This window comes from Scomber scombrus, chromosome 1, assembly GCF_963691925.1.
Source record: "Scomber scombrus chromosome 1, fScoSco1.1, whole genome shotgun sequence".
Taxonomy (NCBI): Eukaryota; Metazoa; Chordata; class Actinopteri; order Scombriformes; family Scombridae; genus Scomber; species Scomber scombrus.
In genome coordinates this window covers 11,519,495-11,651,841 of record NC_084970.1, presented here as the reverse complement: position 1 = coordinate 11,651,841, position 132,347 = coordinate 11,519,495, and the positions used below count along the sequence as shown (strand labels likewise).

At 40.2% G+C, this 132,347-nt stretch overlaps 5 protein-coding genes across 6 annotated transcripts; 3 read left to right on the top strand and 2 right to left on the bottom strand.

Moving 5' to 3' along the window:
• Window positions 1-369: 369 nt before the first annotated feature.
• Window positions 370-7,806, bottom strand: rec114 (REC114 meiotic recombination protein). Its single transcript, XM_062417356.1, has 6 exons — window positions 7,723-7,806; window positions 5,942-6,031; window positions 2,474-2,557; window positions 1,890-2,078; window positions 795-863; window positions 370-534 (listed from the first exon to the last, which is right to left on the bottom strand). Exons 1-6 carry the CDS (start codon window positions 7,804-7,806, stop codon window positions 370-372), a joined length of 681 nt encoding a protein of 226 aa, XP_062273340.1.
• Window positions 7,807-15,298: 7,492 nt separating this feature from the next.
• Window positions 15,299-82,457, top strand: hcn4 (hyperpolarization activated cyclic nucleotide-gated potassium channel 4). Its single transcript, XM_062415435.1, has 10 exons — window positions 15,299-15,312; window positions 15,535-16,203; window positions 33,569-33,992; window positions 47,049-47,210; window positions 50,249-50,467; window positions 66,883-67,029; window positions 67,391-67,631; window positions 77,932-78,096; window positions 80,014-81,181; window positions 81,257-82,457. The coding sequence occupies exons 1-10, from the start codon at window positions 15,299-15,301 to the stop codon at window positions 82,455-82,457; spliced, it is 4,410 nt and encodes a 1,469-aa protein (XP_062271419.1).
• A 20,126-nt stretch (window positions 82,458-102,583) lies between these two features.
• On the top strand, window positions 102,584-106,063 carry LOC134003140 (trans-1,2-dihydrobenzene-1,2-diol dehydrogenase-like). Its single transcript, XM_062442302.1, has 7 exons — window positions 102,584-102,673; window positions 102,798-102,909; window positions 103,008-103,171; window positions 104,156-104,408; window positions 105,072-105,196; window positions 105,402-105,552; window positions 105,954-106,063. The coding sequence occupies exons 1-7, from the start codon at window positions 102,584-102,586 to the stop codon at window positions 106,061-106,063; spliced, it is 1,005 nt and encodes a 334-aa protein (XP_062298286.1).
• Window positions 106,064-107,602: 1,539 nt separating this feature from the next.
• On the top strand, window positions 107,603-111,426 carry dhdh.2 (dihydrodiol dehydrogenase, tandem duplicate 2). The gene is made up of 7 exons (XM_062442195.1): window positions 107,603-107,698; window positions 108,577-108,688; window positions 109,002-109,165; window positions 109,389-109,641; window positions 110,446-110,570; window positions 110,820-110,970; window positions 111,176-111,426. Exons 1-7 carry the CDS (start codon window positions 107,609-107,611, stop codon window positions 111,283-111,285), a joined length of 1,005 nt encoding a protein of 334 aa, XP_062298179.1. The 5' UTR covers window positions 107,603-107,608; the 3' UTR covers window positions 111,286-111,426.
• A 278-nt stretch (window positions 111,427-111,704) lies between these two features.
• pkma (pyruvate kinase M1/2a) lies at window positions 111,705-131,030 on the bottom strand. Of its 2 annotated transcripts, none has more exons than XM_062420333.1 (11): window positions 130,934-131,030; window positions 123,209-123,390; window positions 122,483-122,574; window positions 119,163-119,294; window positions 118,865-119,051; window positions 118,418-118,688; window positions 118,091-118,241; window positions 117,735-117,887; window positions 115,646-115,812; window positions 113,219-113,400; window positions 111,705-113,017 (listed from the first exon to the last, which is right to left on the bottom strand). In XM_062420333.1, exons 2-11 carry the CDS (start codon window positions 123,360-123,362, stop codon window positions 112,911-112,913), a joined length of 1,596 nt encoding a protein of 531 aa, XP_062276317.1. In that variant the 5' UTR covers window positions 123,363-123,390; window positions 130,934-131,030; the 3' UTR covers window positions 111,705-112,910. The 2 variants fall into 2 exon arrangements, with proteins under 2 accessions (XP_062276317.1, XP_062276325.1); XM_062420341.1 differs by lacking the exon at window positions 115,646-115,812 and adding an exon at window positions 115,073-115,239.
• Between the last annotated feature and the right edge of the window lie 1,317 nt (window positions 131,031-132,347).

The window sequence follows — 132,347 nt, the reverse complement described above, 5'->3', positions numbered from 1 at the left end:
TTCAATACAATGTATCAGTGTGTGTTGCGGTGGAAATGGACCTGCATTGAGGTGGGAACAGAGGGACCAGAGTATATAGCCACGATCAAACATAGTGAGACCAATATTTTTTTTCTGAATAAAAAGTTTAAAAATGAATCCAGATTTTTTTTTGGTATGTTTAATACCATTTGATGCATCCTCTTCAGGACATATATGATAACTACAAATGTGTAAAAACATAAACAAAAAAAAACATTAATAGTTCAGCAAACAAAACCTCCACCACCACCAGTCACTTCCTACACATACTATATATATATATATATATTTGAAAAAAAAAAGAACATTTCACTTGACCTCTCTGCCTTGAGCTGCTGTTGAGATTCTTTACTCCCGAAGCAATTTCTTCAGCTCCCCCTCCACCTTCTCCACAAATGCATGAAAGCTGGGATCCAGCAGACAAACACGCAGGATGGGCTCCAAATCACCTTGTGCCAAAGAACCATTGTGGTATACTTTAGGCAGAATCGCAGCATTCTCTCCCAAGAAGTGCTGTGGAAAGTCCAACAAATGCTTCAGTGACATTAAAAACAAACAAACAAAAACAATCTAATAATTAAGTAGCCTATGCTAGTATTAATTATTTAAGAAAGTGTGCCCATGCCTCAATAAGGATCAATAGAAAAATGATTCTCTTTGGTTAAACTTGAACAAAATTACAATAAATGTTGCTCATTGGATGTTTAATTTAGTTTGTTTTTAGCACAAGATGACCCACTGTTTACGTTTACTGATGTTCACTTAATCAATACCTGGGTAAGACGCTTGATTGACAATGATCCTTGGACAACCTCAGGCTCAACTCCCACAGCCTTCCCCTGCTGACACAGGTTTACACACAAAAAGGAGAAAAAAGATTTGACAAACACTGCATGGCACCACAGGGTTAAGAGGCCAATCAATGGCTTCATTACTAATTGAAAGATATCCACCCCTCAAAGCCCTTTCATCTTCACTGTGAACTCCTTCAGTGTGTCTGTACGCTAAAGGTCACAATCAACCCCATGGCAGAGTCCATTCCTTTCTCAACCCTTCATGTTTAATGTTGTGAAGCCCAGAAGAGTGCAATCGAAGTTCCCAGAGTCTAAATTTTTATCATCCATATGCTTTGAGTGTTTTGAAGTTCCAAAGTAAATAAAAGGCACCTACTGACTTAAAGCAGAATTGAATAATAGTGCCCAAACAAGCGTCTGTCATCCTTGTGTCATTGTGGAGTGTTTTTAGCTTGTTGTTCATAATCAACTATTTGACTGTTCAAGGCAATATGAAAAATTAATTTCTTCAGTGGCTAAAGGAGTATGCCACTTTGATGGCTGTATTTATAAATTCGTTTTTATTGTTCTACATTCCTGTCTCTTTATGTGTGTGTTTGGGGTGGGGCTTACTGTACTACACAATATACATTATTGTGATTGGCTAATCATTCGTGTACAGTATATAGTCTCTCACTCCATCAAATGTAGCAGTAATGTCACCTCTACTAATATGACAGTACTGTAAATAGCACCATCTAGTGAGGATAATATGGCTACTGTTGATGAATCTGACCATAACATTGTGACAATACTGTTAAATAAGCAATAATGAAATGGCTAATAATATATACTGTGTAATTTTATAGTCTTTCATATTATTTTTAAAAATAATTTACAAGATACTGTCAAATGAATAATTACATTGTATAAGTGTCTCAAAAAGAAACATGCTACATCTTTGATACATCCACAAACTAGGCCCTCAAGTTGTAACCTGTCATTGTCCTATTTTGGCCAACAAATTTAAAAAGTACAAAAATTTGATCTGTATGTCAGTTCTAATTACAAATATCAAAATTGTATTTACTGAACTGTAAAATGGGCAACCTGTATCACTGGTGCAGAGACCTCAGTGGGGGGCTGATTAGGGGTTGGTAGGGCACCATCTTGAGTGGTGACAGGCAGGTACTCCATCAGTTTTTCCACAGCACTTGAACACTGCTTTATGGCCTCTGCTCTGCTACTCCCATCAAACTGCATCCTTATCATACGACTCTCTCCCTGCAGAAATCCACAAAAATGTTCAATCTGTATCTGTCAATCCCAACTGTCCCAGTGAAAACACACTCTGTGATTTGTATGTTGCCTTTGTAAAATCAGCATCTCATTCAGGTTTAAACAAAGGGTTTGATACACAAGGACACTAATCAGGCAACTCAGGCCTGACCATTCAATTTAACAGCAAATTATTAGGTGATAATTTAAGTATGAGAAGGTTTTTCATCACAGCATCTGAATAAAGACTATAAAAACCTAATAATCCAACCAACAGTATTATTAGTTGTATTGGTTTTCATTTTAAATTAGTTCTAGTTTTAACCTTGCATTAAGACACTGGAACAGAAGCTTGAGAAAACAGTATCTCTGTTGGGATTGTAATGCATCTCATGACGCACCGTCACCGTAAATCGAAGCATCAGGTTATCAGTCCTTTGCTGTACTTTGAGAAAATCTGAGCCACCGAGCAGAGGAATTGTATCCTGGGAAAAGACAAGAGAATAATCATTTTAGTAGTTAAGAAAGGAATCAGTTTTATCCCCAGGCTCAATTAACTGATAGATAACAAATACAAAAAACCCAAAACATTTTAGATATTAAGAATGTGCAGACATCCTCCATCCTGCTTAGGTAGATATAAAAGCTTAATTTCCACTCATGAAATGTCTGGACTAAAGAGTGTGCTTTAGTTTTATGAAGCTGATTGAACAAAAATAGTTACCTAAAACTGTCTGCAGGGGTCTCTATTTACTCAGTAACCTCAGCCTCAGCTTTGAGGATTATAAGCAGTTCCATACATGCAACTCACAACGTAGTAGTAAATGCATGCGTACAACTAACTTACATGTATCAAGTCTTCAAACAATAACCTAATATTGAGCCTATTTTGTTAAATGTGTTTAATAAATACATTTGTTTTGAAACTTTCAATGTAGGTATAACAAAAGGGTTTTTATTTGAAAAATTGCATTGTACCAAAAAATAAATGTTTACACATTTTTAAAACACACTTCTGTATTGATGGCGCCATCATACTTTTTTGAGGAGACACATCTCTGCTGTCTCTGATTTCAGTGCAAAAAATGCTGCTGCTGGAGAAGAAGTCACTATAAGAGTGGGAATAAACATAAAAGTAAATATATTAGGTTTCCAAATGTTATGGATAAGTGTTTCTTTCTGTAGGACATTCAAATGATTTATTAGCAATTAGGGAAACACATTCTTGGATATGAATTTTCATTAAAATACCAACTTATGTGACAGACTGCATTGTTTGCTACAATATAAAATACATAGCTGGATGCCAAATTAAAGGAAAAAAACCTAAATAAATGTGTGGTAAGACCTAACAAATACATGCTTCCATACAGGGCACGATCTGAATGGTTCGGTTTGTTTTAGTATAAAAATGATATGAATCACATGACATGGTATTCACAGTTACCAGGTCTTAGGCATATAAGAGATGTTGGCCTGACATAATACAAAGTGCTCCCCAACCATCCTCATCAAAACACTAAACAAGAGAGTATATTTTGGAAGAGTTCCTGAGTCAAGAAGTATTGAAGCTGCTCTGGTGGCTTGTGTGAGCAAACACTTTATGTTGTTTTTTTGCCACCTGTGTGTTGCATGCAAGATATACAGTATATGAATTTAAAGCTGACCGATCTTACTGCTGGTGATGTCTGTAAGTAAGGATTGTCCATATTTTGAGGAGAGCACTGAAAATTCTCAGTAATCCCTTGATTCTCTTTAATACAGCAAATTTCTGTTGTGTTCAAAGACAATTTGTTCAAACGTTTTTTTCCTTCAGACTTTATCATGTAGCCTATAGGCCTAAACTCTCTGTACTGAAACTTCCTGAGCATTCACTGCACCAATCTATAATAGACCAGTCTATCATCCTTGGTGAAAGCTCTCTGCAGTCTGACCTGAATATCTGTCTGGCTCGGCACCCTGGCGCAGCAAGATAGCAGTGTCTCCTGCCAGAACTCCATTAATGAGACATTGAGTAGTCCCTCAAATTTCTGTTGTCTGCAGGATAGTAAGCTAACTTTTTTTATGTCCAAATAGCGAAGTTACTTTACCTTTACTATTTTGCATTTTTAAACAGACTTATACAGTTAAACAAATCTTTACATAATGGTAATCTATGATAATCTGCTGAAATTACTATGATTTGGGGTGGCTTTAGTGATTTCCTATTTGTAGAGTTGATTGATTTATGTCTGCTGTGCCAATCTTGGTAACAGACCAATACAGGAATAATAATAATAATAATAATAATAATAATAATAATAATAATAATAATAATAATAATAATAATAATAATAATGTTTATTTGTATTGCACTTTACATTACAGCAATCTCAAAGTGCTACAGAGCAGAAAAATTAAAAACAACGGTCAGCTCCATGAGGCATATAAAATATGACTTGAATCAAGGCATGTACATTTATGGTCAATGTAATTCCACCTTAACATTTCTATCAAAATCTGAATCAAGTCTGGAGTTGGTTTTAGATTTTCTGAGTCTGATCTTGACTTTTCACATTTTTAAAAAGTTGATTTTGATCCTAAACCCTCAAAGTTCTGATGGACATTTGGCTTGACCTAACCCAAACCAATCCAGTCAAGTCCCATCAGATTTGAGCTGAAATGTCAAACTCTTCAGAAGAATATTTCATAAGGCCTTCATAGACGCCTGTTATCTGGAAATCAGATTTTGTTACTGTTTTCATCCCACAAGAAGAATGGTGCATTTTTTCTTTAGCTATAATGTGAATGGTATAAAAACTGCCACCACATACTATATACACACATATTATATTACAATTAACATATACATCATTGCTCAGTTCTACAATTTAGTGGTACATGATACAGGTACACTCTTCAAAAGGAAGTGGCAGAGCAGTTATGTCCCACCTGGCAAAGTCATTTTGAAACCAGCATTACTAATGTAATAATAAATATGATTTATAACATTTCATGGTAACCATATTTTAACCTGTAATACTATTTTAAATAAATCATAGCATGTGTTAATCTATAATAGAGTCTTTTTTAATTAATGCCCCCCTTAAACCAAAATGAAATGTACTGTCCCTGTCACTGCTACCATCCAGTATTGACTTTGGGAGGGTCACAGTCATGTGTTTCTCAAGGTGTCCAGGGATTTAACATGCATCTCTGTTAAACCTATAACTCCAGTCACAGTGTTGACGGGAGAGCAATTGTTACTGTACACCATTCTCAAAAATGGAAAAAACCAAACAAATAAACCCTTCATGGGATACTCTTGCTCAAAACAGGTTCTTGCTGTGGGCCTTCTTTGGAAAGAAACTAGTAAATAAACTAGGCCCTCCCATCACAAACATACATACCAATAAGCCTTAATCAACACCTTCAGTGTAACATCATCTGGAAAGTCAGGATAAATCTTAAAGATCCCCTCCAGACATGTTTTAACAACTATCAAAACACTCTGCTTAAGTTAGAATACAAATGTATTTTTGATATTTTTCTTCAAAAAAAAGGTACAATTACAACATTTGAAATATTTTTTCATTTCAAACATTTAAGTGTTGGATCCAACAGTTCTTCACTGTAAAGTCCACTCTCGGTGTATGTAAACAGGAGACTTCAAGGTGAGCACAGATAAATGTGAAAACAGTTTTCTAGTGTCAAACGCTGAACACACATCATTCTGCACAGTGAAGCTCAAACATTCATTGAGGAACAGAAAAACACATTTTTGAGTGGAGGGGGACTTTAAGGTGCTCTATGCTTATTGTAAATGACTATCCAAAGAAATTAAACAGAGTAAAACTAAGACGATCAATATTGCCACACAGTCCTCTTACCAAGCTTTCCTGTCCTTGAAATACCATCAAGTATCCATATTCCACAATTGTGAGGACAATTTGAGGTTTATTACCATTTGCATCAAACATCTGGGGAAGAAAAGAGAATATTAGAGCTCTATACATTTTAGAGGATGTTTGGTTAAAACTTAAGTGTGTAATTAAATCAGTTCATGCCTCAGCACTGACTTATTTCTATATGTTCTATGAGATTTTGAGCACTTGATTTAATACCCTATCTATTAAAGCATAGTACATTTCACATTCTTTAAGTGGATAAAGGGTTTCTCTAAAAAGTGGCATTATCAGATGAAGATTAAGAGTGTTTGATGTAATTCCCTTGCAAATCCATGTGCACAAATGGCCTATAACTGTATATTGCAATGTGATGCTTATGGGTAAAGTGTAAAAGGGACCTAAACGAGGTTTGAAGGAATAATTTGTAATTCATGTTTTACAGCCTGCCATAACAGTCTTCCCAGTAAACATGCAGCTTTAGCTTGCCATCTAGAGTCTGATGGAGTTAATGGAGGACAAAGCTACAGTCATTGCAGCCACACTCCCTGATTTTGTTACACATCACTAAATCCCCAAATAATTTTAGCACTCAACATAGATAGATGGCAAGTTGGAGCTTAGTGACGATGTGAAGAAAAATATTTGGTGACTGTGAAAATTAAAACACACCTGAAAATGTATAACATTTGTGGGCATTTCACAGTAGACTTGCACATGTAGGATGATGATCATAGATGTATTCACATGTATTCAAATATTGCCTTTACTCATTATCAAAAAATGATCAAATTGTCTATTGTTTGATGACTTGATACATTGTCTTGTCTATACAGTTAAAATATCAAATATGATAAATTGCCCATTGCAACTTACCAGAATCCAATATCACTTGAAATTGCTCACTTTGTTTGACCCACATCCAAATTACCCCAACAAGTCATTTAAAATAAGAAGCCCTTTTTATTGTAGACCTTTTGACATGGCACAGTAGGAAAAGCCCAGGTGTAAATAGTTAAATTAATGATGAATGAAATTCCATTTAGCTGCTTTTATTTTAGGGTCTGGGTCTTACGCATACTGGCTCACAGTCACTCTGTCAGGGCTTACTAAATGAAATGGGTCATTTCATCATTAATGTTATTAGTAACACCTGTGCTTTTCCTATTATAACGAGTGCATTGTAATTTGATCATTTAAAAAAAGCGTTATATTACACTTATAAAGGCCATTTCTAGCTATGAATAATTAATGTATGTTAATACATTACATAGCCACTAACCAAATATAAATTATAACGTATATCTCTTTCTAGAATATATCCCTCTATATAGCCCTTCAATTTGCCCTAATATTGACCTTCACAATTTCTTTTTGCTGTTACTTTACTGATACTTTTTAGATATAATCAGGGACTTATTTTTAATGAAAAAAAATAGTGCTTAGCTCTTTGATTGGAGTGAAACATTAGTAATAAGCATCTGATTAAAAGCACAGCTACCACCCCGATGTTAAGTTAACTTAGGTCCAAAGTGAAACTGTATTAACTTCTCTGGAGACAGCTTCATTTCATATATGTGTGTACAGCAATGGTATAATCAATACAACTACAATGACGGCAACTGTTAGCTGTCAAAGTGCTTGAGTGGATGATGGGAGTAGCTATAATGTCATACTAGCAACGCCATGCTAGCTAAACAGAGAGAAACTCATTTCAGCCAGCTAGCATAATGCTGTTCAATAGCTGTCAAATAAACGTGAGTTACCTTCCACGCTGTGTCCACTGTCTTTGTAGAGTTTGGGATGAAACGCCCGTAGCGTTTTAACCTCCATGTAAGACTTGTGGCCATTTCCACTTATTTATCGAAACTGTTTGTCAAACTAATCTGCCAATTAAATGACAGGATGTGTACCTGTTAGGTGAGGCTATGTGCATATTGGCGCGCAGTTGGAGTTCCTGTATTATCCAATCATTGACTGTATATAAAGATGGACGTCATGACGATGATGATTGACAGCTGTGACAGCCGCTCTCAAACCTTTGTCAGGCGGCGGGACGGCTGAGGGGGCGTGCCCTGCGGGGGCGTATCCTGCGGGCAGTCATCCCAGAGCAGACCATGGATCTATAGCCCCGTTTCCACTGCAGGAACTTCAGGGTAATTTTACGGGGCCGGGGCCGTTGGTGCGTGTCTCCATTGCAGGAACTTCCCCTAAAGGACAATCTCCAGGAACTTTATCTCCAGGTACTCCAAGCAGCCCGAAAAGTTCCTGGGTGGGGTTTGAGGTTGACTCTGTGCTGTGGCGTCAACATAAAGCGCCAAAATAAGCGGCATTTAAAAAAAGAAGAAGCAGAAGAAGAACAGTCATAGAAAGCGTCTATACCGCCGGAAAAAAGCTTATAACGTCCACCGTCATGTACACGAACACAAAAACCAGGAACGCGGCAACCAGCTCAGCTCCTCCATGTTTACCTCGTTTCCAGTGGGTCCTATCTGGGTCCTACTCTGCTGTGGAAACACAACAGCTGAGAGGACCGAGAGAGGACGTTCCTGTAAAGGTCCCGCCTCCTACAGTGGAAACCTACAGTCTATGGTGGAAACGGGGCTTATGGTGCAGACTCTGGCTCCACCGTAAACCATAGACTGTATATAAGAAAAAACAAGGGTTAAACAAGCAAGACTGGAGCTTCCAGAAAGTAGGTATTTTTGCCAAGGAACTTATCTTCATGGATATATTATAGTGCTTATATCACTTCTTCTATACTCTTTGTTATTACTTCACTTTTGCTTAGTGGTAGGAAGTGGATACAGTCAAAGATAACAATATCCAGCCATAGATGGATGGATAGATGATATTATTTAGTGCTCTAACGATTAGCCAATTAGTTGCCAACTATGAAAGCAACTGTTTTGATGATCGATTAATCATTTTGAGAATTAAAAAAAAAAATCTCTAATTTCAGCCTCTCAAATGTGTATATTTTCTGGTTTCTTTAGTCCTCTATGACAGTAAATTGAATATTATGTGAACAAAACAAGACATTTGGGTATGTCACCTTTGGGAAACAGTGATAGTAATTTTCCATTTCCATTTTTCTGCCATTTTTTTCTGGACCAAACAACTAATAGATTAATCAAGAAAGTAACTGATAAAATGATCGATAATGAAAATAATTGTATAATAATAGCCCTAAATTGATTATAGTTTGCATGGCAGTGCAAGGAATGTTGGAATACATTGTGTATAAATAATAAAGTAATGGGCTACTTACTGTATTATTTAATAATACCTTTATTAACAGAAGTAGTTTTATGTGTTATGATGCATGTACAATAGATACAACCTGTCTGTCTATATCTGTGCATATTATGCCATGTCTATATTACACTATATTGTGGACAATCTGTAGTAAAATGTGATATTGTTTTGACACATTAGATGGCTGTGTAACCAAATCAAACCTCCACTTACTATGTACTAGCTTTTTGGAGCTTTCAACTGCATCTCACTGCCTACTTCAGCGAATGGAGCTGGCTCATGTGACCTATTGGTAGAACGTTGGTTACAGGTGGTCAAATGAGGGCGGGGTAGATTGTAACCACTGTATCTGTTGATGCAGAAGCCTTCTTAATGTTTCTCTGGCTACCACAGCTATCATGGTGGCAACTGTTTTATAAACTATTGTAAACTGTAAAAATACTCACATTAGAAAGTAATCCACCCAGAATATGCATTTTTTCCCTTAATCTTTCATGTTGAAAGAGGCGGTTAGAGTTACAATTGAGGTTTTTTATGTAACAAAACTGAAGAATTCTGACTCTTTTTGCATGGAATATGCTATAGCCTTTAAAGGCTACTTAGAGCTTTGAGTGCTTTACCTCAAAGTATCAGAAAAGGATATTTTACTGTTTCCCAGGTCACAACTCCATTTTTACAGCAGCAGATGGATTATTATCTTCCAGAAGACTGAGGAATCTGGAAATGTCTCCCAACAGTGGTTAAGTATTGTCAAATTTGATGTTTTTAAAGAGTTTGTATTATCTTAGAATTGCTCTGGTGTGGTCATCAATTACAAGTCACAAATGCAAAACTGGGAAGCATATCCTGTCTGATGATCTCCCTACTGTTTTGTTTTGCTTTTTTTGCTTTTCAGATCCAGCCAGAACCATGACTAGCCAGAGAGGAACAATACTTGTCACAGACACAGCACAGGACAGGTAGGGCATGAGAGAGAAGGGGTAAAGAAAACAATGACAGCTCAGTAAGACTTGTACACCAAACAGGATAAATTGAATTTATGATCACTTGTTTTCAGTATATGAAAAAGCACTCAATGCACAGTGTCAGCGTGTCAAAATACAACACATCTCACACAATGAAGTGTGGTAAAGTGTGTCGCCACATATATATTCAACCTTTTTCTTGAATTTGGGTCAGGTTGGCACTGTGAGCAAAGCCATGTTTAGTATGGGATAATACTGACTGTACATGTGAAGCATGTATTTCTGTGATATGTGTTTCATATAGTTACAAACAAAGGTTTGTCTTTTATTAAATAATGGCCTATATAACTGAATTGAAATCACTCCAAATTTGACCTTGTGTTTTTTGGGGCTTAATTAAATCATTCCTCAAAATTAATGATTTGATTAAGCCCTCTTGTTTTGAATAAGTGTCAATCAAAATCCATGTCCATAACCATTCAGGACTTTAGCACTTGATTGTATAACTGTACTGATACTGGAACTGTGAGGCCAACACAAATATCACACGGTTTATAAAATCCAATAACAACATAAAAGGTACCATACATTTTCTACATAAAGGCATGGTATAAACAGTTTAATGAAACGATTTTGTCTACTTCAAAAATAAACAGAAAATAAATGTTACAACAATAGTGTGGTCTTGAGGTAGGACACAACTTAAAAGTGCTTATTTTGGAAGGATTACACTGTTCAACACTGAGAAATATGCAAAGATGCATGCACAAAATGTACAGCACATTATAATAATGAGGAAAGGAAAGTCGAAACAAATGGCACAGACAGTGCACGGAATATGACAAAAGCAGCAAGACTCCCGGCAAACGAACACATGCCGTGCATTGCACGCAGTTTATAGAGGTCAATTGCAACTGCAATACGTGTGAGTGGTCTTGAGTGAGTGATTCAGTGAGCAGCACTATTAACGTGATCAAAGAAAAAAAACTTTGATTCTGCATCGATTCACAAAGTCAAAAATGTATTTTATAAATGTTAATAACATTAATAATGTGATGTGAGGACAGTGCTCACTATACACTCTACTTTCTACTCCTTCGCCCAGAGACTAATGTTAGCGGTGCGGAGCAGCGCACTTCAGCAGTAACAAATGAGACTGACCAACACACACTGCAGCATTAAACCTAACCAAACTACCACCTCAACAAACCTGCGCCCACTCAGTGTCTTGTACAGCGATGTCTTTCACCGGAGCTAACAGAGCAGCAGAGAGGCTGCTCTCCACTGCTTCAGACGTGACGCTAATAATAACACAGTGGAGCACTCCACCTCCTGCTCAGTTTTTTGTTCTATCTAGGCAGGTGACTGTAAGATGTTTTCAAATTCATTCATTCAAATGCAGTTAACCATTTAAATTATCTGACAGTTATGTGTCATATTAGATTCAGTGGACTAAGAACTGTGCAAAAATGTATCATGTGTAAAGATAAAAAATGTTGATGCATCAAAAATCATTTTATCGTCACATCATAAGCCTCTGAATCGGGATCTACTGGTGCGACACATTTCATGACAGGGGGTTGCCTGTACAAAACATATTTAAAACAGTTCTCAGCAATATTATTCATATCATTGTGGCATTAACTCAGGTTGTATCAGCTCTATCTCTGAACTGTGAACTTAACTGTAATAACTTGAGCTTACATTTTGCTTTAAAGAGTTGACTTAATTTAAACATCTCGTACACAATGCTATAGATACCTACATGTGTAAATTGCAAATGTTCTACACAATACAGAAATAATATTGAGCATACACAAAATTATATATATATTATCACATCTGCAAGAGTAAAACTCTGTTATGTTCCATAAATGTCTCTTACTCAGTTTAATTAATTGAAATGTAATGATCACATAACACCTTTAACTGTGTTTACTGAATGACCTTGAAAGTCAAACAATGGCTGGAAAATACAATAAACCTTGCTTTCCAATACACATCTCTACAGGCTCACAGGTTTACCTTGGCTGGTTAGCTGCTTGTATTCTAGCAATAATCTCACTCTCACTCTGAACACAAATAACATTATCTACATGACACAGTAAAAAGCTATTCAACAAAACTGAACAAACCACTGCGGTGGGTGTACATAAACTAAACATTTCACAGGCTTCGTTGTATCAAAATGGCTGTTAATGTTGGCTATTAACACATGTTAGACTGTGAATTACATATTCCAAATTGTAATGTTAATCACTAGTGAGAAACATTTATGCTTCTATGTTTCTCACTAGTGATTAACATTAGCGTTTGGCATTTCTAGCACATACACATATCCTGTCCCCAGACCAATGTCCACCTACAGGAGTTCACTCTATTTTGTCACCGTAACAGTCCCATTATTATTTTCTTACCTGTGCAAAACATACAACATATTTAGAACAGTAGTCATACATATCACTGTGGCATTCGCTCAGTTTACTGTCACTGTGAGTGGTAGTCCTTACAGCCAAAACATATTCGATTTCAGATTTCAATACTTTTTCTGACTCATGGTCTAAAGTCTGACTAGAGGTCTCACAGCCTCTGTTCCTCCAATACTATAGTAGAAAGACAGGGCAAACTGAACCTATATCAGCTCATCAGCTGTTATCATTGATTGACCAACCTTATTGTGTTGATGAACTTGACGAACAACCTATCAGATCATGTGTCCATGATGCCCTAAAATTGCCACAAGGACCTACACACTGGTCTTTAAACAGCTGAAAAATAAACCTGCTTTTCAGGGCTCTCTTATGAACAAACTATTTAATAGCTTTACTGTGTCTAAATTACGTCAAACACATGGCCGGATTAAGCCCCTCTGGTGCCTGGTGCAGAAGTTTGTTGATGGGCCCAAATTGCCCCCACTATGAATGGTACACAAGAGCTGCAATAATTAGTTGATTGATTAATGAGCTGACTGACATAAAATTAACTGACTAATTTTTGGGGTTATTTTTGAAAGCAAAAATGTTTTTTTAGACTTAATACGCTTAAATTCACTGGTACCAGCTTCTCAAATGGGAATATTTGCTAGTTTTCCAGTTTTCCATGTCTCAGCATTTGATTTTTGACTGTTATTCTAACAAAACAAGTAACTTGTTACATGTTAAATATATATCATATGTATGATATGTTAACTTTGGCTTCAAGAAATAATGACCAGTATTTTATACAATGAATAATCAATTGATTACTAAAGAAAATAACTGTTAGACCTATTGATAATAAAAATAAAGTTTTCTGTATGCATTTTACAACAAATCAGCTCAATGTAATTAGATTTTGACAAAGAGCCCTTGTATTTGTTTATGTTGTACTTTTTGTTTACCTCTCTCAATGCCTTTAAATACCATTAACTTTGTATGTTGCCAATGGGTGGGTTAATTAATAATAATACTTTGGAAAGGGGCATCTCACAAAATGGAGAATCAACCTTATGGTATTTTGTAAATTCAGCACAGTAGCTCTCTTAAATAATATTTATTTCCAATTATTTTATATTAGCAATATACCTTCTTGATAATGTTTGACATATATTATTTACTGCAACTTTGTCCTCTGTAAAATAATTGAAGGACTCAATATTGATGGAGTCAATTAAAGTTAATTAAAACATTTGACCTGTGAGGATATGGTTGTGAAAACATTTTATCCATTTAACTTATGTTATTGTTAATATTTTAGTATTGATGTATCTTACTGTGTGCTTGTGAGTATTTTTTCTTCATATTACTTTAATATGTTAAACGCACACATACAGTAAATATAGTGATAGTAGTGATTAATAGTGAAAATTGAATGTTTTGGTTGACTTTACACTAAACAAATCCTGTATTTGCACTTATTGCCATGTTTCCTTGCCAAACATATATCTTGCTATCAAAATCACTAACAAAAGGAACTTTGACCAATCATCAAGTAAATTAATCATATGGACCTCCTTAGGAAGTGGAGATTTTTCTGTCATAATCTTATTGAAATGTACAGAAAAACTGAATGTGCAAATACTGAAACTGCCATGCCTCTGCTTTCCTTTATACTGTGTAGGTATTGAAAGTGAATACAGGACCTTCCATTTTCACAAAAAATAATGACCCTGCTATTACACATATTTTTTTACGGAATTGTGTACCTATATTTGAATCACATTAGATAGACAAGAAAAGGAAACATATCAAACAACATATTTAGGGGGTGAAAATAAATGCAAGTCTATAATCCTCAAGTCGTTGAAGTGGCCTAAATTGTATTCGCCTAAACGGGAAGGAAATCATATTTTCGATTTCAAAGATATATATTTTTTAAACATTAGTACACGTCTGTGTTGAAGCTCTAATTCGACATTGTACCATCTATAATACGATTTAATCACCAATTATAAATCCATAGTTGGACAAATAAAATTACTGCCAAAGCATTAAATCTTATTAGATTCGTGTGAGACAAACTAATGAAAGTCCGTTCGATAAAACACCCCTTACCAAACTGGCCAGCCTATTCTAGTTTGAACTGTTTAATGTGCGCAAATTACGCAGTGGATCAGTCTGATCGCGGGGATGGCAAACAGGCTATGTGGAGCCAACAGTCTATTGTTGAACAATGAGCTCGCATCGCCTACCTGTAGCCTTAACTTAAGAGAACAGGAGAGCGTTTTAAGAATGGGAAGAGCATTCCCCTTTAAACAAGGTGGGCTGAGCTTATTTGCAGTTCTCGCTCCTATGGCAACCCAATAGATCAGCATCATGAATATTCACAATTCACCAAAACGCACCCTGACTATGGATCAGTGATGTCAGCGGTCCCTGGAATGCTGTACTGTATTTTTGCACGATTGTGTCGCGTTGTTTGATGGCATCTGGTAAGACATCTGGTGAAAAGAGCATCCTCCGTTGTGCATGACCTTTCCCTCGTCTCCATATCACCGTCCGTCGGCACGTCCCTCACATGTCAAGCTAAGGTGACTTTCAAGCAGTTTTTTCCACTTTTGCGCACAATGTCGGAACGACACAAAGATGTTCATCGGGGACACAGTGGCCAAGCGGACCGCCCAGGCTGCGTCTGAGGACATATGCAAACTGTCAGGTAGTCTAATTATGAAAAAGAGTGTCTCTCATCTGTTTCAGCAGAGCCACGGCGGTCCATGTCATGTGTAGCAGGCTTTCAGGGATTCAGATTAGCTCCAGACTGATTGCTCTCACAAACAGATACGGAGCGCTGGGCTGGTGGCAATAATCGTTACAGTACAGCCTAACAATCTGGATTTATTTCATTTTCTCCACTGTGTTTAAATGTCATAATGGACAGGTTGCACTCCTCCATGCGTAAAAGGCTCTACAGTTTGCCACAACACATTGGACAGAAAGCATCTATAATGGGTGAAGAAGACGCAGACAAGGACACCCGGAGGAAGAGTATCAGGATGAAGCCTCTGCCGTCGCCGACCTCTGGGGGAAGCTGCAAAGGCATCGGGGAGACCAAAAGTGGGGAGTCTGTGATCATGGAGACGGACATAGGGAGACCGATGAAGACCAGCTCAAATGGAGATTGCCGGAGATTTCGAGGCAGCCTCTCGTCCATCACAAGTCGGCATGTGCACGACTCGGACTCGGCGGAGGAGAGACGCCTCATCACCGAGGGGGATGTCACTCCGAGCGAGGAGAGCCCCCCCGGAGCCATCGGTGATGGGCCGCCGGATCAAGGCGCGCAAGGGGCCAGCGGTGGCGGGGGTACCCAAAACGATTCCCAAGACCAGCAGTCAGGGTTTATAAAGTTGGATGGCATTGATCAAATTCTGCCGGATGACGAGAGATTATATCAAGCTGGGTTCATGCACAGACAGTTTGGGGCAATGCTTCAGCCAGGGGTCAACAAGTTCTCCCTGAGGATGTTTGGAAGTGAGAAGGCGGTTGAACGAGAGCAAGAGCGGGTTAAATCCGCCGGATTTTGGATTATTCACCCCTACAGTGATTTCAGGTAGGCTAAATGTTGACACCTTGCACACAAACCCCAAAAGGCTCAGAATGAAGCGTCATGTTACTGTCAGTGCCTTGGCACAGTGTCAGATGTTTTTCTCACTCAGTGTGTTCTCATTTATTAGTGCATTCATCACCTCTGATGAGGCCCATTCATTGTTTTATTCAGCTTTACAGCACCATGATCACTTATTTTACTCATACACATTGAAATAGTAGGCCACATTTGACCAATTCCATGATTGTAATAAACTGACTTTACTGCTTTATGAAAAATTATCAAAATGTACCAATTTCCAGAATTACAATTTCCAGCAGTAGAAGAACTAGATTCACTAGTTTCAGGATATACAAGTGTTAGTCAAGAGGCCTGTAGACACTTTGTTGTGTTATGGAGTAACCCACAGATAAGTCAGCCTTTACTAATTAGGGCAATTTACTTGGGCAGATGCTATTCAAATGCAAATACACAATTGAAGCCCTAAAGTGGTTTCTGTTCCTTAATTTGAGAAAATGTGCACAGGACATGATTTATCTATTGATTAGGTTTATTGATGCAGGCCTTCATATCACATCAGTGATTTTCTTTCTTCTCTTCTTTTGTGTATAGTATTTTGAAAATAAACAGGATTAAGTGATCTTTATTGGAATTTAATTGGATTAGCTCTTAAAGTTGTAAAGCCATTTTGAAATGATCAACACATTTTATGTCTGCATTTAAAATTGGGACAAACTACAGCAGCAAAACTGAATAAAATCCTCATAGAGCCTATGATCGCTCTCATTTCTTGTCATACACACTTCTCTCTGTTAGTGTCCTTGAGTTTGTTATTGAGTATATGCATCTGATTCATGGCCACACAGATGCTCTTAATGGTTAAGCAAGATTGGAGTTAAATTCCTTCATTTTTGCTTTTATGATTTTAGACTTAATAAACTTAAATGCATGTATGCATCTTTACTTGTATGTCAGATGACCTCTTTAAAGGAGGCGTCAGCGGGCAGTTTGACTACACTTATTCATTGCGAAAAACATTACTGTGGATTGAACAACATAAAATATGTCCTGTGAAATCAAATTTGGAAAAAAATCTACATAGACTACTCCATACGTATAGCTTCTAAATCTCTCTAAATGTTAGTAATTGTATATTATCATGGCTGTTTATTGTGAGTAGGTAATGAGCCTTAGCTTTTTTCTTTAAATGACCATGTTTTCATGTAGTTCAATAATTTCGGCAAAACTATTTCATCACAGACTGTGTCAGCCTTGGCATTTAGTTCACCAGCGCATCTTATCATTTGAGTCGTGTGGAGACATTTGTGTTGCTGTAAAAGGATACAGAGCAGGATTGCAATTGTTACACATACTGTAACATTTTCTTCTTGTCTGTGACATTGAATCCTATCTAGCCTGCCTATTTGATTGTCTTATGACATATGATATAGAAAACTATCACTAATCACAAAAGATTGTAATTTCTACCCCATGAACAAGATATCTGACTTTGAGAGACCTGTGAGATGTAGTGTGAGTTACCTTCAGGCCCATGAAAAAGGCTAAATAAGACTTTTTAGAATAGAAAACAGGCACATTATCTGATCATTTATCCAGTTGGAGAGTGAAGCGGCCAATATACCATGCTTGCTGACAACAGTGAATGTTTTATGTTGAATTTAAATGTAATATTGACCCACATGCGTGTTAGTTAGCTTATACTGTCAAGAATGAAAAGTAATAACTTCTTAATTTTACTGTTTGTTTGTGAACAGATAGCAAGAGAGAGAAGTGATATCTGTGCTACACAAATAAAAAAAATGTTCAGACAAAAGAAAAAAACTTTCTTGTAACATCACATGTCAGATGGATCTCAGACATACTACAGTTACAGAACTATTCACTCATACTATCTCCAAATACATACACAGGTTGTATAGGTCATCATGAAGAGGTGAGATAAAGTATTAGACAGATTGCCATTTTTGTTATGCTCCTCCCAGCTGGTTGTGCTTCCTCCGACCCCCCTTTGCTCTCTTTCTCACTGTGTTAAATGTCATGAGAGAGGGTGATTTGAGGCTTGGGGAGACTGTCCTTATACTGAAAGGGCAAAGATTTGGCACCAGGCATCAGTTTTGAAGTGTCTTTGAGCAAGAAATTGGGGCTCCATTCCACACTGCACTCGCTGTAAGAGACGCACGTGTGACTCTCTCAGTGAGGTGGAAATAATAAATAAATAGATAGATTAAATTGCACTGAGAGAGAAGTGCTCTAAAAAATGAGGTTAGCCACCCACTTGTTCTGGGTCTGAGGGAGGACACTGTATATTACCATAATTAAACCATTTTGGCAATCTGAGAGTGGTTTGCTTGTGGTTCAAGCACTCAATACTATGATTACGCAATCACTCAACTCTACAATTAAAACCACAGCCGTGGTACTCAATCAGGAGAGTAAAAAATGTAGTCTCAGCTATCACTGCTGTGACTAACAAGGAAAAGAAAAGCACCATACACACAGCAATTCACAGGTAAATTTAAATATGATGGCCCATTATTATTTATTATTATAACAGCTTATCTTAGAAAGCCAACATCAGTGACACCTAATCAGTATTAAAATGTTTCAAGCATTTTTTTTTTAGAAATATACTTAATAGATGGAGAGAAATAACACACCATGTCAGTAAGCTAACACAGCATGTTCAGATGAATTACAGCTCATATTTTAATTTTAATGAACTGAAGGAGAAGCATGATACTTGGACACCCACTTCCTACAAAATCAAGATCAGAGACAGGACAAGATGACTGTAATTAAAGTACATAAGGGTATGAGAGGGATCTTTTAGTGGGCCTGAAGAAGAAGAGGGGTCGCTGTGACTAAAAGTTTTATTCCCATGTCTGCATCAAAGCTTTGGCACTATGAACTCAAATTAGAGTGTCACAAGGAATCACAGAGTCATCACTGCACCAGAATTCAGCAAAATCTTCTCTTGTCAAGTATTGTATAACGCTAAGAAGCAGGGGAGGAGCAATATCTTGCAAGGGAAAAAGACGGATTAAAAATGTCATCATAATCCAATCTACAGCCTCATTTCCAGATCCAAAGCTGAAAAACCCCCTTTCGATTCTGAACAAGCATCTTCCTGTCAGGAGATGTGGTCAGCGAGCTAGCCACATGGTGAAATCCAGCACCCAGAAAAAGAACAGAAAAAAGAACAAAAAAATGACTAAGTTGTACAGAGTCTTTTAAATGAGGAAGACTTTAAGCACACGGAGACCATAAAATATCTGTGGGCGTTTGATGGGATTGTTGGACAATACATAAGAGGGGGACAGAGATTACTGTCCCCTCTGTCCTGTTCTTACTGGATGCATCTGTTGGATATCTGCTCTGTTCTGTTAGCTTACCTGTCTCTGTCAAGAAAGTGTGACTTCATGTTTGCTATTTAAAAGATGCTGTATCATAAGCTGTGCCGAGCCCTATTGATGCTGAATGTCCTTGGTCATATATAGAGATTGATAAAAGTCATGGAACATTTATTACCTCTTTAAAGAAGTTTAAATATTTATTTTTTATATAATTTTTATAATATTTATTATCTATTAATAATTAATAGGTAACATACCAATTCACATAACCATTTTCTCATTAAATTTTTGTATTCTCTGGCTAAAATTATGTTACATTTTCTTCATTACCCACATAGAAGAAAAACAATTGTACAGCTTTTCACATTATTAGTACAGCTATGTTGACTCACATATATGCATCATCAGAAGACTAACATGACCAGAAAAAGCTGTAAGTGTTCTATGATAACTATAAAAAGTAAATGATAGCTGTGCTACATGTACCTAGACTGCACTTTTATTTAGTAGAATGTGGGGTAAATAATTCCCATGGCCATTATTAAGGCGGATGGCTGCCCACCCAGAGTCCGGTTATGCTTGACGTTTCTCTCTGTTAAAGTGATGTTTTTCCTTGCTGCTGTTTGCCAAGTGATTGCTCGTGGGAGAATGTTGGGTATCTGTAAATTAAAGAGTACATTCTAGACCTGCTCTATGTGAAAAGTGGCCTGATATAACTGCTGTTGTGATTTTTTCACTGTATAAATAAAACTGACTTGATTATTCCCCTGATGAATATTGAGGTATTGTAAATATTGCAGGTTTAGATTTGCATTAGCAGCTTCTGTGCTAACAGCTGCATGCTTTCTGATGAAAAGAACAGTTACAGTTGTACTGGAGTGTGCACAAGTGTATCTCTGTGTATTGTGTTTGTAAGCATAAGGGATCAGATTTAATAACAGCATTCTCTGTCTCAGTCAGGTTGATTACAGTTTATTTGAGAGTATGTTTTGCTATTGATTTGTTTGTGACTCGTGGGGCCTCTGGCTTGCCATCAATGGATTTATTAAAAAATGAGATGGAGAAACATACACGAGTGCAGCGATAGTGAATCCCCCTCTTGTGGCGGTGTCAGGAGTCATAGTCTGGGTGAGAGTTACATAAAGGTCAAGGTGAGGTGCTGGCAAGCTGCAGGAGATAAATGTAAAGCCTTGACATTTAGAGCTCCGTTTAAACTATTTTTTGTGCAGTACATCTTAATGATGATCATTGCAAGATCTACACAAGATCAAATAAAAGATGCATGAATGAAGTCCAGACAAGTGTTAGCTCGTGTCCTCATGGGCCATGCCCTTTTGTCTTATAGTGCGTCTGCATGGGAAGGTTGAAGAAAAGGAGATTTGACACTACAGTACATGGCATGAATGACACTCTATTCTTTTCGGTCCTTATTAAATAATTCCGCCTTTAATTTAGTGAGGGTAAAACATGGGGATTACAGATGGTTCTGGCTGGGCCTGAAAGTGGGGTAATCAAAATAGGCCGCTGTGCTCATCCACGAATATTAGGAGCCAAGAGATTATTACAGCACAATTTATTTAATGGAGGGAGCCCAGGGAGGATGTGTGTAGTCGGTGGGTAGAAGGTTGCCTGTCATAGTGGCAGAATGATTGAACGGTAACGCATGACCTCGCCAGGCACACTTGTGTGGGAGTGTGAAATCAGGACACGTGATCACAGCTGTACAAGAATTGCCTTTTTTTAAATATTGTTTTGCACGTCAGGGATTTTTTTTACTCTTCTGATATGTCATTTAATTCAGCTTTATGTATTAGGCAGAGAGCTGAGTTTAACCTTGGCAAAGTGATGGTAATCTTGAGGTGAGATTATATTGATTGATTGGACATCATATACATTTTGAAAATGGGAAAGCCTGCTTGGAAGCATTTTCTGTTAAGTTACACATGTCATGCTTGATGTATTTTGGTCACCTGACAAATGTAATGTTGTGTGTCCTTCTCGCTCCACCATCCTCTGCAATGCAACATTGATTTATAATCTCTCCAGGTGGATACACAACACTAGTCATCCAAACCCAGTCTCAAGTTTGTTTGGGTTTTTTTTAAACACATTTCAGTGTCACATTTATTCAAGGTCAATATGTCAGTTTCACTTATCTCATCTTTTTAGGGGGTTGATGGAGAAAATGTTTTTATTTCTTTATTCAACAATGTATCATGCCATCATCAAGTCATGTCACCTTGTATGTGGCAGTAGAGTGATCAAGACCTCTTACGACCTTTCTGTATTCTTATTGACACTTCTAGCTTGTAGCTGTACTAGAACATAATTTTGCACCACAGCCTCTTTTTAAAAAGAGAAAAAATGAATGCTTGCTCTCTCCATACAATGGACATACACTGATCCCTTGTTGACTTCACCTGTCCGCTTTGCTCATGCAGGGGAGCAGTTGAGAAGGGGAAGAAACGGGTTACAGTAGGATTTGTGAGCCTTGTGACACTTTACATATAGCGCAAAAGGGGTTTGCAACTCACTGTTAGGGAAGTAATTGTAAACACTGAATTTGACAGTGATGGCTTACTGCATGCTGTAAACTGCCCTGTGGTGCAGCAAAAATGATTTTCCATCGAAACAGTGGCTCTGGCTATAAATACAATTTTACACATTAGTTTTAATTTTAATCTGACATCTGGCATGTAATCAGTGCTGAATGTCAAGTGTCAAATAAGTAATAAACATCAACACAGATTATATATAGGTGTAATCTTCCAGTGGTACCCAAGAGGGCATTATTGGCATTGCAGTGATTCAGCCTTCTGCAACATCACCTAATTGTTAGACACAGTTTAAAAAAAACATATTCTTTCTGGTATCATTACTTTTACTAACCAAAATGCAATGACTGAAGAAGTTTCTTTAATTTATTGCACATAAAAAAGTAAAACTTTTGAAAAGAAGATATGACCTGGTTGCCAGCAATCAAGAAAGCGCAGCACAGTGTATTTTATGGGAATTGTCAGCATGATTGGAATGAATAATTAAGATTGCTTGGGTTAAAATACCTCCTGCATACTATCACTTCTCTCTGATGTCTAGATAGGAGCCAGGTGTCTGGAATTTACTCATTTTAACAAGGCAATGAGGGTCCAAAACACAAACAATCACATTATAAGGCAGGTCAATACTGCTTTTCACCTATGACACAAACTGGTCTGATATTTGATATCCATTTACATCCCATTCAGGGTAAAATAACCACTTAATATTAATTGCAAACTGCAGTATATGTTGACCTAGATTTGTCCTTCAGCTGGTGATAAGTATGCAATGCATAACCAAGAGACTGCTTAATGTAGCATGCAATTCTCCCTAAAACAATTCTAGATGTTTTCATGCATAGTTTTTATTGTATAGTACTGTAACCAAATCACATCTTCCCTTACTTTGACCTCTGCATGCACGCTGCAGCAGCAGCCTACTCATTCCTCCTCACACAGATTCTGCTATATCTAGTACATACAGGTTGACTTTTCGGCCCTGCCTGTGTTCCAGGTGGATTCTTACACCCCTTGTCTCTCTGAAATTCGATTGCTTTTTTTCCTATCAGCCTAGATAGGAAATGGCTAAGATGTGAGACTGGCACCAATATGTTGCTCCAGGGGGTGGACACAAGAGAAACACCATATTAAAAAGCACTTTAAATTTCATGTGAGACACTGGCCGTTACAAAGTCATTTTCACAGGCAAGTTCCATTAAGTTCAGAGCCAATTAGCAGTGTGTGCTAGTGACGGTAATCAGCTCTACCTGTAGGTCACTCAGGTGGGTAGCCATTGGTCATGTAACAGTTACAGTGTGCCCAGACTGTCACTGTGTTTGATCCTACTACATCTCCAGTATCTTTCTGTTATATGTCCTTTCTATCAAGTTAAGTTAAAATGCTAGGGTTTTTTTTTTGAGAAGTTTATGTAAACAGTGTGCATGGCTGCATAGGAAATACATTCACACTAATATCAGCTTTCAATAGAACTGAAAATCATATTGTGTTGTAGTTTTACAAAAATTGTGTTAATTACATTGGACATCATGGTTTGACGAGATAACTCAATGTCCACTCACTAGCTTTTTCTTTAACCACATTTCAACTGAGCACACTCCATTTACAGATGAAGACCATGACTTGCTGTTGAAAGCAGAAAAAACCTTAGTAAGTGGACCGTAAAATACTTTTTTTTTTGGTCAAACTGCTATTGCCACAGTCAAAAGTGAATATTTATGCTCAAATCATTTTGACTCGTCTGTAAATAATTTTTTCCATATTGCATCATATACTGATAATTTTAAAAAATGAATATAGTGATATTGATTTGGCCGTGCATGTGTTCCATATCTGATTAGCTACCAGATGTTTTTTGCTCAAAACTATTTTATTTATAAAGTACAACAGGTGGTAGAAAAGGGCAAAAATATAATTACACGTTAATATCACTTTGTAATGGAGCCAAGAAAAAATAAAGACAGTCATTTTGCTAAGAGTTCTACATACCTTTATACCACTTCACATAACGATCTTTCACAAAAGTTGCCTGCAATTCACCTTTGATTACCGTTATTCTGTTGTTAAAATCACTCTCAGCAGCCATCAGTGCAGGACAAACATGGCAGGAGGATGTCATCAGCACCTCTGCACTGTTTACTATGGAAGATTGTATAGAAGACTAAAGCCTTTTAGAAACAGTGGGGTTTCCACTCAAAGAGAGGACCAGAGTCAAGTGCGATGAATAAAGAACTCTGTGTGTGGCTTGCGTGATTCACAGGAAATACTTCCCTGGATCAATGTGATGGGCCTGGCCCTGCCACACGCTGGGTGTCTAGAGGACTCAGACAAATAGCAGGATTATGAGACATGCAGTGGTGAGAGACAGATTGTTCGTCTCTTCTGCTATGGGAGTTGACTCCTGATTTATCTTCACCATCTCCATACTTGATAGCATGTCCTCTTTTTTTTTCCTCACTCAGGTTTTGGTCATACTAGTAAATGTTACATAGTGTTTGATTAAATAGGGAGGCAGCAGAAAAGGGTGTGCGTGTATAAATCCAATTCCTGACCCTGTTTAGCATGTACAATTGAAAAATTAGAGAGCTAACAAATAAACATTATAAATCCTGCTCTGTTTGGTTTAACAGTCAGATAAGCCTCTGCTTTTGCTTACTCACGCAGACCAGCAAAAATCAGATAAACTGCATCTCCTCAACGATTTGATTTGATTTCATGCTCAGAGTGTCTTCTTAGTGAGGGTTTTTCATCAGCTTTTAAGCTGTATTAATTTTGGTTTTATTTACCTCCACTTTTTTGTGTATTTTCAAGAGATGGTGAATCCAGAGATGACCTCTATGTCCAGAAGATCACACTGCCATGGTTTTCTCCTCATAATAACCCTCCTTTTTAGTCTAAATATGTTGTTACATTTTCTCTCACTGATTCCATATTTTCTCTCCCCATATTTTTGTTTCTTTTTGTTCCCCCTGCTTTTCCTTTCACCCTTTGACCTCAGATCACTGTTTTGGAGATGGATAGAAAAGGCTTTCACTGTGGCTGCTCCATTTGCTGATTGCAGCACCTGAAGTGGGGAAGATAATGGCCCAGTACTGGTGCAGCCCGGAGCAAGGGCATGAGGTGATGGTGTACAGTGTGACCAGCTCCTGGTATTATAGACAGTACATTATCTTAGCACTTCATCTATGTTAAGAGAAAGCCCCTTGCTCCATCTTTCCCTCTCTCTGTCTCTCTCTCTCTCTGGTTCACTCCTGCTCCACAGTGCAGTGGAATGGTTGGGGGAGGGGATTGATGTTCAGTTGGGAGGCATTGGCTAGTGTTTCCCCTGCCACACTTTGTGGCTGGCTGACACGAGACCCCTTGACATGACCCTAAGGACCTTGCAGGAGATAACAAGGCATCATGATAAAACACAGATGCAATTAGTGGCAGGATGACAGTCCACGCAAAGCCAGAGTGCAGATACTGGCACATGCTAGTAGGATAAGTGCATGCTGATGGCACCGGCTGGAGAGCTTTTTGTCCTTCCCATGTCTTCTCCAGCCCTACCACTCACTGTCTTTCTATTTTTTTATTTTTCTAATTTTTTTCCCCCACAGAGGGCAGATTTATATGCTGACTGCAGACTACCCTTGTATAGTTTTTGTTCCTATGAGCAGATAAGTAGCAGGTTGTGTTCTGGGAAGCTGTGAATGACTCTGCAGGGCCTCAGAGACAAGGACAGGGACACTGAGTAGCCACTACTGGCGCCAGGCAGAGCCTCTCTAGAATCAGCCAAAAAAAGAGAAAAGTTCCTTTTCTTACTATTGGATTTTTTCCCTGATTACAACTGGTCAGTTTGCAAAGTAGCTTTGGTGATTTCATTATTTAGTCAGAGCTCTTAAGTGCACACTTCTGAGCTATTCAAACATCAGAGCCAGTTTAGTCTGGACTTATTTCAATAACTGGATCTGGGGTATACTTTTGAATGACACACTACGGCATGGTGAGATTTTCCCTGAGATGGTTAGCCTCTGAACTTCTGCCTGCATCTCTGATTTTAAATAAAAATAAAGTGAAAAGAAAAAAGAAATTCCGTCTACGGAATGGCTTAAACTCCCTTTCAGCCATTAATAATCACCATTGAAGGAATATGCCGTGTTTTGGTAAATGCACACTATGATCAGCTGAGAGGACTTGTAGCAGTAACAACCATGTATGTTCCTCTGTTAACATCTGTCAGTGCTTATGTATCAGGGGTTAGACCTCTATCTGTTAATAGGCTGTTTTTCTCCTGCAGTGGATGTGACATTGTCTGTAGCGTTGTGTTTCTCTCAACTGTGTTGAATAACAGTCCTAGACAGAACTTTAGAGGTGAATGAAAAATCATACCGTGCACCCTTACCTAGATGTCCTACCACAGAACTATTTGTAATCTTATTTATGAGATCTTTTAGCAGTTAGGTAAGGTTGCCTCGTTTCAGTTGATTTTGCTTCTCCTCTCTATAGGTATTTAGTAAATCCCTCTGTTTTCTCTTAGCCTAAAGGTTGGAGAGATTTGCCTCTACCTCTGATGAAATCTTCTCAGCCTAGGTTTGATAAAACAGCGTGGCTAACCTAAATATAGCCACCTGCGACTGCAAAGTCCCAGTGTCAGTGATGTGCTTGCAGTGTGCCTGCTGGCTGTGCTTAGCAAAGACAGCACCATTATGACAGTTCATTGGAGCGGGTGACAAGAAAAATAGGATTAACCCTTTTAACCGTTTTTTTTTTTTTTTTGTTCTTTTTTTTCCGCAGACACTTAAATCTTGCTGTGTTTGCCAACTGGCTCATTTAACACCAATGTGGTGCTCTTTTGAGGGCAATACTCAGTAATTTTTTTGATGTCACAGATGTTGTTCTCCTGTTATCCTGGGATCAGACTACGCATATTGAGCCTGATTTTGACACGATTTTGTCCAGCGCCGGGCCCGATTATGAATGTCAGGAACGACAAGCGTGCCTTGTAGTGTGACATAACCAAAGAACAGTGATCCGGCAACTGGGACACCCCACAATACCCTGATGAACAGTCTAGCATGTCAAAATTTTTGCCACTTGACAGCTTTGATTTTCTGTGTCAGTGTTTGCATATGTGCGCTAGAGAGCACTTCAGTTCAGACCACTTTAAATTAAATCTTAATTTACCAGAGTATACAATAATTTCCCCCCCCACAATACCCTCTGTTTATACCAGTGATCGTGGTAGCTAGCTACATTTATCTAACGTTCTTGACATGTTAACACATTCATTACCTCAAGTTATCTTTGATGGATAGACAGCACATACTGTCCTCTTCGTGACACCCAGGAAGAGGTCCACAAGTGTTTTTTTCCCTTTCTTTTCTTTTTTTCCCCCTGAATACAGGACTGTCAGTATCACACATACAGTACTGTTTCTGCAGCCATGATTGACAATTTCCTGACTGCCCGCATTTGCCAAAAGTATTGTTTAGTGTGATTAAAATGATGTTTACAGTGGACCTTAAACAGAGATGTACCCTTAAATTGAATATAAATACTTGCTTTGTTCCTTAGATTGAACTTAAACATCATATACAGAAACATCTCATAGCAGTTAAGCGGTTTCTAAAAAATCTGTGAAAAAGCAATTGCACTAACTTCTGTGCATCTGTGTTTACATTTTCCTGCAAATGGCCTCATGCAGTTATGCAAAAAAAAAGCACTGTCCAGTAGAAAAGCCGCAATTCACCAATCTGACACACAGGACTAAACAGATCGAGTATCAAATGTGAGTAAGCCACATGATTCACCTTAAATACCGTTTCTGAAAGAGTAACTTAACATCAGACTGAAAAGCAGTGTTTCACTGCCTGTTTCACCTCACCCAACATCACTGATGGGAGTAATGTCATGGGTTCCTGAAGTACACCTGTACACCGGGGCAACAACTTAAACTACTGGAAGTCACAGAAAACAATAATTGTAATGATGAACACCCGTGAAGTGTACATATGAATGTGATTGTCACAACAGAATGAATTGGGAGATTTGTGCTGTTGATATTAAACATAACATGAACCAGAATTCTCAGGGATATATTGAATTTGTACTTCTGAACAGGACCCCTGGTAACACAAACAAATCTATAAAGAGAGAGTGGAAGCAGACACACACACACACACACACACACACACACACACACACACACACACACACACACACACACACACACATACACACAAACACAACAAATTAATTATTCAGAAGGAAAACTGATTTTTTATGCAAAAAAAGGTAACTTTCTGTCTCATTTACAGTGCACACGATGTTGGCAGGTACCCTCATGGAAGTGCGGCATTGACTGTTCTGCTGTTCCCATTCAGTCAGTGTGTTTTCAGAATAAAGGGAGACACTGTTAAATGCTGTCTGCCACTTGTACCTGACATGACAGATGATCTGTTGGCAATGCTTTGCCATCACTCTCCCAGCATGTTAGCCAACAGATAGGCATCTCTACATGGGACATGTAAGCAAGTGTTCACACACATGTATGCACAGATACATATTCTCCCTATATATGCAGGACTATATATACCCTAATGCCTCCTCAATTTAAATATAGGCTACTCTGAACGGTAAATGTATGTCCATCTCGTTTATGGTGGCTCTCGCAATCCCTTTCAGGTAGTTTGGCCGGCAGAGTGAGGAAAATGAGAGAGGCTTATCGTGTAGTCAAATGCACTCTAAGGGTGACAACATGTTCCTGCTGTCCCTGGTCACCCCACTGGAGAGCAGAGTGGACTGCCGCTCTGTCCCTCCAGACAGCAACATGTCAGGGCTCCCTTCATCAGTACAGTGAACTTTCAGTACCGTAACAAGTTAAGTGTGAGCTATTCTGCCACTGCACTTTCAGTGTTTCACTGTTTTACCACTCCTCATTTTCAACAGTTTCGGTCACACACGTGCTGCCATTCAAACGCTGTGCCATCCTTTCCTTTCTGTTCAAGAGTTCAATTTGATATTTGATGTTCTCCAGTGATCACATGCTGTGATTTCACAAACACACACAGAAGCTCTGGCCAGGTTTTTTGATGTGTTTTTTGCTATCACATATTTTTATCTGCCTGGTGTCTTTTGTTTCCTGTAAAGCACTTTGATCCAGTTCTATTTTTTGCTTCCTGTTTACAACTAGACCAACAAGCCAAAAGATTGTTTAAAGTGGGGAAAAAAATGTCATAAAAAGTCATGGCATGTGCATTTTCCTTTGTATTAAAAGAATATCTAACAGACATAAAATATCTTTTTCACAACAAATTTGTTGTTGAGTTGAAGATGTTGCCAGTTTGACATGTTTTATGTACTTTACGTGTGCCCAGAACAGTCCAAGTATCACCAGGGATGTCTCACAATTATGCAATAAAATAAAATTAGTAAAACTATCACTAAAATCATAAAAAGGATAAAACCCTATTTTTTCTCTCTTGCCGCCTACACCAAGGAATACCACCTATATTTCACCACTGCTAGGTCACTGCACTCCACTTTAATTTTATTTCAAAACAGGTGGTATACCACAACACAGCATGAATCTGTTATTTGGGATGCACACAGGGATGTGGGACCTTTGAAATGTCTGCCTCACATCCCGCACTTGCCCAACTGTATTTATAGAACAATGTTCTTCTATGTCAGGGTCCCAGTGCATAATAAAACACAGTAAATGGATCCCTGCTATGTTTAGGTGGCCTGACCTCCATTAGGAGGCAACCACAAGAGTGAAAAGGAGGATCATGAGCATATACTCTACACATGCACACATGCAAGCGCGCACACACACACACACACACACACACAAACACACACGCATGCATGTAAACCCACAGTTGACATACACATAAAACAGACTAATAATGCACATAAATGTACCATTTTTTCCTTGTCCCAACCATTGACTGTAAATATGGACGCCTTGTCTTCACTTCCTACTGCTATGCAAAAATAAAGCCAAAAAAATCTGCTTTCCAGTAACTGCCATCTTGCGGGGGAGACTTGTGACCTATACTTCAGCCAGCTACCCAGGGGTGATTGAGAAGTGTTGGCTTCACTTTTGAGGAGCTGTCATGACATCCATATTTATACTATATAATTGTATTAATTTATAGTATATATATTTACAATTTTGTTAAATTTTCAATGGTACCATAAAAAAGCACCATAGAAATGACAAACCGGCTAATTAAGATCACAACAGTGTCAACAAATTGCAGGTTGATTTGACCTTGATGCGGTTGTAAGATATTTTCATTTATTCTGTATTGTATTATTCTGCATGTTTTCTTATATTTAAAAAGGGTGCATTTGCACAATGAGCATACAGCAGCTGCTGTTGATCTTACTTATCCCCACACTCCTATAACAAGTGAGGCTTGCTCAGACAGGCAGCAACAGTAGCTGTGTTCTGCCAGAGAGATGTTTAGAAGTCTTAGACCACATACTGTCTTGTTATTCTTTCTTAAATAAAAATGAGGTGCTCTCCTCTGGGACTATTTTATTTTCATTTATTTTACTATGTGTCCTCGCTCTGTTGTTCATAGAATATTATCAAACTGCTGGGTGGGATTTTTCTGTAATGTTAGATGTTTTTTTCAAGGCCAGAAATGTTTGTCAGGCTTGCACCTGTCTGGCTTGTATTGTTTTTTTTTCTGGGACTGAATTACCCTTGCTAGGTAGGGTTGGGGTTAGAATAGGGACACTGACCTACTCTGCTTGTATGTTCATGTCACTGTAGCATTTTTTCCCCCCATAAGTCCTAAAGTACTGCAACATTTTGTCAGCTGCTTGTTGGTGCTAAACAGAGTTATCTTAAAGGATCATTCCAGTGTTCTCTTAATGATTTAGTCCATTTGCCAAGGGTCATAAATATTTTGATTAATTTCAACCAAGGTACTTCATAAAGCTTTTCTATTTTTATGTGATTTTATACCATTTTGCCTGCCATTGGTTTCTGTTCATTTCTGTGCTGAGTCGTCACAGTTGATACAAATAGCAAAACAAAGGCAATGATTTGCAGCTGTTACAGACAAAGAAAGAAACCGATAATCGTAGTTCATTGATGGTAGACCCTGTCAAGCGCTGGAAGCACACTTGCATCCTATTAATAAGCTGCGTAGCTTATATAGATGCACAGGCTATCATGCATTCGTAATATTAGGGAACATGGAAATATGAAGAACAAATGTCATTACCTATGTTTGCGTTTCTTCCTTTGAAGTTTTTCTTGTTCTCTGGAGCTTTCTGCCTTATCATGAGCAAACACAGTGGTGGCAGGATCTGTCTAAATATAACTCCACTTGACAACAAGCTGGAACTGTAGATACCCTTTTACTTTGAAGAATTCCAATTACTGTCACTGTTTCCTCAGTATGTGTGTGTGTGTGTGTGTGTGTGTGTGTGTGTGTGTGTGTGTGTGTGTGTGTGTGTGTGTGTGTGTGTGTGTGTGTGTGTGCATGTGCATTTGTGTCTGTATGTGCAACAGACATGAAACTGAGATGTGTGTCCATGTGTACAATATATTTATGCATGCATGTGTAAGTGTGAGATGCTCTATATGTCCATAGATTAACATGGTCATGCTTGCACAAAAAAAAGGAACATCGCTAGCTAAATCAAAATGTCAAATTATTAGCTGTGACCAAGTATATATTATTTATATACATCAATAGATATATCACACTTTACAAGGTTAAGCTTATTTATTTATGCAGTACTTCATCACAAATTGTGTCAAAGGACTTTAAAGAGTTTCTTTTAGATCTAACTGATCATCAATGAAAGAATGCATTTTACATCATCCAACAAAGAAAAAAACACAAGACAGAAAATCTAATGAGGAAAATACTAGAAGACATTTTGGAATTAAAAGTTATTTTTATCTTTATGTTTATGCTCTGAGGCCTCAAATATGCCCCAAAGTGTTTGTAAAAAAGTAATTTCATAATTTAAATTTACCCGACTTGTCAGAGTTCTTTTTGGATCAGATGTGCATACTGGTCATGCACAGAGTGGCAGTTCATTGTAAACCCATGAGTTATTTTCTTCAACACACTGCAGATCAACCATGAAATCAATAGACATCAGCTGCAACAAGGAAGTGAAAGAGCAATAATTACTTGCTGTAGTCCAGCTTGCTTGCAGAAAAGATGCATCCCCTACCCTGGTTATGTATGTAGTATCCTTTATTTCTTATTTCTTACAGTCCTGTTCTTGAAATTGCCTTTGCACAAAGACAGATCTTTATGGCCCAGTTAAAGGTGGGTTGGTAAATCATCCAAGCTCACTGAATCCTCTCATAGTGCAATCTATGAAGTATCCGGGAAATATCACCCTTAACACAAAAGAGCCAATCTGGATTCAATTACCAAGCCAGCAGAGAGTGCAATTTATATCCAAACTCTCTGACTTGGAAGATAGATGAGGTCACAGCACAATTCGTAATTAACAGTTAACCCTCATTGACCTTTGAGTTGTGATTTACTGTCCAAACACAAATAGCTTGTGGGGAGGTCACATGTGTATAGGTTAATACGCCATCATTGCATTGTGTGTGTGTATAAGCTCACATCTCCCACATATGCAACTAAATATGTGTGTTAAAGCGGGCTAGTGATGAAACACGAGTGGGCTCCAATACTGGTTGTTCATAAGGAAAAACAGCATATCAGTCCATGAGTCTGTGGTTAGATGGATAGACAATGTCTATACTTTCCCAGTGTTTGCTAAGCAATTGTACTATGTGTGTGTGTGTGGTGGTGGGTGGAGGTATTTTTCAAATAAGTCACTTTCAAAAGATGAGATAGGATTAGAGTCCTTCCTGTTCCTCATGAGGGAAATGTTACTGTCAAGTCATGTAATATAATAAAACCAGAAAGCAGCAATTGCAATATAAATGTGGGTAATTTGAGTTGATTTGATCTATTCTGGTCTCAAGTACAATCTCCATTACAATATATCTAAACATAAGATTAATCACAATTATACTCTCACATATACTATATGAATTCAATGTGTTTGAGTTTAACTGAAGCAGTTGCATGAAAAGTAATTTTAGAACAATCACAAAAAAACCTTACAAACACTACACACAATTTTATGCAATAAATATATGCATAACTTTTCTATATACCAAAATGCTTTAAACACAGTAAATTGCACATTTCTTTGGCCTACCTTATTTGAAAAGCCTAATTGTTTGGGCATGTGTTTGATACTGTTTGTTAAAAGAGATGTACATACAGTGTGTTCATCATACATCATGTAGTCCATCTGGAATTAGTTTAACTGCATAGAAGATCTGCAAAATGTTACTAATAGTTAGCTTGAGAAACTGACTATGTTAACTTTAACATTCTCTCTTTCACCATGCCATTTCTGTATTCCTCCATTTCTCTCTCCAACAAGGTTTTACTGGGACTTGACCATGCTGCTGCTGATGGTGGGCAACCTCATCATCATCCCCGTGGGCATCACATTCTTCAAGGATGAGCACACGCCACCCTGGATCGTGTTCAATGTGGTCTCTGACACCTTCTTCCTCATGGACCTGGTTCTCAACTTCAGGACAGGTATCGTCAAGGAGGACAACACAGAGATCATCCTGGACCCACAACAGATCAAGATCAAGTACTTGCGAAGCTGGTTTGTGGTGGACTTCATCTCCTCCATCCCTGTGGACTACATCTTCCTCATCGTGGAGACGCGCATCGACTCAGATTTCTATAAGACAGCGCGCGCTTTACGGATTGTCCGCTTCACCAAGATCCTCAGTTTGCTGCGACTGCTGCGCCTCTCAAGACTCATTCGCTACATTCACCAATGGGAAGAGGTAAGGAAGTGCATCTCAGCGTGGTTGTGTGTGCATATGAGAGGGAATATGGTAATGTGTTAAAGCTGATAACGTAAAGTTGCCCTAAATGTTACCCACATGATGTGTATAATGGGTGCTATTTTTAGGAAACCTGGATTCCCTGAATGCCGACAAATGGATTCACACGTAGATAAAATCAAGCCTACTATTTGATGAAGCTAGTCAAACAAACAGGACTTCATTCCCTTAAATCCAATTATAATCGAAATGGTATTCCTATCCTAGGGAACTACTGCGAGTATGTTTGCAGAGCTCTGTACCTTCCCCTTTTCCCCAGGGAGGGAAATATGGATAGATGCTGCTTCTGATTACATCCACCCTTGAAGGAATGAAGAGGCTCTTTTGTCCTGCCCCAGTCACCAATAAGTTGATGAAGCTGGGATGTTGTTTTGCATTTCTCTCTGCATGCCCATCCAGCTAGCAGTGGGACCACAGAGCCCAGAGCGGTATTTCTGCAGTACAAGCATTATTATAATTGCAGCAATAATTAGAAAGATTTCCCACTGCTCTTTCACTGGATGGATCTTGTTGTTTAGTCTCAGAGGTAAAAGGTGCAAAGTGAAGCATCAGTCTCCATATGCAGTCAACATGAGGACACTCCATTGGGGGATAATGTGGGACAGTCAGGTCTGCACTTGTTTGGTTGTGAGGTTATACAAGGTAATTTATGTAGGTTCAGTATGGATAAATGTGTGGTTTGGCCAAATAAAAGCTTTGTCATGTTTGTTGGCCAGTCATAAAATAAAACAAATCACTGGATAGTTATATTCAATAACTAATAAGGACATTCTCATGCAGTTCACAAGAGGGAGAGTATCTTAAAGACACAGCTGTATGTAGTAAACTGTTGTTTGCCATTCCACTGTATCTTCCCTAAAAATAATCAAAGCCCCCCACATGCTTGTATTTCTTCAAAGCAATATGAGTTCAGGGTTGAGGCCTTAGTTCAGGATTTAGTGTCTCAATGAAGAGTACTTTAAGAGTATCTGTGCACATGGTTATAATACAAATGTTACAGCAGCATCCCTGCAGTACACTCTGTTGTTGATGTCAGGGATCAAACAAGAGTTTTAGTTAGTAGACACGTTGTGTGCCTGCCGGCCTATGATGTGTGTGCAGAGAGATTTATTTATTTTAACGTAGACACAAGGAAAAAAACAAAACTATAAAGGTGATTTCAGTGCAGTTGCATGATATTGCCATGACATTGTGCGTATTGTAGATTTTTTAAGGTTACTTAGGTACTTAGGTTCTAATGATCAATTGATTTCAGTTTTGTGTAGTTATTACAGTCAACAAGAAACAACAAGTTTAGTTTTAATTTACAAAAAAATTGAATTCCCAAAACTAATCAGGCAAATTAGAGTACACTTGCTCCAGGACACAAAAAGGAAAATGTATGAAAATGTATGAATTTTATTTCCATCTTCATCCCAAATAACTTAAGTGTGATTTGACATTACTGTAGCACTATTTCAATTCAGCAAAAAAAGAAAACAATAATGTCAATGTGAGGATTGGATATGTGTCTCTCTTTGTCACTGATTCCTGTGCTCATATTTATAAAAACAACACAACACAATATTCTGGTTATTTTAAACAAATGCAAGCAAACTTTTAAATAATCATGTGATGAAATAAAATTAAAAAACACAATTTCAGAAATTAGGTTGCATTAAATGGGACTGTGTTATAAAATGCTCAATATATTGCTCAAGGTCACAAGAACAGCACTGATAATATTCTTTCAGTGAATACTCTTTCACTAATCTCACATCTGATTGACATCAGAGCCAGGAGAACACACAATAACAACACTGTATTGATGTCCTTCAATTTGCCTGTTTGCACAATGTTGTCAAATTGCACTCAGTTAGGTGTTGCGTGTGTTCACCTGAGTGCACAGCATTACACAGACAATCGGAAAGGTTGAATAGCTCACTGATTGCCGACCAAATGCAGTTATCCCAGACCTGCCCACAGGGCTTTCTGAAAAATTATTGGTTTTCAAATATTCAGCTGGCACTCTGGGTAGAACAGTGTATATAAGTGTGGTGACATTAATCATGCAGGGCCTCTGTGATGCCATTTCAAAGAGAGTGAAAGTTCAAATGAACCACTCGGGGAGAATCCCTTTGCCACCCTGTGCCTCTATGCATGCCTGCTGCTGGTTCCTCTGAGTGCAAAATGAAGGAACGGATACATGCAGTTCAGGCCGGCCTTCATTTGAATAAGGAGCACACACTGACAGTACGCTGACACATGTTCAGCCTGTGCAGGAAGGCAACAAAGGTAGGAGAGAAAAGGAAGGAAACTAGAGAAAGAAAGAAAGAAAGAAAGAAAGAAAGAAAGAAAGAAAGAAAGAGCATTATGTTTAACTTGCTTATAGCCACGGGTTGTTTGGGTGTAATCGATCACCATCATAACCAGACTAGTACCATGTTTAGAAGAAAAGGAAGACAGTAGGATGAGAAGAAAATAATTCATATTCATGTCCTTTGAAAACTTGCAAGGACATTGCGAGACCGTGATGAATACAGCATCTAAAAACCATTGAAATAATACCACAAAGAGAGGGGACATTACACTGACTGAGCCAGCTGCCATTTACATGTTTTATGTGTGTGTGTGTGTGTGTGTGTGTGTGTGTGTGTGTGTGTGTGTGTGTGTGTGTGTGTGTGTGTGTGTGTGTGTGTGTGTGTGTGTGTGTTTGAGGTGTGTGAAAGGCCAGCTTTGCCTCAGAGTACTCCAGATGCAACCTCACTGAAATGTCATCTGTCACTGCAGAATAACTTGTCGTCCAGATCTTACCACCTGACTGACTTTTTGACTTTTTCCATCGACAGCTACACTTCAGACAACATGTATGTGTCTCATCACCATTTGAATATTTTGATAACACCTCACACTGCCCTCACACTCCAGTGTACTGTTTTATATCAAGCTTTTGGAGGGAAATATGCAGTAATTCTGTGGTAAACCATTTGAAACACTTTCTCTTACACCCAGCATGTTTTTGCATTGCTGGCCTCTCTAAATATGGCACCGCGATGAGATGCTTCAGACCTGTGATGTTCCAGTGTCCTCGAAAAGGCAAAGCGGATTTATTTTATTCATATTTCACACGTATCTGAAAGCTATAAATAGCCTTGCATACATTCATTTGGTTTGTTATTGTTCGAGTTTCATTTCCTCCTCAGTAAGGAGTCACGCAAAGGACACTTCCTCTGCGAAGTGTTGACTACAGCTCAGTGAACTGTGCTGCGTGTGGTTTAATGCCTCGTGGAGTGAAACTGTTTTGAGCAGATTGTAAAATCAAAATCTTTTCTCTTGCACTCACTGCAGTGCAAGCTTTTAAAGAATTCCAGACAAGACAAAGGAATTTAAACAGTATGTAATGTGCTGACAAGAGGTGCAATTCATACCAAAACCAGGGACAAAATAGCACTAAGATAAGTGAAGAACCCCTAAAGTGAAAGTTATAGGACCTGCCATCTTCTTGAGTGGATTCTAGGTGTTTATCTCTTTGACTTAAGTGAGAACATTGTCAGCAAACCAGAGCATCCTCTGATTATTTAGATTAGTGATTCCCAACATGGCTTTTGGGCCCTGCCAAAGCCTGCGGGCATCAAAGATTAAAGTTTGTAAAAAAGAAAACAACACAAATACAAACAACCCAGATAGCAAAATTGCTGTGGCCCAGATTCAGCCCACACCCGACACTTTCCACACTTTCATCCAGCCCACATGGAATGATGGCATTTAGGCTCCTGCTTCCCAGATCTGGGCCACAAGCAAGCCATAGTGATACCGTATGTCAACCAAGGAAAAACAGATAAACCAAAACAGGTACAAATGCTGAATACACATACCTGTTTGATTTGGGATATTTGGGCCATACATGTGGGCCATTTTAGGCTCACCTCCATTTTGTCTGGGCCAGAAGAAGGCCAGCAGTGCTGCACCATTGCCTGAAGTTGCCAACCTCCTTATAATTCTGGACTTCTTTTGTCAAACGGTGACTAAGCTAATAATTTCCTGCTTCAAATCCTCACTCAAAAAAATGACACCCGTGACCTGTACCGTCACAACCATAGGCCTGTCCAACAGGTCATAAATCTGTTTCGTATTCATTTGGGGACAGTCAGCTAACTCCCTCATGTTGTATGGTCCTTGGTCATCGTGTCTTATGTCTGAGAGACATAAAGGTGCTCCTCATAGGTTAAAGAAGAATATTGTCTTTAGTGAGCCACTAAAAATTGCTTTCAATGTGGATTGAGATGCGTTTGTGAGACAGGAGCTGAAGCCTTTACTGAGAGGTGTGAGGAGCCATGCCACACCACCTGTGTTTATTTATTACAAGATGGTAGAGTGTCATTTTCCATTAATATTGGCATGTTTGGTTGTTAAGAGTTATGGTTCAGCCCGCCCACAAGTGCAACTCAGGTAAAGAAAATAGATCATGATCTGACATGCACACAGGCTCACGCATTGGCAAATACATAATTGCCCCTTCAATTGCAATCAATATACATGTCTATTGATGTACTGCACGCAAGTTACAGTATGTTTTCCTGTGAGTGAGTGCAGACTTGCTTTAGTTGGCTCAGGCTACATGGGCCACAATCGCATGTCCTTAGGAGAGCAGACTGTGCTTGTAGCCTGAAGCTCACACATTTTGGCACATAACCACAAACTGTTGAAGTGTCCTTGTGGATGATGCTTGACCCCCAAACTGCTCCAGTGAGGCTGCCAGAAGACAACAGAAGGGATTGTGGGTCAAAGCCAAGCTATAATTTGTTCATGAATTGTCATCATGCATGCTATAGCTCAGTTTTATTTTGATGGTCAATACTGATTATCAATATCAATAAAGATGAATAGCTTTAAATCAGACTGTTTAAATGATAAATAATGTATTCAATGAACAGTTTCCCCCTACTTCTCCAGGGTGAAAAGATTCAAGCAGCACTGGAAAAAAAGGAATTTATTTAGGTTTATTAATCTAAGATTAATGTCCTCACTACCATATCTAGTTGCAAAATAATTTGCTACTCACCTCTATGGTATACTGATAACAAGCATAAATAGATGTACAATTAACAATTAATTAAAAACTAAAAATTGTTCCTGACTCACTCTGAAATCCACGGTGTAGCTTTTACATTGTTTTAACAATGAGCCTTGTTCAAGAAATAATGTAAAATCTGTTGTATGTGTTATTCAAGACACTAACATCTGTTTAGCATTCTCATAATTGTGGAGGGGAAAAATAAAAAAGTACAAAGCATGTAATGTTTTCAGAGCATCTCAGCAAGTAAAGTGATGTCTGTAACTGCAATCATATCATCTTCACCTCCTCAAAGACTCTAATCCTAAAACCAATAAGACCGCCAGCATCCTTTTGCATAACTAAAGCAATGCCCTGATCCCCCACCAGCAAATAAATCTCCTTCTTGCATGTCCTTTTTTTAACCACAGCTGTCATAAATTAGCTCTGATTGCTTCCATTTCCTCCTGAAACACTCCAGATTTAAGGTTGTTTCTACAACCGCCATGTCGACAGAACGTTGTTTACAAACAAGACGTTTTTTGGCGGAGGTGGCTATATGCCAGTGACAACACTGTCATGCATAATGACGTTCAACATGGTGTGTAGATATCCATCACACACATGCGCACACACACAAACACAAACAGGCACACACAGACACAGAGCGTCTGACATGGCACGACATGGCATCCCCCCTGTCTCCCTCTTGTCAGCTTCCTCTTGTCACTTTTCATCGGGATAAAAATAAGACTGTGACCGGATATTCTCCTCATTGGAGTTGTCTCCTGTTGACGAACCAGTGACTTGGATGAGATTAGTCATCCTGTTAAATCAGATTCAAGGCAGTGCACTAATGACTAAGCTCTGAGGACCTCCTCTCACCGTGCCTGATGCCTACAACATAACCGTCTCAACTGGCCGACCCAGTAAACGTTGCTTCTAGCATGAATGGAGATGAGTTTTCGAGACAAGAGTGGAGGCCTTTACTGGGGGGACAGTAGTAAAAAGGATATTTTACAGTATGTTGTGTAGTCAGGAGCTGTTCCACACCACCTGTGTTTATTTAATAAAAGGTGGCAGCACATCTTTCTCCATTAATATTGGCATCTTGGCTTGTTAAGATTGATGACTCTGCCTGCCCAAGTGGCTGTGTGCAGCTATAGAGAAACAAAACGATTCGTCAGTATCTTTTATAGAAGTCATGTGGGTGCCCCCTGGGTCCAGAGAATGAATGAGGCACCTTTTATTTCCACCCAGTAAATCTATACAAAAATATTTAAATAATGTAAATCAACTAATCAGTCCCCCACTCACTGACCCATTACCTTGGCCGAGGACTGGTCTTTCAGAGATAAGAAAAACCAGAAGAATAGATTTAATGGGCTATTATTGAGTGCACAATGAGGCTTGCCAGCAACAGTGACAGGTCCTCAACATTTTGAATGAGTCGTGTGTGATAGGAATACCCACAGTGGATTTGCTTAAAAAACTTTTACACAGAAATGTGTAATCCGGCACAAACCCAATGGTGCATCTTGGTAGGAAGCAGAGCGAGAGTGGTTTTTGTGATCCGAGCCCTCCAGGCCTGTTTAGACAGATGATGGAAGGGTGTTCCCTGTGGTCCACTCCCAGGCCTACTTCTCATTCTCCACATGCGCTTCGTCCACCATGACGGCATGCATGAGCATGACATTTTGGTGGAGGCATTTATAGCGAGAAATCTAACCCCTGCTCAGAGAATCTGCCATCAAGGGATGGATTGATTTGGTTGATAAACGTAATTACTAATCACAGGGAATGATGCAGCATGTGGTAATTGACACAGTAAATGTACCAAACATAATACATACAGCACTCTCAAAATTTGCATCATTTCCAAAGAAAAGGCAAATTAAAATATCCAATATATCTCTCAGAAATTGTTTTTTTTTTGTGCATTTATAAAATGACACACTGATGTGTGCATCTGTAAATATGCAGCTAAAAATCTACGGCAATAAGTCATTTTATGTTGAATACGTATTTTAACTGAAGATTAAGTTCACTTTTAAATTTCTTTAATAGCATGTTATTGCTGTATGAACAAATGATGAGGAATCAACATGTTCAGCTCAACTATGTATTCCTGCTAAATCAAAACCAAGAATCACTCAATTCAAGTGCTTCATTAATGCATTAAATTATATAATTGGAGGCTGTCTTTTTAATTGTTTTTCCACTGCACTAAAACACTGTGATAAAATGAAATGTCTTTTATTGTACTTTAACATCACAGAAATGATGAGAAAGGACACAGGAAAACAATATGAGTGAAGAATTTAGTTTTCTTTTATGTGTCGCGACGCCGTCATTCCAAACATTCATCATCATTAGCGGTGCGAGCAGCAAACACCAGATGCCTCAGAATCGTGCCACATCGACTGTGTCTGGGCAGCTACCATCAGCACCATGGGACATATGTATCTATTCTCTCACCTGGATCTTGCTCTACTCACGTCATGTGTTTGAGATGACTCGGCAGCTACCAACCTCCACTCTCTCCCTGTCTGCACCTGATCACTACCTCACATGGACACAGATTACTTTATGTAGCCCTGTCTTTGACCCCTGTCAAATGTATTGGTTTTTAGTCACTAGTTTTAGTGGTTAGTCTCTAGAATGCACTGAATGTATTCGTAACATTTGTAATAGTATAGTCTAGTTAACAGTAGTGTTAGTCAGCAGGATAAGAAATAGTAATCATGGTATTTATAGTAGTAATTTAGTAATAACAGTAGTTATATCATCAGTGTCCTTGTTCAGTTTAATCTTCCATCTTCTGCCATGCATGATTAAATGTTGTTTAAGTGGCTTTTCCCACATGATAACTGTTCATTCATTCAGTGCTTACAAGTGCTTGCAATTGTCATTTTAATTATTTACAGTCATGAACAGCGTTTGGCAAGTAACTCAGGAAGTGTTTAAAACAAAAGTTAAAGTTAATTTGTACTAATTAGTCCTTTAAATAGTAATACTTATTTTTACTTATTACTTATTATCAAAAGTAATTTAAAAGTTTACCCCCTCTTCCTTCTAGTGGTAAACACCAAACCTCCTAAACTACAAAGCCACTCTACCTGTGTGCTAGATGGGTTGGGGTTGGAGTGTTTCACTTCATGTTAATATTTTTGACATTTGACAACTAGTTAAGAGTTTCAACTTCATACTCCCTGACCTCAAATAGTCCATTAGTAGTTGTCCTCGGGCTCTGTCTCAAATGCAAAAACTCCTTTTCATCATGCCTGCCTGACATCGAGGATGCAGAAGCAGGGTCCTCTAAAGTTGAGACACAGTTGAGAGCATTTGTGAGACACTCTGCTTTCAGAAGCTCCCTCAAAAACGTTCTGCTACCCTCATCTCTCAGCCATCAGAATTTGAATTTGGACAACTTGCAGTTGCTAGAAGGGCATCTTTGATATCCAGTACAACAGCAACATGAGTCTGGATCACCTGAAAAATACAATTTGATGTTTTTATTATAGATGTATAATTACTATTAAATTTGTCATTTGAATAATTCTTAATTCTTAATAATTCTTCCCACGTGGGATCAATATCATATATTTAATTTTTTTTAGGCTGTTTATTGACCACTGTATTTGTTTTAATCATATGTTGCTGACTAGTGTTGTTTTGATAATTGTACTGACTGATTTAAAAAAAGATAGTGTGGGAAGATCAACAGTTATCCCCTTGTAAGATGCCCACTGCTGCTGTAAGCAGCCTCATGGCGGAACAGTACCCCCACAGGAATTGGTACTCTTTGTCGTTGAGGCACTTAATTCGATTTGATGAAAAGGCTATTCAGCTTGTTAGTGGGAATTTGTGTGCTTCTTGAAACAGCATTGTAAAAGTAATTCCACCTTGTAGATGATGGCACCAGTAGCTTTGGGTGACTGATTTCTACCACATGTGCTGATGCACAAGTAGGTCACTGGTGTTAAAAGGGATAATTATTTGTGATTCGCACTTATGTGGGGGAAGAGTAAACTGAGCATCAGTATCAGTGTAGAGAGCTTATGTGAGATCTGTGAAAGTGACATCCTCGTCACTTTCTTCTCCCAGTTCCGAATCAGGCTCCAAATTGACAGGCTGATATATCTTGAATGCCCTTGACAAAATGTGATGCATAGTCTGTCACAGTGGCTACAACTTTGCCAAGCAGTCCATATGATGAATGAATTTGTTGTATCTCTCCACCAATAACATCAAGTGTGTGCATTCTTCCGATTCTTTTACTTGCTATGACGGCCTTGTTGTGCTCCAAAGTGCAACTGCTGATCCAGTGAACTATTACACCCTGAACACTTTTGTTGTTAGCTGTCCAGATGTCATCTGTGGTGTAAACAAAGTCTAACTCTCTGAGTAAGGCCTTCAAATTAGATTGCATCATATTCTCGCTCAAGGTAGCTAGCAGACGTCTTTCTCTGTGGCAGCCTGATGTTGTTCTTCATGGTTATTTTCTCTACAATGTGTTAAATGTGTGTTAATGTGTTAATGTGTGAGTCAAGATGAGCTTCACCAGATCTTGTCTACTTCTCTTCGCCACAATGTCCTGCTGTGAAATCCAGTTTCCACTGTTCAGCTGTAGTGCATGCATCACTGGCAGTAGAGGCCTCCCTTTATTTTTGACATGTTTCACATTGCTGTGCCGCCATACAGATGCTTCAACAAATTCAATGTTGTATTTTTCGTGGTTGAAAGCATTTTGGTGCGTGCACAAAGTTTACAACAGAGGAAAATGTTCTTTGCGTCTTTGACTGGGACAAAATCAAAATAATGATCTTCCAGCTATTTAAAGTATGCCTCTCTCCCGCTCCCTCATCCTATATCCTTCATTTAGCTTTTTGGCAAGTTGCCGACATGACCTGCCCTGACCTGCTGCATGTACCTAGGACAAAAAACTAATTGCATTCTAGCAACGCAGTAACACAGTGTTATTTGGACTAGTAACTGTAATACTGTCTTGGAAATTGTATTTCATTACACTACTTGTGACTGGGGAAAGTAATAGTATTACAGCAACGTTTCTGCCCAACACCGGTTACGAAACCACTGCACTGACTTTGTCTAACTATAGGTTTGTGTGATCTGGCCCATGTTTTTGATTGGAAAAAGGCAAGTGCACATTAGCATGGCCTTTCATATGGAGAGCCCTAATGAGAGTAGTGTGAGTAACAACAAGCCCCCATAAGAAACCGTTATGTTGTGTCTCTGTGCCCTCATCAATCAAAGCTCTCTTGTTTATGCTGATGCTGATACTGCCACTCTCACTCTGTGTCCCTATCAATTAAAAGAAAGTGGTTAGTAATCCATCATCCACCATGTTATACGCCACATTGCGGAATACTGTGTGCAGACATCATGTAGGTCTGTGTACGTACTGTTTTTTGTGTGTTTATGTTAAATGCTGTATGTGTGCATGTTTACAGTACATGTTTCTTTGTTAAATTACACAGTGTAGATGTCTCACTGTATGTAGCAATTTTCAAATTTACACAGAGGTGACAGGAATGAAAAGAGAGGGCGAAGAGATACGGAGACCTCATTCCTTTGCTTCAGAATAATGATCCTTTAACAACCTTCTAACAGAACCAATCTTGGGAACAATTTTTCCTAGCTGCAAAGTCTGTTCGGGTGTATTTGAATTGATTACAGCTGTGAAGGGAGATAGGGGAATCACCTTCTACCAGTGACAGTAAAGTTTGGGTTACAAACTGGAGATTTGCATGGAATTACTTGTGACAGTTCTCATAGGCTTTATTCTCCACACAGTAGTTAAGTCCCAGAGGTCTTCTGAGGGCACATCTACAGTAGGAATGTAGCAGGAGTTATTGTTGAATAGTAATGAGTCATTCAGGCTGTGCCTCAAGATATTGAAAGGAATTTATCCTGCTTCAAAAATACAGTGACACTGCAGAGAGTTCAGTATTATTCAGCACACTGACACATTCAAGGACAACCAACACAACGCAACAGGACAGTATAGGACTGACTAAAGACAGTAGACTATTTCATATTCCAACTCCCAAAATGACTTAACTATATTTTTATATATCGTTGGCAATGCCAATCCTTTAGAATAAACACATAAAACAATTGAAAAGTTAAATAATGATAGATTTAATATCTCATATCTACCACCCATTAAAATGAAATGCCTCTCTCTCCTGTAGAATTATGCAGATATAGTAAGCTACACTGCTTTATTCTTTTACTATGACAACATATGCAGCTTCTTCCTGCAGATAGCCCAGGGGTAAATGTAATATTGGAATGGAAATTGTGTCAGAATCGCAAATAGCTCATTTAAAAATAATAATTCACAATGTAAACAACACTGTGTGCTTGTACTGTACGCACTATCTCTGTCAGTCCTTAATGTCCTAGGAATTGCTGTATTTGAATTCACATATTACTTATCTTTTTTTTTTTTTTCTTACAGATTAAAAACAGTCTCCACTTTATAAAGCTTCCCTTTTCCTGTCTGGAAATATGATTTCACAAATGAAAAATATATCAGTCTTAATGTGGGAGATGGAAAGGGGCACCTCATGATTTATTCATTCAGCACAGAGTGAATTTAACACTTGTTGTGGAATGTTATGGAATGCCATTGCGGATCCACCAGGAAATTTAACATCACTCAACATTGCATATTAGATAACATATCTTATTTAATGCTGTGTTGAAAGAAAGGCTGGCTCCTAGAAAACAAACAATAAGCTCACATTTGTTGTGCAGCTGTGAACAGAGGTTTAGAAAATGAGCGGGAAAGGTGCAGCTGGGCGAATGATTCAGCTTAGGTGATGTAAAAGTGCCGAAGGCTAAACATTTTGAGCAAGAGCCCAAATACAGAAGGAAAGGACAGAGTGGGAGTGGGACACATTGGGTTTCAGTGTATGTACATTTGTGTGGACAGACAGAGATCTAGCGTAGGAGAGAGAGCCTGGCTCCGCTCCTCACCCGGGCACACTTTGCTGGCCGAACGTCTGGCTTCATGCTAGCCTGTTGACGGAGCTAAATTGATGTGATATAATGGTGCAGCAGTGCACACACAGTCCCAGACAAATACGGCACTGATCCCTGCCAGCCTCTTTCTTAACATGCACACAGATACACATTCACATGTATATGCAGTTGGATGGAAACTACAAATGGAGAAATAAACAAGCCCAGCGCTTTAGAAATGAAGACTAAAAATTAAACTTTGAATGTTGATGTTTTTGGCTCCGTCTTCATCTTCCTCCTCATCATCACCTACTGTGGAACAACAATGTGAAGATGGAATATCCCCTCTCAGTCACAAGCTCTTAAAAGGCATTGAGTGGATTTTAATAAGGACTGGAGCGGTTAGCAGTGCACACCGTGGTCTTCAATGGGATTAAGAGGCTTTGAATGGTTGAGGCCATTAAAATCTACACCAGCCCAGAAGTCCTGGAGCGCCTTATGAGTATATTTATCATTAGGATTAACAAACCCAGCCTGTGAATGCTCTCACCCCAGGAGCGCAGCCACCTCTACCCTTGTACCATTATTGTATTTGGCTGAGTGGCTGATGATTAGAGTGATTCGGCAGCAGGGAAAGCAAAGCTCTGGTCCCAGTCTGCTAACCATCTCCAGTGGACTGTTCTCACAGCTGCAACATCTGCATCCACCTGCTCATCTGGGCACAATGTAAAAAGCTATGGTTTCTATAGGCAAGGCTCTTCGAGGAGTTTAAGCACATTGCCGTCTAATTCCTATACCAAGAAGCCTCTGCATGACGTGATCAAAGAAAAGACCCAGGAGTTATTGAATTGGATGTAGAAGAGGGAAATCTCCCTTGAGGATGTGTGTGTGCGTTGCAATCTAGAGAAATTTCAGGGATTTGGCCATCAGTGTGTTGAATCATCCAACCCATTTCCTGTTTCCTTCCTCAGATCTTCCACATGACGTATGACTTAGCCAGCGCCATGGTGAGGATAGTCAACCTGATTGGCATGATGCTGCTCCTGTGTCACTGGGATGGCTGCCTGCAGTTCCTGGTGCCCATGCTGCAGGACTTCCCCGCCGATTGCTGGGTGTCCAAAAATAAGATGGTGGTAAGTGCTTCTCCTGCACCGAGTCCTCCTGCCTGTTCGAATCAGATTATGTCCTGTCTTATCTCATCCATCAGCTCCAGTAATTACTCTACTAAAACCCTTTAGCATCCTGGGAAAGATTGCCCAGCATATCTGTCATTTTAAGCCCTAAATCAAATATATTTACCCACATTTATTCAATTTGCTGATTATTTTTATTTATTTTGAGCTTTCTACGTCTGTCCATATTGTGAAATGAGAGACTCTGAATCTTAGGAGACACTGAGGCTGTGCATGAACCATTGATTTTTTCCCCCCGAGGAGGACAGTTGGCCCTTATCCAATATTGGTTGGGTACAGTTTCCAGTGAGCATTCATGCTGTGCTTTAATTTGATCGTATTGTTAAAACAGCTGCCGGAGTACAGTTACAGTTAAAGCCAGACTCTCTGACTTCTCTTTCATTTGCTTATGGAAGCGGACTGTGTCACACCTGATGTGCTATTCTGAATCACCCGCAGCTGATGGCCTCATGTTAACTTAGCGTGTAACAAAAGAACATGGCTCCAGAGGAATATAATTTATTGTCAGGTTTTGTGTTGGGGATTTCAAAGCTCGCTGTCGTCAATAGGGATTGATCTGTGAATGCTCCTCTCGTCAGTATAACATCCTTATAAATCAACATATATGTAACCTGTAAAGAATGCAGCTAAGGAGAGTGGCTATCTAACTGATGGCTTATCAATATACATGTCGAAGTTAGTGTCAATAAGACAAGGCTTTGGCATTTGTGTGGTGGGTACAAATATGGTTGACAGCCACTGTGTCAAGATTCTCTTTGTAGAAAAATACACAATGCTGTTTTCTTTCGAATGTAATACTTACAATACAGACTAAAATAACTATTTTGAAGTCATTTAATGATTCAATTCACTGAGGGATTTCTGCTGTTATTAACAGAAAGATGACAGATCAGAAACCTAAAATAGACATTTTCAAACAACAAAACACATTCACGGAAGCCAATTTTAAATCATACATAAAACAGCTTCAAGTCAGCTGTTTGTTCAGCTCTCTGTGCCAGAACAGATGTCACATGAGTAGTTACATCGCTCAAGGTATGATGTATTTGGTTCATCATGCCTCACTGCCTCTCTGACATGCTCAGCTCTCAGTTGTTTCACAGAATATGCCTCTCTTCTGTTTAATCATAAGAAGCAACAGATGTTGCAAACCACTGTCCCTTGAGATGTTTCACAGTTTAGCTAATTTAAGCTTTCTATACCTGTCTTAGCAGGGATGCACAGTAAGGTGAGGTGGTCCTGCTCTGGGACCCAGCTGCTGAGAGCACACTCAGTAATGGGATTCAGATGAGCATCCTTTCAACTAGATAGCCTCCTTACATAACCTCACAATTTTACCAAGCGCTTTATTTTATTTATCTAGATTAATATGCATTAAAACAAATTTAATTTGAATGCAGACTTATATTTTCCACTTTTCTATTTCTGTTCCCTTTGCCGACATGAAAGATGCATTTTACCACCAGTTCAATATGCATGGAGTCAAGTTGCAAGGGGATTATCCTAAATTGCATAAGGCTGAGCTGTCAGGCAACATAATGTAAACTGTGGCTCAACTCTATAGTACACTACAGAATGAACAGATTAAGATTGAATTTCTTTTGTTTTATACTGCAGCAGTGAAAACAAGCATTGCTCCCCTAATCTCTTTGTTTTATTTTAAAAAAACATATTTGTACATTATGTAGAAAGGTATATTTAAACACTACTTTTTTCTGTTACATGTTTACATTTTTAGTGATAAAAGTGTCTCTGTTCATATGTAACTTGTACCTTTTCTTCTACCTATAAAACCAAAAAATTCAGTCCATTTCTTAAATGCTTTAATACCGTAACCTCTGTGACTGTGGAGTATGGGCTCACACAACAAATTCCTCATCACAAAATGATTTCATGCAGTTCTGACTAGATTATACTTTTTACTTCTCATGTTATTACAGATCAGGGTCGTGTTTCCATAACTTCGACAGAGGTAGCACTGGCTGCTTCCTCAAACTGCTGCACCCCAAAACAGCCCTTTGCATCCTAGGGTGGAGAGGCCCTGAGATGTGAGGAAGAACACACATAATGTACTAGGTTTAAAATCCCATGTGAGGATTGTAGCCTCTCATTAACATCCAAATGAAGTTTGTTTTGTTTCACACAGTAAACACGGTCTAATTAATTGCATTACGTAGAAGAAGAATTCTCAATGTGACAGAATAACAAATATATCTTTCTGAATTAATTCAAGCCTCGGGGGCAGGCACCACTCTGACAGAAAGTTCCTCATGTTTCGCCAACGTTACCTAGTAGACAAAGAGGTTGTTAGTATTGATAGGCTCATTCACGGTTGGTTTGGTCCTGATTAGAATCATTAGAAGACATTTTTTGTCTTCTTTTACAGTAGCTGTCCCATTATCTTGCTGGGTCATCGCTCCTTACCTTTTCAGGAGGGCACTAATAAAATGGCTATCTCTCAGGCTTTTCCGCTGTGGAAATGAGTTTGAAAGCAATTTGGACATGTCACCCCCAGGAGAGAGTTGATATTGATTTGCCATGAACTACCACCAGGATCTAAAGGAAAAGGGGCAATTTATCTACAAATGAGAAAACTCACAGAGAAATCACATTTTTCTAAATAGCTGACCTACTTTCTGTCATGCAAGCCTCTAGTGTCTAACGCTCCATCCGCCCATTCTCAGGGCTCTGTTTTGGGCTCCTGCCCAAAGGTCTGCTTACTCCAAATGTTTGCATATTGAAAAGTACATTTTACCCTGCCAGCTGCTCCATGTTGAACCAAGATAGTTTGAAGTGGACATCTGCCATTAGTTTTGTCTCAAGTAATTGGAAGTCAGTGTGTATGTGCGTGATCTGTAAGGGTGCTTGTTGACCTTTAATGTGCCATGAACACCCTTTGAGACAGAGAGCGAGCAACAGACACAAAAGTGTCCCGATACACTCATCCTAACTTAACTCATCTTCTCTGTTTCATCCAGAATGACACATGGGGACAGCAGTACTCCTACGCACTTTTCAAAGCTATGAGCCACATGCTGTGTATTGGGTATGGCATGTACCCCCCGGTGGGCATGACAGACGTGTGGCTGACCATCCTCAGCATGATTGTGGGCGCTACCTGCTACGCCATGTTTGTGGGCCATGCCACCGCACTAATCCAATCCCTAGACTCGTCTCGACGGCAGTACCAGGAGAAGGTGAGTCAAGATGACGTTTTGCTGATGGCTGTGTTAGTCTTGATTTATTTCAAAGAGAGGATAGGGTCGTAGGTTGTTGTTTGTTTGTTTTTTTCTTCAAAGGAGCAGTTCATCACAAAATTGAATTTCATTTTAATTTATACAGCCACTACACACACACACACCAACACAATCTAGCTTCTAAGTATTGCAGTTCCACCATAACTCTTCCAAAAAGGGAAAGGAGCACCATTGCACTACTCTGAATAACTGAAACATTCTAATCAAATGTTGAGCTAAATTCTGTGAGTCTAAAATACCTACCTTCACACCTGTAGCATTGTTATAGGGAGAGGAAATCTTACGCTCTTCTTATGTGGCAACCAAATCTGGGAAATAGGCAAACTCTGTCCAGAGAGGAAGAACACAGAAAGCACTATTACAAAAAAATAAGGTATATTGTGATTAGTGTCCCTGTCTTCTCAGCTCCTCCAAGCAGAATTTTTATCTTTAGTTGCACCTTGGTTGTTTTTCTCCATGGAACCATGTAGAGAGGCAGGAACCCCAGTCTGCCCAGTTCAGGGAAAGGGAAGCCCTGATAGCTGGCTGTGAAGGCAGAGCTGTGCTCCACAGTGCCATGCCCTCTGTAGACCCAGCGTGGGCGATAATGAGCTGAGCTGCTAGGCTGCCACATTGCTCACTGTCTGTAGCGAAGAGGAGACTGAAGAGGATGACCTCCAGGGAATGCAGGAAAAGGCAGCATCCGTATGAAAGAGGGGGAGAGTGGGAGTGAAAGAGGGCATAGAGAAAAAAGAACCAAGCAGACGGGCAGAGCAACACATTAGATGACGTAATGGGTGTGTGTGACTCTGAAGTGCTTCGACTTCAGTAAGAGCAATGGGTAAATGAAAAGCCTCATGGACCTCTGAAGTTGAGCAACAAAGAAACTAGTTCTTCACCAGATTCCCAAAAGCTAAAAGGAGAAAAATGAAAAAAGCAACATATAAGTTGTTACATCACTACTGCTGCTGATCTGAGTAGCCGTTTAATGAAAGGGGAGCAAACTGACTCCCAGCTCAGCACTCACCACTCATCTGCTGCTCTGCTTTAGAGATGTATCACTGCCAAGCAGACTGAACAGCTGGCCTGTCTCAGCACCCGTCAGCATGTGCTACCAAAGCCATTTGCTGCCGTTTGTGGGATCACACCCTAAGGCGCTTTAAGAATCCCCCAACTAGCTAAAAAAGCTCCCCTGTGCTCCCCACAGCTTCTCACGGTGCCTGCCTGCAGAAAGGTTATTACTGCAGACTGCAATTAATTTATAAGAGTGTGGATTCTCTCATTTATCTTCCCACATGCCTCAATGATAAGGCACTCTCTGGGTGCACTGTCACTGCGTGCTCATCTGGCTGTGGGAGCCAGATAGTAGTCATTTCTACTACACTATACTATACCCTCTCCTCCTCGCTTATCAGGGCTAGTTCCTTCAAAGACATAAACCCTGTTTGTCATTGGCCCTTGCCTCCATTGTGTGACAATGGGATCTGCCTCCAGGAGATTTCACTCTGCTTTTCCATGCTCGACTAATGCCTTAATCCACACACAAGAAGTGGACAATCCATTGGTCAATCCCTAGAGTTTTGAAAAAGACAGGTGGCTCTTTTCAGATGGCCACTGGGTTGCCATGACGGAGCCAGCTGTTCTTGTCAGCAGGGACCCAGGCTGGGGAGAAATCTGCTCACCGAACCACCACCAACACAACAGACAATGGACAACCTGCCACCATACACAAAGTTATTGTACACAACTCTGTGAGATGATTCTGTGCTGTTTCATTAGTTAAAGCATGCTGTGGTGGTCTTAGGATCATAAAACGAAAGATAAAAAACAATTGATGATGACCAACATTGATACAAACATGTGTTCTCTAATCCAGTGACAGATGTGGCAATAAAGAAAGACATAATTAAATTACAGGTGTTTACTCATCATTCACACCTTTGAATCACACATTGGTGAGAAAAAAGAGCTTGGTTAGAAAAAACTAACAACAAAAATACCAACAACTCAGCACTTTGAAATATCAAACACTGTTCAAAGAAAGAGCATTTTTAATCATAGATGCTTTCTCTCTAGATATTGGCATATCATATGCAGGATAATTTAAATAATAGTATATGTGCTTGTATTAATCTGTCCAGTCAGAGCACTTTGATGAGTTAATGAACTCAACAAATCAGTCTCAGGGTGGGTGCTTACATAAAGTACAAGGACACTGAAAAGCTTTACATTTTGACAAAAGTACTCATCAAAAGTAAAGAGCATTTATAACACATTGTATGAAACAGGATTAGCGGTTGGCTGTGTATTTAGTTTGTAGTGAAAATTAAGAGGAAATTCAGGGGTAATTATGCAACCAAATCCATAAGATTTTTGTTTCCTCATGGATATAAGTGCTAAATTGAATTGGCCTAAACAAGCAAAATCTTATCCTTAGTATCATATAAAGTTGTGACGTGTTTGAAATGTATAAATACCATCAAATTTGCAGATGTTAAAATAAATTAATATGTAAAATGTATACAGTGTAATATGTATGAATGGTAATGCAAAAAATGAAATATTTCCAAATTTAATTTAGTCTATCATTCAGATTTAGATTGACTATTCATTGTTGTAGACCTAAAATATTACCCATATTAAAAGACCAATTTACAATTATATATGAGGTCTATTACCATACATATTTGAAGAGCTTTAATATTGGATGGAAAATTGAAAAAAATGTGATCTATGTACATAACAAATATCTTACATTACCAAACAACATGAATAAGTTATAAGAATTATAATGACTGAGCTTATTCGTATTCAAGTTCAGTTATTCATTCATTTAGTGTTTTTCCTATGTTAATCTTTCTATTTAAAGATCTTTCTATCAGTTTCAAAGGAAAAGTATTTTGTTATCTTGTGTCTTGATTTTTGAAAGTTAGGCTAGATTTTTCTTCTTATTTGGATCACAGACTGCTCTTTTGAGTCACAGAGTCTTTATTGTTTCATCAAATATCTATGCAGTGGGTTTGATGATGTCTTTCAACTCTCACAAATATGTTTACCCATAGCTCTGAAACAAGATGTAGTTTTCATTCTGGTCGCACTTTTTTTGTTGGCTTCTAAACAACATCACAGTTGTTTAGACATTCTTTTTATAGTTAATTTAGCATGCTGACTCAACACGTGTACAGCTGATGTTGCAGATTACAGATTGTGAAATATGAAGAACTAGACATTTTGCCTCATTAGTAAAAGCTGGAAATGCCACCGTTTTTTTCCCCGTTGGCTGTTGGCAGGCTGTAATAACTCTGCATTTTGGAGTTTTTGTGTTTAGAAGCCAGAAATTTCCATGTTGATATTCCAAAGATGCTGTCAGCAAGACTACAAAACTGCATCATTTACATACACCAACAGTCTGTGAAGTACTGTAGCAGGAATTGTGAGTTACTTAACTGCAGTGTAGACTCTATGCAGTCCTATAAATCACTGATATATTTTTTAAACAATTGTGCTTATTATACAGTATTCACAAATAATGTGTGTAGATCCGTATGGTAATATGCAAATGAATACATGTAATCCGTGGAGCTGGGTAAGCTAAAGCATTGTGCTGTTTGTTGTGGTTGGGTTGTATATAGCATTTGACCTGAGCCTGCCAGTTGGTAAACACCTAATGGCCACAGTACAAACTAAATCACTGCTGTCACAGAGGGACAGAGGCTAGATACTGACCTCAGATCTCTATTTAGTCAGCGAAGAAAGAGCACAATCAAGGCAAAATGTTGATCAATCATGAGCCAAACACCAACAATGCCACATTTAACTAACTCATTCTGCTTCTGATGTGACATGGGCTCTCCGTTCATCCACCATAAAGGAGATGTAAAAAGTAGAGCATGGAGCCCTCATACACACGGCTGTATGGCCATGATGAAAGGCCATATGTCCATTTGGCATGAGGAGATGATGTCCAGGTGACAGTTAAATTTAGACGGGAAACAAATCAGTGAAGCTCCTCTGGGGGATGATGATGAAGAGAATCAGTCTATGAAGGAATCTTAGAAGTGTACAGACAAGAAAGAGCAAAAGAGTGTGGAAAAAAAGCTCTGCTCTCAAAGATGGTGAAAATTATCATCAGAAAGCCGGGGTATAATCTTTCCTGAATAGAATTTTATTACAATGTGGCTCCATATGATAAATGCCTGAGCTGTCAGAAGCTAGCAAGCAGACTTAAATGAGCTCTTAAATAGGAATCAGGCAGCCTGTTAACTGTTATAAAAAGTGGAGAGCGCAGCAATCACACTAAATACTAAGGGTTGAAGTGTTGCCCCCACTGAGATGAAAAATAGCTATATTAGATTTATTTTCAATCTACTAAAAATATATGCCTGTTTTCAGTCTTTTGCTGTATGTCAACAGAACCCAGGGAAATAGAGTATTAAAAGAATTAGTTTTTTTCTACCTGTTTATAACTCAATTTGTTGACTGCATGGATTAGGTTGATTCCATATCACATCTGAATGGAATAGAGGCTGACTGGAGCTGCACATATTGTAAGGTTTTCCTTAATGACACCTTTTCCGTGACTCCAATGTGCCAGAGGTGCAGAGTGCTAGTCATGGGATTTTAGTTAAACTGTGAAGTAGTGATACAATCTGTGGTGTTATTTGAACTGATTACTCCCTTCTAGACAAGGGGAGTTTCTACCAACTGCTGCTCTGACATGGATCCTTTTTTTCTTTCTTTTTTTTTAGCAACAAATACTCAAATTAAAATATCTAAAACCACCTGGGGAAATCAAATTTGTTGCTTGATAAATTAACTTGTAAAATATCAGATTTACTCTTTTCTTTCTTCATTTTCTAGTAATTTTCTGTTCCAACCTTAAGTTGATGTGCTGTATCATCTCTATAGGAGTACACTGTTAACATTTATTATAAATAAATCTGTTTATCTAATAAAACTTTTTATTTTTACTATTATGTAACACAAAGAAAAGCAGCATTTTTTTGCAATTAATTAATTTACTGGGGGGAGAAAAAGAATGTTGGCATCTTTGTTGAATTAATGACTTAAACAACTAAGCGATTGTCAAAATAGTTACTGATTAATATTCTGACGATCAATTAATCGATTAGTTATTTCAGCTTTACCCTGTAGAATTACACTGTAGTGTAGAATACTACAGTACTGTGATATTATAATACCCAAGTAGCAGTATTATACACTAATCTGCTGGGGTCTCTCATCTCCACATTGAACCCTTGTGTTACCCAGCGAGCAGCTCTGCTACACCACAGTATAAGACATTGTGAGCTGGAACAGGTTAAGCATCTGCCAAATTCCCCCGAGGATTGCTCCCTTTTGTCTCTGGCATGTTGAGAACCATTATCACACAAAGAGAATTACATCTCTCCAGATTGGGGGCACAAGATGGCTGTACATGTGACTGTGCATACAGGGTATGCCTGCCACTCCAGCTCTCTCTAAGCCGCTGCTTATCTTTAACTATGGCCGTCTACAGTGCAAATTTATACAGCACACAGAGATGGGGATGGGAACACCAAACAAAAGAGATAATCTCACTCATTTGTGGGTGACTGGGGATCCATGTTGTCTTACTTACCAGCATTTGGAATCTCTGTGATCCACTTGAGCATGTCTCTTCTTAGGTTTTTAACAGTATATTATTGATATGATTCAGTACAGGATAAGTGAGTTGTTGTGTTTATTGTTGTTAGTCAGTGATGGAATCAATGCTCAGGGGGGTCTTCTATATGTGTAGCATGTTGTGGCATGCCAGTCCCAAATGGCTTTAGAAGGAAATGGCAACGGGGTGCAGCAGCCCCTCCCCTTTAAATCTCTAATTAACACTTAGCAATTAAACACGGCTCTTTGGGGAATACTTAATAAGAGGCCCAAAGCTGGTTATTTGTGGGTGAAGAGGCTCTGGAGATCTTTTGTTCCCCCACTTCAATCCCCCAATCAAGACCTTTAGAAATACAGTAAATAGTCATCAGACGGAGACTATGTTTGCACTTGATAGAGATATCCCATTCTTTCCAAGGAAGGGAGAAAGGATGAATCCTGTCAGTGAACAAGCACAATATGTAGTTTCCATATTCAGTCTCAATATTTAACTTGTCATCTCTATGTTGACTGACTTTGATGGTCTTAAAATCAAACACCCATTTATGAAAAAGATGCAGGTTTCATCCAACAATAGCAAAAGCTAACTATTGCTCTGTAAAGATCATGATTTCCCCACAATCAACCCAAGGAGAAAGCTGTCAACAAGTTGAGGAGCTTAAGTCTGATTCTGCCTTACAGTGAAAGTCGTTTTCATTAGTCGGAATCTGACTGATGGCATTAATCTAAACCCTGTTACATTCCCTCTTCCTCTCTGTCTGCCACATCACTTCTACCGCTGAGTCAAGGTGTGTTGACGAGCCTCAGAGGTACTCCATGAAGTACCCGATTGTTAAATGCAAAACCAAAACATATTGAAAACAGCAACCAATGACAATATACTGTCTGACCTGCAATTTAAAAGTATCCCTTTAATGGGTCATGGCAAATATAAACTACCTGAAACATTTGAAGTGTTTATACTGAGATTTTCCTTCCTACATATGTCAACTTTGTCATTAGCAACAGCTGAGGCAACACAGTGTCCTTTAATCAATCAGATGCTCTGAACTGTCAATGGACTTTTTTGATTAATTCATTAATGTTTAGCAATTATTTGTAATTATTGTAATCAATTTTAAATTAAAATGTGTTCTGAGTCCTCCAGGTGAAATTATAGTACCTTTATGCTATACTAAAAGTAATTCAAAAACCTTGATGCGTCACACAGCTAGACATTAAAAATCCACAATATTGGTTTCATTGATAACTTCAACCTATTCTGGAACCGTCCTTCCCTAATCCGGGCCGATGGACTCCACCCCAACAGTCTGGGTAGCAGAGTACTAGCAGCTAACATCCAGCATGCTGTCCAGACCGCTCCCCCCCCCCCGTGATTGACTGCTCTCCACCCATGCCCCCCCTCTCAAAAGCTCCCCCGGGCGACCAACCGAGGTTCTGTCACTTCCCCTGGTCCATTGCCCTTCCCATGGTGCACTATCTCCTACTAGCCGTCATAAAGCTACTACCACTGCTGGGATTAAGTGGTTTCAAATTCCTGTTGTTATTTCACGTCGCAAATCAACGCACATGTGCAGGAGCACACGAACTGTTGATCATAGCGTCCTAGCTAAACCAGCCAGGTCAACTAACACCAAACCTCACATCAGCAATCTAACCCTCGGGTTATTTAACATCCGTTCGCTGACCAACAAGGGACCTCTGCTCTATGATCTACTGAATGATCGTAAGTTCGACTTCTTCTGCTTGACTGAGACATGGCAGCAACCTAATGACTTCTCACACCTTAACCAAACTATTCCTCCTGGGTTTGTCTACACACCACAACCCCGTACCTCTGGCAGAGGGGGTGGCTTGGCAATACTATATAGTGAAAAGTGGAAAGTGTCCGCTATCACTGTGCCTGTGTACCCTTCATTTGAGTCCATTGCTCTCCTAATCAAGGGCCCAACTCCTACTATCCTCGCCATTATCTACCGACCACCCAAGCTAAATAATGCCTTCCTACAGGAATTCTCTGCCTTCTTAACAACCTTATGTTCTGTGTCCCCAAATCTACTACTACTGGGAGATTTCAACATCCACTTGGATAACATCAACAATGCTTTTACAAGGGACTTTACTTCATGCCTTGATAGCTTTGGAATACAGCAATATATTGACTTTCCGACACACTCCAAAGGTCACATTCTTGACCTAATCTGCTGTTCTGGTGCAACCCCTCATAACTGTTGTGCCTCAGACCTGCCTATCTCAGACCACAAGTTAATATCCTGCAATATCAATATAAGATTATCCAAGACTAACATACATCGCTCTATCACATTCCGAAATATTAAGAATATTGACTTGCCGGCCCTCTCCAATGGAATTGATGACTTCCCTAGCAGAGAAAACGGAGCCACCACAGATGAACTAGTATCTCACTACAATGATGGACTTCATGGACTGCTAAATACTCTTGCACCTCTGAAAATCAGATCTGTTTCTTTTACCCACTCTGCTCCTTGGTTCACACCAGCACTACGCCAGCTCAAAACCAAAGGCCGTCGATTGGAGCGCCTCTATGCAAAAACCGGCCTTGCAGTTCACAAAGAAATGTATTATAATCACATACTTCAATACAAGGATGCTCTTTCTTCAGCCAAGACCACATACTACTCAACCTTAATCAGGACAGCTGATGGGAACACCAGAGCCTTATTTTCAACTCTCAACAATATTCTGAAACCTCCTGACGCTTTGCCATCTCACTTACTCACAGTCGCAAAGTGTGATGCCTTCATGACCTTCTTCAATGCCAAAATTGAAAATATCCACCAGACACTGACTGCTTCAAATAACTCTGCATCCTCTCCGTACTCTTGGCCTACATCGTCCTTCAGCTCTCCGCTCGCCAGCTTTACACTGCCAACTGTCGCTGAAATAACTGGTCTCATTCATAAATCCAAGCCATCTACCTGCCAGTTAGACCCTCTACCTACCCACCTGGTAAAAATCTGCCTACCTGCCCTATCCGCGTTAATAACCGACATCATTCATTCCTCACTGACTTCTAGTGTTGTCCCAGCATCACTAAAGACTGCTGCAATAACACCAACACTCAAGAAACCTGGCGCTGATCCGAATGATATGAACAACTTCCGACCCATCTCAAACCTGCCATTTCTCTCCAAAATTCTGGAAAGAACTGTTGCAGCCCAGCTCCACACCCACCTATCCGACAATAAACTCTATGAACAATTTCAGTCTGGCTTCCGTCCCCTTCACAGCACCGAGACAGCACTAGTGAAAATCACCAATGACCTCCTGATGGCATCTGACTCTGGACTTCTCTCCATTCTGGTTCTCCTCGACCTGAGCGCAGCTTTTGACACTGTCTCCCACGACATCCTCCTGGACAGGTTATCCTCCATTGGAATCACTGACATCCCTCTGGCCTGGTTCCGATCATATCTCTCTGGCCACACACAGTTTGTTCAACTTAAGAACCTGAGATCCGGCTCCTCCCCAGTCTCTAGTGGTGTTCCCCAGGGCTCTGTCCTTGGCCCCCTCCTGTTCATTATTTATCTTCTACCTCTTGGTCATATTCTCAGGAAATTTGACATTCAATTCCATTGTTACGCTGATGATACCCAACTCTATCTTTCCACTAAGCCTTCTTCCACTCTGCCACCCATCGCCCTATCGGATTGCTTACTGGAAATTAAATCATGGCTCTCACTCAACTTTCTTAAACTCAACGGCGAAAAAACTGAGGTCCTCCTCATTGGTACCAGATCTACCCTAGCAACACTCAACACTTTCTCCATGTCCATTGACAATTCCACTGTTCCTACATCGCATCAGGTAAAGAGCCTGGGTGTTATCCTGGACAGCACATTATCTTTCGAAGCCCACATCAATAACGTTACTCGGACTGCCTACTTCCATCTACGGAACATCAACCGTCTCCGTCCCTCACTTTCACCAACCTGCACCGCTATCCTGGTAAACACCCTGATCACATCCCGTCTGGACTACTGTAACGCTCTCCTCTTTGGTCTTCCGCGGAAATCTCTTCACAAACTCCAGCTGGTACAGAACGCGGCCGCCCGTATCATTACCAGGACCGCCTCTATTGAACACATCACTCCTGCCCTGCAGCAACTTCATTGGCTTCCTATCAAATCCCGCATTGACTTTAAGATTCTACTCCTCACTTACAAGATCCTTCATAACCTGGCACCATCATATCTCTCGGAACTTATTCACATCTACACACCCTCCCGAACTCTCCGATCCTCCTCCGCCAACCAGCTCTTTGCCCCATCTGCCAACTTAACTACCATGGGGTCAAGAGCTTTCAGCCGATCTGCCCCCCGCCTTTGGAACTCTCTCCCACCAGACATTTGCACTTCGGACTCTGTTTCCACCTTTAAATCCCGCCTGAAAACGCACTTATTCAGAGTGGCATACTCTGTCTCACACTAACTTTGCAATCATGTTCTTGCTTATCTGTTGCACTGATGCACTTTACAGTCACATTCATATTTATTTCTTTATCTTTGCACTAAAATGTACCTGATTTTTATTGTTTGATGTACTGTTGTTGTGTTTTTGTGCCTTGTAAGGTGTCCTTGAGTGCTTTGAAAGGCGCCTTTAAATAAAATGCATTATTATTATTATTATTATTATTATTAAGACAGTGAGTAGATTTTACCCTCAAGGAATATTTTGGTTAATTTGAACCTGAAAAATTACCCATAAATGTGAAAGTTGTGACTCCATATGTCCTTCTAACTTTGCTCTCTGTTGCTCCGTTATTGAAATTCTGGAGATTCAGACGAAGATTTGGGCAAGTGAGGCCTTGTGTATAATGACAGTTATCGGGGCAACCTCCGTCAACTTCCCACTGGTTTTGTAATAAACGTAATTTTTTGAAGGATGCGTAGAGTCTCAACTGCCACATTAATGGAAACTACACAAATATCTGGCACTGAAATGTCCTCTAACACATACAGAAATCCAAATCAAAGAGGATGGAGTATTCTCTATAATGTGGTTTGGTAAAGTCTCTGTAACCCATTTTTGCAATCTAACATTTGTGGATACAAATACTGTATTTAAGACACCAGTAATCCTCACTATATGACCCAAACCTTTTGACCATACAAAGCAAGATTAGCGAGAAGGAGACAGAGTAAAGTGGAGAAAAATAAATGTTTGGAAAGTGTAATTAAGTGGCTGACATCTCTTTTGGGAAATGAATTATTCATATTTTATTTGGTAAAAATTTGCATCTGCTTGGAGGGCTGCATGAGACAGAAGGGAATTGTGGAAAAAAAGAAAAGCATGATAAAAGAGAAGAGGGACAAAAAGAAAAGAAATACACATGGGAGACACACCAAAGAATGACAATATGGACAAGATCAAAACTGAGAAGTGAGAAAAATTATTTGTTAAATGGAATAGCATGAGAATGCAGTTCTCCATAGTTCAGAGGTCAAATTTTGTTATCCAAAAATGCAGACTGAAGGGTAACTGGCTCACCCACACACACAAATAAGGTCCTCCCTAGTATAATGTGCTTAGAGCACTGCAAGGTATATTAAGGTACTTACAGTATAGAGAGGCTCATTTCTGACAGGCTACCAAATAGGCTAGCACTTTGTGTAATAACCTAAACAGATAAACAATCTAATGGTGGAGAGACTTTTTTAATATAAATTATTGTGTCATTTAAAGAACAAAAACGTTAAAAAAGGAGTGCAGCAGTCATTGTGTTATCACTTACAATGCTTATTGTAATTGTGCTTGAAAATTGAAATATCATAAAAATTCAACATCTTAAGATGGTCACAGCCAAACTAACTCGACAACACTGTAAGTTTACCCTACTCTGCTAGTGCAGATTTCATTACCAAATAGACCATTGCAATATGAAGGTACCACCACTATCTGGTTAGATTAGTTCAGGAAAAAGACTGTAAACAGAGGAAAACAGCTAGCCTGGCTCTTTCCAAAGCTAAGAAAGTCCACCAACCAGCACCTCTGAAGCTCACTGTTAACATGGTTTATCTTTGTTCACACAAATACGGCTCTTGGTTACATGAGGGGTTATGTTCTAGGTTATGGACTAATTTTTTGGCCGGGCACAGCAGCAATTTCCATTCAGATTTTGTGCTAAGCACAGCTAACTAGCTACTGGCTTTAGTTCGTGGTATCAGTCTCAAATCAAACTTTTGACAAAAAAGCTAATTAGTATACCAAATTATTATTTTAACTTTGCAGGCGTGTTGTTTCAGCAACTTGTTTTTACAACATCTTCAACATTTTAGAGCGAAACAAAGTGGGGGAAAATCCAATTGTTCTTATCAGTTACCTTTTAAATTGTTAACAGCCCCATGCAGCCTGAACCCCCTGGTTTTCAGAGAGCAGTTAGGGAGGCTGATGGCGGAATGATTACCTCCTTAATGCTGACTATGATTGGATTTAGCCAAGTAGAGCAGGAGAGCGGGGATCTTCCTGGTGGCAGTGTGGTGGTGGCTGTGCAGTAATAAGATAATTTCCTGTCACAGGGGGTATTATCAGCCCTTCACAGCATCAGGAGACCAACACCCCCCTATGGCCGGTGTCTTTACAACCCTGTCAGCTCCTCTCGGAGACTCAGCAGTGATTAATAAATATGAGCTGCCTTTGAGTGAGACACCAAACAATTGTATGTACAGACTGTAAAAGGTATGGATGTTGTCACTTAAGTCACCCACCGTTGCCATATTTCATTTGAACATCGCCACCTTTGATTTTTAGAGCCAGAAGTGACCGAATTTGGACGAGAGGATGGAGTTCACCCTAGCACTATAGCTGGTTAGTAAGGTGCATTTATCGTGACCTACAAAACTGAACAGCCAACTTCTCAGAAGGTCTTTTTATACAACTTAATGCTGAACATGACTTTTTAGGCAACCAAATGTCACAATTTCTTTTTATACGTTTATACCATGGCTATGTTACGTAACCAACATTGCAGCTATGATAGTGACATGTCGCTGTGATAGGTAGCCATGCCCTAAAGCATACTCTGCTTTATCATCTATTTTCTTCTAAATATATCATTTACAAAATCAATATGATGTGTTGAGGAACACTTGAAACTAGCGGTTGAGGCCACACATTCATTACATAGACTTATTTTTTTGCAACAATGGAGTCGCCCCCTGCTGGCCATTAGAAAGAATGCAGATTTAAGGAACTTCTGCATTGGCTTCACTTTTCAGACCCAGAACTACCTGCCTGGTTAAACTTCTCAGTGTGCATTGCTCTGCGTGCCCAAGGTGTAATGGAGGTACACATTCAGTACACTGTACTCTTTAATTAGTAATGTAACTATGCAGCCAGCTAGTTGTGCTAAGCTGGCTGCCTATAGCAACAACTCAACAATAAACAACACAGATTGGCTACCCAACACCATGTATGTGGAGCTAGTGGTAACAGTTATGTGTTTTGATTATAACGTACCTATGTGAAAATGTGACACAAACATGTGTCGGGAAATATTGCTGAAAGTGATGTTTGTTTGCCTTACAGCTGCTACCCATACAATGTGACACCTTTCTATTAACTCTTCCGTTTCCCACAGCAGTTGTGAGAACAGTTATGGCAGTTAATAATACAGCAAGTGTTCACCATTTCACTGTGTTTTAAAGATGGATAAAATAAAAACCCCAATAACTACCTCCTCAACTAATACTACCAGGTCCCCACCTTAGCGTCAGCATTGCTGTAGTAATCACACCAATTGAAACAAGTAATAGCTGTAGTATTGATGACAATATGAAAGCAAAGGACATTCACTTGCATTTGCTCACTTGACTAATGCCCTTTCATGCTGGGAGAATTACATTGTAACATGTAAAACTGAGGATAAGTGGACAGTATTTTCTTTTATTTTACTATGAAAGTTTAAAGAAAAAGGTTCAGAGACATTCTGAAGAATATCATAATCCATGCCTATGAAACAGAGCGCCATGCTGTGGCATGTCTAATGCAGGAGACATAAAGACATTACACAAGATGCAGAATGTGGATTACACCTGTCATCTTCACCCTTGAATCACATGCAGACAAGCCATCTTCACTGCAATACTTACCAGCCAATAGGACTGTGGCTGGATGTCTGTGATTGTTTTCTAGAGCTTTCCGTATCTTGGAAGAGAGGAAGAGAAGTTTCTCTCTGTGGAAGGATTCTGTTTCATCATCAGATCAGTAAATGCTCAATTTTATGCCAAAGGGATTGCGGGGATAAAGATTCAAACCCTTACCCCATGACAGAACTCATTCATCTCCCCGCAGATGCACAGAAACTGGATATGTAAAAGCTTCTTTCCCCCATCTTATTTTTCCTTGTGCAAGTATTTAATTTTCCAGGTCACTTACACAGCATTGACAAATGTACATTTCTAAGAGGTGACAGGATTTTTCCAAGTATTATATGAGCAATTTTGCTAGGTTGGACATACAATATTATATTTGAGCTGATCTGTCCATACATCTGTTTTTGTATGCATATATGTACCCTCGCACTTGCAATTATATGTACAAATTTTAGTGTTTATGATTGTATTTGTGCAACTAACAATGTAAAGGTAACACAGTAAAAGTCATTATTGCAAACAGGGGCATGCAGATGTTTATATAGCTGTTTGCATATCTTAGCAGTCACTTGCGTTTGTCTTCTTTGTCTGTGAGGGATTTTATAGGCTCTGGTCAAACACAGACAAACTTAACCAATCTATATTTGGCAAAAATGGGTGCAGGACTAAAAAGCGAACATTGCAGAACTGAGCATTGTAGAAAGGGGAAGATAGGGCTGCCTAAAGGAGGATTACAAATTCAGCAGGGTGTGTGTTACCTGGAAACTGATCAAACTCATTATAGGATGGTTTTAGTTTTGTCTGCCTGCATGTTTTATAGAACAGGATTCTAATTTTAGTATGTGTTTTCTCCAACTCCCCTCGCATCTTTTGATATTCAGGGACCCTGACAGCTTCCCTGGTCTCACAGAAACACTCTGACTTACATGAGACAGCTGTCCTTATTTACTGTGCTATATTTCCACAAGATTGTCCTTTTGATGATCCCCTCTAAGATTAGTGGTGACTAGAATAGTAGAGCCAGATAACAAAGAGGGAGACAACTGATGTCAACCATGTCATTATGGGGTAAGAGTGTTGGCAGCAAAGAAATGGTGATCAAAGAGTACCTCCAGCGTCGCCCTATGAATGGTTAATTTCTTCATTTTTGTTCTTTCTTCTTTTCTTTTTTCTTTCACTGAGGGTCAAGGATTCTACCTGTTCCTATTCCCAAGGTGTTCTCAGTGGGCTTTGATCTGCATCTCTACTTACTGCACTGTAGAATCAATTCAAGGCCATCTCACACACATTTTAATAGTTTTATTGTTTAACAAACAACATCAACACACACACACACACATTTTCAGTGTAAACAGGAACACTGGTGAGTGTTCGAGGAGCCACAAGGCTCTGTACTAATTATAACCCAGTAGTCATATACATTAATACATTATGGCGTTATTGAGAGGGCACATTCAAACATGTGATCACAGTAGGGTTGTCATGCAGATTTAAATTTTTCATGAGTTTTAGGTCTGATCTTGTTTAAACGTGTTACATTGTGCAAATATATTTTATTATTTCTTTAATTTATGTTTTATTTAATCTGAGTACTGTATGTAACACCTACAATGAATATTGTGAGGTCAGCTCTTGGAGGTGTACGTTTCTTGACTTACCTGCTGGAAATAAATTAGCATTATTTGGTCAAAAATTAAAGTGAAACAAAAATGGAAAAATATCTTAAAGAGTTTGATTTTGTTAAAGTATTATTTTGTTGTAATTTATGATATTATAGTATATTACACATACATATAGACATATAATTACAACATGTATACATAAATACATGCATTCACATACACACACACACACACACACACACACACACACAGGAATACACAAACATGGGGACACACACCATCAGTGTCTCTAGTGTCCTAACTGGTGCCTTGCTTTTGCTTTACTGTTCTTCTCTCACATGCCACTGATTTAAAGGAAAGAAGCCTTTGGTGCTCCGACTGACAATGACAATTCTGTCCACGTTATGTCCAGACTTTAGGTTGGACCAGCTCTTACCCATAGCAGAGGCAAATGCAAAAATGCATTGTGTCATTGTTAAACACTTGAAATGTATGAGATTTAACTCTGGCTTGAACTTTAACAATTAAATGTAAACTGTAGAATTACCACAGAAGTTGGTTGAAAATGACAACTCTGACTGGGTATTGGAGTGACACATTTACATGGTACAATCTTTTACAAGCTCATAGTGAATTGCCAGCATGACTAAACACTTCTCAACAATGATCACACACTTCTCAATTTATATAGAGGCGATACTATACGTTTAAAAATATTCAATGTGCTTGCAACATATATAGTCATTATATTATGTCAGGCTGACTTCCATCTTTTGAGAGAGACTGTATGATCAAAACTTGAAAAGTACTGTCTTGTTGGGCGTTACCTGCAAGTGACCGTATGTCCTGTATGTATCTGTCTCCATTTCCTTGTGTGTCTAACCTCAGTGCCAGCTGTTCCCTATGGCTGTGTATCTGTGCTTCAGCATTGTGGCCTTTAATAACCTGATTGTTGTGTATCTCTGTGTCCCTGCAGTACAAACAGGTGGAGCAGTACATGTCGTTCCACAAGCTGCCAGCAGATATGAGGCAGAGAATCCATGACTACTATGAGCACCGTTACCAGGGCAAGATGTTTGACGAGGAAAGCATCCTGGGAGAGCTGAACGAGCCACTCCGAGAGGTGGGATGAGTGTTTCTGTCTGGGGTTTGAATCTTCTGCACATGCAACATTCAAAAGCCTGTGTACTGCTTAAGATTTCCCTCAGTTCAGTTCACATTCACTGACATGTTACCCTTACACAAGTGCACAGTGGGAAAAAGATTTTTTTTCCTGAGGCCAAATCCAAACAAGTGTAAAACTGCAAGGCTCTCATAAAAGAAAAACAAATGTCTGCACATTCTGACATTTTTCCTGTTGTTACTCCAACATCCCTCTTGTCTGAAACTTTGACAGGTCAATACATTTTGTAAAACACCAGCTCCAGCTTTTAACTGCTGTTCTCACTAACTGCTGCTTTCAATCTTTCTCTGCATGCTCACAGGAAATAATCAACTTTAACTGTCGAAAACTGGTGGCCTCAATGCCTCTGTTCGCCAACGCTGACCCCAACTTTGTCACCTCCATGCTCACCAAGCTAAAGTTCGAGGTGTTCCAGCCTGGGGATTACATCATCAGGGAGGGCACCATTGGCAAGAAAATGTACTTCATACAACATGGGGTCGTCAGCGTACTGACCAAAGGCAATAAAGAGACCAAGCTTTCCGACGGCTCCTACTTTGGGGGTAAGACAAGGTGGTGTTGCACCAGAAACGCAAACTCAAAGGTCACATGCACTCATGCGCATCTTCATGTCTGCCTAAATCTGTCCTTTTTTAATATTAATAATGGTGTCCTTTAAGAAATCCGCCTACATTTGAATTTTGATTTGTGAGGAAACAGCATTTGGATAATTCTATTCAGACTCAGATATTAGCTCCTTGTGTGCTTGTCAACTCACTTAAAATTCTGCTTCATGGTTTATGCAGGACTTTTCCTTTAATTCACATCATGAGCTGTCTCTTAAATGTAGGGCAAATTAAGAAAACAATACTTGCTGTAGTGAATATTAAGAAATATGCATTTGAAGGTCACACAGATCAGAAAACTGTGAAATTGCATACTATTTGAATGCTTGAGACTTTAGCGATAACCCAGAGTTGTTATGTACTTAACTCGTGTTATGTTCTTAATCAGGGTCAGATATTGCGTAGCTCTCTCATGGTCCCAGAGAGCCTATGACACATGTAGGAGACAATGCTCCCATACTGCCCTCACCAAATACCAATTAATTTGCCCAGTGACAGCGTATCATTTAGACTACACTGTTAAGTAATGAGAAATGGTGGCAAAGCGTTTAACAGCACATGACCTGCCTGTGGAAGTTTAATTACGCCTTGCCTGCTCAAGTCCATCTCCATGCCCTCTCTCTGGGGGTTCCTGAGAAATAATGAAAAGATGGCAGGCAATCTATCTCTACATATGCCAAAACTAATCAACATTTTAGACAACATGGCCCCATCTCTCTCTAGGGCCATGTTGTCCAAAATGTTCCCTACTTCGGTCTCTCCTCGGCAAGGCAAAACTCAGATTCAGGGATTTAGTGAGAGGTTTAGTGCGCTTATAAGCCTGTTTCTAGCACATGGGTACTGGTAATGGCCCAGTTTGTGTGACAGATTCAAAGATGCTCAACTCCATGTACTCTAGATGGCAATGTCATCTAAAGAAATTCAAGTATGTTTTTTTTTCTTTGAGTGAACTTTAACATGAGTAGTGAAACCCACAAAAGTGCAAATGCACTGGTTTTGGAACAGAAACTGCCTTGCTTGGTGCAATCTTAAGCTTTGGATCTGTAATTATTTTCCTCTCTTGCGCATTATAGGGACAAGCCTTCTGACGCCATTATCTTGTGACTATTCCTGGCAGTGCCACTCCTCCGGGGGTGTATGGGTGGGGGCTAGTGAGGTAAGCCCAGAGCCACTGGGAGTTTGTTACCAAACACGAGTTAGTCATTCATGAAATTAATTGGTGCAGGATCAGCACAGGGAGGATGTGGCACATGCAGATCTCAGTGTGGCTGTCAGTATCAGCAAGCAGGAAGTCAAAAGCAATGAGCAGTATTTTTTTTTTTTACATATCATGTGCAGGTACACGGAGACCTGCACCACACAGATTGCAATGTTTTGTCTGTGTATCGTGCACAGTGTGAATGTGTTAGCATGTGAAGGAGGAGCAGAAGCTGTCTGGTTGTTGAAGAGCGTTCTTTTTTGTCAAACGGGCTCCGTGTCAACAGGCTGCAGTTTACAGTACAGCAAATGGCACACGTATATGCTCATCAGCATCTCGGCAAACTCATGTAACATAACTCGTTAATTCATAGACAACCTGAATTATTTACACAATTATATAGTCAGCAGTCTGCTCCAGTTTGTTAGCTGTTGGATTAGCTTGATTCAATGAGCCCAAAGTCTAAAGTGGACACGACATGTCCTGGATGGGAGCGTCGGCTGGGCACACAGCAATCCACTGGAGGGGGGAAATGTAATGTGACTGCAGTTCTAACGCCAAGGGACACATGGATTGCTGCCAAGCCCGCTCTGTGGATGCTCCTCTGGGCTGAGAAAGAAAACATGCACACCCTCCCATCCCTTTGCACTTCCCTCTTTCTCTCCTTATAGTTCAGTATTGAAACACTTATCTGAACAGCATCTCGGCTGCCCTCTCAGTGCCCAGACTGAGCAGGTTATTGCGTTGTTATAGTTCATCCTTTGTTGCCTGCAGTAATTGATGTGTTGCCAGTACAGACTGCAGCTCTCTCTTGTTATTAGTAGAGCTCCATGACCCTGTGGTGGCCCAGTATGCCAGTCAGAGGTGCTTATCAAAAGTTGCCTTTGATTGCACCTCTAAGATGGCTAACTTTGCCTCTGAGTGAGTGGCTTGCAGCAGTTCTTTGAGAAGAGGGACAAAAGAAAGAGACAGAGTCAGAGAGAGGGAGGGAGGTTGAGTTGAGGAGGAAGTTGACTGCAGTTTGCAATATCATGTGTCATCTTTTTGGCTTTACTCAGTCTGACTGGTTCTTTCTGAATGGTGCCCCCTTAATCCGTAGTCTCTTGAAGTTCTGGGTTAGGGAACTAATACATCTCCCATTTCTGCTCGCTCTATCTTTTACTTTTTTGGCCTTTATTTTTTATTTTTTCTCTGAGCTTAGACTGTGCTATAGAGCTGCCAAATGGCCACCTTGACTGAGTGAGTCTGTGAGAGGGGCTGGCAGCAGCAAAGGCCCAGGTAATCCTCCCGGTCATTAACCCAGTTAACACCCCTGCACCGTCATCCCAGCAACGTCACCCAAAGACTTAGGCACACAGCAGTTGACAGAACGGGGGAAATGATGATAGATATAGATGATATAAGATATATTTTTGTCACCAAACCTTCAGTGCTGTCCTTGCAACAGACAGATTGTGACTCTGTTTTATAAAATCAAAGTCAAGACATTGCTCCCATAATTCTAAAAAACCTCAGCCAGCTTTTGTTCAGGGGTAGAAAGGAGACAATGAGATGTGAAGGGACACAAGCGTCAGCTGAAAAAACGCCAGATATCCCCAACCAGTCTGTGCATGCTAGCCAAACGGAAGGTGTTTGCGCAGCTATGCTAATGCAGTGAGGGAGTGAGCATGGTGTGTCACAGGGAATCAGGCAGCCCACTGCGGATGTTTCAAAGGTTAGAGAGTGTCCGCTTCATGGGCTGGGGGCACTGTCGGGGAGGGAGATGGGAGCTGACAGCAGGACTCAGCGTCCAGGTGAGCTTTGTCAGACCAGGCTTCAGGACAAAGATACTTCATCACAGACTGAGCAGCCCTGCTCATACTCATTAATTCACATCCATGCACACTTGTGAGCAGAAGAAGGCAGGTACACACATACAATCACATGCAGATACATGGACACACAGACTTATGCAAAAGCACATTCAAAGGCCACTATTTGCATTCACTCAGAATCATGCACAGTAGTTTACAGGCACACACACACATACACATATATACAGTATATAATAACCTGGAAACACAGAATTAGGAAATATGTTTCCAGCAGAAATCTGTTTCACTTACAGTTGCAGCTGTGCAGAAGATTTCTGTGTGTGTTTTGTGTCTGTGATTTTTATCACACAGTATGATGTCATATAGCTTATGGGGGTTGTAATCTGTTCTCACTTCTTTAATTACTTTAAAGTAATTCAAATACTTTAATTAATTTACCTTTGTCAAGAAGCTCAGAAAAGAGTTTCTAATGTTCTACTGCAACAAGCAGTGGTCATTCAACCAAGTAATGAGCAGAGTAGTTTTTTGCTCATCTCTATATGTTATTTTGCTGAAAACATGTATACATGTTATTGTGCATTTGTTCATTTTTTAGACACCACTTACTTTACTGTAGAATTATATCATAAAATGATTGTTTTATTTATATTTTGTACAGAATGATCAGCTTCCCATCACTTGGGACATTTCATTTAAAAAAAATACATTTTATAGGTGTGTACTGTACATCTCCAAACTACAGTATTTTTGTATGTGCGTATTTGTGTGTATTTTGCACAGCTACCTGCTCCCAGTGCGGATTTTGCCAAGTCAATAAAACCTCACAGAGAGCATAGTTAGAGTCCCTCTGTTTATCTGTAGAACATGTAGACATTACATTGTGAGCATTGCATATGGGAAAACAGAGATATATCATGTTTTTTAAAGGCCTGAACAATTGTACTTGTTATTTTATTTAACTTTTATTTAACCAAGAAGTCTCATGATATTCAAATTGGATTACAGTTGAACTCAATGAGAAGGGGAAGGATAGTGGTTATTTTTAAAATGTTACGCTTTTGCTTTACACATCTATAAATGGTGAGAAACGTTATGATAATTGAATCTGAGGCCAAAAATTGATTGTGAACACTCAGTCCTTTAATTCTATATTCAGTTCCATATCTATTGCTCTGCTCTCTTGCCACACATACACACACACTGATATTTTGCATGGCATGCAGTCTGCTCTCCACTTTGCGAGCTGCTGCAGGGACTCGAGTGAAGCATCTTCCCAGTAAGAGCTGAAGACACGTGTGTTACATCATCCAACAGAAAGACCAGTTGTGTTTTCTTACCAAGGTCACAGATCATGACGTCTCACTCCTTCCTTTCGCAGAACAACATTCAATTTTAATTGATGTCATTCAATTTTGATGAATGCATTGTCACTTAAGTGTGAAAAAGAAACACAACCAAGGTAAGGTAAAAAGCTGCATCTTGTACTGTACGGAAGCTGTTTTCCTTCTGGAAAAAATGGCATCCTGACACACAGCTTTGGGAACAAATATCACTGCTGGACCAGATAAACCCAAAGGAGAGCAGGACTGCAGGGAGACCAGATAGGGAGATTTGTCAAGTAGTTATTCATCTTTAGAGCTATTTTATGTTGTTTTTACTTTTTTGTTTTTATAATCAAATATTTTGAAAATAATGAATTATTTCGTTCGCAGTCGGTTATCTTGTATCATGACAGATATTAAAGCTTTTTTAATTTGAGCTAACGAAGCCCACAATTTTGAGCTGATTATGAATCCTCTAATTGTCAGCAAAGACCACACAAACGTGGGTAATTGTTGAAGCAGCAGTCAGTTTAAAGGGAAAAAACACGCCCCTTACAAAATACAGGCAGAGCGACACCAACTAAGCCTGTTCAATGATGTCATGCAGGATTTGGGGAGCATTGCGATGAATCACAGCAGATGTGAGTAAGCAGTGGGAGTAGAGCATTCGTAAATAAATTGAATGTAACTCATGATCCATCAGCAAAAGTCATCTAGAGTTGAACAGTGCACTGCAGAAGTTAACTTGTGATGCAGCAGTATGTTACGATTTTCAGTGTTCAGCCTGTGCCAAAAAGACATCTGACAAAAAGTTATCATGCTATCTACTCACCAAATTGTTGCTAATATGAAAGCAACAAATACTGGCTCTGTGAGGCTGTATTCCTAGCTAAATGCTAATGTCAGAATGCAAACATGTTTACGGTGACATTGGTAACATCCAACGGCATCATCATGGCTGCTAAATTTTCGGCATTTTTGCAATGTAACGACAACTTCCTCCTCGTGATGACATCAGGTTGTTCACACCTGCCCACAAATCTTTAGCTTTTGTTGCTGAAATTGTTCCATGTGTTGTTTTTGTTGTCCACTCGCATATTTTGGATCAGATTAAGGCTCAAACATGCATGGATATATTTGAAAAGTCTCCATTTTGAGTAAAAAGTGAAGGTCAAAACCAGAGGCTGGCAAATCAGAACAGAGTGGGCTCATTAGGGGCCTTAAAGAGACAGGAGCTCAAACGGCCTGTTACAGACAGTGGCTGAAATGAGGGGCTGCATGAAGGACAAGTATAAGATAAATAAGATGTTTTTTTAATTGTAAATCATTCAAAGACATTCTAGAAGATCCCCAGATTAAAAATATAGACCTGGAAAAGTACATTATATGTCCCCCTTTAAGCTTTCTTTGAGATTTCTTTAAAATATTTAAAAATAAAAAAATATATATTTACCTTTTTTTAATGAATCACATCATATTGCACATTTAACGGTGCTCCAGTTAAATGTGCTACAGTTTCTGATATTCAGGACAGTGTTGAGCTTCCGTGCAGCCATCTGCATTTAGCCCCTGAGAGCTGTCCACTAATCTCTTATTGTTTAGCTTGGATTGGGTTGCACCAGTCCCGAACCCTGCCATGGCTTTTTACCCTTGCACTTGTACTTCAGATGGCACCACTAAGTGTCTGGGCTTCTCTTGGTTTCTGCAAAGACAGTCAGAGGCCAGAGTGCTCCCTGCAGCTCACGGCCTGATCTTGGCAGTGTTGCCTTCATCCAGAAAGCCACGGGACAAGAGGATTTAATACAGAGCTGCGATGCTCCTCTCCAGAGGGGATTACTGGAGCAGTGCTGCAGGAAATGGACCCCCCCAGCACAGCTACAGCCAGGACTGGCCCGCTTGCACACACTTACAGTACACGCACACAAACACATGCAAACACAACATGTACAAACACACATACGGTACAAGTGTGGTATTTTTACTCTATCTTTCACATTCACAGCTCCCCTTCCAACTTGGCCATCATCGTCTATTCATCCATGTTCTCTCTCACACACAAGCACCCACCAGCATACACAACACAACAGTAACGCACATAACATGAGGTAGTTCATATGCTTCATATACAACACATAGTCCTCGCTCACTGTCATGTCAAATCATGCATTCTCCCTTTAGCTGTTCCCTGATCTCGTTTCACATCACACACAATCATAACCACTTCCACTCAGTGACCAGAAACATTTTAAGTCCTTTACAATCTAATGCAGCCCAGTACAATCACCCTGCAGTGATGTGATGTGGACATTTTGTTGTTCAATTGGCTTGTCAGTTTCTGAAGCCATATTTAGTGATGATGTTTGATTAATTTTATTATATTGAGGTGTTTCTAAGGTCCAAACATATGTGCAAATATGGTTACCATTGAAACCCTTTTCAGAAATTACCCTAACCCCTTTTGACCCTCTCAAAAATTAAACTGTGCAATTGTCATAAAGGGAATATTTACTCTAGGGCCGTTGTATACCGCCGCATTACACAGTACCGGTGTTTTCTGTCCACAGAGGATATGTTCTAGATGTACAGTACTGTGGCTGTAATGTGTGGTAGTTGCCAGATAAATCATAACAATATATAAAAGAAGGATTTACACACTTATTCAGTTCCAATTTAACTCAAACCCATATTGGCAGTTTGTGGTCTTTGTGTGAGTGTAGAGGCAGAATTTCCATGGTGCTGTGGGTTTTTTCCTTGCTACAGAGCACATTTTGGTACCTTGCCAGTGGGAGGAGAAGTACAGTTGGGAAGTGTCACCGGTAATCGAGCAGCGCCCTGCAATTATGAAGTCAACATTGACAGCATTTTTTGCCATCCGCCTGCTCAGAGTAGATGATATATGCACTACACATGGTGCACCCTGAAAGACCTCTCCAAGATCATCTTTTATCTTTTTTATTTATTCATCATACATTTTTACCTATACACATAAAGCAAAGCATGCTGTAAGGAGGCTTTCCTTTCCAGTTGATTAACTCCCTCTGTAACTCCTTTTCAGAGGGTTTTTTCACCTGCAATGCCTAATCTGAGTGACATGCATTGTCAAATTGCAATTAGACACATCAGATTCACTGTGGCTACTTTGAATCTTGCACAAATAGCACCAGGTTGTCACAAAGTAACCACATATACTTCATCGCTTTATCATACCATGGTATTCCATGCAGTTTTTTTAATGATGCTGTGAAGATCTACAAGACTATGATTTGCTCAAGTTAGGGTTGAGTTTTTAACCAATCTTCAAAAGACTTGGTTAACATTGTGCAGATATGTTTAATATGCATGTTTTGTTTATAGGCTGGTAAAAGAATTTAATCTTGGCGGTATTTCTCTATAATGTATTTAGCTATGAACATCATTCTCAGGAGAAACAGGTAATATGGGAATTATGGTGATTTGCAGATAAGGAAATTTGTTCACACCAGGGTTATTATAGTTAACTAAAACCAAGACTAAAATTAAAACTAGCAGTGAAAAAATAATTTAGTTAACTGAAATAAAAATGATAGTTGCCCTTCCGAGGGGCACGAAAACTATATAAAAAATAAAATGTACAATGCAAAACTAACTAAAACTAAACTGAATTGCAGAGGAAATCAGCTTCGTTTTCATTGTTGTTTCGTTTTCCCTGTTCAGTTTGATCTTTTGAGATAACGGGCTAGTACCAGTAGGTGGAAACAAGAAGAAGATGCTTGTCAAATTTATGATTTTTTAGAAAGAAGATGAAGAAGAAGCTCCAGGTAGAAAACATCACAGCCCAATATGGGAATGTTTTGACTACGACCCCATAGTAGATACAAGTAAAAGTGTTGTGATGAACAGTGATGGGAACATTTATGGGATACAGCTAAAAGGGGAAAATCCCACTAATGTGAAAGTCCACCTTCGAAGCTCTCACAGAGAAGCAGGAGACAGATAACGTCAGCTCACAATCAGACAGCTGCACCACAAACACAGCAAACCTTACCTCAGTGTCATGCATTATTTCATCCTTTACAGCTTCTACAAATCAAGGCTTTCCTCCTAATACCTGAAAAACTAAAACTAAGTGAAAACTGAAATAAAAATAAAAACGAATGAAAATTTTAAAAACTATTATAACCCTGGTTCAAACTGACCTTCCTGCCAAATACATCATGGTTGGGAGAGCACTTTTTTTTTAGATGAGAGGAGCAGATGATAGTTACCGGCCCATAACACAGGCAGACTCTTTGACCACTTTTTTTATTGTTCACTTACACACAGCATACAATCATCATACCCACATTCAAAACACAGCAGCACATCAGCCACTGCTACACATGTTGATGATTTAAGTGGAAATTTGCCAGTACAAGGAGACACTGTGTGTGTGTGTGTGTGTGTGTGTGTGTGTGTGTGTGTGTATGTGTGTGTGTGTGTGTGTGTGTGTGTGTGTGTGTGTGTGTGTGTGTGTGTGTGTGTTTGTGTGTGTGTGTGCGTGTGTGTGTGGCTGCAGGTTAGCACAAACACCAGCGTTTTAGACGTGCAATATCTTGAGGGTAAATTTGAAGCCAAGAACAATAGAGAGAAGGACAGTTAGGGTTGACAGCAAAACTAACATAAGATACACAGCAGTAAGTTGGATGAAGGGTTCTTTAAAAATTTGATTTGATATACGCTAAGGGAGGAAAAGAAGGAAAATGCATGCTGTGAGAGAACTGAGAGCATGTGTGTGTGGATGAACTGGAAATGGGTTTCTGAGAATGAGGGAGTGTGATAGGAAACACAGTAAGGGAGGGTGGAAGATGAGATGAAAGCTGAAGAGAAAATACATTAGATGATGTTTTAAACACATGGCACACTGACAAATAACACATACACCAAAACAACCTAACTGTGTCCATATAAATACGCATATACATTCAAGGTATAGTATTTTTTGCAGGTATACATAATCCTCATATATGTATATTCATATCCTTATGTAGACAAAGTATACAGAAGCCTACAGTTTCAGGTCTCCTATACTGCCTTGCTTTCATGAATAAAACACTTTCATGCACACACACATATAGTTCATTCACATACATTTGTGCATGCACACATTCATGCATGCACACACTCTATGTGGACACAGGCTCTCACACAGGCACGTCAAATGTGGATGGTGGATGCATCCACATGCGACATCTGCATACAGTACAGACACACTTGCACCCACACACACAGCCTCTGTGCCAGAGCTCTACAGCAGTGCAGCTTGTTAAATGGAGCATTATTTTCCTGAGCGGGCATGGCAGATGAGGGCTGGCAGGCCTCTAAGCTCTGAAAATGGCATTAAGTGCTACACCAGTAGATTATAGAAAACTTGTAGTTTTTAATGCTAAAAAAAATAAAACAAAACAAACAAAACAGTGGCGTTCACATTTTGTTTAGAAAGTTTTTATTGTATTCACTGAGCACACTCTAGCTGAAGAGAAAACTATAATTATAGGCTTTAGGTCATGTTGAAAGAGGCAAAGATAAATTACAGGATGTCAGAGTCAGTAGGGAAATGGTTGGTCTTAGTAGGTTTTACTCTCTGTTGTAGTTGAATACACCATGAGTAAAATTTTTGTCTACTACCACAAAGACCCAGGTTACATTTCCAGTAGCAGTGCCTTTGACTCCATGTTTATTGGTGGGAACACTAGGCGTACTTTTCCAGGTATGATATACAAAAACATATATTTTGTATATAAAAAAGGGTGGCCATTGTGGAAATCAGGGCAGTTTTGTTTTTGTGTTGTTATTTGTAGTTTGTTTTTCATGTGCAGGCTAGGTTGTGTTTAAAAAAAGTCAACTGCATTACAGTACTTTCTCTTTTCTGCTGTGTTTTGTTGCAGAGATTTGTTTGCTGACACGAGGCAGAAGAACAGCCAGTGTCCGAGCGGACACATACTGTCGTCTGTACTCATTGTCTGTGGATAACTTCAATGAGGTGCTGGAGGAGTATCCTATGATGAGAAGGGCCTTTGAGACTGTTGCCCTGGACAGGCTGGACCGTATTGGTAAGAAAATAATCCTTAAAATGAGTTAAACCTAATCATTTTTTTACTGCAAAAAAATATGCCACCAACCAAGTCATTGAGAACTAGTTGGGACAGTTAAGGCATACAGTACTCATTATTCAGTTTACAAATGTGTTGCTTCTAGGTCATTACATATATATATATGTTTGTTCTCTCATCAAACTATAACTTTAAAATGATTTCTGCAAACCAATGTGAAATATTCAAATAGTACATGACAATCTCAACTTCACAGCTCCTTAATGTACATTTTTAATATTTGAAAATGTATGAATGATTGTATCTAACACAGTACATTGTAGATTTTACCAGTGGGTTAGGAGAGGATCACTCCTACGTGTATTTTACCTTCTGCTACTCATGAGTTATGAGTATTCAACATGGCACACTGACAACTAAGAAAACCAAAGTCAGAGCCAGAGCTCACAGAGCCAGTAGGTATACATAAAAGCCAGAGCTCCCAGAGAAAACTTAAGGATTGTTAAAAAAATCTTCACATTGATACTCAATTTCTTTCAAAGTCATCTGCATATAAACATGCAGATAGAGCTCTGGTTTTGAAATCCTTGCATGACTTCTCTTAGGCATACAATTGATATTCTCTCCATATCCATCACTGTTCCCAGGCTCAGCCTGGGCAGATGAAAAATTCACAATGAAAGGCACGCCTGTATCATCACTCAGCCATCTCTGCATGCTCTGTTTTATCCTCTGCTATGTTTAGAATGGAAGATAGAGAAATTGCTTCAGGGGTTCTCTTTGTAGAAAATGGCTGCTTTGAAAAGATGTGGTGGGCTGATAGTGATGTTTCTCTGAGATGGTCTCCTGCCTATGTCCTTTCTCCTAGGCTTGATGCTTATGTACACTCTTCTTCCCTAATAAAGTCACTCACACAGCACTGATCTACAAATTAATTACTGTCTTGGTGGACTTTGCACAATCTGATTGGTGGTGTGCAAGTGATAAAGGGTCAGGTGGTGACAGGGTCAAGCTGGATACCTCACAGCAACACCTCTACTAATCTGCTATCAGTCATAACAGAAAATGGAGAGATTGATCTCGGCCTAATTGCATTTACAATATTTCTGGATTTCACTGCCTTTGTTAGCATCAAATTGAAAATGGCAGTCATGTGTATTAACCCTGTCAGTGCTAATGCAACAATTCAACAATGAGTAATGGACTTTGAGGTCAGAGTTGCACACATTTCTCTAGGTTTTTTTTTATTTTTTTTACTGTGACATAAGATGGCTTATTCCACAAAAATTATAGCAGTGTAGAACAATATTGTTTCAGGTTGGTCACTGATTTAAGATGCTTCCCTTTGGATATTAACAGACAATAATAGGAAAGAAAATATGACACCGAAAAGATAATTGTAGACTTGAACCATACCCCAGCGCAGCTCACACTCTATCAGAGGCTGAATCTACACATTCTGGTACAACGTTTGCTTTATGTTTTGTCCCTGTTACCTTGGGAATCACAGAAAGAGCTAGTCAAACATATACCACCTACACCTTAGGCTGTCATGCTTTCTGAGCTTCTGTCTCTGGGTAGTTATCTCCCACCTATCTTTTGTTGTTTCTCTTATTCCATACTCCTTCATACTCTGTCTGTCACCTTCTGCTACATCTCTTTCTTAAATCTCTTTTTCTCTCTTTACCCTGTGATTTTCAAGTATACTTTTCTTTCTTTTGTCCCCTTTTTTAAACTGTTTGTGTGCTAGATTCTATTGGAGAACATTGTTGGAAAATGATATGTATGCTCATCCTCTTTCTTTCCTGTGTGTGTGTGTGTGTGTGTGTGTGTGTGTGTGTGTGTGTGTGTGTGTGTGTGTGTGTGTGTGTGTGTGTGTGTGTGTGTGTGTGTGTGTGTGTGTGTGTGCTTTTACAGGCAAGAAAAACTCCATCCTGCAGCACAAGGTACAGCACGACCTCAGCTCTGGTGTACTCAACTACCAGGAGAATGAGATCATCCAGCAGATTGTGCAGCATGACAGGGACATGGCCCACTGCGCCCACCTCATGCAGAACGCCCCACCCCGGACACCTCCCTCACCTACCCCCGTCATCTGGGCCCCACTGATCCAGGCCCCTCTCCAGGCAGCAGCCGCAACCACCTCAGTAGCCATTGCCCTGACACACCATCCCCACCTCCCACCAACGCTCTTCAGGCCTCCACTTTCTGTTCTGGGTTCCCTTAAGGACCCTCCAAGTCGGCTTAAGAAGTTTCACACATTTGTTCCTTCATCCACAGCTCCTGGATCTGCAGGGGACTCCCCCTCTAGCACACCCTGTAAACTGCGCACTGGGGTGGACATGCCATTGCTGGCCTCTTTTCGGGCCCAGCACATGACATCAGGATCTGGGGCAACTGGCTCTAGCCAGCAGGCCTCAAGTAGTGGAGGCCAACGTGGGCCTAGTGGGACAGGGTCTGGGTTCAGTGGAGGTGGAGGAGGGGCCTCTGCCTTCCCCTTCGGACCATACTCATCCTCTGGTTCACCCTCATCTAGTATGGCCCAGTTACACCCACTACCCAGGCAGCAACAGCCCTTTCGCTCCAGCACCCCACCATTGTCAAACCTCTTCCACCAAGGATCTGCAGGTGGAAGCACAGGGTCAGGAATAAGTGGCAGTGCAGTTGGAGCTTGTGGTGGTGCAACAGGTTGGTCTTCAGGTGGAGCAGTTGGAGGTTTGGTGGAAGGGGCCAGTGGAGGAGATGCTACCTGGACTAGAGAGGACTTTACAACTGCAGCGACAGAAGCAACTTCCGAGGGGCACTTTGGGTTTGGAGGAGCTACTAGTAGATTAGTAAGAGGGATCTCAGGGGAATCAATGGGAGGGATTTCTGAAGGATCAGTTGGTGGTGCTTGTGGCAGGTCAGCGGGTGGGGCCTCAGGTGGATCAGTGGGGGGCATTACCTGTGGCTCAGTTGGAGATGTAACCAGGAGATCAATGGCAGGGGTTTCTAGAGGATCAATAAGAAGAGCTTCTAGGGGATCAGTGGGAGGGGCCTCTGGAGACTTACTGGTTACAACGACCACTGGAGGATCATTGAGGAGGTCTTCTGGTGGACCAGTGGGAGGGACTGCTGGAGAATTACTGATAGCAACTCCAACTGGAGGATCATTGGAGAGGGCTTCTGGCGAATCAGTACGAGGGACTTCTAGAGAATTACTGGTAGAAACAACCACTATAAGATCATTGGGGAGTACTTCTGAGGGGTCAATGGGAGGGGCCTCTGGAGGATCCTTTGGAGGGGTTTCTGGTGATTTTATTATAGGAAATCCTGGAGGATCATTGGGAAGGGCTTCTGAAAGATCAATATCTAGCCATATGGGAGGAGGTTTGAGTGGGCCAGGGGGAGGTTTGATTGGAGTCCACAGTAGCAGAGCAGCAGGAGGCACAGTAGGGAGTCATTTAGGAGGGTCTTCTGCTTGTCCTGTAGGCGGGGCTTCTGGTGGAATCACAGCTGGACTTATTGGTTCTTCCCGTTGCCAGAGTCCTATTTCTACCGGCTCATCCAGCCCTTTGCCTATTCAAATTCTCCATAGCCAGCCACCCCCAAAGCCTCCTCAAGTGGCTCCTTTGCAGCAGTTTGCTGGAGGAGGTAGGACTACCAGTGGCTTAAACCTCTTCCACTCCCCTCCACAAGGCTCCCCATCCTCTAGTAGAGGACATCATGGCCAACAGCCTGCTGAGGGCTCCCCATCATCCCTCAGCCATTTTGGCCTGGCAGGCCTCCAATCTGGCTTCCTGCCTCACCAGATGTCCCTTGAGAGGTCTGCCCTAGCCTCCCTAGCCCAGTACGGCTCAGCAAACGCCTCTCCCTGCCTTACCCCAGTCGCACCCAGCCCTACTATTCAAAGTCCAGTGGCAGGCAGGACTTTCCACTATAACGACCCCTCTAGTACAACAGGATCCCACAGTTCTCTGCTCATGCCTCAGTCTTCTCTCCCTTCACAGCTTCCCAGCCAGCCACACACAACAGGGAGAGATTCTCCACTGGGCCGCTTTTCAGAGGACCTAAAGCTATTATCCAGCTCACACCCATCTCTGCCCCAGGAGGTGGCCCAGGCCTTAGGCCACCAAACACCTCGCTCCTTGGTGGAAACTGGATACTACCCTTCACCCTTCTCCTCACCCACTCTTGTGCCCAAACCCTGTAGCTCAGTGCCAGGGCACATGACTCCTCCAATCCAGCTGTCTCCGGGGCACCCTCACCAGACTCAGTCCCCCAGGACCTCCCCGGCCTTGCCTCTACGGAGGGGCTCTGCTCCCTACTCATCAGATCTAGAACCTCAAACTGTCCGCTCTAAACTCCCTTCCAATTTGTGAGGATTGATCACACCCTCCTGTGCTCCTCCGAACTGAAACACACACAAACTATATCCATGTGTGGCATTCTTTTCTTTCTGTGATCAGACTTCACTGTGTTCCACCTTTCATTTTACCAAGATCTTAAATTTACTGTGATTTAAAAGACACTTTACCAGGTAACTCTGAGCATAGAGAATACTCTATATTTGTTTTATGCTTTGTCCTCTTTTTTAGTCATACATACTGTATATAGATAGAGATATATTTAAATGATAAGTTAATCAAGGGACTAGGAGGGTGTGAAAAACGATCTCCATTTTAAGGACAGTCATTTTCTTTATTTCTATAACTATGCCAAATTCATCTGGTGATTTTTGGGAAGACAATTCAATGGACTACACAGTAATACTCTTTTTTCTGCAGGATCCTATGCACTAATACCTGCATGTGTAAAGGCTTTTTGTGTGTTTCAAAAAAGTTATCTAAATTTTTAGCTAAAACAAAATGCTTCGAGACAGGCTGACTCTTGTACCATCTCATACAGGATCACATATTGTTGATCTTTAAATATATCTCTTAGATTGTACTTATTTATCCTCTGTGTAAACTTTTCAAAACCTGATGAGAGATGGAGAAGTGTCTATAGGAAACCAAAAAGACTTTTCCTGTGGGGTAATAATTCACCTCCTCTTGGCCCTTCTATCCTTATTTTGTACCACTTTATCGTAATAATACTGTTTCTGAAGCAGGGGGAGAGGGGTTCAGAGAGCTACCCTCTCAATATTGAGACATAACAGTATGTGAGCGACTGGCTTTCTGCAGAGTCCTCAACCATGTCCTAACAAGCTCACTTTGTCTTCCAAGCTCATGCCGCTAATGTGTGTAGAAAGCATGTGTTGTTTTTCTTCCTGACTGCGTGCAACTGTTAATGTGTGTGAGTGTTAGTGAGAGTAAGTGTGTGAATCAGTGGGACAGTCAGATGCAAGTCAAGGACTGACTGATGGACTGATCAAAAGGAAGTTTGCCCTTTCACACAAAAACTAGGACTTCCATAACCCCAGCTTGTGTGTTGCATTGTGTAGCACTCAGAACATTCAAAATAAAAAAATAGTCAAATATGTAAAAGCCCCAAAACCAGACTTCCAGTCATTTAGCAAATACAGTATATACAATACACAAGTTGAAATATCCAAAAAGTGCTGCAAATGGAAATATGCCACGTGATATTTAATTTGTGCATTATTTCTTCTACTGTAGCTGATATATGGTCAACATAGGCATGTCTCCTCATTGATGGCCAGTGCTGAGTTTGAGTTTGATGTTGAATGTATCTACATTTGTTGTTGCTAAAAGTAAGTACTGTAGCTATGGTAGATGCACTAAAGAGGAGATAAGAGACTGTTCCATAACTACAAAGGTCATTGGATCAATATCTTTGACAGATGTTTTCATCAGCAGACATTTCTTCTGCCAAAGTGTCCTTTAGCAAGACACAGAACCACTAGCCACTCACTTGTCGTAATGCAATCTGGATATATGACTCAGTAAGTTGCCTAAAAATGTACACTCTTTACTGCATATGCTCCATGAAGTATTGCCATACCGCTGTGCTGCTGCTGTAACTCCGAGAATTGCTTGGAAACTTCAAATGTCATTATTGAGCCCATAAAGGTGCAGGGCAGCAATGAAATATTGTGTCAGAATGGACATTTTAAAATGTGCTCCACACTATTCAGTTTTGATTGCATTTCTGCAGGTATTTTTGAATTCATATAATATAAAGTACATACATAACTGGAGCACCTATATGTAGATGGCATTTAACTGTTGGCAATCAAAAATCAAATATGAGAAAAGGTCTGTTACGTGTGTGTATATTAATTCAAAATATGGTGATCAGAGAGCCTTACAGTTGTCAGAAAACTGAATACACAGTAGAGGAGTACACAGTACAGGAAGATACCCCCAAAGGAGAAAAGCCCCGATATGCTTCTACATGTTTGTCTGCAGCTCATCATCAAGACAGACCCAAGTTCCACTAAGACAGCTGAGTCCCTAACTCAGTCACAGCATTCAGCCACAGCAGCCTAATTTAACAAGACATGTCTGTAATCCCTTGACCCTCACAGACTGTCATGGACTCACACAGAGGTGCACAGTGACCATACTCTCCCCTCATTACAGTTCCCAGAAGTCCCTGAATAAGGTATAGCAATACACATGACATGACATGAAACATAACTGCACAAATGCACATTTACAGACATACCTACAACCTCTTTGATTGCTCTTTGAATAGCAAACAAATAAATTGACAATCTTTTTTTTCTCCAAAACATGTTATGTTGTTAAAAATATCCTGAACCAACATTTTAGTTAGCAAATCAATGAATCTCACTTTCTGAAGTACAAATGATAACATGTGGACCTTCTTTCATTCATCAATAGCCTTGTGAGATATTGCAGCGACATTAAATGACAACAATCTCTTATAGTCCACCTGTCATGTGAAATGCAGAAATTCAACTGCTGACAGTCAATTAAACGAGGCAAAGTGAGGGCAAGTGAATACAGCAAAAACTATGATTATTTGGGAAATAATTTCAGAATTAGATTCAATAATTGAAATGAGTGAATCACATGGCCTTTTCATGGTCTTCTTCGCAGACTGAGCAGGTGCTTCTAATGGTTAGAACAGCTTCTCTTTTTTTTGACCTCACACACTGGCTGTTTTTTAACACATTGTCCTAATCTTCAGTTCACAGCTATTTAAAGGCTCTGAAACATTTATGTGGGCTATGTGTTTATGTGACACATGAAGCCTTTGCGCCCCATGGCAAGAAGCTGGGTCTCTTTAGACCACCATTCAGTAGGGCAAAGGGTGAAAGGGACAGAGCCCTGCAACAGAATGACAGAAAGTAAACACCAGGAATGGTTTCACCTCTGGAATACTAATCTTCTTCACATAGTGTAGGCTTTTCAACCATGGTCTTCCTGTACCTGCTAGCCTTTCACTGCACAAAAGCAGACTGCTGTGCCTCTCACATCAGGAAAAACTCATCCTTTTCTTCACAATATAACCTTATTGAGGCATATAGTTGGAAAACAATTTGAAGTTGGTTTGTGAGACAAAAGTATATATGTGAAGAGACATTGATGCACTAAGGGAATGATGTGGTCAGACATTCATCCACAGGAAAGACAAGTAGAGAGGCACCCCATTGGGTACTCATGCTGACAGGGTAGTGGTTTCTGGGGGACTTGTGGCATGTCGCCCTTCCTTATGATCGTTCCTGAGTGCTAGTGGGTGTTTGTCAGTATTGTATTGATTGGAAGGATATGAGGGAAGCTTCGAGCGTTGTTGTGTAGCTAGCAGCTACAGAGATAGAGAGAGAGAGAGTGTGTGTATGTGTGTGAGTGTGTGTGTGTGTGTGTGTGTGTGTGTGTGTGTGTGTGTGTGTGTGTGTGTGTGTGTGTGTGTGTGTGTGTGGGGGTTTTCAGAAAATGTCTGTCTAAGCCACATAGACAAACCTATGTGTGTGTGTGTGTGTGTGTGTGTGTGTGTGTGTGTGTGTGTGTGTGTGTGTGTGTGTGTGTGTGTGTGTGTGTGTGTGTGTGTGTGTGTGTGTGACTGTCTATCCCGCTCTGCCTGGCAGGGTCAATGATGAGGGCTGGGCGCTGTCTAAAGAGGGTGGGACAGGGAGGAACAGGTCAGAGCTTACAGAGAGATAGACATTGGACAGGGATTGATTAGTTGGCCTGAACTTAGTATGGTCCATTATCACAGATAAGTGGTTTAGGGGAGGGGTGGGTGGGCGCACAGTGTATCAGTTGAATCTGTCTCTGTCAGTTACAGAGCTGCCACAATCTGCATGATGTCCTGGCGGTTTCAGCTAGACCAACATATTTGCAAAATGTCCTGTACTGGAATTTTTATGTGAGAAAACCACCAATTATTATAAAAATTTTAAAAATAAGTTTTTGATTGATGGCCACATAGACATTGAAATGATGTATTGGAAATGAAAAGGGGTTTCATAATCCTTTGGGTCATGAAATTTTCTCAACTTATAAAAAGACAATGTAATCCTTCATTCCGAGTAAAGACATAAAAATAACTGAAATTGGAGTAACAAGATTTTCACCTGACAGCAATGTTTATTCTTCAAGGGGATTTGCTATTTACATCCTCTTAAACTATTTACTGCAGCCACATCTGTAGGGTAATGTAGTATGGAGACTGTTTTTTTTAGGGGAATCAGCTGGGAATTAGATAAGGAGGCTTTGAAACTTTGTGTCTTTTGACAGAAAGTGAATAAATAAAAACAAGAGTGACTCACTCACTCATGCAGCAAACTATTTTTATGATGTTTTCCTGTGTCACCCATCTAAACATGGTAAGAAAAACAGCTGTTTGAGAGCAACAGAGAAATAGAAACCAAGGGCAGTTGAAGGATCTCGATAGCTGCCAGCGTTCTGTCCAAACGCCCCGAGCTAGGCTGTTCTGAAATCAGTTCAGTGGATGACAGTTGAAAAGCAAAATGTTTTTTGATCATTTAAGGTACCATTGTTTTATTTTAATGTCCTGCCTTGGTATAAGCTGGTTAACTAAATCAAATCTAGGTCTGACAGAAGTAGTTCATATTTTTCTCTGTCTTAGGTCATACCTGGCTCTAGCCCTGCTGTTAGCCATTGCTAGCTAGCTGGATGTGTAGCAAAGGAGGAGTTCCACACGGCACCTATGTATCATTTTCCAATTTCTGTAATGCAGCATTCCCAGAATCTGTTTGGTGCACTTCCAATTTCACTGCCTAATCTTAGCCTCCCTCTCCCTTTGTGCTGCCTTGTTCGCCCATGAATATGGGTTGGTGAGTCAGCGATGCACACTAATGAAATCATTTGCTGTGATTGAGGATTAGATGTAGCAACAGTGGAATCGAACCTGAAATTTCTCGGGGGAGAGTCTGCACATGTTTTTTCCAAAGCCCTTGTTATTCATTCATAACTGCAAATTCCCCCTACCCTTCCACAAATGCTCAATTTATATTTTGTTCACAAGCAGCAGAATCAGGTGTTCGTATGGCAATGTACCTCAGAGTGATTGGATATGATATGAAGATTGCTATATGTGGTAAAAAGTTCTGTTTATTGTAGCGTCTAATACAACTGACCTCTTTTAATGCTGCTCCAGTGAGATGGAATAACACAACAATAATGTTGTTTTTACCACAAAGTGGGCTGTTGGGCAGTGTAACCTGAATATAACCCAGTTTAGAGACACTGTGCACCAGTATGGTGCCTATCAGTTAACTCCAAGACTTGAGATCCTTCAGGGTCTCACTGTTAATAGTGGAGACAGATAAATACATGAGATTTGACTTGGGTTGGTAAAATGAAAAATATGCCAATTAGAAACTGTGATATGGTCCTGAAAATACATGGTGTGTATATTTCTCTACTGGGGGCAGCTGATCAGAAAATCCTGTGTTGAAGCCAAAGTTGAGGCTGCTCTTCACTGGATTAGTGTTGAGAGGAAAAAGAGAGAGAGAGCTGAGGGTTTACATAAAACATTGTGCTTCTCAAAGCTGTCTTTCATTTGCTGAAATATGTACTATAATTCCACTTAATCTGATGTTGTGAAAATAATTTCAACAAGGTACTTATAAAGATTTATATATTTCCATAGGACCTATTTATATTTCTATATTCATTTTAGACTCTATGAATAAGTGATGTCACCACCATATCAGATAATGAAGCAATGTTCACCAAACTGTGTGTGTGTGTGTGTACAGTTCATAACATGTCCATGATTTTTAAGGAAACATGTCATTTGCATTGTATACTTTCTCTACTTTTGGTGCGGCGCAGGAGTGGGAAATTTTCTTTTCATGATGCTACAGACCAAGACTTTCTACTTGAAGGCTCAACCTTTTTGTTTGATGAAGGCAGAGACTGGTTCAACACTTCTTACAAGGACACGCAACCTTTTGGGGAGGACAGTATTTTGACCGCTTTGCAAATCATCAATTGATATCAATCTATTTTTTCTGCATTAAACACAGGAACTATGGGGGAAAAAAGCAATAAGGGAACTGTAAAGGTATGGTGTGACTGGATGTGTACCTACAGGACACTGCGCTGACTAACACAACAACCACACATAGTAGTTTGTGTGGTGGTGAAAGGAGTGAGGCAAAAACTGCATTGTCGATAAGCACACATACTGGATGAAATAAAACGGTATAGAATAAAATATAAGGAACACCTGCTTGGAGTATTTTTTTTATTTCTTCACCATTTGTAGCACATGCAGCACATTCTCAGTTATACTTCACAAGGTCGCTTAGACATAGCAGCATGCAATATGCACACCTCTTCTCTTCTCACAGATTTTTGGGATATTCATATATGACTTCTTCTGCGTGCGTGCGTGTGTGTGTGCGACTGGGGGCACGAGACGTTGAGTTTGTGAGGATTTTCCCATTATTTCTTTTCTCTTGTGAGATATGTCAATAAGCAGAAGTCTTTCACACACACAAACACACACACTCTCTCTCTCACACACAGATGCACACAAAGAGCGGTCAAGAGACAGGTGAGGCTCCTTAGAATGCTGGAAATGTTGGCAGAATGTAAAAAGGAGGACAGTCAGCGTCTGCCCCTGTGAGCACTCAGCCATCTGCTTCATTAGAATTCCCCCTTGAGGTAACCTTCCCTTCTCCAAGAGGAACTCATTGAAAGTGAAGGGCTTTGTTTTAGATTGTCTATTGTAATTACACATTATTCTCCTTCTGTGATGCCTGCCTACTGAGAGGAGAGCTGCCTCACAGCCGCCCGCATCTGATAGCGACAAAAAAGGCACACAGGAGTGTGGTGTAAATGGCGCATGGCCGCTCCTGCCACGTGAGCCTCCTGTATGCTGTCTGAGTGTGGTTTTGTACAGCGGGCCAGCGAGGTCATGGTGACATCCTCGTGGCTGAGGTGGCTGTCTCTCTGCTGCCATAGAGGGACAACCAGCACTAATGCCTTCCTCTGCAGCATCTGGGATAATCTGCTCTAGTTCTCCTTGGGTCAAACTCAACAGTAATTAATCCTACCATTACCCCGCAGGCCTCAGGGTTAAAGCACTGTATATGCGTGTGTCTCAAGTTTTTTTTCGTCTTTTCCCAGATAGGTCCTTTCAGCTCTTGCCATCAACTGTACTGGAAGAGAGGGAATGCTTTAACAAAAACTTTAAATTAAAATGTTTTAATAGTGACATTTTAGAGGTACATGGGGATTTGGGTGGATTTCAGAAGGCTAGAGGGATGAAACTTGAGTGTATTGAAACACGGAGATCTGTACAGAGCAACAGTAGGTCACAAGTAGCATTAAAAAGTGCCTTCATGTGATGTGAATGTCCTCTCTCTTTCTGTTCGTCTTTCTCATCAGCCAGTTTTATGTGTTTGTTTTTAAGGAAAATGCTTTTACTTTTTCCATATCTTTTCACGCTCATGGCAGGCAGGCCTTGCACTATATTTTTTTTGGCAGCATGAGGCCCAGAGCACTCAGAAACACACATAGTAACTACAGCAGATCCGTATTAGTGCTTTTTTCCCTCTAAAACCCTGCCGTCAAAGCCTTTTGACATCTGCCAGTTTGTTCGCAAATATTGTCCAAATGCCAACTTTGCAATGCTCCAGCATTTGATGCGTGTGGCTAAAAGTTTTCTTTTTGTGTCAGTGTGTATGTGTGTGTCCATGCACATGGGTGACTGTGTGTTTGTGTGTGCCTCCTGGGATTAAGTTCATGAAAGCATACGGATGGATGACATCAGAAAGATGGCCACAGGTTGCCAACCTGATGTCTTGGCTCTTGTTCTGCAAAAAAAAATAAAAAATGCCCTGGTCCTCTGCTCGGTCCTTCCCTCCCCTGCTGGAAAATCATGATGGTCAGAAATGGGCCATATGTGCCCTACTTAGAGGTAGAGAAAAGTGCTGACAAAACGACTGAACTATGCCAGGGTTAGTATTACAGAGAGAAAAAAAGTCTGTCAAGGTGATAATATGAGTTCTGGGAGCAAGATGATAGTTGCCATCATCAGGAAAAGATATGTGATTAGCACAAAGGTCAAAGTGTGTTTCTTGTGACACTACACTTAGTATACCTTACATAATACCCACTAGTTTTTAAGCTTTTCTGGCAATTTCCAAGTCATCAAGTGTTAATCAGAACTGCGAGAAACAGAATGATTTGCTGCCTTGAGCTGCGACCCCACTGTGATATGTAAACACAAGAATTTGAAGCTCAAGTTGTCACCCTGCCATCTGGTAACAGTCCTTGCTAAATGTCCAGTTATAAGCACAGCCAACGCACCCTCCAGACAAAACCTCAGAGCCTGATACACTTAGCTGCTTATTTCTGACTAGGAAGTCTTAAATCTGCGTGTAAGTGCTCTCAAAATGTTCAAATACTATTTATTGAATTGGTTCTTGAGATCGAATTGCAAAGATTAATTCCGAAATGTGAAATCCACTACTTCAAAAACATGACCCCTTCTCTGCTTAACTGACTGCGTGCATGACTGTGAAATATTCTTGTGGGATATTTTGGGATTGTAATTTAAAGGAGAGTGATGTTCAGAGCAGTAAGCTGGTATACTTTTCTCTCCACCACAAACACAGCAAAGAAACCAAATACATCTCTATATATTAGCATGCTATATAGTTCAGTGGATGATTCCTGCATATTTCATAAAACCTCTCTCTCCTCGGAAAAAATAATTATATTAAAAGGAACCCAGAGGAACTCATTTGACAGAGAGGCAAATACCATTTTCTTATTTTTAGCAATTATAATCCTCCATGACTGGTGATCCCTGCAATACCATCCTCCTCCACTTCCTCCTCCTCTTTCCCCCAGCGGGAGCTGATGGGGGAAAAAGATCTCCTCTCCTCACATCCCTCTCCCCTCTTGGCTCCAGAGATGCTGCATACCTCATACACCTTGGCTCGCTTTTCACAGGGTATACTGTAGAGAGCAGAAGGCCCAGTCCCCCCCCCCCCCGCCCCCAAACCCTGCACCAAGCCTGCAGCCTCTGTTCCCTGTTTATCATATTAGCCCGTGCCCTTGAGCATTTTGCAGCCAGACTCATCCTTTGAACTAAGGAGAGAAAGCAGGCTGTGGTGACTATACCATAAATCATGTGGGTTTAAATTCTGACAGTAAATGTACTAAACCAACGCCAGGCTTCAGAATGGAGTGTCTTGATTGGCTGTCTTGGTAGGCTTGTGTTCCTGCCATGGCTCCTCTTCCAGCCTTGAGAGAAGACCAGTAAAACACAGCCCTTTATCTTTATCTCTTTGGCTGTGAAAACAAAATAAGTATTAGCAGTACAATATATTTTGTGATAAAATCATGCCAATGTAGGAGTCAGCCACAAACAGCTGAGGGGATCAAATTATCCCACAACATATGCATCTAGAAAAGCTTAATTACACCAGTGCTGGACTAGCCATTGTTCAGAATAATTAAGATAGTTTGAAGTGTCATTACTGACTCCCATAATTATAATTGTGCAGAAGAGCCAGTCTGTTGAGCAGAATCATTCTTGGAGGGGAGCTGAGAAGAGGAGCAATTTTGGAGTCAGCCAGCCAATGCAGTGAATGTCACACTGTCCCTGCTGACCTCTATGCTTCATCTCACCTGCAAATTAATGTCTTAGCTAGTGGTGGGAGGGAGGGGGGGGGGGGGATGCAGCCCATCCAGGCCCACACCAAATGTGATTGGAGCAAACCTAAAGACCTCATTAAGTTAATCCTCTGAGGTGAGAGACATCCAATTAAGTCCTTACAATTTGATAAACAAACAAACAAACAAGCAGACATTCCTGAGGTAGCTATCTTACACTCTGATGCATATTTCTAAACAAAATGTTTCCCCTCCAACCAGGTAACAGATGGCAGAAAGAGTCAAAGTCAACACGGCAATTGGCGTCCTTATATGTCAAGTGGCTTGTAATGTTATGTCATATAGCCCAGGAGAGCTGTTACATATACCAGTGAATAGTGGACATTAGCACAAGAGGAGCTTTTTTTTTCTCATTATGGACCCTTTTGCTGACCATCTTTGGTGTGCTTAAGAGTCAGAAATAGATCTCACCATAAGGCATAAAGGACTGTCAAACAATCAGCAGCATCCTTTATGAAAAAAGAGCTGGGGAGAGGGGAGAAGGGTGGGAGGGGAAGGAGGCATAGGCAGAGATGATAGAAGAATGAGAGGTGGACTCAGAAGTGGATACAGAGGGAGATCGCCAGCAAAATTAATTAAGTTTAACACAATGGTGACATGGTTGAAATAAAAATTTAAAAAACCTGTATATTTCGTGACATTTCTTAGTGACCTGCTCCACTTCTTGTTGCTGTTGCAAAGGACAATTTGAAATGTTTTCTTCATTTTTACAAGAAAATGACTTCAGAAAAAAAGAAGTCACCAGCCGCTTTAGGAGATCATGTAGGTATTCTCTCCTCCTACCTTTCAGCATTCAGATTTGCATCATTCATGTAAGCCTTTCATCAAAAGAAAGAGCTACACAATGTTAAAACTGACTTGTGGCCAAAAATACAAAACAGGGTTCATTCATTTAAAAAATAAAAAAGAGAGAAAAAGAAGAAGAAGTGATGTGTTTAGTAGTCAGGTGTGTTCCCTACAAAGCCTCATCTTTGTCTGTATAAGTACCAACATCCATCTCATGAAGCAGATTTCACAGAGAGTACATGGGTATTTACATAACATGAAGGAAGCGGATGCTAATTTGAGGATGACTCACTTTCATTAGAAGAAGTGGATCATTCTGAGCTATTGTACCTTTGATGTTTCCTCCTTAGGTGTGTCATATGGAATATTTTCTATTTGCAAAATGGACAGGATTTACATTGCATGTAATTGGCTGTGTGTGTTTTTGTGTGTGTGTGTGTGTGTGTGTGTGTGTGTGTGTGTGTGTGTGTGTGTGTGTGTGTGTGTGTGTATGTGTGTGTTAGTGTATAAAAAACATAGGTCACAGCAGTGGATTCAATAGACAGTTACAGTACGGTGCCAACTTCCCCAGAGCAAAACAGAGAAAAAACAACAAAGGGGAGGAGTGGGGAAAATTGTATTGTGTGTGTGCTCACATGTGTGCCTCTTTGGCTATGTATATGAGTGTGTGTCTATGTGTGTGTGCCAGGACACAAACGCTGTAAGTATGTCAGTATGTGCAAATGTGTGTGTTTTGTGTGTGATAAGAGGGATGGAGGAGGGGGTGAAGGGAGAACCCAGAGCAGAGATAGTGTAGGAAGAAGGAGGAGGAGGATGTGAGAGGGTTGTGCAGGGAAGAGGAAAAGACTGGTGAGGTGATGAGCAAGCAATGGAGGGTGCCTGTGGCCGAGGTGTTTTCCCGAAGAGTGTGATACAGACAGAAACTTCCTTTTTAATCTTAGCACAGCCTTTGGGATTCAGTGAGGCAGTTCGACTCTGAATATTTCATGATTTTTAATGTGTCAACGTCAAAGAGGTTTAGATTTACATGTTATTTTCTCCTGCAATGATTAGAAGACTCAGCAGTGTTTGTTGTATTTCTTGTTTTGTTTTTTATTGTTGCCCTCACTCCTATTTCCTGCTCACCAAATTGACTGTTCAATAAACCCTCCATCTCACAGTGATCGTCCAATCATAGTTTAGCGAATGTAACTAGGAACAGCAGGTCTGTCAAGCTTTTGTCTGAGCTTTCCCCACATGTTGTTGTGTGTAGAGCTGTAGTAAGAACAATACCTACTCTGCATTTATTGTCAGTTTACACAGACATTCATTTTGCATCCTTATGTTGGACCCACACTAAATGATAATTGGGCAGATTTTGTTTGTTTGTTTGATGCGCCCCTCCTAACAATTGCAGGGGTGTTCCCGATTCAGATTAACTGCCCAAATGACCCTATAGCATGAGAGGTTTACATACATAATCTTAATGTTACCTACTGGATCAGAGTCTCCCCAAGTTTTGAATCCTAAATATCAAACATATTTGATATTTATGACTGGAAATCCTGTAGTGTAAAAGGAACAGTTATGGAGTATTGATCAGAAACCTGCAAAGATGGGTTCCAACAGCCCAAATAGTGGGGCTTTTCCATTATACAGTTATAGCACTACTCAGCTCGACTCGACTCGTTTTTTGCTTTTGCATTAGGTATAGTACCTGGTACCTTGTACTTTTTTAGTACCTGCTCTGGCGAGGTTCCAAGCGAGCTGAGCCGATACTAAAATGTGACGTCAACAGACTGCCGGCCACTGATTGGTCAGAGAGTGTCGTCACTGGAAGAGTCATGAGCCGTCCCACACAAGAATCAAACCCGCCATTTTTAAATACCGGCAACAATAGTTACAGCGAGTTTCACGCGAGTTAACATGGCTCCTATGCGCAAAACCACACTGTGGTCCTTCGACGAGGTGCAGACGTTCCTGGCAGACGAGAGGATCCAACGAGAGCAGACCCCGCCCATGTTGAGGAGGTACTATGAAGTAATGGAAAACGACGTACCTGGTACCAAATCGAGTAGAGTCGAGCCGAGAAGTGCTAGAACTGTATTATGGAAAAGCGCCATAGGACACCCGAGCCAGGTGGACTTTAGCAAAAGAGAATAAGCATTTGAGTCTAACAATAATACTTTATTTCCATCTCACTCGACCACGTGCTGCAAAATGCACACGTCTGTGCAGATTGTGTAGCTTTGTTTTAAGTTTCACTGATAGGCTGCTGAACCAGGTCGTACTGCAGTACAGGACGACATTCTGAAGAAGTGATTTTAATAAAAAAGACAAAAATAATCTGGCTACTGGCTCCAAACAAAGAAAGTAAATGTACTCTGTAACTTCTTACAAATAAATTCTATATGATGAAAGAGGGTGATGTTAGAATGAAATAACAGTCTGCTCTGCACTAACTAGCTTCACACTTACAGAACAATGCTATTATATTAGTGCTGCAAAGATTGGATTAATCGATCGACAGAAAAATAACCTGAAACTATTGATCATTGATAATGGTAAATCATAAAAGGGCATTTTTCAATGTTTCTGACATTTTGTAGACAAAACTATTAATTGAGAAAATTATTGAAAGATTAATTAATAATAAATATTTATGAGCTGCAGCACTATGTCTACTAGAAAATCAGCTGTGAGACTGCTGACTGTATGAGATATGCAGCTTTAGCCTCAGTATTTCATGAATAATGAGAAAATTCTCTTTATAAAATGAATAATCGGAAAACATTTGAAAGTCAGCCAGACATATTCTTTTAAACCAGTTCATGAAGCTACTTAGCTAGGTAGCTACAGCTGATTTAGTGGTATTTTAATAATAATAATAATAATAATAATAATAATAATAATAATAATAATAATAATAATAATAATAATAATAATAATAATAATAATAATAATAATAATAATAATAATAATGATGATACAGCACTAAGGACAGACATACCTGGAAGAAAACAAGAGAAATTCTTCCATAGCATTCAACATCAACTTTTATTTATGTAGTGGCACAAATTAGATCAGTGCCCCTGCACAGCTGCAGGATCAGCTGGTCATGTTGAAAATTTAAAAAAATAAAGAGCTAAAAGTGGCAATGGAGTAAATAGAAAAACAGGCCTTATTTGGGTAGGTCACATAAGGCCTATGTTATTTTTATTTTTATTTTTTTCAAGTGCAATAGATTATGATACATTTTACTTGTGACTGTACTGACTGAGATTATACTTTATGCCACTGTCCACTCCAAAGACTGAACATGAAATATTGAGCAGATTCTTTCATGTATTTATTCCAGGGTTAAGAGTTTTACATCTACTCTATTTTGGGAAGAATTGTGCTTTCTTTGTGAGATGGTGTGACTAACTGGCTGTATCCAATCAGTGTGGAGTGGCCGCAGTGAAATATCTTAGCCTGCATGGAGGAAGTTGCTGAACGAATTAAATAATCTCCACATAAGACAGAGCTTGCACTCAAAAAGATCCCAGGGAGGTGAAATCCACTTCCTAATCCCCTGTCAAAAACCCAGCTGGAAAAATGAGCCAACTGGTTTTTCCCTGGTTCTATGCTGACCGGTAGTTAGTGAGCTCCGGAGCTCCAATAACGATCCTATGCTGTTTCTTTCTTTCTCCTTCTCTCTCTCTGGCTCCCCCACTGACACTTCTTCCTCCCTTCACCTTACTGCAAAGCCCTAAATCACTCTGACTGTGGACAAGCATACAGTTAATAAACCTAACAGCCGGAAGGGAAGTGCTAGGAAATGTTACCAGTTAGTGTCTCTATGTGTGTGTGTGTGTGTGTGTGTGTGTGTGTGTGAAAGAGCGAGGTCCAGTATAACCTGTGTAGCTGTATATAAAGTCTCTAGGCAGGATCTGATACTGATAGCAGACTTGTAGTGATAAATCCATCCACCATTTATTCCAGGGCCATCTTTAAACCTCACAACCGCATGAAAACATGCCCCTGTGACCACTGTGGAGGAACTACTGCATATGTGAGAAAAAATATTTCTCACTGATAATATTTAACAAAGCTCAAACGCGATAAGGACACGATCCATTATCTGTAGCATAATAATGATGGGGCGTCAAAGCCAAAGCTGTATTTAGGTATGGATGTTCTGTGCTATGTCACGGCTGAGAGGCTGGGTCACACAGTTTGATATGCAGGTGCACAGAAGCGCAGGGTTTCCTGCAAGCAGGCAGCTCTCTTGTCAGGGGTGTACCGAGGCATGAAACGTAGACACACACACACACACACACACACACACACACACACACACACACACACACACACACACACACACACACACACACACACACACACACACACACACACACACACACACACACACACACACACACACACACGCACATCTCCCCCCTCGGCAGCCATCCGCCACAGGACAGCTGATAAAAATATCACAAGCCCTATCAGGCAATTAAACAGGGAGACGCAGTGGAATGTGTTGGCTTCTTAATGGCTTCGGCTTCCCCGCAGAGGAGCCAGTGTGACTGGCCAACAGGGGGGATACAGACCACTGATGGAGTGGGAAATCAAAAGGTGGGTGAAGCAGCTACATTGGTCACAGTGAGCAGTTTTTCTGTCACGTGAAGAAGGGTGCTCAGGGAGGTCTTACCCCCTACTGAAGAAATCTTTCTGTGTAAAAAAGTTGGACTAAGTTTAGAGGTTACAATAAACATTTTTAAAATTGTACTTGCTTGTTGGTATACATTTCTGATTCAAACTTAAGTATTAATAAATATTGTATTAATGTTATATTGTTCAATAATAAACTTTTCTGTTTTTAGCTTCTTTGTAGCACTTTATGAAGTTTTTTTTCAGTTGTAAATAATATTTTTTTAAATTAAATTTAATTAACATTTACTAATACCGTATAAAGTAGTAACAGGCCTTTAATGAGGACAAATTTGCTTTCTCTTTTCAGCTTTCTTTGTTGCTCTTCAGTTCATTAAGAAGATCACTTTTAGCTGCAGAGCATCAACACCAAATTCCATAAATAGATAAAAACATTTCAATATGAATGTATGACAGCGACCTCCACCTCAGCTGTATTCCATGTGCATGAAGACATCATGACCCCGATGCTGCTTCTCATACGGACATGCAAAACATCACAGAGGTGATGGCTCTACACTCCATAATGGGCATTCCTCAAACCGAAATGGACGTTATCAGCTTGACGACAAAGGTTTGTATCTGCCCCATGTCTGGGCTCCTGACATGTCTACCACTCTCACCTCAGCAGGGGCTCCAAGATGGATTCCATATCACCTCACACAATCACAGGCAGCCGATACAAGTTAGCACCATGGTGGATAGAGACAAAGCTTCTTTTTGTTTTTGTGTGTGTGTGTGAGAGAGAGAGAGAGAGAGAGAGAGAGAGAGAGAGAGAGAGAGAGAGAGAGAGAGAGAGAGAGAGAGAGAGAGAGTGTGTCACATTTTCCCCAGATTCAGGCTGCTGTTAATAGAGACGGATAGTACTTACTCAGTGAAACAACAGCACTGATAGACTGGACAACTTGTTTAGCACTCAAACAGAAATAAACATTACCCATAGGGACAAAACTTCTTCTCACAGGACTTCATTTGTTGGTCAGTAAAAACTCCAGTTCCATTAAATGTAATAATTAGAGACAAGGAGACATATTTTAGCACACTTGTAATCATTAAAACTCACTTAATAAAGCTGCTTGTATTTCTACCTGCAACTTTGAGTCCTTGAGAGCAATAACTATATGTTTTAGTTATTATAGACACAGATTGTGTTTACAAGTGTTACATCAAGTATATTAAGCTTTACATTTATTTGAAGCGAGTTGTTTCATAGATGTGAGGATTAGGTCACATTGCTAAGGGGTATTTGGGGAGCAATGTGCACAGCTGGTACCCAAGATTGATAACTTATTCTGTATTGTTCAATTAACAGTGCAATTTGTGAACCCTCAGGAGGCAACCAGATATCATCAACAAGCGCAATACCGGTTAGAATGAAATTATCAACCATGTGATAACCAGCCTGCTGACATGCTGCCCTGTGTGACTTTCCTGTGAGTGTTTACATCTTAGAGTGTTGTGCAGTAGCCGCATGAAGAGAGCAGAACTGGAAGGACTAACCTCAGCATGGCAAGTGTGGTTTTGACTGAAAATTAAAAAAAAATGTCTCTGGAAACACAGAATAAAGAATGGTAACCTAATGCAACAGCTGTATGTGTGTTTGGACTGACTCTATGTCCCATTCCCCTCCCCATCTGCACTAACGCCCAGATGAAGGTCTGTTAAGCTAGTCAGCTCTGGTCCAGCCTGCTCTTGCTCCACAGCTCAGCCTCTCAGTGTGTGTGTGCTGCAGACAGTGATAGGACTCTCAAAGGGCCAGCACAATGCTGGGCAGCTCAAAGGCTCCCATTTCTGCTCGCTCCTCTCAGTCTCCCTCTATCACACTTTTTCTAATGGAAAAAAAATAACCTGGCCCACACATCAGAACATGTTGTAGCATTGACAAAATGACTTATTACTCCTCGCTCTCCCTCCCTGGATTCATCAAGCTCCCAACCTCCCCTCAAAATGGCTGGCACCTCCTGGCGCTTGTCTAGCCTGTCACCCTTCCTCTGCAGTGACCTTGAGACAGAGATGAAGGAGTGATGGTGCTCCCATAACTGCTGCAATACAGTCCCCCCACCACCCGAAGAAAAGAAAAATACACAGCAGCAGGATGGCTCTCACTTACACAGACAGCTGGAGGGGGAGGAGGAGGAAAAAACCTTCTGCATATCCGCATCAATCAAAATAGGATTAAGGTGCCTCTCTCTGGTCCTTTTTATTTCCCATTAACTTGAAGTTGCTGATGAAATACGGAGCTGTTACATGGTAACAGTTTCTTTCAGAGCCACATTGTAGCCAAATTCAGAGAGTTAAACAACACCAATATTATTTTTTCTACATTTAAAAAAAGCTTTAAACTTTTTTTTTCTCATTTTGAATGTTTGGGTTTAACCTCTTTCAGTTTTTTTCCAAAAAATACTTATTTTTTAAAGATTTTGTCTGGCATAGACACCTTTATTTAGCAGTAGACATACAGGAAACATGGGAGAGAGAGGGGGCTGTGACATGCAGCAAAGGACCGAAATTGATCCTGGGTCGGCTGCGTATATGGCATTCGCTCTAACCACTCGACCACCTGCGCGCCAAACTACTTATTTTTAAAGTGCTGACATGATCTCACACAGACTTTGAGATTTAGGAGCTCTGCAGTAACACTGGTGTGTTGCCATTGTCAATGACAAAGGGGGACAGAGTCTTTGTGACAACAAGCTTCACAAATGAAATAACTTGACAATGTGTGAAGCTAAACTGTCTGCTGTGATCAACCATCTCCACAGGCTTCACAAATGATCCACCCCCAAGGAAACTGTTGTGACCGGTCACATGACCCATCGGTTGCCATTCTTCCAAGACTTGGCGGACTGAAGAAGCGGACAAGAGATGATGCATGAATTCTTAATCAAATAAATACAAGGAGAAGTGATAGGAGAGGAAGGCACTCATCCTGGCCATGTTGTATTAATGAGGTGCTGGCTTACTTCCACATGCCAGGTTCTTGAATGACTTGGCTCATCCTCACTTTCACTTTCTGGAGCCATCTTTACTGCCCACCTCCATCCCTGTGTCAGGCTCTGCAAACTCAGAAGCCCAGGACCCCAAACTCCACCCTCTGATGGCCACTTGTCATTAGAGCCCAGTTTGATCAGTTTATAAGATTGTTCTTCTCATGACCTTGAGTGAAGGAGACGGTAGGAGAGGGCGGCTGTCAGCAGGAAATTACAGTGTCCTGAAAAGTAGGCATCCATGGCTCTGCTGAGCGTCAGGGTCCAAGTGCAAAACTGTCAGGGGACCCTGTCCAAATCCTGTCCAGAACATCCTTCTTTCACCACCTGAGCCTCTACGTTGTGGCAGTCATGTCAGGCAGCACAGAACCAATTCATTGTTTCACACCAATTCAAAATCTAGTTGCCCTTTCCCTGTCAGGTTACACCTCCTCACTCACACTCACTAGCTCCTTTCTTAGCACTTATAGTGATGTCACTGTGTAGTCCTGCCAGAGAAACACTGCTCTCATTTTCCCCCAAAAAGTGAAGAAAAAAAAATTACTCAAGGAGGAGTTGGGCATTCCCATGGTAACCAGGTCCTGTGGTATAGGCAGGGATATCAGGCCAAGCCCAATGCCATTTGCATACAAATTGCCCAGCTGGTACCTTGTTGTTATGACAACGGCACACAGTTCCCAGAATTCATTTGGAAGAGAAACAGAGAAAAAAAAAACAGCCAGTGAGAAGAGTCATTGACAAAATGTATTTCATAATGAAGACGTTGCTAACACTGACACTATGTTCTCATGAAAAATCTTATCATAATACAGTACCTGCAGGAAATAAAAAAAAAATCATATACTTCTACATATACTGATATTATTGGATAAGATCATATTAATGTAGGTCAAATTAAATATGTTTGTATCTACAAGTTTGTTTGTTTTTCAATTACTGAGGAAAATATGTTAAATTTAAAACATTTGGTGTTTTTATGACCTCAGGCAGTGCATCTGCCTTCTTTTTGGTTCACCTGATTTTGCAAACCTTTATATAATTCCTTGCAATGAGCCATGCCAAATCCTCCGACTTACAGAAAGTAAACTCTGCTGACAACACAGTGTCCTCTACTGGCAGCATGTGGCAGGAAGTTTACACAGCCGCCTTGTCTGGCTAAACAGATAATATTTAGCTCAAGGGCAACTGAGATGATGCTTTTCCATAGTCATCCTGGCTCAGCTTACTGGCCAGTTAAACTGCTTTGCTGTGGGTTCCACGAGCATTCTGTGAACCCAGCTATTTATCCCAGCAACCCCCATGAGGCTCCAGTTTAATCATTGGCTTCTGTGCAGTTGTCAAACCATCGCAGGCTAATCAGTGCCTCTCTCTCAGTGGGAAACAAAGCAGCTCTTGCTTCCAATACTTGACCTGCTGATCTATGGGCAAGGTGAACCCTTGCTGTGTACACTGTGCACTTTTTCCCCCTTGAACATGTTAATGATGGGCAAGAGCCCCATTGATAGCCCAGTTACAGATTGTTAGAGACAACTGGTGTAAACCACTTCAGCCCAGATTGAAAGGCCTGTATCAGCAACAACACAACAAGATGTGTGTGTTTGTGTGTGTGTGTGTGTGTGTGTGTGTGTGTGTGTGTGTGTGTATGTGTGTGTGTGTGTGTGTGTGTGTGTGTGTGTGTGTGTGTGTGTGTGTGTGTGTGTGTGTGTGTGTGTGTGTGTGTGTGTGTGTGTGTACTACACCCTTTACCTCAGGGTGGGAGCAGAAGGAAGGTGACACATGATACCTCCCCAGAATATAAATGCAGGAGCCTTCTCGCTGAAGTGCTGCTGGCTCTAAGGCATGACAGTTTAGTACGTTTCTTCCCCTGAACGTGCATCCTTTCCCAAGGTCACAACTCGCCGGTAGCTCAGAGCTTTACTAAAGCACCACCCTGCTCATTTGTCACTTACCATCCAATTCAACATGGCAACCCGATGGGGACTTTGTGGTGCAGGGAAGATCAGCCATGACTTCAGCGTGGCCGTGAAGACTCTGCCTCCTGGAGATCACCAGGTACTCTATCCAAACAAGCTCACTACATCTTCATTGTCACTCAGGATGTCTCCTGTGCACTGACCAGAGCTGCTGACAGAGCTGCACTGTGATGTATGTGTGTGTGTTTTTCTCCCATATACAGATAGCAGTCATTGCATCAAGGAGTTTGGAGCATGCCAAAGAGTTTGCCAAGAGACATGGTATTCCTAAGGCTTACGGCAGCTATGAAGAGCTGGCCAACGACCCAGACATTGGTGAGTTAAGAGCTATGAATGACCTCTCTGTACAGGCTGAGGTCATGTCGTGTTGGTGTTACTGCTTGAAGCTGAGCTTGGAACATGTGTCCTCACAGACATTGTATACATGGGAGTGCTGCACACAGAGCACTGGCGAGTTGGCCTGCTGTTCCTCAAATCTGGGAAGAATGTCCTATGTGAGAAACCCTTTGCTATGAACTCCAGGCAGGTGAAAGACCTCGTTGCCACCGCCAAGAAAAACAATGTCTTCTTGATGGAGGTAAAGTTGAAAGAATATCAGTCATTTAGTCGCATCATGTAGATCATGATGCTCAGAGGCCATTTGCTGGCAGTAGGGGTCATTGGATATGGACCTAACACATGAAAAACAGAGTGTCTATAACATGTTTATCTTCATCTTTAGAAAATGCAAATGAAGTAAGTACTTACAAATATTTTGTTTTTGTTGCCGTTAAGAACAGAAAAAGAACAGAATACAGTAGTTTAACATTTTGGAAAATACACTTATTAGCTTTCCTGCAGGGAGTTTGGTGAGATGGATGACTCTATTAAATATGTCTAGTAAATATACTGCTGCAATTAGCAGTTAGCTTTGTATAGCATAAGCAAGGAACACAGTTACTGCTCTTGGTCAAGAAATATTGTGCCATGTGACCCATTGTGAAATTGTAACTTTTCAATTTGAAATTTTCAACCTACAAATGATTTCTAATGTGGATGACCTAGAGGCGCAGATCAGCAGAATTTGTTACCTTTGGACAGAGGCAGGCTATTTGTCATTATGCTTAGCTAAGCAAACCTACTGCTGGTTTTAACCTTGTATTGACCAGACAAATATGAGAGTGGTATTGATGTCCTCATCTGATTTTCTTGGCAAGAAAGCAAATAAATATATTTCCAGAAATTTTGAATGAGTGCTTTAATCGTCCACAGACACTACTGCTGCAGGTGGCTGCTATAGGTGTAAAACTACATTTTGGAAACATTAAAATAGTTTGCAATTCATATTATAATACAGTTTAGTTAAATAGTTGCAGTGCATTGCTATGAGTGCAGACAGGTGACTCATGTAGGAACCATAACCTTGCATGCCATGGGATTATTCATGGATCATGGTAGAGGAAAACATGTTGTCATGTCATGTTTGACAAGCACATCTGCCACAGTGCTCATATAGGAAATGTTAATACACTGCTGCTCACGTGAAAACTCCAATATAAACTGTCTGCTCTGCACCTCTCAGGCCATCTGGTCCCGCTGTTTCCCTGTGCACGCTGAGGTGCGCAGACTACTTGCGGAGGAGGCAGTAGGTGAGGTGAAGCTGGTAAAGGCCTACTTCGGCTCTCCTCAGCTCCATATCCCCCGCTCGGTGGAGAAGGAGCTGGGTGGAGGCGCTCTGCTGGATATTGGAGTATACTGCCTGCAGTTTGTGCTGATGGTGTTCAACGGGGAGAGGCCAGAATCCATTCAAGCCACAGGGGTGCTGCTAGACTCAGGTATGATTCAGCACACAGGTTACACAGCAGAGGTGTGATATAGATTAATATCATTACCCACACAGCATGAATCAGGGATCATGAATCAGGGATCATAAATTGAAACTGCTTACCATAAAATAAGGAGGAAAAGAAGAATCCCTCGTGTGACTCAGAGGGGGGGGGAATAAATAATAAAAATCACTTTTTCATGAACTGTCCAAAATGTAAACACCTTAGGGAGAAATTCTTCACACAGAAAATCCCAGACTTATCTTTAAAATGTCAGACTAATCCAAATCCTCCCCTGAGAATACAGTTATATTGTAAAACTGGCAGGGGAGTATGTAACTGCGTGTCTCACAGTAAGATATACTTCAATGTAAGACCATCATGTTATATATGTAATTTTCTACCTTTATGTTTGTCAATTTGTCAATTTAATGAATGCATGAAAATAGGCTTTCATAGTATATATTTAAGACCTATACATAATATACATAATATAATACATCTGAACTGAATTAACCTAATTGAAGTGTGTCTTTCTGTCTTGACCTAAGGTGAAGTGAAGTGAATGCAAGTTGAAAGATATTGATATAAACAGCAGTATTGTTAGCATTCCTTGATTGATATGTTTTTCAAAAGCTTTACAATGATTTACTGTTTTTAAATGTTTGTCAGGAGTGGATGAGTCAGTGGTTGTGGTGATGAAGTTCTCCAGAAAGAGAATGGCCTTCTGTACCTTTTCAATTGCTGCTCGACTTCCAAATGATGCTGTCATCAGTGGCACTAAGGGCTCCATTAAAGTATGTAATGCAACAAGTCCTGTACAAGACATTTGATTTAATAGAAAAATGATTGAGACACGCAAAGACCGAATTGACTGCTAATTGCTTTCACATTTAATTAAATTGGAGTATTCAGCCATAAATCCGTACCTACTGCATGTACAGTATGTTTAAGTTTAAGGATTCTATTAACACAAAAAATGCCCTTCTTTTTGCCTTCCAGGTCCTTGGCCCCATGCACTGTCCTACCACTCTGGTGGTGAATGACAAGGAGATGGAGTACCCATTGCCTGAACCCTGCCTCCCTCTGAATTTCACCAACAGCACTGGGCTTCGCTATGAGGCAGAGGAAGTGAGGCAGTGCCTGCTTAAAGGTAAGTCGTGATAAAAGGAATGGTGCGTATTTGTCTTCAAAGAGATAAAATTGTTTGAACAGTCCAAACCACAGTTTCAAAGCTAAGGTGACTTTGAAAGGAAGACGCTGCAATTTGGTGAAATAAGATGAATAGTCATACACTAATAAACTCATCAGATTGATTCAGAATCACTGCTGTTATCAGTCCTTGGAATGTCCTCTAGCTTGTGCAGTAATACACTCCTAGAATTTGGATCCTACATTAATTTACATAATCTTTGCATCCATGCTTACATAATTTATACGTGATTGTGAATATGTGCATAATTTAAACTCCGTTATTAACACAACTATCTATCTGTCATTTTGATTTTCCTGTTAAACTGTGACCACGCTGTTAATATGACTCCTCGTCTGCAGGACTTAAAGAGAGCCCACGGATGCCTCTGGCAGACTCTGTCTTACTGACAGAGATCATGGATGAAATCAGGAAGCAGGTGGGAGTTGTCTTTAGCCAGGACAGCCAGTGACATCACACTGAAGCTGGGCTGCTTCACCTGACCTAAACCTACTCAGATGGAACAGAGGGAGCTGCTTGAGGCGGGATTTGGATCTTTGGTATAAGCAGATCACTCATGGCACTGTGTGAGAAAGCCTGAGCTGATGCAGTGTCACTGAGGCAGCTGTGACTCGGAGCGTGCTGCCACTGAATTAAAGATGCAATCTGTAATTTATTGGAACATGTAAATCATGGGTGTGTTATTACAGAGTTTGTTTTCCATGTGCTTTTTAGCATCTTTATTATAGCTTCAAACATAATCATTCTACCCCAGAGTCCCAATGTAGACAGTACAATAAGTAAACACTGTCCGTTTTTCTATTACACAGATTAAAAATGTCAGGTTGAAAACATGTATAAACCATCCAAATCACAATGTAAACAAATATTTTTCAGTTGTTGTGATGTCACATCCTTTAATCAAAACCCAGGCCTGTAAACACAAACCATGTTGTCACTGAGAGATGTGCGTGATTGATGAATCCAATAAAGGACTGATTGCAAAAGCCATGTTTCATTTCAAATATCATCTGCTGGAGAGAAGAAGAGACTCAGAGTGACACATTTGAATCAAAGTGTTCTGTCATGTCTGACCCTTACAGCAATGTACAAATAGATTCATGTTCCCCATACAAAAATAGGTTGCACTGTCTGCTGTTCAAGGTTAGGACAGAGAAAGGCCTTTATGAGTCAGCAAAGAGCATGGCTCATTTAACACTAGTTCTCAACCTTTTTTTGGGCTCGCAGGACTCCTAAAACCTGGAGGATGTCCCACTGATACAGCCCATGAATGCAAAAAAGATCATGATAAAACTCTGCAGATATTTTCTGTTCAAGAACAGACAACAAATTTACATTAGCAATATATTTTTTCCCCCTAGAGTTTGCCCTGAAACCGTACCATAGCACTAACTCTAAATTTAATTAATTTAACGAAGACATTGCTTCAGGTGGATCACTCAGCTTTAAGTAATATGATGACAAACATCAGCCCTACTATAATGTCCCTGTCAGTCAGTCCTCTTTCCAGCATCGAGGGGGCTCGTACTGTATGACTTCTGACCTTTGACCATCCTTGGTGGTCAAAGAAAGAAAGAATCCTTCTGGGGATTAACACGAGGGAAGATGGGGAGAGTGAAGGTATCTGCCGTTTTTATTTGTGGAATACAGTATATAGCTTGACATGATGGGATCAGGGGTGAGTACATGACTGTAGCATTAACATTAATACCAAAATAATGAAAAATGAATTAAATGTAGCTTGTTTACTCCACTTTTACTTGTCCTATGACCATGAACTGGAGGTCACATCCTTTCAACACAAGCAACCATCTTTAATAATAATAATAATAATCATCATCATCATGATCATCATCATCATCATCATCATCATCATCATCATCATCACCACGTCATCATGTTTTTTGTGCAGCGTTACGTCACACAGTCAAAATTGATACTGTGTCTCCACCTTGTGGCCAGATGCTGCAGCAGCAGTTGATGTGAACTATCCAATATGGCAACCAGGTGGGGGATCTGCAGCGCCGGGAATATCAGTAATGACTTTACTGTGGCCCTGAAAACTCTTCCTCCAGAAGACCACCAGGTATGAGTATCTGAAGATGTTCAGACACAAATATACCCTGTTATTCAAATGTATGACTTGTCATTAGGGCTGTTAGAGTCTTACTGCTCTGTGTGGTACCTGTATGGTCTGATCTGTTGCTGTCGATTCTCAGTTAAGTCTGTTTAAATCACTTTCTAATCTTACTAATTATACTAAGTATCATGTTGTAGATGTACAATCCTTAGTTTAAAAAAAACTGTGAGTAACTGAAACCCGACATCGAGCATGGACTTTGACTGCTGTAGTCAGCAGTATTTTTCACACTTTGACTTACTTTTACCGTACAATATGCACTAAACGCGCACCCCATAACAGAATAATTACGGTATATATACAGCTTTACGTTGTTGTTTTTTTAAAATTACTGCGGCAATAATTGGTTGAGATATAAAACATTTAAAATCTTAGTGTCTTTTTTAAAATGTATTTTTTTTTTTTTTACCAAAGACAAAAAACGCAATCTATCATGTCTGTTAATTCACAATGAGTAGTGATGAACACTAAAGATAAATGATCTAATTGTACCCCACGCCAAAAAAATGTGCTACTGATTCTCAGTTTCTAAACTGATTATTGTGAGATTGTATTTCTATGAAAAAAAAAAGTGCTGGTTTGTTTATTTTGCAAATCACTAGGCCTACTGATGTCACATTCACTCAAGTCTGAGAAACAGAGAGTTCTGTTCTTGAATACTATCAAATTATTATTAGGGTTATGCAGAATATATAATAAGGCAATATTGAGTTCATACAGTAATTGGGACGTAGGCTGGAATATAGACTGCAGCAAGTTTGACAGGCCTTTCATTAGGTAAAAGAGGAGCACACTGTTGTGATAAACAACCATTGTATTCGTAGGTTGTGGCCGTGGCAGCTCGCCAGCTAAAGAATGCGCAGGAGTTTGCCAGAAAGCACAGCATCCCCCAAGCATATGGAGGCTATGAGGCACTGGCCAGAGATCCAAACATTGGTGAGTTTGTGTCAGACCTGGGTCAAATTTGAGTGGTGGCTTCCAGAATTTGGTTTATTTTAATTGCTTTGTACTAGAGTTTGCTGTTTCACAACACTCAAATCAAAGGTGAAACTTTCTAACACAGCAAGCCCTGTCTGTTGAATCTTATCTTATCTCATCTTATTCACACTTCAATTTGACCCTGAACTGTTTTTTAATTTTTGTTGCTTTTTTGTTTATTTTCCTTTTAGACACGTATTTTACAAAAAGAATAATCTCATTTTCTACAGTATACTCTCCGGTCTATACGTTTCTGTGTGTGTTTGTGCAGATGTGGTGTACATTGGCGTTATCCACCCCTACCATATGAGCACTTGTTTGCTCTTCATGAATGCCAAGAAAAATGTGCTGTGTGAGAAGCCGCTGGCCATGAACACTAAGGAGGTGAAAGAGATCCTGGCCTGTGCCAAGAGGAATAACGTTTTTTTCATGGAGGTACGGATTGGAGCAGACCAAACAGACTGCAGTGTTTTTATGTAATACTCACATTATTCATATATCCTAAAAGAGCAATAAATAGACCACATAAAGACTGAGTCATATTGGTGGACAAATAGCCCTGTATTCACCTAAAGCAAGGAGAATTGCTCTGCGTAGTAAGACTGACTAGCTCAAGTACTTAACTAAATGTAACTGCAATCATATCCCTTTGCTCCAGGCTGTTTGGACCAGATTCTTCCCTGCCTCAGTAGAGATCAGACGGCTGCTGGCCCAGGGGGAGATAGGCGACGTGAAGATAGTAAGATCAGAGTTTGGTGTGCCATTGTTGCACGTACCGAGAGCAGTGGAGAAGGAGCTGGGTGGAGGAGCACTACTGGATATTGGCGTTTACTGCCTGCAGTTCATAAGCATGGTGTATAACGGAGAGAAGCCGGAGTGCATCCAGGCCACGGGGGTCTGCCTGGAGACAGGTAATGAAAAAGATTGTCTCACAAATATGCAAAGGAAAGGTATCACTTAATGTAGTTAATAATCTGTAAACACATGGCGAGATGTTGCACTTGTGCAATAATACTGTGTAAATGTATCAGTAGTGGTGAGAATTATTGGTTAATTCTGGCTTTTTCATGCTGTGATGTGTTTGCCAAAAACAACCTATTTGCTCACATTATCTGAAGTAAAGAAAGAAGCCTGTCGTTATGGCCTATTCACCCTGCTTACCACTACTTCCTCTTTTGAGACTTCTTAAAGGAAATCCTCCACAGGTCACATGGGTTGAGACTGGTAGGGGAATTTACCCGTTGACTTTGGTTGTATGCATTCATTTGTAGTTCCTAAAATGACAACAGACTGGAATATTTAAGTTGCAGTTTTTGCTCAGTCTGTGTCAGTGTGATGCCTATGTGAAACAAGGTATTTTAACAAAGGGAGTGTCCCTATCTGAAGGGACCTCACCTCTTATCTCTGTCACTTCATTTTTATGTGTTAACTGGCACAGAATAAGGTTTGAAAGTCCAGATAGGTATTATTGCGTTGCACACTTGTATTGTTCTTCAATATAAAACACAGTCAGCATGAAGATGTTTTCTACAGCGGTACAGCAACAATCATTCATATAGCACTGACTATTATTATATTCAGACTGTTGCTGAAACATCATTTTAATGAATAAAGTCGCTTGCTGTATTACAGTCAACGTACTTCTGGTTTTTGTGCTTGTTCACTGCCTACAGTGTTATTAAACATGTGTCACGAATATGCATATGTTATTGCAGGAGTGGATGAGACTGTGGTTGTCACTCTGAAGTACTCCAAGAACAGGATGGCGGTGTTTACTTGCTGTTTGAGTGCGGAGTTGCCCAATGATGCCGTTATATTGGGCACAAAGGGAACCATCAAGGTAGGTCATCACTGGAAGGCTGTATGACCATATAATATTCAAATCATTGCCTGCAATACAGCACCCACTTGCATGGTGTACATTTGCATGTTCAGTATAACATTGAAGGAAGCAATATAGGGAGAACATTAGGGATTTAAATGTAACATAAAGTATTTTCACTGAGCACATGATATGCTGTATATACAGTAATTGCTAACCTGTTGTCATTTTTGTAAAGATTTCCTAATGGCTTGTTTTTTTTTTTAGATTCCTGCTCATATGTGGTGTCCCACAACATTAGTGGTGAATGGGAAGGAGACTCCATACACATTACCAGTACCCTCCCTGCCTCTTAACTTCCTCAACAGTACAGGGATGAGATACGAAGCAGAGGAGGTTCGACAGTGTTTGCTGAAAGGTATTGTTTGTCAGTTCCTAATTCATGTAGAAACAAAATGGGTCAAACAACAATCGGTCGTCTGTTTTGGCAGTCACTTGCTATACACTTTCAACACAAGGTGGCATCAGAAACACTTAAATTATAATTCATTTACTGTGTTTGTGTTGATGTGATGGTGCACTGATACACTGCACATGTTCTTGCATGTTTTTGTTCAATGCAGGTTTGAAGGAGAGTGCAGTTATGCCCCATGCTAACTCTCTTCTGCTGGCTGAGGTGGAGGATGAGATTCGCAGGCAGGTCGGGGTCATGTACAGCCAGGACTGCCAGTAAATATTAAGCATGCACTTTTTTTCTCTTGTTGAATAGAACAAGGATATAATGGAGAATACATTTTTAGCTGGATTTGCATTAATACGCCAACATTGAGGACCATGCTTACATTTTGTGAGAATAAAGATAGCCAATTTTCAACTGCCTGCTTGTTTTCTTATTTGCCTGACCATGGTTTACTTGAATTTCATATAGATTGAAATGCTTTACATTTTTTCAGCTGTAAAGATACAACTTCACTGAGTATGTTGGGTCTATTCCTTCAATAAAACACTGCAGAACCTTTAATTCATAAAATACATTTCCTGTTTTCCATGACTTCTTCACCTAAATCTTTAAGTTAATTAAATGCAGAACCACCTATAAAGTTACACATGAATCCATGATTATACACAAACAAAACATTTGCAAAGGCAGACTTAAGTGCTCATCTCTTTTATTGATGGAAATCCAGTCGTTTAGGGCAGCTCAGTATACCAGCTAAACATAATATTACCCTTTACATTTAGTTAGTTCTTACACTTTAGCATTACAATCAAAAGCATGTTAGACGCATGAGGACAGCAACAGTGGGTCACCGACATAGAAAGACAGATGAAGACAATGCCGATTCTACCCAGCACCCACTGGAGCTGAGAGGGACAGAATTTCATCTCTACATCAGGTCCTCTGTGAAAAAACCCTAAAAGTGCTCATTCATATCAGTCAACTTTAATGAACCATAAATGATTCATAAGTAAATATGATCAAAATGTAAAGGCTTTATGACACGTCTAAAAACACAAATACAGTAACTAGCGCAAACACCTCTGAAATGGACATCCAAAACTAACATTTCTCTATAGTTAGACAAAATATAAGTAGTCTTAGATGTCCCAAAACAAAACTTCACCACTCACAATAGTCAAGTATAATATAGAATGTAACATTGTCTGGAGTAGATTAGGAGTGCAACACGTACAGATACACTTGAAATACAGTGAAAGCTGGCATTAAGAGAGGACACTCCAAACAGACAGCACTACAGAAGGACCTGTTTGGGTGGAGCGGTGGAACTGAGGCTGCGCTATGGAAGGAGCCCTTGATTGAGGATGCCACTATTTTGTTCGTTAATTCGGCAGAGGAGTGTCATAATTTAACTGTTACGTTACTAAAAAGTGCTCCGTTAAGGTCAACCTATTCAACCACCAACCCCACCTAAACAAAAGCCAGTATGCGTGTGCATACGGACTGGGATGCATTCACTCTTAGACTGGTTCACTTTAAAGAATACAAGTGTTTGAGTGAATAAATACAGCAGTTTCTGGTCAGGGTGTATTAATCTGAGGCCCTGAAGACTGGTTTGATTGAGAGAACTGGTTTGAAAGGAATGGAGACAAAGTGGAATTGTACGGAACAAGCCTCCACTCCAACCCAAAAATGGCTCTTGTGTCATAAAGGCTATCCTCTATTCTTTTTTTTCTTTATTTTTGTTGCAATTACTGTCTGAATCCTAAATAGATCAGGGGTTGACTCTGAGCCCAGGTGTTGGATGATAAGGTCTGTAAGCAGGAGTGGAGTGTTGAGTGGAGGGCTATGAAAGATAGATGAAGGTGGAAAGGGAAAACAGATGCTGTGTTGGCCGTTCAGGGCACCAGAACCACACGCATGGTGTTGGTGTAACCAGAGCCTGGACGCCAGCCTGTCAGGACGATGACAACATCACCTGCCTTGAAGAAGCCCCTGGCTTTGCCTGCAAATTAAACAAATCAAGAAAGCATTGCTTATTTGATGTATGAAATGAAAGATGAATGAAATATCAACCACATCCAAGGATCCCAGTAAGGTTTGTTTTTTTTGTTGAAAAAACATTGTTGCTAAAATGTTTTAATGTTTTGCAACACCTTTTAATACCAGTATTGGATAATTAAGTGCTACAGGTGTAAAGCCTTACCCATATCCATGGCAAAGTTGACACGCATGTCGACGTCCTCAGCCCACACATCGTTGGAGGGCTTGGTGTAGAGGACGGGGAAGATGCCGCGGTACAGGTGTGCTTGGCGAGCTGTTTGGGCGTTACGGGTCACAGAGAGGATGGGGGCACGGGGCCTGTACCTGGAGATCAGGTGGGCAGACCTGCAAATACACACACAAAGACATGGCTGAGGATGAAAGATTACCTCACTTCAAATTTTGAGTATTTTTCTTTAAACTTATCCTGCCTTAATGGGTGCAATAAAACGGGACAGGGTAGTCAGGGAAGCCAGGTACGGCCAGTGAACACCCAAATCAGTCCTGAGAAGTTTAATCAGCCAAAATAAGTGACAACACTTACGTTGTATCATGGGTGTGCAGAGGCTTCAGGTCACCATCAGAGTCTAAATCCAAATGTCCACCCTCAAACACAGAAGGCTCAGGGCTGTCCAAATGTGATATCAAGCTTTTGTAAGGCTACACTGCTGCAAGAACTCTCTATGTCTACTAGGGATGGGCTTTTGAATACATTTCCTTGATCGTTCATCAGGAAAATGAACGATCAATTATCGATTAATCTTTTTTTATTTTTATTTTTTAAATGCCATGAATATACAAAATAGTGTGTTTCTCCTCAATGAAATCTTTATTCCAATAACTTATATCCCAACAACAATCTTCTTAGACAAGAGAATTAAAGTTCAACTGTTTAACTTAAACAAAAAAGATGGGAACCTGGCCAAGGTGCAGGTTTACAATGAACTCCGTCATTTTTTATTTGAAAAGGTCCCGCACCAAACTTCGCCTTGACCTCTTCATGTTTACGTTTGATATCTACGGCAGCTGGTAGGTAGCTGAGCCTTTTTCTCTGTCAAATATCGTCCCCCTGTTGGTAAGACATCTCATTGCTGCCACATAGTGAAATTCATTGCATTGCTTCAAGACTAACACTACGCAACACAACCTATATTTGATACTAGTGTTTGATCGATAAAAAATTCACGTGATCGACAAAATTCTTAACGATCAATTATCAATCATCGATTAATCATGCCCATCCATAATATCTACGGCAGCGATAATGGTGATTGTGTGTACAAGCGCTCCATTTTATTATCTCACATGCAATGGGAGCTTTTTACTTTAGAGACCACAGCCCTGGGTAACATACTTTTACTAAATACTGTCCCATTCTTCATGAAGCATTTCGAGCCTTTCTGAACCACTGGTGATGAAGATGAAGGTGAAAAAAGTCTGCAAAGGGTGGACATTGGGACCAAGCTAACTGAAGCCTTGCTTTCACTAGCCCCTTCCAGACAGCCTGTTGAAGGTGGGGATGTTGCACTGTTATTCTGTATAAAGAAAAGGTACAAACAAGGGGAATGGAGGGCATTGTTGTTACCGCCATTAAGCTGGCAGTGCACAGGGTCACACTGTGTAAATGGGAAAGTGGTCATGGTGCAACTACACATACCAGATACCAATGCTGTTGTGTTACACGTCACGCCTTTGACTCCTGAACAATGGCATGCGATCTAAAAATCACACATGGGGGCAGCATTATGCCGGCTCTGGTCGGTTCAGTGTAGAAAAGCAAAGTCGGCATAATGATGGGTTGTTTTTACAGCAATATGGATAGAAGGGAGGAACTCTTAAAATAAGTTGCTATCTGCACCCACCCTATGTAACAGTGCAATTCAAACACGCAAACACACACACAACTTACGGAATTTAAGGAGAGGGGACATTAACAGCATATTAGGTGATGGATGTGGCTGGCGACATCTTACCTTTGGGGCCAGGATTGTATCACTTTTGTCCTTCTCTTTCTTACCTTCCAGTCTTGGTGAGAACAATTATGGCGCTGGCGCAGCTTTTGAACGAGGACTCAACGGCTCCGACAGCCACAGCCTCTGATGGGTCTCTGGTCAGTTGGGTGTGCCTCCTCAGCTCCTCGAACAGCTTTCTGTGGAAGGTGGCTGCCTCGGCCTCCCGTGCTATCTGAGCACGACCATGAGCAAGGGTGGGGGAGTTAATCTCAATCACACACAACCACTACTACTACACACCCAGTCATTCACACCACTGGGAGTGCCTGGAAAACACTTGGCTAGATTCCTGGTTTAAGTCAGTTGTTGGGATAATGATTGTTACTTTGAGCACTGCGCAAATTATGAGAGGCCAGTTCTGGTCATTGTAATTATTTGTACCTTCTTACAATAATGTTATACTTTTTAAAGATTGTTTACAGGTTCAAAAATCTACCAGCAGTCTACTTTGGGTATTTTCCAGGCTCTCCAAGTTACCTTCTATGTCAGTCCCTGTCTTGCCCTACTCTACCTATCTGTGACACTATGAGCACCAACAGTGCCCTCCTCGACCTGCGAGGATCAGATATCCTGCCTACCTTCCAGAGCCAGTGAGAACAATCAGCGCAGAGGCTAAGCTCTTAAAGGAGGCCTCAACAGCGCCAATTGCAATGGCCTCAGCGGGGTCTTTGCAGTGCGGCGTGGAGCGACGCAGGTCCTCAAACACCTGCCGATGGAACATGGCTGCCTCGGCTTCACGAGCAATCTGGCACAGGTGAGGGCACGATGCATCAAGACACACCAGGCACCACACCAGGCACAGCCAGATGTAAAATGAGGGAAATGACCAGAAATGAGGAACAGGGAAAGGAACACAGGAAACAAAAAGGGACAATGTTAGAGACGCAAGGAGGAAAGTTCATAGTGAATAGAATGGACAGAAGTAAAGGACAAGAGAGATAGTGAATATAATAATTTAGGTGTGCAGTTAGTGTGGGGGACATGAAAGCATCAAAGTTAAAACATATCAACTTTACCAACCACTTACATGATGTATTACATGTTAACTAGTACAACAGAGCTCTACAACTATGTAGTTAAGGCAATTCTACTGCTGAAATTAACTTTTAAAATGGACTGTTCAACCTCAACAACTATTATAAACTGGGAGCTGAAAAGAGTAGTTAGGAGTTAAAAATGCAAAACTGCACACAAAGATGAAAAGAAACATAAATACAGGAAGAATGAACGAGATAATTATTAGAAAGACTGAAGTAAATGAGAAAAAGAAATAGTCAAATGGAAGAGGTTAAGAAGCGGTGTTAATCTGTGTAAATTTGTCCACTGGTATACAAGTTTTCTGCTGTGTTTACTTCAGACTGTAAAGCAACCCATGCAACTTAAACATAAGGTTAACTAGCTCAAAGGCAGGAACTGCAGGAATGCTGCGTCACTCCTGCATCTGCATAGCAGTGCAAAAACTGAGTGGAGCCGAGAACAGTGGTTAGGCAAGAGGGGCCTGAACAATGAAAGACAGGCGTGACAGCATCGGCAGCATTATCCATCCATGCAATTTATACTCATTGAGATTATGACTAAAATATTCATTAAATACGAATTATTAACAACCTTAGTGCTGAGACTTCAAAAGGGTGGTTTACTTGTGTCTGTCCCTGACTGGAACGCCCCCCCCCATAAGTGTGGGCATTAAGGATGCACATTTTAGGCAACTTCCTTAATCCTCTATCAGCCACGTTAATGATCAATAATTGATTAATTATTAATAGTTAATGATCAATAATTGATTAACTATTGATTGATTAATACTTAATAGTGTACAGTATCAGTCCAAGGTTTAGACACATTTTATCATTCAAGAGAATGTGGAGATGTATTTAAACGTTTGATTGGTACTGTACATTGGTACATTTAGAGTTGTGTGTGCACTTTAAATTTCTGTTGATAAAATTGGTGCTGGTTAGTTTGAAGCTACTATGGCAAGAATCAGTGAAGAGCAGCCATGGTGAATTGATAAATGAAAAAGTGCAGGTGACAGGCATTTACTCCAGCGTGGGTGGACTCAAACATACATGACATTAAGGTAATCACCTTTTACTGTGTCATTCCTACTGTATAAACAGAGAGGCCAACTGTGTAAAATCTGCATTAGTCCAGTAACTGACAACACCCACACACCAACTGTGCACATTATCAATATTTTTAGCTTTGATTGATCAAATGATTAACTGTGATTTATTTATAATGTTTTTATCGATTGTTCATTGACATACGTACGTATATGCAGTGTGCAAACTCAAAATGATGGATAAATTGAAAAGAAAATTGGGAAAAAACCAAAAGATCAGAGTTTTCAGTTGGCATTACACTCCTGCTATGCTGACACTTTAGCAGTTGATGTTCGGCCAAGTGAAAGAAAGACTCTGCCTCAATGGGCAGTTGACTGAGAAGTGATAGATGTGTTCAGAAAAATCAGAAAACATAAAAGCTTTATCTCCCAGTAGCTTCCAATTTTTTTTCAGTTTTATAAAGTTAAAAATCACAATTCATGCAAAATCATCTCATGAACATAATTCATTTCTCTCAATTAATACGTTTTCAATTATAACAATTTGTTCTTTGCTTATAGATAAATTAATTCATGTTTATATTTAATATACATTAACTCACCATGTGCTGTGTGCGTACTGCCTCCAGAGGGTAGTCTCCCTTGGCAGTCTCTCCGCTCAGCATGATGCAGTCAGCTCCGTCCAGCACGGCGTTGGCTACATCACTTCCCTCAGCACGGGTGGGCCTGGGCTTCTTGATCATGCTCTCCAACATCTGAATAACGATCACAGGATAACATCAACACATTTCAAAATAAGATGTTTCAGGGCAAGTTAATTGCTCTGCTTCACATTTACACAGCTGCATATATTTACACATAAAATCTCTCCAGTACAGCCAGTCATCTGCCAGTCATGGTAAGCTCCTGGGAGAAATATAGCCTAAGAAATAAAGTGCAACCTTTGCTGTTATCTGACCTGAGTGGCACATGTGATTGGCTTGCCAGCTCTGTTGCAGCGACCAATCATCATTTTCTGGGCTAGGAAGACCTTCTCTGTGGGGATCTCAATACCCAGGTCACCACGGGCAACCATGATACCATCGCTGGCCTCCATGATCTCATCAAATCTGGAAAACAGACACAAAAGAGCAACCAATTAAATCACAAAGTACAACTACCAGTTATCATACAGTTCCCTTTATCATACAGCTCACAGCAATGAAACAGACCTGACCCACATATTAACAAAAAGAGATGAGAAAGAGAACACTTGATCCACATGCACGCACACACACACACACACCTGCGTACACCCTCGTGGTTCTCGAGCTTGCTGATGATCTTGATGTTTTTGCCTTTCTCTCCCAGCACTGCTCTGACAGCGTGTACGTCGGCTGCTTTACGGATGAAGGAGGCAAAGACCATGTCGACTCCCTGCTCCACGCCAAACGTCAGGTCCTTGACGTCCTTGTCCGAAACAGCAGGCAGGTCCACTGCAGCACCGGGGAGGTTCACACCTTTCTTGCTGCCCAGGGTGCCACCGTTCTCAATCTCGCACATGAGGAAATCAGAGCCTGGAGACAAAGAAAATATTCAAGAGCTCAAGTCTTTCTTTGGGTGTAATTGCATAACAGTTTTGCAGACTTCCTGATCAATAACATCTGACACACTAAACACATTTTGAATGAAAATAATACACACTACAAAATCGTCATCTAACCAAGCATGTTTAAGCCACTCTTCCACTCACCAATCTCCTTGACCTGCAGGGAAATGAGGCCATCGTCAATGTAGATCTTGCTGCCAATTTCCACTACTTTGGTGATGTTCTTGTAGTCGAGCCAGAGGATCTCATCACTGCAGTTCTCCATGTAACTGTCATCCATGGTAATCTTGATCATGCTGCCCTTCTTCAGCTCCACCTCAGCTGTGCCACTCTGTTAAATTTTTAGTTTTACTTCGTGTTAGGGTAATATTCATGCAACATTTCCAACATCAATAAGAAATAATATAAGAATACTGTTAAGTGCAGGTGGGGTTGAACTCACTCCCGCGATGAGGCCAGTCCTGATCTCTGGGCCCTTGGTGTCCAGAGCAATACCGATAGGCCTGTACTGGATGCTGCCAGGCCCGAAGCTCTCACATGCCTCGCGAATATTTTTGATGGTCTCTCCATGATACTACAGAAAGGAAGAGGATCACATCACATTTCAGATATCTCCAGGGAAAAAAGACTTAAAAATAACAGAAGAACCAGTTGCTCAAAGACACAGATTAGTTGATCAAACCTGTTACCTCTAACCCGCCTTTTTATCTCATCTTCTGCTCTTAGTGCGCACACAGAGATGAAAAAACAAAACTAAAATCCAAATTTGGCAATGTGACAGGATGTTGGTTTTAAACAACAGACATGAAATATGGGCGAGGGCAATAAAAAGATAAGGTGCATCCGACAACTCATGCAGTCATAAATATGACTCATACTGCCAGCACCACTGTGGGGTATGAGATTTCTTTCTACCGCCCTACAATACATTTTACTTGTTAGAGGAATCTCTGATCAAGCAGAGTAACTGTGAGCCTTTATGTTTAAAATACAGTAATTAAGTTTCATTAAATCAGGTGCAAGTCCAGACGCGTCTGACTCGTAAGACATTACATTTTAAAGGATACACATATCTATAAAGCTATTGGGAGTAATAAACTGGATCAAACATTCACAAGTTTATGTCCTTGAACACAGGCCATTCCTGAATCTTATGATACATCAAACTCCACCCACAAAGATCAAGGGGTTTTGCCTCCAGTGACGATTATAAGTGAGTCAGCTGAGGAAGCGCAGTGTTTCGCAGAAGGAAATCCCTCGGTAAAGTTGGTGTTGAACAATAGACACAAAAAACTGAACAATCTGAATCCTAGCAAGAGAGAACAAAATAGACATCTCTAAAATCATTCATTCATGTGGCCTGATATTGTTTACACCACCAACAGGGTGCAACATCCTACAATTCTGTTTAAAAGGAAAACAAAAACAAAGTGGGAAGGAGCACTTTTGACCTGGAAATTTTGCTGCCATATAATTTAGCCAACTTTGAAACAAATTATTACACTGAAATAACAACGTTTGGGGAATTAACCATCCAACGCACGTAACAACGCTTGAAAAGGTAGTCCAACTATAAAATGCTTTGGAGAAATGCTAGAGGAGATTTGCATTTAGTACTCTCATGTTACTAATGCAGTCATATTTACACAGGCTAATAAACATGTAGCTTAGTCTTCGTGGCTCTGAAGACAGCCGTCCGCTGCACGTGGCTTATGCTGCCCACCTGAAGCAGGCTTTTAGGTAATACCTTAAGTGGCAGGTAATCACATTGGCTGTCTTTTATAAAGGCAACATATTGATCTTACACAACTCTCACTGCACTATGACTACAAGAAAACCTGGACAGTGTCACCATCTGCAGAAAGGAGCACCTAATTTAAGATGTTTCTGCTAGGTGCCAAACTACACAAAACTACAGTAATGAGTCTCACCTAGTCCAGCACTGAGCTTATGGGGCTGGAAATGGAAACTTTAAAAGGGTAGCTACAAAAGTTGCAATGGCATAATGTGAAGCAAGAAATCAATGGGGATGAAATCTTGGTTGGTGGTAATCTCTAGTATGTTTCTGCATTTCAGCAGAAATGGAAGGCAAAGTAGACTGTTATGTTTTATGACCAATGCTGCTGGAATTTAGAGCAGGTGACTGAGTGTATGGGTATAGGTTAAGGTCTTTACATTTGAATTGCCCTATATAGAAAGTGGAAGTATGATTGAATGTTTTTATTGTATTTTTATCTTTACTTTTACTTTTTTAAATTGAGCTCTTACTATTCCTTTACTGTTTTATTTATTATTATATTTGTGTATGATTATATTGTATTTTAATAACTGTACAGCACTTTGGTTCAACTGAGGTTGTTTTTAAATGTGTTTTATAAATAAAGTTTGACTTGACTTGACTTGAATGTTCAGTTACATGGATTTAGTTCTCACTTCCTTAAAGATTCTTCCCACTGGATTATGAAATATAACTTACTGGACTTGCAAAATAATAAACGTTCCACTTCCCACTTTGGTTAAAAGTGGACTGACCTTGACACTGGTTTGTGTACACACACACTTACAGAATCTAGGTGTGCTGCCTGCTGAGTAGATAAAGAAAGGGCAGGAAGATACACCTGACGTATTTATAGTACAACAAGCCAACAGAGCTTAGATGTCTTTTGCTGTTCCCTGAAACGCAGCCTAGACCAACCTTCAATCCTCCTGAAACTAAACCTATGCAAACCACAGATACTTTACACTAAGTAGGAGTAGGGAATCTATTCCAAACAGCATTTATTATTTCTGTATCCTATCAAGTGTGCCATTCATGCCTCAGAGTGCAGTGAAATCACATTTCATGGTAATAAAATGAATAAATCTATGATTATTCTGCAGAATTTCAGTCTACACGGTCATCTTGTACAAAAATGTCAAATGTCATCTGATAAAGCGACACACTGTAGAAAAGTTTAAATGAATTTTGTTGATATATCTGATGACCCTCCCTGCAGGAGCCTTAAGAGAAGAGAAAAGCCATCAGTTAGCTTCAATTCACTTTCACCTGTTTGTTGGTTATATTTGTTAAGTATCTTTTTCTTTCGTTTCCTCAGACAAATCAGACTCCTCAGCTTATTCAGAGAGTTTTTGAAGATATAATAACAGGTATAGTTAAGAGGGAAGCTTTCATTTTGAAACCCGGATAATTTTGAATATCTTTATATTTAAGTTTGGCTCATATCTAGTACATACATAATACCCAATAGTGTGCTTTTAGGTAAGGTTTTTTTGGTCTGTCCTCCTCAAATCCTGAAAAGTAGATACAAACACTCTACAGTGTTGGACACCACTCTAAAGACTTTATCAGGCTGCATCACATTGTCTTGAGGTTGGTTAGCTATCCCACAGTCTAATCTTAAGTAAGTTAGCGCTACTGTTTTTCCCCATTCCAGCTGGCTGGCTTAGTGTTGCTTCATTGCAAGCTGATAGCAGTTCATCATGAATTCCGTGCTTGTTAAATGTGAGCATTGTTGACCCTCTTCTTTCACCATAGTTACTTTATGCATAGAATCTACAAACTGTTTAAAGCTTGAAAAAGCAAGATAGGAAAAAGTATAGATTGCCAAAAAGATCAACAAACCACCCAATACCATCCTGTGATAAAGCACAGAACCATGTTTAATGTAAATTATCTGCACAGTTTGAACGTGACTTTTAACAGTTTGACTAGTTGTACCTGCTGAGTTCATTTACACAATAGAAAAGGTTGTGAAAACCCACCTCGTGTGAGCCATGGGAAAAGTTCATGCGAGCAATGTTCATTCCGGACTTGATCATCTCCTTCAGCGTATCCACAGAACGAGAGGCGGGCCCTGTAAGCAGATATTAGAAAAATAAATGCTTTTAAAATGTCTTAAATGTTGATGTTATGTATTTGTTCCTGCACAGTTAATTGTGTATTATTTGAAATAAAAATGATGGCTCCCCAAATTAATAAAGCTGTGTCAGGTGCAATATTTTTAATTTTCTGTGTGTCTCTTTAGATGTCAAGGGCCGAGTAGCCTGCCTTGCTCCCAAAGATGGATGCATAACTGTACGCTAATGAATGAATGTAAAAATGGAACAAATCATTTTAGCCATGTAACCCTACTAAATATCTATAGCAACCACATTTCACAGCTTAACATCTGACAAGTTAGATTTTATCTGAGTTTTGAATAAATCTTCCTTTGAATGCATAAAATGCTTCAGGTTTATTTTTTGTGTATTGTCCTGCCACAACCAACACTGTACATCAGGAAATGCAATCTGGTTAGGTTCGATTATCATTTCATTTAGTTAATTATTAATAATGTATTAATCAGCATTTCTGTCAATGTGCCAATGTTGGCCAGGTGGCTACTTTTCAACTGTAGTCTTTTGATGAAATGTTATGAAAGCAGTGATCTGAAGTATGTGTTGTTGTCTCTCTGTCTCAAAGTGGGCAGCATGACAGTGTTGACCAACCAATAGTGCAGATGATGCCAGTGTTGCGGGCGGTGGTGGGTTCAGAGTCGATGTCCAGCAGGCACATGTGTTCCAGGAAAGTGTCAGCCGTGGCAGCATTGAGCTGCTGTGTCTGAATGAAGGCAGAGCCCATATCTGACTTTGGCTGAGGCATGGCGTTTACTGGTGCAACTAGAGTGGTTCTGCAGGAAAAAGTGAGAAAAAAAAGGGCAATTATGAACGACAAAAACTACACAGAGTAACCAAGAACTCTCTTCTTTAACCTCTGTGTGAAAGTTTGCCAACTACTTCAAAATGCTAAAACTATATCTGATTTTTTTTAAATAGAGTAGGACCAGGAATGGCTGGTTACATGTATCAGGTGGCTGTCAGAGGTTACCATAAGTCAAAACTTAAGAGCATTTGTCTGGTAGCTACAGATAATTCTGCATGGTGAGTGTACTGATATAAAGCTCATAGAGCTAACAGAGCTAGGTCACACTGGCCAGCAATTAATGGCACCGAAGTGTTCACATGGTTCAAGTGTCCTTAGCCAAAGCAACATACTGTACATAATCCTGCTCTGTAGCTGACCTTGCAGTAGGGAAGTCAAGGAGAATCTCTCTGCAGGAATTAATCAATCAATTAATTAAGCTTATTGCTGGTGTTGTAGTAAAACAAGGTATAATGGCTGCTGTTATATCTCCAGCATATCTATTTGTTACTACCCTCAGCCACTAAGGCTGAAAGTTTGTGAAATGTCATAACTTTTACACAAGACTATATTTTCTTGTGACTTTCAGGTAGGTTTAAACAAACAGTTCATACAGTGAACAAATTTAGCCAATGATAACTGAGGGGGAAAAAAACCCTCTCGTGCTGCCTTGGATAGCTGCCAGCTGCTTGCAATGAGATAACTGATGAATGTTGACCTGACATACGAAGAATCATGCTCTGGCTAAATACCATTGCACATCACTGCCTCCATACTATTTATTGAGAGTAGAATAGTAAGGCTTACTGGGCTGCTGTCGTATCGTACATTCTGTTCTGCCCCACCTACTTCCCCATGAGTAACGTAGCAACAGCCCATCATGAAGCTCATCTGCAGGAATTGCCGAACTTTCATAATAACACTTTCATCACTTCTCTCTAGGCAGCAACAGACAAACGTATTGTAAATAGTTCCTTTGCAAGTACTGTAGCACAAAACAGATACATCAAATCCTGTGCACTGGTAAATTATTCAGTACAGGGTGCACAGATGCATGTCTTGCCTGAGTCTTTTAATCTTTTGGTCTCTCTATGACAGAATAATCAGAGGCACTGTATAAACTCCTTATAACCTGACACGACATGTTTCAACAAACCGCCCACGCTGTACTGCAGGTGTATTTCAGCAGGTTATAACATTGCTAAGCTACAATGACGAGGAATGCTTCTTCTTCTATGAGTCTGGTTGCTGTGGTTACATAACTAGCCCACGTCACACACCACAGGAGACTGAGGCAGATACGCTTGATTCAACAGCCAATCTGGTCTGATGTGACAGAAACTAGGAATGTGTGTGATTCACTGGCATGCTGGGTCTGAGCCTCATGCCACGTGTCTCCCGAACTATATTAATCATTAATGGATAAGTAAAAAGACTAAAATGGGAATACATTTACATTAAACACAGCAAGATTTAATGACAAAAGCATCAAATGAAACTGAAATGTTTTTAAAATAGAGACAACGTGAACATAGTGTAAAACTATATAGTACCTAGAGGAAACTAGGGCTCCAACTGAAGATGAATTATCGATTAATCTTACAATTATTTTCTCCTCAATGAATTGTGTACTCTGGAAAATGTTTTATCGAATGTTGTTTTGTCTGACCAACAGTCCAAAACCCAAAGAAAATTGGTTTATTAACCATAGAAGAGTATGAAAACAGAAAATACTGATGTTTAGGAAGCTGGAAGCTTTAAAAAACAGCTCAAATGATTATTTCTATTACCAAACTTGTTACTATTTAATTTCCTGTCAACTTGCAGCTTGAGAGGAAACTAATAAACATTTACAGTACATTTACTAATGGTGTCTCACAGCTGACACCAACTTATCTGCAAAGTAAGTTTTGGCAGCATGTGAACAACAGTTTCAACAAACCCTGCCAAATATGTAGCTCACTTATCTTTGCCAGTCTGGCCTCGGTCCAAACCACCCAGTGGAGAGATTAGGTTCCTCTCTTTAAATTATAAATTGTTGTGCACATCACCAGAGAACACTCTCACTTGCTGGTGCCTTCTTTGGTAGAAAAACAGGTTTACAAATAAATATCTCTTGAAGTTGACATTCCCTCTTTATTTTCTGATCTGTCCTGAAGGAAGACCTGTCCTTAATTAACTGAGTATGATCAGATGGTCCCACTGAAAATGAGGGACAAAATGTGCATCTAGATCCAGACTACTGTAGGACATGGACAGAATGAATGTGAATATTTAACATTTGTTACTCTAGTATAGTATATAAGAAAACTGAGCCAGAATAAACAAACCTGAAAGAGAAAAGGCATCATATACTACAATGTGAAAGTACCGAGAATGGTTCTGGTTTAGTATTACAATGTGGCTCCGCAGTCCTACGTTACAGGCTGCAGGAGCTGTTACTGTACTCACAATAGAGAGTCGCAAGACAGACGAGAATCCCTGACACTAACCATCCCACTTCTCCTGCCTAAACCTAACCAAGTGGTTGTAGTGACTTTTAATGGCTGCAACTGTGGGTGGTCTCACATCATCTGAGAGAACATTCAGAGTAGGTCTCGTAGAGGAAAATCTATTGCATTCGACAGCAAAACTTGTGGAAAGACATCCTCTCATTCATCACATTCTAATTACAAATGCATCATGGTGGGGGATTCCAGGCAGCACCAAAACCAATAGGCTCAGTCAATAGGAGCCACTGACTCATTACGTAACACTTGAGTCAACTGGGCAGCCCAGTGCCAGACTAGCTCTGTACGTGAGCACGATCACATCCCACTACTGCAATTCACACAAGCTTGAAGAGGCTGAGTGGGCTCAACCACAGGGAGACGCTGCAGAGGGGACGAGGGAGAAAACAGTCTGAAATACTGATGGGTAGTTCAAGAAGTGGACTATTCCAACATTTAAAATGATCCAGTTATTGATTTGACTATTTTATACATTCAAATATGGTTAAAGCTCCCATCCTTCAGCTGTATATTTATCATCATCATCATCATCTGGAGCTATTGTAGCTTGTGAAGGTCCATCCATCCATCCATCTTCTTTCCGCTTATCCGGGGTCGGGTCGCGGGGGCAGCAGCCTAAGCAGGGAAACCCAGACTTCCCTCTCCCCAGCCACTTCGTCCAGCTCTTCCCGGGGGATCCCGAGGCGTTCCCAGGCCAGCCGAGAGACATAGTCTCTCCAGCGTGTCCTGGGTCTTCCCCGGGGTCTCCTACCGGTGGGACGTGCCCTGAACACCTCACCCGGGAGGCGTCCGGGAGGCATCCTAACTAGATGCCCGAGCCACCTCATCTGGCTCTTCTCAACGCGGAGGAGCAGCGGGTCTACTCCGAGCTCCTCCCGGATGGCCGAGCTTCTCACCCTATCTCTAAGGGAGAGCCCAGCCACCCTACGGAGGAAGCTCATTTCGGCCGCTTGTACCCGCGATCTTGTGAAGGTCATTTACTTTAATATTTACACAGACAAAAACAAATAAAAAGATTGCAATAAATTAAATAAAAGACAACTATATAATAACTAGCTGAATTGATTAGACATGCTTTTGACAGCCAGTTGATTATGTATCTTTCTCTACTGGTATGACCAATAAAGATGGTGCAGATTAAAAGTTACAAAGACATTACAACACTGACATTTGCGATTGCAAAACGTCTATCTTTGTCTTCCTGGGAAAAGAGAAGGGCTTTCAGACAGCCTGAATATAAAAGGTGTTGTGCCTCTCCACCAATATGTGGATTAACAATCAAACAGCATGACCATACAAACATTAATAACAAATAATACTGGTTGAAATCGATAACTTACTGCTATGGTACTAAAGTACAAAGTTGGCTAAGAATGCCTTTGCTACTTAATAGTGCAGCTTTAACATGTAAGATATCGAGTTTTAGTAACCCCGCCCCTCTTACTTTACACTCCAGTATAATTTACCCCCATTTCCAAAAAAGGCTTACTAGGGGATAACTAAGTGTCATGCATTGTTTTATGTTAAGCCTCTTTCCCCTCAGTATGTTTTTCTAGATTTGGATGAGCATTCACCAGAACTTCACTGAATGTCTTTGTACTAAGGTAGGGATTCATTTTCATTAGCAAAAAATGCATAGCTTGTATCTTTATCATTTTAAACTCAAATACTGGCTGTATCCTCAGGTGAGGTGATGTGTTATTTTTTTTAGGGCTACCAGAGATAATATGAATGCGAAAAAGAAAAATATCTCCCGATTTAACTCTTTAAAATCTGATAGCGACTAGATTTTACTTAGTGCAGATATATCTTCTATACCGTCTGATTCGGCTTGTCATCACTTAGTTATTATGGAAAAACATTGAGAGGAGTGGTTCCCTGACAGCCATGGGTAGCACGTCTGACCCCCAGGACAGTCAGTTAGCAGCTGCCATAGGCCAACAGCAGCCACAGTAACCCTGACACAGATGCAGGGCTAACTTTAGAGCTGCCTGCTAATAATCCCTTCCAATCCCTTCCCAACACATTCACCTATGTGACATACTCTGTTTAATATACTCTTAGTCACTATTAATTCCTGTCTCTCTAAACAAGTCCCTTATCACTTATCTATAAAACATGCTTGTGTAATGATTGTAAGCAGCATTGCAGTGAGGGTGACATGACATTTAGTATCATCTACTATGGATGTGATGTAACACTGGGCTTATCCACACTAGCTCACAGAGACAGTAGATGGCCTCACTCACTCACACTCAACCAAGGCACCGTTTGCACATCGCACTACATACCCCCAGTAGATCTTCCTGCTCCTCCTGGGTACCGACAGGCACGTCACTGCTACTGACCTCCAAAAGAACCCCAGTGCGTTGGAGCCTCCGATGCCAGAACGCAAATTACTCCCTGCAACAGCAGTCCAAGCGGAACTGACTGCTGCAGGACGCGTGCATACGCGCAACACTTTCAGGAGCTCAAGAGTAAATCCCTTCAATGAGGATGAAGGGCACTGAGAGCGCCTGTGGTGACCAGGCAATCTCCATGACCTGAAACAATGGACGAACATGAGGCTTCCACCAAGATACACCAGAGCAGAGTCCCGCCGATGTTACTGCAAGCCCTGGTCATACAACACCCCAGGCCTAAAAACAGTCTTGGCTAATAATAACACACAGCGTGCAAATTCTGTTTGTAGAAATCTAGTGCCATGTCAGATATTTACACTGCGCAGGCCTGTAAACTGCAATACACACATTATGTGGGGTACAGGATGGGTTTAGGTTAATGAAGGGTACAGAATGCTGTGCATATTCAATGCAATTCAAAAACCATTTGGCAAAGCTTTTAGCACAACCATCTCACACCAAGCTAAGTGCATACAGTTGTGCCAGTGCAAATCAGGCTAGTCTGCAGTGACAAAGTGACACCCATAATTGATGGTGTTCCAGACCATGGCATGGCACAGCATTAGTCAGCAAGAATGCAGGTCCAGTTTGGTGGGAGGGACTGCATGAGAGCACTGCCAGCTATAAAATGCCTTGTCTTCAGCACTCACTGCCAACACTGCTGTTGCTGATCTACCATACCACCAAAACAGGTCAAGGACACTCCCACCAACAAACAGAAGGGCAGCTCTGCTATCCATTTACAGCTGTTCTCAATTGAGTAGACAAACATCAACAGTCACAGTTAAAATTACAACAGTGAGTGATGCTGTTTGTTTCACCAGCCATTCATATCTGTGGATGAACATTCACCACAGTCTGAATTTATAGATTCAGTATACAGATTCATGAGTACAATGGGTAATATCAAATATTTATTTGCCTCAGTTTTAACATATATTAAAAACAGAGTGGAGAACACATACACCAAAGGGTGCTCATTCAAAGTAGTCTAACCTCAACCTGCAGGCTAGCTCTAAGTAATAGGAGGACACTGAGCACATCTGTGTGTTGAGCTCAACATTTACAAAACTCCAAGTCACTTGTGACCCCACTGGTCCTCTGGGATTAAGACTCCATTTTGTCAACAGGGCCTTCAGCTAGGAAGGGCGCAGCAATGACAGTGACTCCAAAATTGTGTTGTACGCAAAACAGTTATTTCTCACTGAAAACATAACAAATCATACTGTATGCAGGCTATGCTACAGGCTGCTAACTGTAATAATATTATCTAAGCATGTCGCAATAGATGTATTTGATAAAGGACATGACATTACAATAAAAATGAACCTTTAAAAACAGCCATGTCATGGTCATTTCATCCTCTTTAAAAAGGTGTTTTGGGAACAGGCTGTCCATGAGCTTTCATACAGAGAGCTCAAAAGCCACATATAATCTAGACCAGTGGTTCTCTCACTTTACCATGTTAAGGAATCCTAAACTGACACAAAATAGACCACAGATCCCCATTTAATAAGATTTTATCCCAGGGTACCTCATCTTTAAAGAGTTTTGCTTTTAGATGTTTTACATTCTGTCATCATACACCCCACTTTACATGGAATTACAGTAAGAATACATTATTCCCCTTTTTGCTGGGGACCTCTGGGCGTCCCTGAACCTTACTTTGAGAATCACTGAAGTAGACAGGCAGGCTGACTCCTGTCCTGCTGCGCATGTATCCGGCGTCCCTAGGCCTGTGTTTTTTTCTGTGGCACCACTGCAGCAATCCGATGCAGAGAAGCTGCTAAGGCTTATACATGTCTATATTTCACACTAGCTTCATCATACGTGTTTTATTTCTTCACTGACCAAGTTCAGGTTGATGTAAAGAGTATATGGAGGAAATTTAGAAGATGGATCATTCATCCACTGACATTTTCACGAATACGACGATAACACTATATTATTAATAATGTAAGGAGGCGTTTAAGCTCCGGGTGGATGTATGCCTGCAAAGTAAATTATAACACAGTCTATACGCTGCAGACGATGCGCCAAAGGTCACGTTCTCATCACTGCGTCACATTTTCCTCAACTGGGTACATCTCGAAGTTGACCAATGAGAGGCCGAGAGGACGGAGCAGCCACACCCACCGAAGGAGGCAACAGGAAGCGAATATCTTCCGTTCATCACACTAAATTTAATCATTTTTCAGGCAGTATATGTGTTATAAAATAAAACGAGGCTACAACACGTTAAAAGTTGACAATAGAAACAACTGTTCGCGTATAGGTTCGCACTGTTAATCCATCCACTTATTTTCAAACGACCACGTTGTTGAAATCTTACAGATATCAGCAACGCAGCACTTTAAAGATTGGCTTAAAAGTTAAAATCCACACACCCAGGTGTGTTAGCGTTTTAAGACATTATTATTATATACATCTTAAGTAGTAATGAGCCTCCTGTGAACTCATACACTACCCGAACTTACCAGCTCGCAAGATGATTTACTATAAACGAAAGAAAGGTGTTAGAAAGCAGCTAAGGTGACAGCACAAGTGTCTCAGAAACTAAAATATCACTTCTTGTTATCTGCTGGCAACCACGCCGTAGCCCTGCTCCCTGAATACTCACCTTAACTCGTTGGACAAACTGCTCGGACTGATGAATCTGCAGCTACACTGACAGAAAGCTCAAGGTGATCTCCGCCTAGTCCCTCACTCTACGGAACTACTTTGTAAGGATGCTGAGACATATCCATCCGAGAGTATACAGACATATGGCAATTAATACACCTGTTCATGAATTTTATCTTACCTGAACTCGTCTTAGACTACTCAGTAGTGTATTTTATTTCTGAATTACTATCGTGAAAAGTGAGGAAATGGTGGAAAACCAAGCACAACGCGGAAGGATATGCACATGCATACTTGCGATGGGAGTGATAGGTAAGGTTAGCCAGCCAATCAGGGCCCGCGTAATGCATCAGTAGAGAATTGAGTCACGACATGTGACTAAGGATGGCATGCTGTAAGTTTCCTGAAAAACGCAGTGGTTAGGTGAACGTGCAATATGACACTTAGCCTCAAACAGTGGCTTCACATGATTGTCAAGTTAAGTATGTTTAATTGTGCTCCATCATCGTGCAGATCGTACAAATCAACGATCAATGAAGCTATCACAATGTTGTCTGGCTCCATTTAATCTTAGGAGTAGGTCAAATTACGAGACCAAAATACTGTTTATTAAATGCACACACGAGCTGTTCATTTTAAAATACACATCCAGTCTATGCATTTGAGCAAAATAATACAGAAGAAGCTCTGCTGTGCTGGTACCATGGATGTATAAGATGTATAAGATAATATACTGCATCCATAGCTGGTACATTACCGACCGGTGTTTGAGGCAATACCTCCACCTAGCGTTTAAAAATGACAATAACAGTTTTTATATATTTTACTGACATGCATCTAGGCTATTTCTATATTGAATATTATAAAAACTAAAAACTAAATTGATATATAGTTCCAAGCAATTGCAATTGTATACATTTATATTTTTATTTTTATTTCAAATTAAGTAACCTACATTAATTTTGTTTAATTAATTGTTTAGCTTAATTTTAGTTTTTGACTTTAATATTTCCAAATGTCATGTTTTAACTAATACCAATATATTAAATACACTTATATCACAGCAAGTAGCAGTACTACTTGTGCTATAGCCTATGGTACATATAAAATACCAATTATAATTTGATTTGACCAAAGGAAGAAAATACACTTTGTTGGAGATAGCCTATAGTACACAACTGTGTTGCTACACATCCTCAGCATGATTAGTATAATGCCATCACTGACTGTCCTACTTAGCAGTGGGACATTGGTAATCAACAGTAACTAGACTAAATGTTCATGTAATACAAACTGCTGTTAGTTTGTTCTGTGCAGACACTAGGCAGCTACATTTCAGATGTTCCCCAGAATGATTAACTCTGTTGTTGTAATAATCAGCTCTGCCAAGGAGACAGCAGACAGTAACCAAA

What these genes read in the sequence shown, in the direction of transcription:
- rec114 (XM_062417356.1), bottom strand. Translation starts at nt 7,806, where the DNA reads ATGGCCACAAGTCTTACATGGAGGTTAAAACGCTACGGGCGTTTCATC. An exon ending in CAGTGGACACAGCGTGGAAG is followed by an intron (nt 6,032 to 7,722) that starts GTAACTCACGTT and finishes TTTCTTCCCCAG; the next exon opens with ATGTTTGATGCAAATGGTAA. An exon ending in CAATCAAGCGTCTTACCCAG is followed by an intron (nt 535 to 794) that starts GTATTGATTAAG and finishes GACTTTCCACAG; the next exon opens with CACTTCTTGGGAGAGAATGC.
- hcn4 (XM_062415435.1), top strand. An exon ending in CACCCCTACAGTGATTTCAG is followed by an intron (nt 16,204 to 33,568) that starts GTAGGCTAAATG and finishes CTCTCCAACAAG; the next exon opens with GTTTTACTGGGACTTGACCA. An exon ending in GGACAGGCTGGACCGTATTG is followed by an intron (nt 78,097 to 80,013) that starts GTAAGAAAATAA and finishes GTGCTTTTACAG; the next exon opens with GCAAGAAAAACTCCATCCTG.
- LOC134003140 (XM_062442302.1), top strand. Translation starts at nt 102,584, where the DNA reads ATGGCAACCCGATGGGGACTTTGTGGTGCAGGGAAGATCAGCCATGAC. An exon ending in TGCCTCCTGGAGATCACCAG is followed by an intron (nt 102,674 to 102,797) that starts GTACTCTATCCA and finishes TCCCATATACAG; the next exon opens with ATAGCAGTCATTGCATCAAG. An exon ending in GCACTAAGGGCTCCATTAAA is followed by an intron (nt 105,197 to 105,401) that starts GTATGTAATGCA and finishes TTTGCCTTCCAG; the next exon opens with GTCCTTGGCCCCATGCACTG.
- dhdh.2 (XM_062442195.1), top strand. Translation starts at nt 107,609, where the DNA reads ATGGCAACCAGGTGGGGGATCTGCAGCGCCGGGAATATCAGTAATGAC. An exon ending in ATAACGTTTTTTTCATGGAG is followed by an intron (nt 109,166 to 109,388) that starts GTACGGATTGGA and finishes CCTTTGCTCCAG; the next exon opens with GCTGTTTGGACCAGATTCTT. An exon ending in GGGGGTCTGCCTGGAGACAG is followed by an intron (nt 109,642 to 110,445) that starts GTAATGAAAAAG and finishes ATGTTATTGCAG; the next exon opens with GAGTGGATGAGACTGTGGTT.
- pkma (XM_062420333.1), bottom strand. Translation starts at nt 123,362, where the DNA reads ATGCCTCAGCCAAAGTCAGATATGGGCTCTGCCTTCATTCAGACACAG. An exon ending in TGGCATCATCTGCACTATTG is followed by an intron (nt 122,575 to 123,208) that starts GTTGGTCAACAC and finishes ATCTGCTTACAG; the next exon opens with GGCCCGCCTCTCGTTCTGTG. An exon ending in AACCACGAGGGTGTACGCAG is followed by an intron (nt 118,242 to 118,417) that starts GTGTGTGTGTGT and finishes TCTGTTTTCCAG; the next exon opens with ATTTGATGAGATCATGGAGG.